Below are 144,179 nucleotides of genomic sequence, written 5' to 3'. Positions count from 1 at the left end.
TGCGGGACGCAGAAAATGGTTTGGCGGGCCGCATGCGGCCCGCGGGCCGCCATTTGGACAGCTCTGTTCTAGACGGATGCATTTATTTCTGGTAGAATATACAAGCAAATAGACTTTTCTATTACTATTAAAGTGAATAATAATATTTTCACTTTGCGGGACACACCAGTGTGCCGCGTTATACTGATTGTGGCACACTGGAATATAGGGTACGACTTTTTAATTTCTCCCAACTATTTCAACAGCTTCAATTGAAACGGATCTATAATAATAAGAGAGTTAATTTAGTCTTTTTACACTTCGACTTAGAAATAAGGTTCTCGAGAATTTCATTAAAACAATAATATACTCAGAATTTTATATAGTAGTTTCTTTTATTCGAAATTACGTACTTGCTGCAACTTTTTTTCATTGAAATTATTTGAAATGAAATCTTTAAGTTTTACGTTCCACGTGTATGCCGGTTAGGCTAAAGGAGACAGTTATGATGAGAAATGAGTGAAATGGTCGAATGAAGAAAGTGGGAGAAAACGGGAGAACCCCGAGAAAACCCACGCACACGGTGTTTGTCCAGCACGAGGTTCACTTGGCGCGAGCAGTGATCGAACCAAGGACTCCATGCACCAGAGGTGAACGCTTTACCACTGAAACACCGCGGCCTCTGAAATTATTTAAAGGAGAAAGGGATTACTTTATGAAAACTTGATGACGAACACATTTGTTGAAAAATACCAGCTTTTCGTGAAATATTGCTTATAGAATAGACAGGGGCGGATTAAGGCTTTTGGAGATCTTGAGCCGACTATTTTAAGGGGACCCTATGTTACGAATAGTTACAGCGCATAAATTTTCTTTGCTGCCTTCCACTGCCTCATAGGCTTATCGAACCACCGAGAACTATGCTGTGATATTTTAATGTGCTCCAAGTTTACAATAATTAGTTTAGTTACATTCATTATTAACAGTTAAATAATTACATTCATTATTCTTACATTTATTACTTTTCTACTCTTTTCATGAAGTGTAACACTTCTCAGTCCCTTAAGTTGACAGTCGTTTCCATCTTTCACTTTAATACTGCAGTCTACTAATGTTCTTTTATTATACAGTGCGTCCCACTAGCTTTCGAGCCCGAAGAAAAGAAACGTTAATTTCCGAACAAATATACATAGGAAAATGAAATTCACAATACACGTACCTTGTTTCATGCTGAATACATGACCGTCACAGCAGGTACTGAAAGTGTCCTCCCTGGACGTCACCACATGTTTGTACACGGCATTCCATATTGTGAAAAGTCCGATGTAGACGCATTCTCAATGTTGTTTCGCAACTCTTGCAGTGATCGTGGGTTGTTTCTGTAGACAGCCTTTAAGAAACCCCACAAGAAGAAATCAGGTGGTGTCAAATCCGGGGATCTTGGCGGCCACAATCCTTTGGAGATTATCCTGTCACCAAAAAAGGACTCAATTTCTGCCATGGCCATGTTGGAAGTATGGCATGTTGCTCCGTCTTGTTGGAAATAACCGCGATGCAGTTCTTGATCGTCCAGCTGATTCACAAATTCACTGAAGACGTGTAAGTAAACTTGTGTGTTTAATGTATCTTCAAAGAAGATGGGTCCAATGATACGCTGTCGGGAAATTGCACACCAAACTCCCACTTTTAAGAGATGAAGTGGAATCTCATGGTACACATGAGGATTTTGGGCGGCCCACACCCGAGTATTCTGCGAGTTCACATAACCGGAGAGATGGAACCAAGCTTCATCTGTGAACCAAGTATAGTCTAGGATTCCTGGATTGTCATGCAACAAAGCTTACAACCAACGACAATACATCACGCGCTTTTCCCAATCAGTAGTCTTCAACTCCTGGACGACTGTAACGCGATATGGAAACAGCTTGGCTCTTTTGGCGGCTCTTTGCACAGTTGACTTTGGCATTTTTACCTCTTGTCATAATCGACGCAGGATCTTCTTAGGGGACTGGAAAAGACGTTGCCGCACATTCTGTACTGTCTCCTCGGACATCCGTGGACACACGCCTCCATGTCCCATAAGCAACGTTCCTGTTGTTTCGAACTTGTTCACCAAATGATGTATTGATGATTTCGATGGTCCTTTACGGCATCCAAATTCACGGCAAAATTCACGTTGAACGATCTGATACGATCCCGATATCCAATATTTTTAAACAATGAACACGCGTTCCTGTACGGTGTACAGAGCCATCCTTGCGATGCAGCGACTCGAGCCACACTAACGCACGCGCACCACGCCAAGCAGCACTTCCCCTGACGCCACCTATCGTCTTTGTTTTGACGTGTGCGCTTTTGTTTAACCCTTTCTCGTGTTTAGCATGAAACAAGGTACGTGTATTGTGAATTTTATTTTCTTATGTACATTTGTTCGGAAATTATAACGGTTTTTTCGGGTTCGAAAGCTAGTGGGACGCACTGTACATGTAACACCATCACTGAGAGGTTTCTCACAGATAAAACATTTTTTAGCTGACATCTTGAACATAGATGCTCTAATAGACCTGATTACTTATCCTTAGTCACACCTGCAATGAATAAAAAATATATTAATTTATATTTTATATAGGAAAAATCATTAAAACAAAATAGTATCAGAAAATTTTCGTTAAGGTTCTGCTATAAAGCGATGCTGAAGAAAAATGCGTAATTTGCCACGCCTATAACATCTAAACGGTGCATCCTAGAGACAAAATGAAGAGCACATTTCTTCTAGAGAATTTAATGTAGATTATTATTTTTTTTTTGTAATAACATGTTTTGCTCTAAAATGCTTTCCGTGCGAGATATTTAAAAAAAAACTAATTTTTAGCGACATTTTTCCAAGATGGCGGCCAAATCCGGGGTGGTAGAGTGGTGCGAAATTAGTATGTTGTTACGGATCAGTGGCGTAGCAGCTGCCCCCGCAACCCCCGCAGTGCAGGGGGCCTCGACGTATAGGGGGCCCCGAAGTCTTGCGATGAATAAAGTAGAACTTCAATCTTACTTCTACCGGCTTTACAACTAGGGCCCCTTCTCTATACTTTGCGGGGGGGGGGCGCAAAAGTGTGCTACGCCACTGTTACGGACACTTATATAAAGAAAATAAAATTTGTTCCAGCTTTCCACCATTTTTTTCCTTATTCGACCTTTCATTGACTGGCCTAAATAGTCGGAATTAACATTAGCTATGTTGATCCGATGTTTAATGGAATTACAGCCACATATTTTAAAATAAAATCACCGATCACAAAATAACAAACTCACATACTTTTAACAAATCCTGTTATATTCTATTATCGATTCGAAAAAGTTTTTTTTTTTTAGATTCTTATTTTAATATCGGGGGGTACAGACCAATATCCGAATCGCTCCTTGTCCAAATATGAAATAATGCACTGAGGTACAGGTACAGATTAGCGGCGCATTACAAAAGGACACCATCATTTTGTTGTTATGGTGATATAGATGTGCATAATTAGGATTTGATTTGAAATAATGAAATGAAATCTTTGAGTTTTACGTCCCACGATTATGCCGGTTAGGCTAAAGGAGACGGGGATGATGAGTGATTAATGAAATGGTAGAATCAAGAAAGTAGGAGGAAACGGGAGAAACCCGAGAAAACCCACGCACACGGTGTTTGTCCACCACAAAGATGATTTGATTTGAAACTGCATGTAATTTCATTTGAGAAGTGAAAGTAAATATGAACATGTAAAGTTGATCCGTAGATCTAAGAGAACAAATGTGCTTTTATAAACTTAGGAACAAATAACATTTGACCAGAAGACACATATGTGTCATCAATAAAGATGCAAGAGCTCGGGAAAAACAGGCTGTTTTGAAAAAAAAAACTGTTTTTCCTGCTTCGCTTTTTTGCTTGGGATTTTTTTTTCAAAATTCTGCTTTAAATTGATAAAGTAGACTTTGTTTCGCTTCTCTATAACACAAAAACTCATTTAATTAGTGGTTATGCCGATAATAATATAAAACCTCGAAAATAAACCATGAATTTCGAAAATATATTTCAAACAATTTAAATTTCTAACATATTTGCATTATGAATTCCTAAGGATTAACCAATGTATATAATAAGAATTTTTTAACCTCTTATATACAAAAGTAAGCAGGGTTGGCAAGAACCATGGTTGTTTTTGAAAAATCCAAAAAGCCTTTTTTGGGTGAGGGGCTAAACCAGTTTTTTTTTTTGTTTGTTTAAACCGGGTTTTTGGGTTTAAGTATTTTGCTGTATGTATTTATATTACATATTGACAGAAAGAAGTTTGTTTCGCTTTGGTGTTATTATGCAATAACAGGGTTATGCTGGAAGGGGTCACATAAGCTTAAAGAAATCCGGTCAGTATATTTCTTAAATTGGGAAACTCCCACCTTAGCCATCGGGAAAATTCCGTCATTACTTTATATGTAAAACAATAACGGAAAAATCCTGTTATTGCTTTGCATGTATAATTTAAGGTCAATGTATCATAATATGTACGCTAAAACTGAGGTATTAAATTACAAATTTAGTATGTAGATATCATTGAAAGTCCAATCCAAGCTAATGTTGGAAGCTACTTTGGCAGTCGATAAATTTTGCCAATTTCTATCAATATATTTAAGCAACCCTGGCTTCTTTATAAAACAGGCATTCAGGCAAGCAGAAATATACAATTTGGTTTCGTTTCGTATGCTTAGGCTTAACATCCTTACGTAATACCGAGGTTATCAAGGAGGAGACTTTCGCTTAAAGTGACATCTGAACCGCTACTTGTTTGTTTGACTGAGAATTGAACATGGGACACATTGATTGAAAGGTGAAAAGGAGATAAAACTAATGCAGATGGTTTGATATTTGAGAACGTCACCATGAAGTTCACACGATTCACATATTTCGTTCTTTTTATTTCTTTTGTTTGAACCATTTTTTTTTTAAATAGTTGGTGTAAACCAGCCAATCCTCAAAGTAAATACTTCTTTTTTTTAAAAAAGAAATACACAAATAACTAGCAAAATTGTATGTAGTATTTTTACTTCAAAATATTCCATACCTTCTTTTTGAAACAAAATAAAATTAAAATAAAACATACGAGAAATATTTACATTTATATGATACGCTTAAAGGTCGCATATTTAGAGCTTTCTTTTGGGTGGTTCTGTATATTCTTGAAATTCTACAGTTAAGTTTTATATAACCCCCACCATGGTTTACCCAGTAATCAAGGTTTCTGAATTTTTAACAAGAGGAATTCAACATATGAAGGGTGTGAGGCAAAAACACAGTAACCCACAATTTTACTATTTTAAGAAATTAGAGGTTTTCTGATGCATAATTCTTTTCAAAGTCGGAAAGATGATTTTTCACATAAGACTATACATGAAGGATTAAACGAAGCGGTGTTGCTCTCTATCTGGTGCTGCATAACTCAGCAATTGAAAATTTGTTGGTTACCATGTTCTTACTTTACACCATTCATATCTTTACGGAACCCCACCCCAAAATAACTACGGAATATATTTAAGTTAAGCCAAACACAACTGCAAATAAACATAACTGAGTGAACGAAATATCTATTAGTTATGCCTTTACTCACAAACTTTAAGCCTCCCTCAAATAAAAATTAGGACTTTTTAGAAAAACTAAATATTAGAAAGAAAAACCCTTCCCAAAATACTTTTCTAAATCCGCCACTGATTCTCAATATAAAATGATTTTCAAGGTTGTAGCCGGAAGATTATTGCTAAATATATAAACAAAACGAAATATTAGTTGCTCATAAACTTAAAGCTCCTCCCAAATAAAAATTAAGGATTTTTTAAAAAGTGAAACAATCAGAAACACCCCTCCCAAAGTACTTTTCTAAATACGCTACTGATTATTTGTATAAAATTGTATTCAAGGTTGTATCCGGAAAATTATTCCTAAATCATTGCACAGCTACAGTATAACAGAAATGTGGAAGTACGGTTTGACGAATATATTGAAAAACGCACGCTTTGACGGATATATAGAAAAACATAAATGTAACTTTCGCGCTAGAAGCTAGATTACTAAGCTCTTAGAAATGAAACACGGATGACAAACTGAAATGATCCAGAGAAGAAAAAAATGTTGATAGGTCAAAAGTTAAAACAAAGTTAAATAACCTCTAAAATTGCCCTCAAATACTACATTCTTTATCTTTGCTTTAATTCTTAAAACCTGCTCCATCCATCTTGGTGGTGAATTCCAGAACGAAATATGGCATTTAGGTCATGAAAATCTTATCTAACTATAGAGTATACCATAAGAAAGCTATTTGGATGGAAAAATCATGAAAACGAAAAAAGCCAAAATTTCCAAAATTCTCATTTTCCCCCCAAAAAAGCCGGCTTTTTATGTAAAAAAACATCAATTCAAAAACCCGGCTTTTTTGCATCTCTAGTCACCAATATGTCATGTTCTGTAAATTCTTATGGTTGATTGTAAATTACAGTCCAGCAGCGTAGAAGCCATTAGATATTGGTAGCAGTAAACATTATTACAGAGAACCTCTGAACACAAGCCGTATTTCAACTGGTTTGTATTAGAGTTCTTATGCTGCTTGTAGACGATCCAAGAAAGCTTGAACAAGACCATTCAATATTTCAAATTTACACGTTCAAAGGATTATTGTTCAAGACACTTGAACAAGAGTCTCGAATGGACTTGAAACAACTTTTACACGATCATAGAGGTATTGAATCTGTTTTATATTCTTGTTAATAGATGGTAGTTCAAAACAAGTGACTGTAACTATGAAAACAAATTAAAGCAAAACTGTGTACTGATTTAGTTCAAACCTGCGCATGAATAACTATAATATTAGCATATTTTTCGTAACTTTCTGCAGGCATTTGTAATTTAATAGATTATATTAAATAATTTAGAAAACAGGTCTATTGATTTTGCAGCAATCCCATAGAATTTTGACTAACTGTTTTGTCCCTTTTACATTAAATGCGGGTTAGGTTAGATGACTTAAAAAAGTAAAATGCTGCTTAGGTATAAAATCGTTCCCTATACTAAGCTTTTTCAAAAATCTGATTCTTCAAATGACGTGCTGATGACAGAACCACACTCAGAAAGAAAAAAAAAATCGAACTGTTTCCTAATATTGTGTGTATCACGCGCCAATGACTGCCTTTTGATGTTGTTTATGCTATGGCATCGAAGACTGTTTAAAGAAAAGGCTGAAATCAGAGAAAACCAAACGAAGCAATGATAATATTTTTTCAGCTACTGGACTTGCCGCCCATATCTGCATCAGACCTTCTTCACAAATCTATCCCATATTTGGTACTGGTTAAGAATAGGCTAACCCGTCAAACGAATAGTAATTTTACTATTAAAATGTGTGAGTGCGTATAAAGGAGGATTGTCTGAGATACCGTAATAATTTCCACTGTTGGAACATGCCTGTATAATGTAGAAAACCAGTATTTTATATTTAGAAGTTTAATGTTACCATTATCAAATCATTACAAGGGCTATAGTTCAGTTCAAATGAGTGAATACGATGTCAAGGGTTTGTTGCACTATTCTCATTTATCCATGATTCTTATTCTTATGTTTCTTGCGCTATAACCTCCGTCGATGACGCGCCTGTTTCGTGGACACCCTTCAATGCTCCTGCCCTGACACTGTTAAATAGCATTCTCGATTTTATCCTATTTATTATTAATTTTTTACACTGTCTTGTATGTAGTATATGTTAGGATGCACATTTGTACCTTACGAAAATGCACTGGTAAAAATAATCTGCACGCGTGAAAGCAACCTCCTCTACCTTAAGAAATAACTTCTGAAACACTACGTGTGGATTTCGTAATAAAATAATTAGATTACAATAGGATAACATGTAATAATGTCCAGGATACTTCAGTTTGCGAGCAGATTATCAATCTGTACGCAATTATTTTATATTATCAGAGATTAATAACAGTACAAAACGCCTTATTAAATCAAGAAAAGCCTTATATATATATATATATATATATATATATATATATATATATATATATATATATATATATATATATATATATATATATATATATATATATATATATATATATATATATATATTGGACTCTTCTTTCTTAGGGGCCGCGGTGGCTCAGTGGTAGAGCGTTCACCTCTGGTGCTTGGGGTCCCGGGTTCGATCCCAGCCCCCGCCAAATGAACTTTGTGGTGGACAAACACCGTGTGCGTGGGTTTTCTCGGGGTTCTCCCGTTTCCTCCCACTTTCTTCATTCCACCATTTCATTCATTACTTATCATCACCGTCTCCTTTAGCCTCACCGGAATAACCGTGGGACGTAAAACTCAAAGATTTCATTTTCTTCTTTCTTAATCTACATCCGGTATTCTTGTATGTCAAATTCTCAAATTAATACTTATACTTCTCATTGCCTAAAAATTTTAATAAAAGTTATGGGCATGCAAGCATGTTATGAAAATCGTGTATGTTATGAACAAAAAATACTAACAATATCTTCCGGTGCAAATATTAGCTTTTGTTTATTATTATAATGCACACTTGGAATATCACATAATTATGGAAGAGTAACGAAAATATATTTATTCAACAACTGCAGCTCTGTCTCATGACGCCATCATACTTGTTTTGTATTTTCCTCCACTCAACTTGAGCGCTGATTGGCTATTGAATGCTCTTGAATTGGATTGTTTAGAACAGGACCGAAACGAATTGAACGAAACTATTGAATTCAAGACAAAAATGACGTCAGTGCTGACATCTTTTTCATCAAATAGTCTTGGATGGTCTTGAACAAGAGTCTTGTTCAAGCTTTCTTGAATAGTCTACAAGCAGTATTAAAGTAAAGTTCTAACGCTCTCGATGATACGAAGATGGGGTAATCACCAAAGGTCACGTGCTGAAGTAAGGGTAATATTTTTTTAACGAAAGAAATCGCGTTCCACACAATCCCATTTCAAGATCTACTGTTGAGTAGAAATGGAGCTACTTCTACACGATAAAGACTTGCCGCCGCTTTGTATTTTGCCGCTCGGTAGCCGTGGACGCTAATGGTATTATCCTTTATAGATACCGGCACACTTTGTATGTTTATCTAATATTTTAACTTAAGTAAGAAGAGAAAGTTACTTACCTTTGATAACACCGCCGCTGCTGTCCTTACTGTTGGAATCCATCGTGACTTCCCTTTATACTTATACCGCTTGCTTTGTATATCTTATTACGTATGTGTGATCTTTCCGTTGGCGCCCTTACTGTTGGAATCCATTGCGAGTTCCCTTTATACTTTCACCGCTTGCCTTGTATATCTTATTACGTATGTGTGATCTTTCCGCTGGCGCCCTTATTGTCTGGTTATGCTCCAACTTCCTTTTTATACTTTCACCGCTCGCTTTGTATATTTTATTACGTATGTGTAACCTTTGCGCTGGCGCCATTACTGTCGCGAGTTTTTCGCCCGCCCGCTTTGTATATTTTCAGCTCGGTAGCCGTGGACGCTGGTGGTATTTTCCTTTATAGATACCGGCACACTTTGTATGTTTATATAATATTTTAACTTAAGTAAGAAGAGAAAGTTTACTTACCTTTGATAACATTTCCGCTGCTGCCTATTTTCTGGTTGCGGTTGATGGTTCATTGATGTTGACAACTTTCTTTATGACGTAGAAGAACTTGTTGCGCGAACGAAAGCAAACAAATATTGCGATACCGCAGTTATAGTTTCCAGTTTTAGGATATATTTATAACCTCGGTTGACTATTTGATTCATGTTATTATTGAATTTAATAAAATAATAATTAATTGGGTGAATATATAAATTTGATATTGTAATTTTATGAAAAATATAATTATTGTGTACTTATGTATTGAAGAAATTTTAAAAAGTACGAAAAAAACTATATTATTGCAATATGTAGCCGTATATTTTTATGATACGTGTCAGACATATGGATATTATCTGAAACTAATTAGGTTTACAAGCTTACGTTGCATGGTGATACTTGTTTATCACTTTTTTCCGGAACTTTGGCTTATTTGATACTGATTGCGCACGCACCATTTGATTGAAGGATATTTGTTGCTCCTTACAAGCTTGAACTATGTTTTTATACACAACACTTTTTATTGTTAATACAGTTTGAATTGGAATTTCCATTATTATTATTATTATTATTATTATTATTATTATTATTATTATTATTATTATTATTATTATTATTAATATTATTATTTGAATTATGAAAATAAGTATTATCTTACGTAAATAGAATTGGAACTTAGGCTCTTTGAATTATTACTCCGTTATGTCAGGATATACATGACTGGAAGAGACTTAGTTTTTGTATGTTGTAGGAAATTATTATAAGTATGTGATTGTGTTTTCTGTATATGAAACTGGATATAGAAATAACAGTACATAACATGTAGATGCGATCGTTTTTTATTGCATGCCCCTATTATTCAAATGTGAAATTGCACGTTACAATTATTTGATATGTATAATACACTTATTATTTTGTTACTAATTGCGGAGACCATATGATTTTAGTTTACTTTTTATTGTGATATTTAGATTTTATTGTTTAGTGTGTGTATCCTACCAGTTATGTAATGGGCAAGATTGAACAATTTGAAAATGCGTAAAAGTCTTGTTTACCAACTTAATTTTGCGCTGTTTAGATTTTATATTACATACGCATAAAAATAGACATTCCATACATAGGATGAATATATTTGAAACTGAAATTGTATTTTAGATATTTTGGAGGATGGATTTTAAGCATACCCATTTTTGTTTTGTTAGATACTTATTCTTTTATTTATGGTGCTACATTTTTATATATAATATTAATGCATAGACATTCATGATATAAGACCCGAATTTAATAATTTTATTACTAATTTAATACAGCTTGTATTCAAAATAATGGTGAGATTATGGATTGTCAAGTCAAACGTGAATTTTACTAATTAAACTATATTTACTAAGTTTGGGACTAATTTTACTAGAACTTCCAATGGTTTTAAGCTGTTTTGCTTGCATGAAATTAACATTAGCGGTTTGATTTACATTGAAGTTATTTGAATTATGCTTTGAAATTAGAATTTTTTCTTTATAACGCGAAACTTTATAGTTGAATTTGCTTAGAAATTTTGTTTTAGCGTTTGAATGGCATATACGTTTATTTGATGATGGTTATTGTTCTTGTAGGTGAAATGAATATCTGTTTACTGAATGAAGATATGATTGCAGAAAGATTTTATTTTTGATAGTCTTATCAGGAATTGAACTAAAAATATTACGCTCCAGAGGTTACAATCGAACACTAAATAATTTTAAGTTTATCGTCCTACGATTATGCATGTTAAGGTAACTTGTATCAGAACACTTTGTGGTGACTTTCCTTTTAATATGAATGTAACGGGGAATGAGATCCCAGCCCCTGCCAAGTGAACTTTGTGGTGGACAAACACCGTGCTCGTGGGTTTTCTCGGGGTTCTCCCGTTTCCTCTCACATTCTTCGTTCCACCATTTCATCCATTATTCATCATCACCGTCTCTTTTAGCCTAACCGGCATAACCGTGGGACGTAAAACTCAAAGATTTCATTTTTTCATTTTCCCCCTAACACTTCAATGCGAAAAATGCTATACATATAATCAACACTCTACCGCAATATGTCCAAATACGTCTGTTTGCAGCTAATGATCTGGTGATCGCTCCAGTCATTCATATCACCAATCTACAACCCCCCAAAATTGTTACACTTGCCATGAACAACACCCGACATATAGTTACAATCGTAAAGGCAAATCCATCCATACCAAAGTTCACCCTGAGTATGTGGTATCACTACGTATATACAACTATTCTGCAAACGTTCTACAATCAGTGGACTCTTCTATAACAGTGCGCAATATATTGTTGCCTTTCTAACGCTTACTCTTCAAAACATTCAACCAATTCATCGTTCACATAACTTAAAACAAATCACCCACGCAGCAAAAGAAATATTCCATGTTACATTTCATACTACTTCTTCTGGTCAAAATATCTATTTTACACACTACCTTTGGAAACAACTGTCTAACCTACTGGTCATGGATATATTCTTTATATTTATCAATATTAGATCCATTCATCAAAATAAAACTTTATTCGAAGCGCTGTTAGTGGTAGAAAGAGCTGTAGTCTTTATCCTTAACGAAACCTTTCTCACTCCGTCCATCGTTTGTCATTTTTCTGGATATACAATAATTCTACAGGCTAGCACCTTCCTAGGAGATGCACAAATGCATGAACAGTTGTGGAATTTTCTCCACGTATTCCATCACGCCAACACTTTTGTAGGCTGCCAGATCTTCCTGAATATCTCATCATTACTTTATACTTCCGTAATATAACTATAATCGTTGCTACAGTTTATATCAAACCTGTAAAACCGTTATCTAGTGTAATCGTGCAACACATTTCCGATAATTATAATAAATTCGTAATTATGAACATGTTCAAAATGTACAGCAAATCAGAAAGAGACAAATCTACCTTTCAAACCATTGTCATAACTTACATACCTGGCATCATTCATGATCTTCCAAACCCCCCTAGGCCTGTATCACAAAGCATACCAAATGTCATTACTTCTGATAATCATGTTTCACAAATCCAAATTGATGTTCTCGATCCATTAGGAAGTGAGCCTCTTCCGATCAAATTACAACTTAGTACTCATCATACGACTCAATCTACAAAATTTCGAAAATAGCATCCGTTTTAACAAATTCAACTGTAAACAATACAAACATATTTATCGTCAACAGTAGACCCATTACAACCGTACATCAATGGATGCACTGTATCATGACATTCATACCAACATATCTTCAATCCAAGAGGCTAGTTCACTTTACATATCAGTAACTACATCAACGCCTTATCGACCAACATTGCCAACAAATATCTCACATTTATCACTCGCTCTCGACAATTATAGCGTAACTATCAACGCACAAAAATCCAAAATCACTCCGTTATCACCGAAAACTTCAAAGGATGGTCAAGAATTACATCTGTGGTTAAAAGCTATGGTGTCAAATTAAAATATGTAATACTCTCTAATGTCACTCGTCCTAACAAGTGCTGAAAACATTTCAATGCTCTTTGCGAAAAACACAATAAAACAGCATATCAAGTATCAAATGATGCCTTACCAATATAAACAGACTCCTCCAAAGCTAAAGCTTTTGCTGATTTCATTCAAGACATCTTCACACCACTCAGTCCCACATATTTCTATAGACACCCAGCCAACACAATCAATCCAACTTCTCCTTCATTACAGCCTCATATCCTTCATACTCTTCAGCAACTGAACCTCTAATGATAAACAAATTGGTTGTTATCATTTTATCATTTTCATTCAAATATCACAATACAGTTAAAACATTTTTCACTATACTGAAGAAATAGGATCAACAAACGAAAGATAAAGCATATCTTGCAGAAAATAAAGGAATCAATATAATGAAAACAATTCTATGCAATTGTTAAAGTCAATATAGTCTCAAAACTGTCACCTAAAATAAACAAGCGCTTATAGTTACTAATAATTTAATTATGCTTTGTATGTGCTGAAACTATAAACAAATCCTACAATGAGTTGATCCCGTCATTGATACGTTTATTAAAACATTAATAAATGAACATAACATTCGTCTATTCACAAACATTGTGTTGGGAGAATTTCAAACCTTCAAAGCACTTAATACTGTAAATGTCATAATCTATAAATCAATTAAATTATCATGTAATTCATCAGTAGTAAAAATAGTGTATAGTTTTTATCTGTAATCAATCTGAAATAAAAAATCCTTGCTGTTACTATTAAACAAAAATACATAAATAGTCTTCATAAGTAAAAATTGCTATTTTCTTATCCATCATATTCTCCTGATATATATCTCCACATCATAAAGTCATATCTCATCGTTTTAGTTTTTTTGTAAATTACTTGTAAATATTCCTTATGATTATTTAAACTTCATGTATTTGAAAAATTTCTGTTCAATAAGGATACAGTGTTCTTCAGTACAAGAAAATTATTCCATATTTTAGAAAGTTATCCTTAATGTTATGCTTACTGATATACAAATATAAAACTCACAGTGTGTTTATTCAACTCTTCATCATCAACTCGTAAATCAAACCAGTATTTATTCAATATGTAGGCTATAAATATATAATTTCAATTTACCTGCGTTTATACAATTATATTTATCTTATCAAATTTCTTTGACAAAAGAAAATGTCTACAATAACAAGTTAATATAAGCAGCAAATAAATGAAATATAAATTTATGTAAAAGAATATATAATGCATATCCATTAGTATTTATTGACTGAATGAATAAATATTCAAAATAATTTGTCTTTTAGTATAACAGCAAAACGTTCTAGTCTGTCATTCAAAAAATCTAATAATTTAAATACGATGTAGTAGATGGTAATGACGTATACTAAGTCGTATTTAACGTCAATATACCTTGTTACTATATAGGCATTTTAAAATATTTATGGTTTAATAAATGAATATTTGAAGTAAAACAATTCAATCTGACATTCATGCAATTAATAATTCAAATAAGTCAACAGATGTCGCTAGTTGTGTTACCTCCTATCTAACATGAGTAGTCTTGATATCATACTAATCAAATATCAATCCTTAAATGTAAACCTGATATATCTTATAATGAAAAGGAAACAAATCAAACTGGTATTCACACATTCTAATAATTCAAATAAGTTAATAGATGTCGCTAGTTGTATTGCCTTCTATCTAACATAAATAGATTTCAGTATTGTAATAATCACAATATCCAACTTTAATGAAAAGCAAATACATCTTATGACCAAAAAACAAATCAGGCTAACATTCGCGTATTGAATACTTCAAATAAAATAATAGCTGTCGTTAGTTGCGCTGCCTCATATCTAAAATAAATGACTAATACCAAAAACAAAAGTGTCTCCATAAATGTAAACCAGATAAATCTTATTATAAAAGCAAAACATATCCATCTGTCAATTATATTTAAATAGCTTTAAACAAAACAATAGTTGTCATTATTTGTGGTGGCCTGGCTATCTATTAATTAAATGTTGATAGTACACTCTTCAGTTAGCATTACATGTAATTGTAATGCATTTATGTTATAAAGTACTTTGTGGCAATCTGTCAATTATGTGTTTAGTAGTTCAAAAGGATAATACTTGTCACTAGCTGTGGTGCTTTGTATCTAAAATAAAGAAATAAATAACAATATTCCAGGAATCATCTATCAATCCTAATGTTCTAAATCAATTAATTCTTATTATTAAAGGAATTAATATCAAAATATCTCTCAAGATCATAATAATTCATAATCATAGCGTTTCTTAGTAAAAACTATAATTCCAAGAATATAATAAGTCTCTACCGTACATTTTCACTGATATCAACTCAAAATATTCTCCAGTGGATCAAAATATTGGTCATAGTTAAGACTATTACTTTAGTTGATTCCAGTTCAACAAATCTAAATGACATTAATAAACATACCATTTATAGATAATTAAAAGACTCGGTATCCTCAATATTTATAAATAATGTACTTCTATCTACTAATTGCAATAGTAAAAAATTAAGGTTATATCAATAGAGTACCTCCAATCCAATATAATAGCTATCACTATTGCACAAATCAATTGTCCTTGCTCTTAAAACATAGTAAACCGTTTGTGTTCCTAGTAAACCGTAGTTAGTATTAGTTACCAATAGTTCATACTTAATTTTGTGTCATATTTCAATATAAAATAAATTCTAATCCTACTGTAATATCTACAAATAGTCATAAAAACTAATTTATCCTAAAATGTATGCAATATGTAAACAATAAAGTAGTAAATCAGTGGCGGTACCATAACACATAATTAAAGTTTTAATCAGTATAGTAAATAATATTATTCATCGCCAGATTCAAGCATAGTTCTTTGTCTTCAATCTTATTTCAAATATAGTTACCAATTCTGATAAATAGTTTCTAATATGGCCTAATGTGATATAACAAACTAATTTGTAGTTGTTTCTGGTAATGTTACATGAATATAATACATTAAACAGGTTTCAAGTTTAAATAGTGTAATTATAATTCAACAAATTTAAATCAACATCCATAAATAAACCAAATAACATCAAACAAAGTTCTATCTTGCAATCTGAAATTCCAAAATCTTAATGCACACAAGTTTCCGTAAATTCTTTCTAGAAACCATTAACCCGTATATCTAATATCCAAACAATAAAGTATCAATCATTTTCACCATCATACAGTAATAGCGTGTAGTTAATCTGTATCTCTATATAAAACTAATCTCCTAAAGGACATAGTTCAACAAAAATCAAAGTGTAATCATCCAAATCTTCATATGATGGTTCTGTAGGGTAATTTTTTACCACAATACATAATATGTGAAATTCTAATATTATCGTGCATTGTAAATTTAAATATATCTACACTATACTAAATATCAATGTGCCATAAATGCATCACATGTCAATTTGTGAATCTCTGATTCCCAACTTCAATTAAACCTATGTCAAATACTCTATCAATAACAATATATTCTAGTCTTAGATATAATCAAATTCACATATACTCCATAAAATATTTTTACGGTGAACAGTCAAAACACTCAACAAAATTTCGAGACAAAAACAATTTTTTTACCTATAATGATTCTGTCAGTGATTTAAATGTATATAAATTGAGTCAAATAAAGCATATACCTTAAATATTGTTGTGTAGCATAGAAAATAAATAATCAGCTGGCACATTCAAGTGTTAACCAAAAGGCTTGTGAATCAAGCCCACTTGTGAGTGTAAAATTAAATATCCGTAGTATATTTACTTCAAAGCATAATAATACACTCCTCAACAAGCTTAAACTAAAAAACTCCCTGTAAAAGGCATCAACTATTATCTTCGGCTAAATCAATAGTCTCAGTACTGTAAAAATAGCCCAAAATAACCGATATTAGTATCGATCCATAGTTCTCGCGGTCGCTGAAATGAATGGTGATACTTCCTCCCAGGACCTCCCCTTCCCCCTTTTTTTAATTCTCTCAAGTCCCCTCTCAAGTCCCCCCGTTTGGGAAGGGTGTCTAAAGTGTTCCTACCAAGTTCTTAGTTAAATCGCTCAAGAAATAAAAAGTTATTGCCCATCGTAACTTTCGTGTGGTGTATAGAACACATAAACTCAAACACGTTTGTGATTATTACTAAGAATAATGAGTGTTTAGTACACACCGGTGTGTGCGCATAATCACAATCCGAGTATGGCGATGTATAGATCCCCTCCGGGAACGCCGTCAAGGGACCAATCTCCAATCAATCCCACTGTAAGAATCGACTAAACAGATGAAAACGGACACAAAAAAAGGACACGGGAAGAATCAACTACTCCAGAGCGCCAAACAGAGAGGAACACAATGAAAGAACCTGGGTTTGATAGCATGGGCCAATTAGACCAAGAAATGAGATATATTGGATTGGAAAAAGATAGGCAAGACGCATTTGGAAAAATTGAAGAAAAGAGCACTAGTCTGGGTAAAGGATCGCTCACAACTACTAGGAAGATTGGAGCAGATGGAGAAGATGAACTCCAAACTACAAGAAAAATATGATAGCTTACAGAAGGAAAAACTAATAACCGAAATGGAGATGATGACAGGACAGAAAGGTAACAGAGGAGAAGACAAAAAATAATTGATGAACTAAAATCCAAGAACAACAAACTAGAAAAAGAAATAGAAGACCTAAAGGAGGAAAAACTCGAAATTAAGAAAGACAGAGAAAGGCAATACAAAAGATGGGGGATAGAAATCACAAAAATAACCGAAAGTAGAAATGAATTAAGGAAACAATTACAAGATAAGACGAGGAAACTAAACAAATTAGAAGATGAATTTAATCTACTAGAGAAGAAACATAATCAGTTGAAGGAAGAACTTCACCAAACACAGCAATTATTTGGCAGAGAAACAATCGAGAATGAGAAACAGAAAAGCATGTATAGAGAAAGAATTGCGGAACTAAACGAAAACCGGGGAGTAGATGGAGACACAGTTATAAAAGACATCCAAAACTTAACAAGGAAGATTGATGAAATGAACGAAAGAATGGATACGGACGATAACACAACATGGTCGGATGTCGTAAGAGGTAGAAAAGTGACGGAAAAGAAAAGAAGATTCTTGAAGTGACTGCGAAGACGAAACCAGCACTGTTCTTCAGACCAAATGAGGAAGAAACGGTGAAAGAAACGGCTCAACGCCTAACAGAAACGATAGATCCCAGAAAAGAGAAATTGAAGATAACTGGCATGCGAACAACGAAAGATCTAGTTGTATTGGAGACTGCTACCAAAGAGGAAATACAAAAAATTGCAACCAAAGAGCAAATAAAGAAAGACTTCAGAGTTGAAGAGAGCAGGAAAAGGAACCCTCTGATGATTGTTTATGGAGTCCCAGTAGATATGAAAGACGAAGAACTGGTTGCAGCAATCATAGAGCAAAATTTTGATGAGGATGAACTATTAGAAGCCAAAAACATTAAGGCACGGTTCAGAGCAGGCAAAAGAGGCCAGAAGAAATGCCACTTAGTTATAGAGGTTACGCCTATCACTAGGAAAATGCTAATAAACAAGGATAGGATCTATATAGACTACGAATCCCACAAAATCAAGGATTTCATTGTAGTCCCTCAGTGTTATAACTGCCAAGAATTTGGACATGTCATGAAGTATTGCGAGAGTAAAGACAAACAAAGATGTAGGTATTGCGGCACGCTGCGCCATAAGAGCGAGGACTGTGAGGAGAAAGACAAAAAGATTTGCGTTCCGTGTAAATTAAGGCACAAAATTTGTCAAACTCCAAATTCAGAAAAATGTATCTCATACAGAGTCGCCCGAGAACGCATAATTAGTAAGATTAACTATGGATAAGCTGTATAGACCGTATAAGAACAAGAAAAATAAATCCCCAAGCAAAGTAAGAAGAGACAAACAAAGGCTAGAGGAATTCTTAGATAGGAAAAGAAGAGCTGCAATAACGACAAAGGAAAAAATCCATACAAGTGGACCTAACGGATGGAGATAACCAAGGCAAAGAATTACAAGTAACACTGAAGAAGATGAACAATCTTAGACAAAGGGAACGTGAATCGACAAAAAATGATAAAAAAGATGTTAAGATTCACTTTGTGCACGGGGAAGATAAATATCTATTTCCGGTTACGGAAGAAACTATCCAGGATAACAAAATAACGTCAACTACACTCGCGGACAGCAAAGAAGAGCTAGGCACAATTTTTAGGGAGCCAAAACAACTATATGAAAACATGAACCACCTATACAGATTGGCAAAACTGAAGGATAAAAATATACTAAGTGTAGCATTCCGTCAAGTAATCACAGATCTACATGATAAGGGAAGAACAATCACATATCCAGTTCTGGAAGAAGTAGATAGAATTGAACTTAGAACTTATGATCTACGAGCAAGTGGGTGGGAACTGATTGATTTGATTAATGAAATATATGAAAGAAGGGGTATCCATTGGGAACTTGAAAATGTCTACAAACAAATGGTAAATGCGCACGGAAGAATATGTTTAGACTATAGCAGATCGGGTATGGATGCTTACGTTTACACAAAACATGCATAGTATACTAACAACAATAAAATTTGCACAGAAGAATTCGCAACGATCGAAGCTAGGTACAATGGAACTACGAAGATACGCGGAAACTAACGATATATTTATAGTTGCAATTCAAGAACCCTATACCTATAGAAACAAATTAACCACCTTCCCTGCAACGGCGAAAATAATATATGGAGGCCAGGAACCTTTAGCAATAACAGTAATTATGAACAGGAATTTGGAAGTTCTAAAATTGTCGCAATACTGTGACAAATGGACGGTCTGCACAGAGATCACACTGGGATCAGAAAAGATTTGGCTAGTAAACTCACATTTTCAATACAGCAAAGAGATAAACCAGTTTATCACAAAATTGCAACAGATAATTTGGCAAAACCCCGATAAGAAGATAATAATGGTCATGGATGCCAATGCAAAAAACGTAGCTTAGGGGTCTCCATATACAGATACAAGGGGAGAAGAGATGGGAGATTTTATCGCGCAAAATGGACTCCTAATTATAAACTCAGGAAACAAACCAACATTTGTAGGGCCCATGGGTGAATCGTATATTGACTTAACAGTATGTACGCAAAATTTAATGGGAAGGATCAACAACTGGGTAGTGCATGATAAACTAACGAATAGCGACCATGAAGTTTTATCCTTCAATTTAATTATGGAGAAACAAAGAACAACTAGCGAAAAACTGAATACAAGGAAGATTAATTGGAAAATTTTAAAAGAAAAATTGATACTCCCGCAATTAGAAATAACGGAAGAAACCGACACGATGGTGACAAGAATTGAAGAAGCAACAGTGTTAGCAATAAGAGCATCAGCTCCCAAACAGATACAAAGAGTAAGTTACGGAGACTTCTGGAATCCCAAACTGGAAAGAATGAGAAGAATAGTAAGAGCAAAGAGGAAAAGTTACCAAGCGACGTGGGTACCACAGCTAAAACAGATGAGACTCCAGGAGTACAGAAGAGCTAAACAAGAATATCAAGCAGAGATTTTGGAAGCAAAGAAACATAGCTGGGATCTTTTCCTAGCTAGAAACATACAATTTGATCCACGGGGCTTGCCATACAAACTAATTATGCAAAAAATAAACCCGGTGATATTATGTACTGTTAGAAATGCGGATGGATCATTCACTAACACAAGGAAAGAAACACTGGACAAACTAACACAAAAGTTTTTTCCGAAAGATTTAAAAGAAAACGAAACTGAGGAACAACAACAACTACGAAGGAAATATGAAGAAACAGAATTAGCAGAGGAAATTCCGGAGACAGACCTGGTCACTAACGAAGAAATAGGAATGATTATCAAGAAATTAAATTCTGGAAAATCGCCGGGATTAGATGGTATAACTAACGACATTTATAAATGAAATAAAGATGTTTGGACTCCATATCTGTCAAGACTCTTTAATATGCCACTGAAAAGACAAGAATTCCCTGATAGCTGGAAAATTTCTAAGTTGATTATACTGTTAAAAAGTACAGACAAGGACCCAGTGGATATAGGAGGATACAGACCAATCTGCTTGCTAAAAACATTAGTAAAATGTTTGAAAAAATAATAGCCAACAGAATAAACAAATATAGGAACTTAAAAGACGACGAACTGCAGTTTGGATTTAGGGCAGGTAAATCAACAGAGGAAGCGCTAAATGCTTTTAAAGAACAATTGCAGACAAGTAGCTTCCAGAGGAAATATGCCCTAGCGCTATTTGTAGACATAGAGGGTGCCTTTGATAATCTTTGGATACCATCGCTAATAGATAATTTAAAAAGTATAGAGCTTCCACAATACCTAATAAATGTAATCAAAAGCTACTTCTGTAGTAGACGAATATTAATACAACTAGAACAAGGGGATATAACTGTGAATAACGAAAAAGGATATCCACAAGGCTCAATTTTGGGACCACTCATGTGGGACATACAGTTGCAACCATGCCTTCATAAAATGAATAATAGCGAACAAATAGACAAAATAATAGCTTTCACCGATGATATCGCCATAATAGTATCAACAAATTGTAGAAGAGAATTAGAGGTGAAGACAAACCAAACACTAAACGAATTACAAAATTGGTGTACTGGCTGCAAACTAAATGATCAAATAGGAAAACTAAATACATGTTATTCGGAACAAAACTGCAGAGAGATCCACTAATTAAGATCGAAGATCAGAAAATAGAAAGAGTAACAGAGTTTTTACGTATTTGGGGGTCAATATTGGTGACAGACTAAACTTTGGAAAGCATATTGAATATATTATTGAACGTGGAGATAGAGTGACAAATAAATTACTCACAATTGGCATGAATACTTATAAATTACCCATCCAAACACTCAAATTATATCATGAAACTTTACTCTGTGCGACGATGACTTATGCAGCAAGTGTATGGACACATAGAATTACTAACAATAAAAGGATAAAAGAAAGTATAAACAGACCTCAGAGGAACTTACTTATAAGATTATGCGGAGCTTTCAACACTACACCAAACAACGCTTTATGTATACTGCTAAACGTTAAACCTTTGAATCTCATAGTCGTACAAAGAGCCTGCAATTATTGGCTAAAGAAAAATAATCAAGAAAAAATAAAAGAGTTAATTGGCAAGGAGGCCACAACCAAGAATGACATCGAGGTAGCCATTGAAAACATATGGGATCAAGAATGGAGGACCTCGACTAAATCTAGGAGGTTATTCAATATAATACCAACAGTGGAGACGAGAAGAGAATTAAAATACATTGACCCAGCATCAGGATTGATACACTTCCTCAGTGGACACGGACCCTACGAAACTTACCTACATAAGATCACAGTAAAAGACAACCCGTTCTGTGAATGCGGAGAACTAGGATCACTTGAACATCATGTTCTTTGGGGCCCAGTGTTGGAAGATGAGTTACCAGAAAGAGATAGTATAAGAACAAAAACGCTGGAACAGATAATCAGCAGCGAAAGGGATTGCAAAATATTAAGCAAAATCACACAAGCATTCTCAGAAATGAGGAGAAAAAATTATTACAATGGAAACAAGTAGGAATCAAATATGGATAAAGTGAGATGGATGCGTGTTGGAGAAAGTGGACCCCTCCCCAGGACCGAAGGCACCTTCTGGAAGGCACCGGAATTCCGTGCTCCCCGGGGAAGAGCGGATGAGCCAATGCATTCCCGGGCTAAACCTGGATCGGAACTCCGAAAGCGCTGGATGCGTGTGTGTGAATGTTTGTGTTCATACTAGGTGTTTCTTGTGTGTACGCGTGTGTGCTACAGGAACTGTTACCCCGCTAGGGACTGGATGGCAGGAGTATCTCAGACTGGAAAGGTTAGCCGGTGTGCGGATCTCAGTTCGGATATAGGTGGTAGGACACAACGGACCAGGGCCTACACTAAGTGCTCTGAGTGGGCCCTGGACCTCAAACCTGTATCACTGAGATTACTCGACAAGGATACTCGACTGAGAACACTCCTCCATTGGATAAGCATAAACCACTAGGATCAGCTAAAACTAATGTAGCCATAGGGAAATCGTCTATGATTATAACTATATTGGAATGTGTTGAAATAGTGAGAAGAGTGAATATGTGTAAAAATGTATGTGATTGTAGCCAGTGGTAATGCTTAGTGTTGTTATTCTAGTGTTAATAAGCGTTTACGGTGAAACTAGAAAAGACACACAGGGAAAAACCAAGTGAAAATCGATTACTAAATTAGTGCATTTTCTAGTGAAACACAGGAAAGAAGCCCAAAACCATACAGGGATTAACCAAAAATCATACAGGGAGAAACCGAAGAAAGAAGAGCAGACCAAAATAAATAAATAAATAAATAAATAACAAAATGAATAAATAATATATAATAACATAATTAATGGCAGAAGTATAAATATGGAGAACTAGTACACAAAAGAAGGGAATGAAATGGAAACTAAATAAAAATAACTGATATTGTAAATAAATAAATAAATAAATGCGAAACAAGAAATAAATAAAGAAAAAACTAAATATGCATAAACAATCTAAAAAAATAAAAAAATATTAATAAATAAAACCATAGAATAATTAAACATCAGCAAAAATAAACAGTCATGTTAGGCTAGGCTTAATTAGGTAAGATAGTTTAGTAAATAATAAACATTAATAAATTTTGATAAACTATTAAGATAGTAATAGGAAACAATGAGGAACTAAGGTAGGCAGTTAAGAGACATGCAAATGAATATAGCACTTAGGGATATTATTGTTTTTTTTGTTTGTTGTTTTCTTTTTTTGTGTCTGTGTGTTGTGTGCTGTGGTTGTTTTCCTTTTTCCCTTTTTCCTTTTCCCTTTTCCTGAAATATAATGGATAATGAATAAAGAAAAGAAAAAATGGCAATGATGATAACCCGTTCCGGTTTAATTTTTCAGATACCGGATGTGTAAGACGGGCCTGAGCCAAAAAAAAAAAAACTCCCAAAGGCGTTGACTTCCAAATACAGCCCCCATGCGAAGAATGGGTATATTCAGCTAGTTACATAATATACTTCAATAATTAATATGGTTTAAATGATGTCTTCGTGGATCTCTCGAGTTCCAAATGAAATTAAGAAGACAATTAGGGCATAAAAGGTATAGCCAGATAAGGCCTGAAAACTGCCCTTGCACGGATTGCTGTGATATGTATACCAAAGGTACCTCATATCTAAAGATAACTTTGGTCAAAAAATCAACTTTAAATTCCTTCGAATTTCGAAGTTATCTTGAAAATTCGAAAATCAAAAAGTGTTCATATCTCGGAAGCGATTTAAGTTACGTGGGTGAAACAAAATATGAATATATTTTGTTTGAAGGTCCTTAGGAAAAACAGGAAACAACGTATTTCACCCGTCAAATTTATAACGAAAAGCGCGTTGAAATTATTCGAATTCAAATATTTTTGCTTTATGTTTGAGTGACTATCTTCTGTTTTCCACCATAGAATCAGCACCAACCCACCTACAATATATTTTGACTATGGTTTGATACTCGCAGTGCAATTTGGTGCAAATTGAGGAAAATCAAAGCTGGAAACGCCTAGAAGATATGCAACTCGCGCTATGCCATAAATTTTGTGACATTTCTCACTATATTACAAAAATTCGGTAGGTTGTTGAGGCCATGGTGTTCTTAGACAAGTTTTGTCTTCTACGTCACCAACTGGACAATAAGTTGCTTCCTCAAGTTGAGTTGTTATGCTGGATAGCTTCTAATTTACATAAAACCTTTGGTAATTGTCTTAATTCTGACGATAGTAGAAAGGAGCAAGGATGTCCTCATTTATCAGTGATTACTTCCGCTTGATATCACTGTGGATTTGTTATTAAGACCTATATTAGACAGAGTAAATTATCACTGTGATTCCCTCTTAAATATAATTGTTATTTTCCGGAACTGGGATAGATATAAAAAAGAAGAGGATACAGGAAATGTTGACATGCGTATCAAGGTTGTTAGAGGGAATTGTTGCTTGATAATTAATCGAGTAAGATACTTTTAATTGAAGCAGACTTCCGGAAAGCCTGATTTGATAGTGAGAAACAGAATGATCTCCCATTTCCTCCTATTGATAACTCCCTTTTGCGTGGGCAAAAGGAAGTTTTGGATAACGATTATACTATCAAAAAGAAAGAGCAATTAGCTAAAAGTGTGAATAAGAAGCGAGGAGAAATTAATTAGATATTGATTTCGTTTTGCGTGGAGAAGCGGAAGTTTTTGAATAACGATTATAATATTAATGGGAAATATAAGTTATAACAAAACGTGGGATGAAATACGTATGTTTGGAATAGAAAAAGATAAATTGCTCCTCCTCCTCCCTGCATAAGAAGCGAACTTAATATTCATTTTACGTGGAAAATGTCCCTTCATAAATAACTTGTAATCATATAGACGGCGTAAATTTGATTTTGTGTCAACGATTGTCGAGTTGTCTGTGGCTATATTTTGTATGTTTTATTGTGTTGATTTGAAGGCTGTGTTTCATCGTTGAAGGTAAGAAACGTTTTGCATATTAAGTGAATATTAAAAATACAAGATGAGACAAATGCCGTTTTCAACCTTTATTGTATATATTTGTGAAGTAGCGAATACTGAAAATATAGGATAAGAGAAATGCCCTTTTCCCTTACTCAATATCTTTGCGAAATAATGTTCATTTTGATGTTGGGGGTTGGACCACAAACGGATATTGAAGGCAAGGACTTTAGGATAAAGGCTAGAAGAAGAAAGAGCTTTATCTGTATAGTTTAGCATACACAAATTGGGTTAGAAACTTAACAGGTTACATTGCGATTATAGGATGGAGTGTTGCTTTATTTTTTTAAAAAAGAAATGAATTTATTTTCTTTCTTTTTTAAGAGAATATTGTGAGAGCTTTCCTAGTTTCAAGATGGAAGGAACCTTGTTAGAGATAAACTGATGAATGAATGGACAGGAGGCGGTGCTGAACACAGTGGTCTTTGAGAAAAGGAAGATGGACTCTTGTTGTTGGAAGAGTGAGCGTTGCCACCGTAATAGGAGGGACACTTGTCAATCAAGGGGTAATGGCGGGAGGTGCTTTGCACTAGAAGAGGAAGTGGTCAGCGGGGATTTGCTGTTAAGTGAGGCCCCTGTTGTTGGTTTGACATGGTATTTAGAAGATATTAAATGACCGTCAATGAGTATTTTGACCTTGTTTCATTCAGTAAATGGTGTATTGATTTACATAGATACAGAAGGTTTAAAAATGAGATTGTCTAATTTAAATATTTAGGAACAGAATGGGAAAAAAGGGTACCAGTGGCGTATAAGCTGCAGTATACTATATTGTTTATTATTTTGAATTTAACCGGAAGACGCATGATTAAAGTAACAGAATGATGATTGGTGTAATGAGAAAGTGGGAGGAAAGGGTTGTATTGAGAGAACTGTAAGGTATGTTTATGGTGTTTAATGAAATTTAAGTTATTCTATTGTTGTGTTTGTTGATCATACCTTAAAGACCGCATATGTATCTTTGTATTTACGTCTGTTAGTCCGTCTGTCCGAATTTATGAATAATACTAACATACGAATGCATTTATACATTGTGATTGGAATAAAAATAAATATTCTACTCACCTAATGCCGACTTGCTTATGTTTTCGGTTAACACACTTTACGTTACGGTAACTGATACTAATGTATATCAGAATCTGCACACGTTGTTTTTAATGAAAGAACACAGGACCTCACTTGATTCACAGTAAACTGATTACATATGTGTGAGATATGAGGAATATACTTTTGTGTACGAGAAACAAACAAACATGGCGGCCTTTATGCTAACACAAACGGTTGACGAAGCGGTGAACGGAGCGCGACGGTAGGTGCAGTAGCGTCATTTTCTTGTGTAAAAGTTTGCAGCAGGGAGCGGAAATTTTGTGAGGAAGCATGTGCGACCCGCCTACGCGAGGTGAATAACGCCGGCATTGCGTATATGGCTTTGTTACGTTAAAAATACATAGTAACCGCCTATGACATAGTAACCCGCAGATTGAAAACAAAGACGGCCGATATTGCCAAGTTTTATGCACAGTGAGTAGTAATGGCAATAAATGACTACACCAATGGAAGTTGTGCTATATACAGCATACAATACTGCGTGTGGGTGCACAGTGAGTAGTAATGGCAATAAAGGACCACGCCAATGGATGCTTTGTTATATAGAGTATACAATGCTACATATGAATGCATAGTGCGTAATAAACGCGATGGGTGACATCGATAAGGCATGATATGTTATACATAGCGTACATTTGAACCTACGGAAGAGCAAAATGGATGCAGACCGGGTAGTAAGGACAATGTATAACGTAAGAGCAGCGGCAAGGGGTGCTGTGTTATACACAGCGTACATTATTGCTTATAGATGTTTAAGATAGATGCACAACGGTTAATAAACGGAAAGGATGACATTGGGGAGGGATCGTATGTTATACACAGTATAGAATACTACATACGACTGCACAGTAGGTAGTAAACTCATTGGTTGACAACGTTAAGTGGCGTTGTGTTATACACAATATATAATACTGCGTATGAATCGACATCGCTTAGTAAACGCTATGAATGATACAGCATTAGCTGCAAGGAATGCTATGTTATACACATTACAGAATACTGTCTAAGGTTGTTGAAAATAGATATACATTGCGTAGTAAATGCAATTGCTAACATTCAGGCATGTTGTGTTGTACGCAGTACACATTAGTTTCTATGGATGCGGAAAATGGACGTATAGCGAATAGTAAACGCAGTAGGTAACACTATTGATATTTGCGAGTGGTACTATGTACACAGTATACTGCATAAACGTACTGCATAAGTAAACAATAGCGTCAATGATTGCATAATATACACTAGGTATAATGTTAAAAATAAAACATAGGACCTTGCATAATACAGGTATTGGCGTGCAGTGTCATGGCTGATGGCTACCATTTAGTTTAGTCCAATTTTGTTTATGTATAGCAAATAGGCGCGGCATATGACATATGAAGGCTACCACTTGGTATTGGGACATTTTACTCCGGTTTTTATATATGGTACGAATTGATATACATAATGAATAGCAAACATACAGGATGTCAGTATTAGTATTAACGGATTATATTAGTAAATAATAAAGTATAGGAGATCTGTGACTATAATTAAGTATTAGTAGACCATTGTACGTATACACAGTGTCCGGCTAGCATTTAGTAATCGTGAAACTTTTCCGCCATTTTTATATTAATACGTTTTATTGCGTTATACGTATTGAAGTATAGCAGATATGAAAATGCATAGCGAACATACCGGATATCAGTTAGTAATGACATGAATTTGAAAATGGTTCTGCATTGATACGCTGTATGGAATAAAACATAGCACAGAAGCGCAGTGGTTGGCATACGGGCCGTATAAATTAGTAAATGTTAACATTTTTCGCGTTGTATGTAATAATGCAGAGGAAATAAACGCAGTTATTGGCTAGCACTTAGTATTAGGCTTACGTGCAATTTTACACCATACATATATTAGTATGCCATTGCACGTATACACAATGGCCGGCTAGCACTTCGTATGAGCCTTAGGGGGTTATTTCCCGCCAAACTTATTTTACTCGGTTTTATCTGCTATATATCATTAAGTATAGGACATATGTGAAATGCTAGGCATATATGGTTGATATTAATTAGCAAAAATCCCGCTAAATGAATATTTGTTTGTCTTTATGTGTTGTACGTATAGGAAATAGGAGTAGTGGTTGGTATACCTACGTAATGTATGAATTAGTAAACGTCCCGCCATTTTACATTAGTTTGATGTTTAATCATGGTACTATAGGAAATACGTACAGATTATATTAATGCGTATCGGGATGATATTACTCCATTGTAGGTGCAGTGGGCGGGATACCTACCGGTTAGCAGTTAGTATTAATGCGAACGTTGTGCATACTATATGACATATCTTAATGCAGTTGATTATTGAACATCGTTTTATTATTTTGTTGAGCTAGAAATAAAAAATGTTAACGGCGATAAACTACTGTAATATGCATATTATCTTAGTGTTTCTTTTTATCTTTTACGAATTGCTTCCAAAGGAAGCTGTTAATTTTTCTTAATAGAACACTAGTAGAGTGTGATCATATTAAAATTCCTTTGAAAATTCGTTAAAAATGTTGGAATCCAATAAAATTATATGCTGCGATTATTTTATTCGTTCGCATCTTGTGTTTTATATTCTCCTTTCCTATGGATAGTAGGTGTTAATTATTCATTTTACATGATTCATTTATTACACAAACTCGCTCGATTATTTTATTCGCTCGCTTCCTATGGAAGATCTGAACAATCTTTGATTGTGATCCAATAAAATTATACCCTGTGAACGTACTAAAGTTCCATAGGAAGATCTGACCTACTTTGATTGTGATTCTTTATTGGATCGTTTGCACAGCAAATTTCTAATAGCAGCTACGCTGCGATTATTTCATTCGTTCGTTTGTTGTGCAAACTCAGAGCAGCTACGCTGTGATTATTTTATTCGTTCGTTTGCTACACAAACTCAGAACTGTTACGCTGTGAGCGTACTAAAATTGTTTCGAAAATACCAAAATTGCAAAGTAATAAATAATTTGTTTTTCCCTACGATTAGTAAAGTTTTTGATTGCCGGCACGAAGATTGTTGTTTGTTTCCGGTACTTCCCCCTTATCGTAAGTAAAGTTATTGATTGGCGTCATCAGGATTGTTGTTTGTTTCCGGTAGTTTTTCCCTTATCGTCAGTAAAGTATTTTAATTGGCGCGGTATTCCTTTGCTTTCCTCCCCCACTGTTGTAAAAAAGTCTTTATCAGTGATGGAAGAAATTTGTTTGTGTTGGTACATCTGCTGAAACATGTTGAAACTAATTTGAACGAATTTATTATCTTGTATTTTATATATAACGCATTGTTTAGAGAATGTTATATATTTGCTGGTGAGGACAGCTGAATGACGTGTTTTCTTGCTTGTACAAATTTAAGCTAATATTTTTATTATTATAAAAAGATATCAAACTTAACACATAAAAAGAACTATTGTAATATAAGAATAAAAATAAATTAGTAATAATATCAACCGTATTGTTGCATGTGTAAATACATAATGATTTTTAACAACAGCAGAGAGCGCAAGAGGCAGTGATAGAAAACCCCGAAAGCTGAAAAGAAGGATTTTTATGAGACTTCTATCACTTAACAGATTAAATTAGAAGAAGATCTTAAGTACATTTATATTATACATATTTCATCATTTAAGATTGAATTGTCATTAACGATTATTTTGAATGAAATATTTAGATAAATGTCAACGATTTGCTTTTTGAAATTTATACTTATTAGATTTTATATGTATGCAAGTATTTTGAATAATGAAAAAATATTAAGAATGAAATAAAATTATTGGTATATTGGTACTTATTTCATTTATGTATAACGATTTTGGCGAACATATGTATTTATTATTATTTTTATTCATATTTTTTAAGTTTTATTATTGAGCTGAAGAAAACATTAAGAATTTTTAAAAAAAAATAAAGAATGAATTTTAACATTTTGAGAGCACAGCTGTTTTTGATTTTTTCAAGAAGAAAATTCTATTGCATATGTTGTATTTATTTATTTATTGTGTTTGTAAAATACTTAAAATTATTTTATGTATATTTATAGATGGAATTTCTCGGCGAATCGATGGTAAACGACTTCAATGAAATTGATGAGATTTAACTGGCTGTTGTTATTGAAGGCCTGCATACTAAGGAACGCGTGTTGGAGACTTGGTGGCGAAACATCGATAAACAACGCCAACGACTACTGGGAACTGAAAGATATGATATCTTGCTTTCAACTTTTTCATTTTTTAAACAATCAAGCTGTAGTTTTACAATACGTAATGTCTAGTGCCGATATTGTTGATGTTTACACATGGATTTTTACGTGAACGAGTTATGCACCAGCGGGCACATGATAAATTTGTACACTTAAATTATTTTATTCAGGGACAAATTGATATGATAAATGCAGCGGAGGTAACCGAATTTTGTAATTATGGTTCGCGATTTATTTCGGTTAGTAATGTGATGCCATCTGTTCAGAATCCCGTAACTTCGGTCCACCAAGAATGTCAACCCTTGGAAAATACACTTCAAGAAGAAGGTTTTAACTTAATTGATGAACTTCTTAATTAACAATTACTTACCAAGGCAGATGGTACACAAATGAAACAAAATTCCGCTGTTGTTCTGAATCGTGATGAATAGGGAATATCTGAGTATGTGGAGGCCTTGTTCAATGAACTACCTGAAATTGGTCAAAATCAAGTGAATGTTGTAGCTGAAGAAGTAGAACAATCAAGTGTACAATGTTCACGCGATACTCGGGGTTACGGGGTAAGATCTCCACAGCCCGGACGTCTGGCTACGTTTCTATGGTCTAACGTAGCGCACAAAGAGATGTTCAAAATACAGGGGTAGGTAACTTCGAAGTGGTGCGTGAAAGCAGAAAAAGCTTCACTAAGTTTAACTTGGTGCGACATGAAATTGCGGTTAGGCCAAGGGGAAATCAAGACATTAGAAATCCTGCTGCCTATATTGAAAACCTAATGAACTTATTAAATAATATACTTATTGATGCGAGACCGAATGAATTTGTTGGGATGTACATTAATTCCTCGAATAGTAAGGATAACAAGGCAATGTATGTTCTATAGAGACGCCGCAAAGATATTTCTTCACAATCCATATTAGCTTCCATTTCTAGAGATTTAATAGTAATGAAGACTTCCTTTTAGGTAAACATTCTGTTTCGTTTTCAGAAAGTAAACGTGATGTGCGGTGCTGGAAAAAATAGAAGTAATAATTCCTCATTGAACAAATATTTACCCCTCAACGAATTTTTAGTTCAGCATTTAGTAGATTTTCCGGGAAGTGATACGGACAAACTTTGGTTACCAAAGAATATTGCTTGGGGCGTCGCTAAGCATACTGATGTACGTCAAACGCTAAGTAATTTAACAGACCCAGATCGAGACACATTAAAACGTAGAGCTATTGCCCACTGTATGCATGCAGGTGTTAGCGTTACAGGGAAAAATGGATGTGATTTTAATGATGTTGAATTATTTAAAAAACATTTTAGTCCGAACTATCAAATTGTTATTTATGAAAAATTTCCGGAAACGATACGGGAATACAGAGTGTTACCCAAAAACAGAAGTACAACGAGCAGATATGCAGGGAAAAATCCCATTTATTTTATTATGATGAAAGGGGAACTATCGGACATTTTAGACCAATTAGAACCATTAATTCATTTTTAAGAAGTAGAAAGCATTGTTTACATTGTTTAGTTGGTTATAATGGAAGAACTCGTACACATAAGTGTGAAGTTGTGTGTTTATCTTGTGAACATTGTCATCAGCAAGATATTAACATGTATAAAATGAATTGTAATGCATGCAACAGATACTTTACTGAGGGTGAATGTTTTGACAATCACTTAAAAGGTAATAATAAATTTGGCAAAAGTGTGTGTGAATATGTTAAAGCTTGCACCAACTGTAATGCAATCTATGATTTTAAAAGACGGAAGTCGGATCATACATGTGGGGAATAGTTTTGCAGTACATGTCGTGAACATGTACACGAAGGTCAAACATGTTATGCGAAGAAACTGAAACCAACTCATATCAAGAGGTTTCTTTATATTGTTTATGACGTAGAAACCATGCTCAAGCCGGAAAATGAGGTGAGGAACGGGAACATGAAGTTTGCCTAGTTTGCCTTAGACATGTTTGCCATGAATGCGTAAACAAAAACATTGATGAACCATGCAATACATGTGGTGATGAAAACGGTAATCGTTCGTTTTCTTTTGAACTATTGATGAGTTTATTACGCATATTTTATTAGATATACCCGTATTTATTAAGATTTGCGTAGTGGCACACAAAGACTCGCGCTTTGACATCTTCTCTTTGAGATCTCTCATTTAGTCCCAACATGATTCCAAAAACCTTAATTCAGGGTCAAAAGATTTTTAGTATTCCTATTCGTGATAAAATCATTTTCCGGGATTCTTTTCTTTTCGTCGGGGTGAAGTTGTCAATACTCCCGAAGACATTAGGCCTCAGTGAAAATTTAAAGGGAGATTTCCAATATTTGTTTAATACTTTGGAGAATCAAAATTACGTAGGACTCTATCCGGGAATACAATACTATGACCCTGAAGAAAGACAATGGTTTGAAACATGGCACGAAGAACGTGTGCGATTGAGAGAGCAATTTAATTTGCAAAAGGAAAAGCTAGAGTACTGTGAAAACGATCTGAGAATTCTTACAGAAGCTGTTGTTAAATTTAGTAATATTATAGAAGAGAAAACGGATGGCTTACAATGTTTTCTTATTTCGTCAACGATTGCAAGTTTAGCCATGCAAACGTATCGTACATCATATCTTCCAGAAGAAATAATCTCTGTTATACCACCATTGGGGTTCCATCATAAAACAAAAACTAGTGAAAAACCAATAAAATGGCTAACATATATGGAACACGAATTGAATATAGAAATCCTGCATGTTGGACGAAATGGAGAAGAATCTTTTTTATGGTATAATGTTGACGGACACCACGCAGAGCTTAACGCTGTTTTTGAATTCATGGGATGATTTTAGCACGGCTGTAAGCTTTGTTTCCTGTATAACCGTAATGCCGTAGTAGATAATGCGCATGGTCCGTATAACACATTCGAAAAAAGTACGAACATACGGAACTCCGTCGTAAATATTTCACGGAAATTCTAAAAATGAATTGTAAGAAATATGGGAATGATAAAGTACGCACAGATGTACAGTTGCAAAAGTTTTTTAAAGAACATTGCGCTAATGCAATCGACTTTCTTATTCCTCAGAGTTGCTACAACGGAGGATATACAGAAGTCTTTCGTTCGTATGTGGATTTTACGGAAAATAAAACCATTAGATATTACTATATTACATCATTATAACGCCATGTGATGGCAAGGAAATATCTTCCGGTGGGACCACCTAAGGTACATAAGGGGCCAGTTTTCCCAGATGTGGGAAAACAAATGGGATTATTGGCCCCAAAACAACTGTTTTCCCCGTTCTCCCGTTCGTGGTGCAAGGCCGATTACTATTTGCACTTTATAGTTCGTGTATGGAAGAAAAAAATATTGACAATTGCACACATAGCGATTCTGAACGCACATAGCGATAACTGGATCTTTTTGTACACAAGAGATTTACCGTGCTCTTGAAAATGGTTATGAAATCGTCAAAATATATGAAATCTGAGAATTTGAACTAATGGGTTCTGACGATCGGAATTCACTTAGTTTATTCCCGGACTATGTGAATCCGTTTCTTCAAATGAAGCAGGAAGCTTCAGGCTATCCTGCTTGGTGCAAAACTGAAGAAGACAAACAAAATACATTGACGATTATTATGCCCATGAAGGCACCAGATTAAATAAAGAAAATATTATGACGAACCCTGGACTTAGGCAATGCGCAAAGAAGTACCTCTATTCATTATACGGAAAATGGGGATAACGTACAGATATGACGCAGTGTGTGATTTAATAGTGAGTTCCATAGGTATTTTACAACACCGCGGTATGAGGTTCATTCTGTTATTCCAGTTGGTGACGAACATCTTATTTCCACATATAAAAACCTGGAAACTCAGAATGTGCGTCTGGAATTTTCCAACGTCACACTTGCCGGGTTTATTACCTCATGGGCCAGGTTAGAATTATATGCCTTGCTTGTAATTGTAGGATTTGATGACGCTATTTACTGTGGCACTAACAGTATTATGTTTATGTGCAAAAAGGATAAGGAACCTCCGTTAAAGCTTGGAAACTATTTGGTTGATCTGACTGATGAAATAGAAGAAGTGTGGGAGTTTGTAACATTTATAGGATAAGGGCTGAAAATTACAGTATTAGGCTTAAAAACGCCTCTGGGGAATTTCGATATATACACAAAATTAGGAGTATTACACTAAATGATAGAACTTCTCAAAAAATAAATTTTGAGAGCTTCTATGCATTAGTCAGTGGTGAAATGAATTCAACAACCATAGAGAATTCAAATAGTATTGTGCGAAAACAGGGGTTCAGGATCTTTTCACGTAAAGAGACAAAAACCCACCAGAAGATAAACAAAAAACGAAAGCGAATTGACGATATGCATTATACTGGACCTATATCTAAAACACGCGGTTTACTTCATGGTTATGTATAGTAATTTTAGCCTGACTTAAAAGTGGCAATGTGTGTCAATTATTTATTACGTCGTTTCTTATCTTTAACGGATCGCTTCCTATGGAAGCTCTGTTTATTTTTCTTAACAGAACACTCTATTAAAATCCTTATAGAAACTCCATGTTAATTATTTATTACGTCTGTGCAAACTCAGAGCAACATCGTTGCGAGGATCTTAAAATTCTTGTGGAAGCACGGTATTAAATATATTAGTGTAAATTATTAAAAAAATATTTATTTTCTTAACTTATTTTGTGTGAATGAGTGTATATGAAGTAAGGTATTTGTTGTATGCATTCATTTTAAAACAAAATGTCAGTTTCAACATCCCTCTACTATTTTAATTGCTGGTGCTCCACGTGCAGGTAAAACCTGTTTTGTGAATCGTTTATTAAATGAATGCAATGAAATGTTTACTATAAAAATTTAATGAAATTGTATGGTGTTACAGTGCACTAATACCAAATTTGGATGCAAGTGCGAAAATTCGATTCGTAGAAGGAATTCCAGATATTAATAATTTTGAAATACAAGAAAATTAATTATTAATATTAGATGACTTAATGTCTGAAACCAATGGTGATGTTGCAAACTTATTCACAAAATATGCACATCATAAAAAATAACTGTTATATTCATTGTACAAAATTTATTTCCAAAAGGAAAACGTGATATAAGTTTAAATGCAGATTATATTATAGTATTTAAAAGTTCACGTGATAAATTACAAATACAATATTTAGCTAAACAAATCATGCCACGATATAGTAAACAAGTCGTAAATGTGGTCGAAGATGTAATACGTGAACCTCACACTTATTTGTTATTTAATTTAACGCAAAAAACAAGTGATGAATTACGATTACGTACAAATATTTTTCCTGCTGAAACACTGCATGTATATGGAAATGTAAGACAGTATTTCAGTAGTTTACGTTTAGTTTGGTTCAAAACGTTGAAGGTGAAACAACACATTGATACTTTCCGTGCTTTGTGCAAAAGCAAAAGTGCAAAGCCAAAACAAATCATAGAACATGCGTCCGGTGATTTAATACGTACTATTTCACAAGTTGCTAATAATACAATAAAAGGAAACATTCCGTTGTATTCCCGTCAGAAGCAACGTTTACGTAGACATAAAAAGATCTTGCGTGCTTTATCTGCGCAACGTACATCACTTAAGAAAAAGAAAATTTTATTACAAAAAGGTGGTGCAGTTTTACCATTAATCTTAGAACCATTACTTGGAGCAGTAGTAAATAGTTTATTTGGAAGGTAGTTATATAGGAATTTCATAAAATGATATTAGTTCCTGAAAATACTATGCAACAAATGGATGCAAATATGAAATCAATAGATTCACATCAATCTCGTTTAAATGAAGAAATGTATAATATTTTAAAACGTAATGATCTTACATTAGTATTGATAAAAAATGGAAATTGTATCAACAAGCATTGCAACAGTATTTAAATTATACTTCAACAGTTTCACAAAATTCTACCACATTGCCTATTATTGAAAAAGATGTTATTGAAAGAACAACTGTAGAAAACAATAATTCTATTTTACCCTTTGTATTTGATATTTTACTATCAGTACCGAAAACACAATGAAGGAAAATGATCCATTATTAAAACAGTTAACAAGTTCCAACAAAATTCATTGGGATCAATCCGGAACAGTGCGTATTCAAGGAAAAGCAACACCAGGTTCTAATATTATAGATTTAATAAATGATGTGCGTACACGAAAATATCCTAGAAATCCAATAGGCATTCATGAATTTAAAAGTTTATTAGATGATCTTAATGTACCACGGGGCCGCGGTGGCTCAGTGGTAGAGCGTTCACATCTGGTGCTTGGGATCCCGGGGTCGATCCCAGCCCCCGCCAAGTGAACTTTGTGGTGGACAAACACCGCGTGCTTGGGTTTTCTCGGGGTTCTCCCGTTTCCTCCCACTTTCTTCATTCCACCATTTCATTCATTACTCATCATCACCGTCTCCTTTAGCCTAACCGGCATAACCGTGGGACGTAAAATTCAAAGATTTTTAATGTACCACGAGAATTTATTTCTACACCTATAGTAAAATCACACAGTAAAGTTAAAAAGTCCGTCAATAGTAGCAAATATATTTAAAAATTGGAAAGATTAAAATGTGAAAATAGTAGAATTGTCAAAATTATACTATGATTATACAAATTCTGCTTCTTTGTCAAGTATTAAAACAATACAACACAAAACCAAATTATCAAAGAAGAAAATTAAAGATTGGTTAGCATCTCAAGATGCCTATACATTACATGCACCAGCACGTAAAATGTTTGAAAGTAAACACAATATTATGTTAGTGTACCAAATGAAACATTACAAGTTGATTTAGCAGATATGCAAAAAATCACAAAGTATAACAACAATTATAAATATATTTTTTGTTGTATAGATATTTTTTCACGATACGTGTATTGTGTTCCCTTAAAAACAAGAACAGGCCCTGAAATGGTAAAAGCAATCACAATTTTTTTTACAATTATAAACTACCCGTGTTTAAGGTACAGAATTTTATAATCGTCATGTAAAACGTTTATTTAAAAAATATGGAATTAATCATTATAGTGTACATTCGGAAATTAAATGTGCATTAGTAGAACGATTTATAAGAACATTAAAATAAAAATTGTATCGTTATTTTACTGCTAAAATACTTATCATTATATAGATGTTTTAGACCAATTTGTAAAAAATATAAAGACACGTATCATAGTAGTATTAAAATGGCATCTGCAAATGTAAATGATTCTAATATAGATCAAGTTTGGGATACGTTGTATGGAAATAAAATGAATAAAAAGAAATTAACATGTAAATTTCATGGGTGATTATGTACATGTTAGTAAATGTAAACATAAATTTGAAAAAGGTTTCTACCAAAATCGTCACAAGAATTTTTTTATCATTGATAAATGTATTCCATCAAATCCTATTACGTATAAATTAAAAGATTGGAATGGGGAAGAAATTAAAGGTATACTTTACACCCAAGAATTACAAAAATTAAATATTAATTTAAACAAAACATTTTAATTGAAAAAGTATTAAAATAAAAAAGGTATGATGTATGTAAAATGGTTAGGTTATCGGTCAAGTATGAATTCGTGGATTAAAACAAGTTCTGGTCAGTTTGCAAAATGAGTTCAACGATAAAACATGATTTCTATGTTACTCTGCCTTTAAATGCTAATAGTGAAATTTTAGTAATAATACAACTTCATTTATAGTAAAGCTTGCACAACCTATTCACTTAAGTGAGGGAGAATGGTATATTGCGTTAACACAACTTAATATACCATTTAGCTTTATAATGTTCGTGAAAACGAAAAAATTGTAAATCAAAGCATTATTGATTATGAAATTGAAATTAATGATATTGATATAACACCACGATATTCTTCCTTTCAATCTATTTTAGATATGATTCCGGAACATGTACGCATGATAAAATTGAAAAATAAAAATAAAATTAATATTAAACATTTCATAAAATTAAAAGATCAATGTATAATTGGAATAACACATGGATTACAACATTTACTTGGATTCATAAATGAAATACAATCGTGTTTTAGGATACTGTTTCTTCAAAACCTTCTAATGTGGAAGTTCCATTAATAACAAGTGCATGTAATTTAGAATATAATATGCCAAACATTATTAATGTTTGTGTTGATATTGTGAAACAGCAAGAAAACATTTGTCCGATACTACGTAAAGTCAGTGCGTATAATATTGAACATGGTAATGTAAAATGTTTTCTTTTTCACACACCACATTATGTGAAAGTTGAAAAATCATATTTTAACACGATTGAAGTACACTTAAAAGATGAACACAATTTAAAATTGCATTTGAATTTGGAACTTCAAACTTGACACTTCACTTTAAATGAAAAGTATTTCTGAAAGTATAGATGACAGTTTTTACATCACACTAGTTTCAAATGCTAGTACCGATGTGTATCTTAAAAATAATCCGTCACATTTTATAAATCAGCTAAAACTAACATTCAATTATCAGAAACCGATTGGTATGTAGGATTAAGTGAATGACACGTTCCTTTAACATGTTATAATATTACCGATGTTGAAAATGTTATTTGGTGTAAACTAAAGAATGGTGAAACGCAAAAAACTTAATTTGTAAGTGGATATTATTCGTCCGTACATCGTATCTTTGATGAATTAAATAAAGTATCAAAAGATATAAAATTTTCTGTATCAAATATTGTGCAGTTAGATTGTAGTGAACGCGTTGAATCGGTTACATTATTACCAACATTAGCTTTACAATTAGGTTTTTCTGAAAATAAAAATCTTGTATTTCATTCTCGCGGGATTAAACAACGGTATGTTGATATTGGTTATCCACATCAAATTTTTATTTATACTGATATCATACGATACCAGATTTTAGGTGATACAAAAGCACCATTATTACGTATTGCAACAATATCAAATATGAAGTACGGTAAAGTACGAACATAAACATTTCAAGATATTCATTCTTTACCACTTGCAAAATTTTCCCTCAACGCTATTGAAATACTACTAAAAGACCATGCAGGGCCAAATTTGCCATTTCGCTCTGGTACACGGAGTGTAACACTTTATTTTAAGCGTTCTCCTAATAAAATATAATTCATTTAAAACATGAAATTTATACGACATTACGGGCACGGTATCCCATACTTTTCAGGACCTGTAAATCAACGGGAACACTGTATAGGTAGTTTTTAAAGGATTATTTCGTTTTACATTACCATTTCTTAAAGAAGGTGCAAAAACGTTAGATCGTCAAGCATTACAAACCGGAATACAAGTAGCAGGGCGATGAATTAGAAGATAAACTGTTTAAAGAGTGTTCGCGCAGGAGTAAAAGAAGCTGGTGAAAAGACAAAAGCTTTGGTGTTAAAGACAAAAGCTGTTAACATAGTTGGTCAGTTATTAACTGGAAGTGGTAAGAGACGGGCACGCAATCATAAAGCTCCGGCAATTGTTCGATTTGGACCTCCGACAAAAAAGCGAACAAACAAAACTAAAAGCAAAAGGAAAGGAAAAAGAAAATAAGTCATGTTAAAGATACATTTTCATAATTGCATTACTTAATTCAAGCAGTGTAGAATGTTGCACCAATGATTTTGATTTATTTACTACTCGAATGCATTTATCCTTTCACTTATCCTCAGCAAAATAGTACACTAACTTCTTTTTATAAGAAAAGAAAGAGTACAAGGGTAGTATAACATCATTTCCACAGTATATCACGGATTTCTCTCCTACTGCAACCATAATTTTCTTAAGAAAGTGTTGAAATGTTCGTTAGGTTATAGTTTTAAATGTGGTCCGAGCCCAAAGGATCGCTCGCGTGGGTGCGCCCTAGAATCAGTGCATTTTGCACATAAGGTTATATGTTGTTTGTCATATTTTTCTTCTAATGCACTGCTTCTTAACATCAGTTCCTTCATATAGAATACAAACAACTAAGATTCTATTTCCTAATATCAATTTATTTCTTTAAAAGAAAACAATACATTATTCTCACTGACAATTCAGTTGCCAGTACTTCAGCATTTTAGCTCTATTATCTACATGTGTTAGGTAGTTTTATAATACAGTTATCTTGCAGTTACGATAATATAAAAGAAATGCTGTATACTATGAAAATTAATCTTCCATAACAGTTCATATACACAGCAACTGCATTGAAGTTGTCCCTATTTTGGTTTGGAACCATGGGCGGCGATTAGGGAAGGCAAGAGAGGGTAGTTGCCCCCACTTTTTTTGACGTGACGCCCTAATTTATAGTTCCATTGGGAATGTAAACAGGGTGTCCACACAATTTGGAGAAAAATCTCTGACTTTTCCCTTACTTTCCATGACGAAAGTTCCAGATTTCCCTGACCCCCCTGGATAACTTGAAAATATAGAAAGAAGAAAGAAACCCCATCCTCCAGATTCCTCATAGTTGACCTTGTTCTCTTCCGCTTCTGTATCTTTCTTTCAATTTTCTTTCCAAAGGAATGTAAATTTACAAATATGTGCATTAGGGCGATATTGATTAAGCCTACATATTACACAAAATGTAAAGTTACAAACGAAAGTGCGCAGTATACAGAGTACTTAAGATATAAAAAATACACATTATAATACCAATTACACAGCATTATAATATTGCCTATAGTAATAAACAGTTCATACATGATTTTACTGATTATTAAAAAAATATATGTAACATATTTTTATTGGTGCAGTTGTTAAATGCAACCCATTTAGAAATTTGTTTTCATCCTATCTCGCACAGTTTTCTTCTCATTGATCTGAATATCCTTCTTGTTGCCTCTGCAGTTTAATTTTCTTCTCTTCTTCCTCCAGCTCCTTTAGTTGTTGCTGAATCGTCCGTTTCTCTCTCCTCTTCTCGTCTCCAGCATTTATTTCTCTTTTCTTTTGCAAATACACCTAATATTGTCTCATTGAACTTCTCACTGAATTTATTGATGATCCACCTACTCTCATCATTGAATCATATATGATCCGTTGAACCACCAGATATTCTTCTTGAAGTTCTCAACAATGAGAATTTTATTTATTGTGAAAACACTTTCAAAAAATGCGTTTCCGTGAAAGAAGATAAAACACAATTTCATAACTGACCATAAGTCAACGAAGTTCTTCCCATTTCCTAAGACTCAGTAAAAACTCATCAAGTCCAATACCATCTCTGTCATTGGCTTTGATTTCATTCGAGTGTTCCTTAAATTCTTCAGTCTGAGCTTTCACTATGAGCTGGAGATACTATTTCTTTGCGTTCTCAGCCACTTGTCCAAATATCCTCTTGGCACCATGCAATTCTTCTAGAACAGCGTCTACCCTTTTGAGCAAATATGCCAGGATGCAGTTAGAAGTGTTTCTCGCAGAAAATTAGTTTCAACAACTATATCAGAGAACACTGACTCCCTCAATATCATCATTAAGAACACCACATTTTACATCCAGTAACAGTAAAGAAATCAACCCTATTTCATAAATTCAGTAATTGAATAATGGACCTAAATCGATTTTTCACTGACTTTCCTTGACCAATCTGCCATTTCCCTGACTTCATCTGATACATTTTTACTTATATGACTTCCACTTATTTTCCAGAATGTGGACACCCTGGTAATGGTTTTTTATGTATTACTGTTTCATAGAAAGAGATGGTGCAATATGATATTAGCCGTTGTGTGAGTAAGTATTGGTTATTTGTCTTCCCGTGGAGTTAAGAAAGCTATAGGAATTGCGTTTTAATTGCAATTAAAAGCAATTAATATTGCAATAGCATATTTCTTTAAATGTCATAGCATATGCTTGCATTACTTACTATATTTCATTTTCTAAGAGAAAAACATTCATTTAATGGCATGTATGGAATTAAAAGTATAAGTTGTTCATTAATTCCCAGTTTCAATATAACTTCTGCAAAACAAGCGTCATTATTCATTACTGTGATTAATATTATCCCTTCTATTTATTTGTTCTGCAAATTTATTAAATAATTTGATCACACAACTTTCCAGACAGAATTTTAAGATGTTCATGAGCAAGAACTCAAATCTCTTCTTATACTTTCGTTGTTTTAGAGTATAAAGGGCTAGTGCCTATCTGTATTGCTGTTATGAATTTACTTAATAAAATAGAAATACGATATACGGTATTGTAAGTGAAAAAGAATAGTATCCTATTAGTTATACAACCTTTCATCGGTGTTAGGAACAACCAGGAAATCTAACATTGATATACGATTGTTCAGATCATGTCTTGCCCCCCCCCCTACTTTTAACTTCCAACCACCGCCACTGTTTGGAACCCATATTACTGTTAATATAGCGTTCTTTATAACCTTTGTTATTATATAAAGCATAAAATTAATAAAATTATTTCAAACAGTAGTCGATAACCTAATACGAAATAAATCTCAACACTGCTTTAAAATATAATTTACTAATTTGCTTATCAATCAAAAGTCCCATGTACAGTTGAAATAAACCTTGGTGTGAGCAATAGTTATTCAATTCGTTGTGCAAACATTCGTTTTCGTAAAGCTGTCTTAAACACAGGCTACTTCTCATCTGCGTAAAAGGAAGTCCACACTTCCCAATAGATATAGTTTCTCGTTACAAGCATTAGTAATGGTTTAATTCCACTTTAAACAACAGCCCTCCCAAATCACTCAAAGAACCAGTAACTAAAAAATTTCCAGAAAATAGTAAGTTTAGTATTTCGATCCAATACAATTGCAGTGGGTGAAAGGGCAAAACGACATTTCGTCTTAAATTACCAAATTTAATTCAATCAATGCAAACTGCACAATATAATCTCTTTAAGGTTTAGGAATATCTAATTTCGTATGCATGACACTTCTGATATGTTATAACTGTATGTCATGTATTCACTCACAAATATATCTACACTGTATATGTAGACAACTAAAACATTAAAATACTATTTTCTTAGGCATTTGTAACGATTACAATAAAGTTTAAAATTGTCGAAATTCGGAATAGTTTTTATTAAAGTTTAAAATTGACAGACATCTATTTCAACTGTAAAAAGGACATGTTAGCTAACTCACTAACTAAAAAACTAACTGACTCTATGGCCTATGGAACCCGGAGGTTCAATGCCGCGTTCACAAAAGCTCTCCACTGACTTCTATCCTTAGCTAACTGCATCCAGTTTCTACTTTGTGTTTTTATCTCTGCGAGATCCATCTTAATATTGTTCTCCCATCTGCGCCTAGATCTTCCTAATGGTCGTTTTCCGATTGGTCATCCAGTCAAGACTTTGAAAGCGTTTCTACTTTCTTCCATTCTAGCAACATGACCTGCCCACCTAAGCCTCCTAGACTTGACGACCCTAACAATGTTGGGTAAACCGTATAAATTATGTAGTTCGTCGTTATAAAGTTTCCGCCATTCCCCATTCCCGTTCCTCTTGGGTCCGAATATTCGTTTCAGGATCTTGTTCTCAAATACTTTCAGTCTATGTTCTTCCCTCAGAGTAAGCGACCATGTTTCGCAACCATACAGAACAACAGGCATGATTATCGTTTTTTATATTTTAAGTTTCAAATTCCTCGACAGAATTCGCGACGACAAGAGATTTTGAACTGAATAGTAACACGAATTCCATGTTTTTAGTCGACATTAAATTTCCTCGTGAATATGATTTCCGTCTGTTAATATCGATCCTTGATATTTGAAAGTATCCACTTTATCAAAAGTATTATTTAATATTTTAACGTAAACACAATTTGCCGTATTACGGTCCCGACGCACTTCCATGTATTTAGTTTTCTCTGCATTTGCTTCTAAACCCATATCCCTGCAAGCGTTTAATAAGATCTCTGCATTTCTTTCTATTGTTCTCCTATCATCCCCTATTAAATTTACATCATCAGCATATGCCATAACCTGGTCAATACCGTTCAACTCTAGGCCCTGGTTGCTATCTTTGATTTTCCTTATAGCGCATTCCAGAACAAATTAAATAATAATGGCAACAACACATCTTGTTTCAGTCCATTTTCGACGTGAAAGCTCGTGGACAAAAATTTTTTTACCCGGACTTTACTTTGGGATTCATTTAAACATATCTTAATTAATCTAATTAGCTTTCTCGGTATTCCAAGTTGTGTAAGAACGATGTATAACGTTTCTCTCCTAACCGAATCGTACGCCTTTCTAAAATCAATAAATAGTTGATGTACCGGGGTATTGTATTCCCACTTTTTTTCGAGTATTTGGCGAATGGTAAATATTTAGTCGATAGTTGATCGATTTCGTCTAAATCCGCACTGATTATCTCTAATAATTTCATCTGCGTAGGGGGTGAATCTTGCTAATAGAATATTTGAAATGATTTTATAGGACGTTGACAGAAGAGAAATGCCTCGATAATTATTAGTCAGATTTGTCGCCTTTCTTATGAATTGGAACAATGATTGATTCTTTCCACTCTTGTAACAATTCTTCCTTGTTCCAAATAAGGAGAATGAGTTTGTGTATCTTGTTCCACAATTTTTCGCCTCCATCTTAAATTAACTTAGCCGGAATTTCATCTACACCCGGAGATTTGTGTTTCTTTAATTTCTTTCTAGCGGTTTCTACTTGTATTCGGTTGGGTTCTGGAATATACGGTTCTGAGGTGTATATCTCTTTTTCTCCACGCACATTAGTTTTCGGCTGCGCGTTCAGCAAATCGTCAAAGAGATCTTTCCATCTATTTAAGATGTTATCCGTATCAGTGAGAACTGTACCGTCAGCTTTCTTTAACATATAAGCATGAGGTTGATAGCCTTTCTTAAATTCGCTGATCCCCTTATAGATAGACAAGTTAGCTATTAACTGTAATATAAGCTATTAAATTATTTCGCTTTTGACGTTCGTAACACCATTAAAAATATTTTCTTGTTTTTCTAACTTACAAACAAGACCTATAAATAAAATACCCGTTTAGTTCAAACATTCATTAAACTTCAAGTAAAATACAAAATCGTATCAGACTGTCTGTGAATATAATATGTAATCCTCAAAACATTTTTAATTTGTCGGTTGCATAATCTTCCAGGTGCCAAAGTCAAATATTCATACTCATTATTATACACGCAAAATGTACCTGTCTCTCCAACACGCTAATTCCCACAGTTCACAGTCATGCTAATAGTTATCGCCAATGGTGTTGGTTACCTTGTTCTTAATGTTATGAGTTCTAAAGTAAAACAATTTAACCAAACTATACGTTCAAAATGCTATCTCTTATTTAAAGCAATTGTTTCCATCTGCATATAAAACTAATCCTAATAAACCAAGCACACCATTACTATCACAATCTGCGCTGTCAAATAATTGTCCGTCTCTTGTATTGCCTTAAAAGTGTCGTTACCTACACTGTTTAAATAATGTCAAAATTGTTCCTAACGTACATTACGTGTTATTAGATATATCGTCTTTACTAGTATGTATGAAGTTAAATAAAAATCTAGTTTTGTATAAAGAATTTCAAAGAGTATATTTCTCCATTAACTGCTACAGTAAGCTTCTTTCCTCGTTCATAAACATTAAATAGCGCTGATCATAAAAATAAGTCACTTCTAAAACGAAATGCTTTCGCTCATTCAAAGTGTATTTGTAGTTTAAACATTGTGTGTGGAGTTCTCCCGTTTCTTCCTACAATCTCGTTCCACCAATTATAAATGCGTACTTTATTCATCACTCTCCTTTATCCAAAATATAATACATAGAAGAGCTATGCTGTGTACGCGATACAGCGTTTAGCTCTGGTGCATGAGGTCATTGGTTCAATCCCAGCTCGCGCCAAGTAAGCTTTGTGGTGGACAAACACGGTGTGCGTGGGTTTTCTCGGGGTTCTCTCGTTTCCCCTAATCTCCATTTCAGTAATTTATAAATGTGTACGTTATTTAACCGACTCCTTTAGCTTAGCCAGTATATTCGTTGGACGTAAAACTTATAATAACTTTTATTTCGATATTTCAGTATTCAATATTCATATGAAACATAATCCAATATTTTCGATATTTCATACAACTAAGATTCGAAGGTTTCAGTAAATCCATATTTTGACCAATCTATAAGTCCTTTACGTTAAAAAACCTCCGATATATTTCAACAACGAACAATTCCCGACAATAGGTTTCATTCCCCAGTGTTTCTATTAATTATAACAGGTTCTATTTGCTTCATGACCTAGAAAGAATGCAAATAGTTACTTATCGTATTACGACTTTTCAAATTACAAAAATATAATATTCAACGTAGCACTAACGTCCCCAACCATATTGACTTTGCATGTGAGAGAGCCATGGTTCGATTCCCGGTGCGAATTCTGCTAACTACCTATCCAATATAAGTTTGTTCTTACACAGTAAAAATTATAACATTTATAACTGAAATGCCTACAGCGCAAGCGAAAGGTTTAGCATACTATTCTCCACGTAAGAAAATCTTGGTTCGTGTCCGGGCAGTGTCATGGCTCCCTATCCAGTATAACTTCCTTTTTAACATATACTTTATAAATAGCAGTTATACGTCTAACACAATTCATAGCTACATACGAGTAACAACACCTGCTAAGCAAAATGTTTATCGTACAGTTTCCGATGTAGGAAAGTAATAGTTCGATTACCGGTGCGGATATCTGCTGACTACCTATCCAATATAAGTTTGTTCTCACACAGTAAAATTTATAACATTTGTAAGTGAAAAGTCAACAGTCAAGCATAAAAAATTAGCGTACGGTTTTCCACGTAGGAAAATCTTGGTTCGAGTCCCGGCAGTGTCATGGCTCCCTATCCAATATAACAACATATACTTTATAAATAGCAGTTATACGTCTAACACAATTCATAGCTACATATAAGTAACAAAGTCTAATAAGCAAAAGGTTTATCGTACGGTTTTTCACGTGGGAGAGCCCTGGTTCGATTCCCGGCGCGGATTCTGCTAACTTCCTGTTCAATATAACCTTATATACTTGTTATGTCTTACACAATTCACAACTATATATAAGTAACAAGTTCGCACTGCAAGGAAAAGGTTTAGCGTACGGTTCTCCACCTGGGAGAACCCTAGTCCGAGTCCCGGTGCAATGAACAATCTAGATTACCTGTACCCTCCATATTACATTATACTATATCTTAATCAGGTTATAATTCCATAAAAGTACTCCGAGTCATATGGTATTCAATGCCGGAAAATCCGCAATCAATTTCCGATTAAAACAAACACTTCTTTTCCCTTATACTCCCGACAATTACAATATGTTTTACATGTATTTCATTTTTCGAATGTCCTTTCCCATATAAAAAATGAACAAGTATAAAACAAGATTACTACAAAGTTAGTACCTACCAATAATTTTCTCTTCCAGTGCCTTCTACGTGTTAATTTTTTTCTTCCAACACTATACTTGCGCTTCTTATCTCTTATGCGTTGTACGAATCATGCAAATGAATCTGTATTTTTATAAGTCTAATAACCTTAAGAGCCACCTGGAAACTTCGAGAGTATTCTTTCATCTATTCCATCGATAAGAACCTTTTTTCCACCCACTCCGACGACCAACATCCGCTGCCGTGTTACATGTCATCAGTGGCGGATTACCAAATAGGCCCACTAGACACGTGCCTAGGGGCGGCAACTCGGGGATGGCCAATCTTTTCTCCAGAATATAAAAAAGTCTTACGTACGCAGTAACAATTTAGACATTTGAAACCAATGTTTCAAATCAATGGTTTGCAACACTTTTACTTCATACGAAAGAAACCTTGTTGTATCGTATATATGTGTTATCGAGAAATGTTTCGTCTGCTTTGCCTCCTTCAGATTCGGATTGAGGCGTCAATCACTTTGTTTTTAACCCGTTTTGCGACTTTTATCGCTTGCAATGACAATAATGCAAGCCACCCACCCAATCTTGCTGGTTTGTTTTTGTAAATAAACCGTCGATTTCTCACCATCCTTGCGAAACCAATGGCCAGGCGACAAAGAAGACTGATTGTTTGAAACTCGCATAGTCGCATCGCCTGTTTAATGTCAGCCTTTTTTTAATATATATATATATATATATATATATATATATATATATATATATATATATATATATATATATATATATATATATATATATATATATATATATATATATATATAAGACAGAGCGAAAGAAAATATAGTCGGTCATTTTTGAGACTACTGTTAAGTGAGTTAGTGCATCTTTCGCATGGGCCTCAAAAGTGATTGTTTTATAAACTTGTTATTAATCTATTTGGAGATACTTCTGTTACATGCAGACGAGTATTGGTGCTTTGTAATAAATAATTACGCAGGTATCTAATTCGATGCAACTAGTTTATGCCTTATTGTATTTTCTGGTGCTAGTGGCTTGCGTTGGTTGCTAGTGCGTTTGCGATTTGGTGTTTTTTTTTTAATTTTATTTATTTTTTTATCCAGCAGCATGAACGAACAAAATTAAGTGGGGCGCCTTATCGTAAACTTTCAAACGAAAAGTGTCTCCTCAGTTCATAGGAGTTAGTGATTGTGACAGTGAGAGTACAAATTTCGTTAGTGAAGATCCTGCCGAGTGGTGTCTAAATGAGTCTGCAATTGGCATTCTTCTAAGACGTGGAATTAATCAGAATATTGAAAACGATATTTCTAAATTGCAAAGATTCATAGTAGGCAAAACAAGATTTTTAAATAAGAGTGCTTTTTTTTTCGTAAACTTGTAAATGGCGAATCGATTTTTTGGAATTATTTGGTATATTCGTGTAGCACTGGCGCCGTTTATTGTGCATTATGTAGGTTGTTATGTTGTCAAATCAAGACAAAGATCGAAACTCACGGCATTTCAGACTGGAAAAACATTTCAAATATTCTAGCATCACACGAAAATTCTGAACACAAAAACTGCGAGTTGACACTCTTAACAATGCAGAAATTTGTTGGGACTTTGGAGAACCATTTTCAATCACATATTCAGAGAGAACACACGTACTGGGTTAGTGTCTTATGAAGAGTTTTTTTTTTTCTGTCGTAAAGAAGTTGACAAGTCGCGGGCTTTCTTCGCGTGGTCACGAAGAAAAAATTCAGTTATCTGCACAACGGGCAATACATGATGTCTTTAGAGCTTATTGCCGAATTTGATCCATTTCTTGCGGAATACATATGTAAATCCGGGGGAAAGGTCATACAAGCTACTTGTCTTATACCGTGATGAAATTATTGAACTACTTGCTGATAGAGTGAGAAAATAAATTATTAATGACATAAAGAAAATATTTCTCCATAACAGTTGATTCAACTCCAGATATTTCGCATACTGATCAGTTATCTGTTGTGTTAAGATATGTGGATGAAGAGAGTAAACCTGTTAAAAGGTTTCTTTCGTTTCTGTCAAATCCAGGTCACAAGTCTGAAAATCTAGCCGAAGCTCTAATAGATATTTTGACCAGACATTATATTGACCTTACTAATTCCAGAGGTCAGTCGTACGACAATGCCAGCAATATGTCGGAGGCATATACAGGTTTACAGACTCGAATTAAAGGAATAAATTGTAAAGCGTATTATGTGCCCTACGCAGCTCATTCTTTGAATTTGGTCGGAAGTAGTGCAGCAAGCAGTTGTAGGGAAGCATGTGCTGTTTTCAATATGCTTCAAAATATTTACATTTTTTCCCAGTTCAACAAAACTGGAAACTTACTTGCTTCTTTCGTGTATCCAGGAACGAAAACATTAAATTCTTTATCACAGACACGTTGGTCAGCACAAGAGGAGGCTTGTATATACATGTATATATAAAACTGGGATATTGTAATTCAGACCCTTATTCATGTAAGCGATGATCCTTTTGAGAAACCTCTAGTTCGAAATGACCTTATCCCTCTTGAGTCAACTAAGCAGGCTGGAAACAGCTTACATGGTCACTTTTTGGAATGATATACGGCAGAGATTCCAGAGTGTCACCGTGAAATTACGAAGTGTAAACATAGATTTAACAATAGTACATACTGAATCACTTGTGAGCTTCATAACTTCTCTACGTGACATGTTCGACTATTATGAGCAAAAATCCATGAAGAAAACTGATATGGATTACGAGTGTAGTTATAAAAGGTTTAGAAAACGTAACATTCAAGCCGATGAAGAGACAATGAGGTTGTTCTAACAGGAAGAGAAAAATTTAAAGTTGAGGTGTTTCTTCCAAATTGCACATTGAATTAATTAGAAGAAAGGAAAACTTTAAAATAATGTCTGACAACTTCATATTTTGTAGTAAGTTTCTGCAAAGTTGTTGTGTCATTTCGGAGCGCGCAGCCAACCTTCAGGCTGCATATGGAACTGATCTCGAATCAACATTTTCAAATGAATGTGTGCATTTTGCGGGACTTTTGAAAACTAGAGGAATCTGTGACACCAGCAGAAATGTTAGCATTTATACGGAAAGAAAAGTTGCAGTCTATTTCCAAATGTGGAGATTGCATTAAAAATATTTTTGTGTACTACAGTAACAAACTGTTCAGCTGAAGGTTCGTTTTCGGCTCTGAAAAGACTGAAGACTTATCTCCGTTCAACGATGTGTAATAAAAGACTGAACGAGTTATCTATTCTCCACATCGAAGCAGACATCTTGATGATGGACACATCAACTTTGAATAACTTATATACGAGTTTGCAGCAATCAAAGTGAGGCGGAAGCATCTTCATTTATGACTCGTGAACAGTGGCGTATTTACGATTTTGTTTCGGGAAGGGCTTTGCTAACTTTCGGGGGGGGGGGGGCTTTGCCGGAAAATGTGAAAATTCTGCAAGATATTTCATATACTTTACTATAGTAAGTAAGATTTCGGGGGGGGGGCTTAAGCCCGGAAGCCACCCCTCTAAATACGCCACTGCTCGTGAATTTAATTTCTCAATACATTACATAATTTTAGGTATAGCACATAGTATAACACAAAATGAATTGTTTGTACTAGGCCTATTACTTTTATTATCGATCTTTATACTTCGCTTCTTATTTCATTATGTTCATTAATTTTATATTAGCTTTAAAATACTGCAAATACTATTTTTCTTTTGAGAAGGGCGCACATTAAGTTTGTGCCTAGGGCGCCGACGAAGCTTAATCCGCCACTGCATGTCATGCATATAAATGAATCAAACAATATATTAGCTTGTTATACGTGTGTGCTCTGCTTATTTTATTTCCTAAAGGACTTTTCTACGAGGGCCATCCGGAAAGTGGTACCCGTTTGTGCAATAAAGACACAGTAGTAAATATTAACAAATATACACATTTTTATTGGAAAGAGCATACTTTACACTACTTCTCCACATAATCACTAAGCAAATTGAGGCATTTGTCATACCGTGTGACGAGTTTTTGTATTCCAGCTTCATAGTCCTCCGCCGCCGGCGTATTGAGATACGTAGTCACGCCTCGTTTAAGTTCTTCATCGGTGTCAAATCTTTTTCCCGCCAGAAAGTCGAGACACATTAAGAAAATGTTCACAGAGTTCATCAATTGTGACGCGCCGATCGTTCCTCACGCATTCGTCTACTGACCTCAGCAGTTTGTCTGTAATGACAGATGGTCTCCCTGAACGCTCCTTGTCGTGTGTACTCCCCCTCCCCAAGTTGAAGTTGAGACACCAGCGCCGAGCAGACGACTTGTCCATCACATTGTCTCTATACACCTCCTTTAATTGGCGATGAATTTCACAAGGTCGAACGTTTCGTGGATTAAGAAATTTAATCACGGCCCTCACTTCACAACTGGCAGGGTTCTCAATTAGTTTAATCATTATAAACGAGCACAGACACAACACAGGCACTGCTAGCGTCACGCAACCTCGCACAGAGCAGGCAGACAAGCCACTGACGCGGTCTGACCTTGCCCAGCGGCTCCCCGAGTCGTCAGCGCTTCATGCGGCGCAAACGGGTACCACTTTCCGGATGGCCCTCGTATATTCTGCTTGTCCAATTAGCATTTTCTCAAGCTGAAAACATTTACTATACGTCATGTTCTCTTTTCCATATACAAAGCTGAGTAATTAATAGCTGCACATATTATCGTATTTCTTGTGTGTCATTTACAAGATCATTAATATGCGGAAAAACGGTGAATCTATTATTCAAACTATCAACCGTCCGTGCATTAGAAACTGCTACAATGTTGAAAATCTCACTCATGAATATTCATGATTGAGAAGTATATAACTATCTACTTTGGAGTCATCAGTAAATGATGTTATCCTTGATTCTGTCACTCATTCGTTTTCTAAACTTAGATGGGTTCCTAAGGAAAACATATCATCTGTGAAAAATGCATTTACGAAAAAGATTCGCCATAACCATTCAACTGACAAGACTGTGCCATCAAATGAGAAAGCAAATGATCTTAATGATGAACAATATTATTTGTTCGAATTGGGCACCAGCGATCACGAGGAAAATATCTGTGCATCCTCCAATGCTTCTCAGTTGCAATGTCTCCAGTACCTTTAGAATTCAGATAATTCATGGTGTGTGCTGGAGAAGTATCCTTTTGTTCTTAAATTACTTTTAAAAAGTTCAATACATGTGTGCCAAGTTCAACTGCTGTTGAGTGACTTTTCTCATTTGAGGTCCTCATTATGAGACTCCACAGAATGAGCATGAGTGACAAAATGTTCCGGAAACAATTCTTGCTGAAAGCGAATAAACATTACCTTAAATGAAAGAATCGTGTTTGATGTAGGTTTAATTGAAGTGTTTGATGTTGATTAGTGCAAAGAAAATGATTGTGTTTGATGTCTAAATTATTATATGAACCATAGTCAATACAAATATTTTGCAGACTATGTATAAAATTAGTGATACCTATTTTGTATTTTGCAAATGTATTTGAAATATCTATTTTGTATTTTGTATTTTAAATATACTTCTGAAAACTATTTTGTATATTAAATATATTTTTTGATACTATTTCGTATTTTGTATTTCAAATAGGTTTGCTTACTTATTTTGTCCAGCACTGCTACATATAAAATAATGCACCACGTTATTCTGAATTGATGTAAAACTGTTACGTATTTTAGACCTACATTGTTCGTCCAGGAAGCAATCTGCCTCCTCCAAACGACGCTTCTTGATCCGCTAGTGTGTGAATTCATAATAATGTTCAAACCGACTGTTTAGAACATACACTGTATATATTTACTCTCGTGGTAATAGATTTACTTCCAATTTTCATTTTCATCATTAAACTCAGTGATAATTTCGAAGTTTCCCCGGGTAGGCTTACCATATGTTCAAAATTTAAGCCTGCGTCCGGAAAATTGTCTGGAATTAACTAATGTCCGAAATTTTAGGGAAAATTGAATGACGGGAAATTTCACTGTGTTTGGTCAAATGGTTGGCTTGCAAATCTGTCTTGTGCTGATATTTATGAAAAAATCAGTAGCGGTAAGGCGTTCTTCGGAAGAATACTTTACTCAAAAAAATAACTAAGACAATAATATAAAAATATATTTTAAGTAAAGAAATTGAGCATAAGCATTTTTGGAACTTAAGATTAGACTTTTTTAACTTCTCAATAAACACACAACATTCTAATAATATATATATATTATATATATATATATATATATATATATATATATATATATATATATATATATATATATATATATATATATATATATATATATATATATATATTTGGTCTAGGAATTAATTCGTGCGGGTGGACAAGAGATGGCGCAACGAACGGAGCGTCCCACAGTTCCGTGTATCCACACATGTGTTGCAAACCCCTGTCATCGCGTATCGTTCGTAGTATAGGGCAGTGGATTAAAGCGTCAACAACACCAGTTTGTAGTTAAGTGAACATGGCGCAATTTGTGCCTGATAAAGTGTTTTTGCGGGGTGTCCTGCTGCATTACTTTAACATGCAGAAAAGTGCGACTGAAAGTCATCGTATTTTGGTGGAAGTGTATGGTGACCATGCTCTAGCTGAGCGAACGTGTCAGAAGTGGTTTGCACGGTTTAGAAGTGGTGATTTCGGCTTGGCAGACCAAGAGCGAGCTGGACAGCCAAAAAAATTTCAAGACGAAGAATTGACAGCATTGCTCGAGCAGGATTCGTGTCAAACGCAGGAACAACTTGCAGCAGCATTAGGCGTTGATCAAACAACAGTCTCCAAACGCTTGAAAGCCATGGGAATGATTCAAAAGATGTCACATTGGGTTCCACATGAATTGAAAGACAGAGACGTTGAAAGACGAAAAACCATTTGCGAATTGCTGCTTCAACGACAGAGCAGAAAGGGGTTTCTGCATCGAATTATTACGGGTGATGAGAAGTGGATCCATTACGAGAACCCTAAACGAAAAAAGGCCTGGGTGAAACCAGGTGAATCAGGTCCATCACAACCAAAACGAGATATTCACTGTGCAAAGGTTATGTTGTGCATATGGTGGGATATGAAAGGTGTGGTGTACTATGAGCTGCTGCAACCGGGTGAAACTATGAATGGAGAACGTTATCGACGACAATTAATGCGTTTGAAGCAAGCTCTTTCCAGAACACGACCAGAATGGGAGAACAGACATGATAAACTTATTGTTCAACATGATAACGCTCGCCCACATGTCGCAAAACCGGTCAAAACCTATTTAGAAAATGTCGGATGGGAAGTTTTACCCCACCCGCCGTATTGCTCCTTCGGACTACTACTTGTTCGATTGCATGAACAACGATTTGATTGGAGAGCGGTTTACTTCTTCAGGAGATATCGAAACATGGGTCTCTGACTGGATCGCTTCCAAGGATGAGGACTTCTTTCGCCACGGAATCCGTACATTGCCTGACAGATGGGCGAAAGTGGTGGCTAGCGATGGACAATATTTTTCTTAAGGTATTTATATATTTTGTGTTTGTACTACAGCTTCAATGTGTGCGTACCAACCGCACGAATTAATTCCTAGACCAATATATATATATATATATATATATATATATATATATATATATATATATATATATATATATGGGCGGATCTAGGATATGATCAAGGGAGGGGCTAAATCATATTTTGCCGTTTTATCCAGTGTAAAGCAGGATTAAAGCCCATTTTATCAAGTGTATACCTGAGCGTCAAAGGGGGGCTATAGACCATATAGCCCCCCTTAGATCCGCCACTGTATATATATATATATATATATATCCGGGATTGGTATCCAGAAATTACGGAAATCCTACCATGGGAGATTTTGAATACACGGTGGGTGAAAGTAGCAAAATACTGGTAACCCACGGTGAACATGATCAAAGATATGTTTGTGGGGGAATATCCCTCCTGAGCAACCCCCTGAAATCATCACTGATTTGATTAACATTTATTTTACTGAAAGGCGAAAGGGGGAGTTTGCGCCTAAAACATCATCATATATGTTTACGGCAATGTGTGAACTAGAGGCCATTGAGAGAGAGAAAACATGACAGAAGATATGGGTGAATAAAATTTTGCTACAAAACTTTAGTAACACCGCACATGATTAATATGGTTGAGGTGTTGGACCAGGGGCGGATTCAGGACGGACTTCTGGGGGGGGGGGCGGTCGGCGGTAATACTGCTACTTTTAAGAGCTCCAAACTTGTTATGGATGGGTTTATTTATATATAAAATAAGAAAGTTTTCTCTTGTGGGGGGGGGGGCGATCGCCCCCCTCTGGATCCGCCCCTGTGTTGGACCGTATGTTATATTGTACGAAGAGCAAATTACCGTATTTGTACGTTTAAGACCATATGTCTGGCAACACTGATACAATAGGTGGTCAGCAAATAACAAACAAGAGTTAGAATTCAGGAAGAAATTGAACTTCCTGTGTATGTGTGTGTGTCTGTGGAAAAAGCATTCCCTTTCTGCACGCTATCCTTTCTCCTCACAAATACAAGTTTGCAATAACTTATCAGATGATAAAAGTTGTCTGACTAGTTTGGCTGCAAGAAACTTTCATAATATTCGTACTTTCGATAATACTAGAAATATCGATAACATCCGAAACTTCGACAATACTCGAAATTTCAATAATACCCGAAACTTCGATAATACCCGAAACTTCGATAATTTCAAATACTCGAACGGTTTCGAGTAACCGATGACAACTCGATAAATTTTCACTCCCGAAGTTCGATAGGTCCTCAGCCTTATCGAACCCCCCTAATTACAACATACGAGAATACAAAATACCAATAATCTGAGCGTTGTAGGCTGTGTTCCGCGCATTCTTGTAAAACTGCTGTTTGGCGGCAGTAACAAATCATAGCAGAGCTTCCATAGCCTTCTTCTTTGCATTCTTCATTCCCAGTTTGGCTGGTTTCTTGAGGAAGAACAGAATGGTGTTCAGTGGTGGTGCCGCCACCGAATAGGCTTTTTCTTCTACACCACTATACGTTTTCGAGACGGACACAGATCTCTGTGGGGATTTTCATCCCTTTCCCCCTTGCCCGATTTATTAGTAATTCCGAAAACCGGATTCGGATTAGATATTCAAATTACAAATCATGACTTTTAATTTTCAAATCCGACATCTAAAATCAATATTTAAATCTGAATCCGGATATCCGGAATTTCGACAGCACTGTTTGAATTTCCATATTAACATCGAAGAAAAAACAAAACTGCACTTCGCTCTGATTTTGCTAATTTTTTCTCAGTTATTTCTCTTTCATCCCTTTCACTTCTGTCATTCTGATTCGACTACTTCGATTTTGTCTATTTCGAAATAAAATGGTCAAGTATGTCTCCGTACAAGTGCTTTCACTTGAAAACAAGTTACTGACACGTCGCGTCGCCTCCTCGCATCTACCAGTGCTTGCTTCACTAGCCGCAGACAGCGGCGCCCTCTGTTAAGCGCATCGGGAAACGGCGACTCGATGGAGATAAATTGTTGTTTTTTTTTTTTTTAATCACAACAGACGCTTTGAATATGCACTAGAGGTGACGGAAAAGGAAACTAAGTCCACACGCCTTCTTTATCTATATTTTACCAGGAATTGAGGTAACTCGACTTACCTTGTTATTGCAGAGAACACTTCAATTGTGGTTATTTGGGGACACCGAAACACTACGCTGGTTGGAATAGCCCATGTCATGGGAAATGATTGAGAAATGTAGGGGACATCCAGGTCAATTGCAGTGCAGATTCCATTCCGGCATAGTCCTGGTGGTACTGAGGAAAACCTTGATGGTGTCACGATGGCCGCACCGGAATGTAGCAATGTTATTATTGTGGCGCGTACGTCTCTCAGCCAGCATAACTACTGGGGAGAGGAGAGATATGGTAACGGCCTACGCCTTGCATAGGTACCATTATCACATTCGCGTGGTGTAACTGTTGGAACTGGTCAGAGGGAACCAAGAAAGGGAAACAACAAAAACAATACACAAGAGTAAGACGAGAAAAATGATGGTAATAACTATTTGTATTATTATTATTATTATTATTACCATGTAGATGGCACTCTTGTCAAACAACGGCAGTCACGGCACATCCAGCATGTTTACTGTACGAGTGTGTCTCCTGAGCGAACGTGTGTTATGTGGTACTGGTAAAATGGTCCGTTATTCTTACTGAGAACAGATTGATCTGTTGTTCGTGTATGGCCAAGCAGACGGCAATGGTCGAGAAGTAGCAAGAATTTACGCGGAGAAGTATCCTCATCGACACCAACCGAATCACAAACGTTTGCTGCAATATTTCGGCGTTTGCGTGAAACAGGATCGTTTGAGACAGTGCGTGAACGTGGAGGCCGTGTGGAGAATGCTCGTGCACCAAACCTCGAAGAACGTGTGGCTACAAAAGATTGACACCAGTGCAAGCTCTATGCAAGTGCCCCGCCAGTATGATATAAGCCAAGCGACTGTGTTAAGTATTCTGCACGACAATTACTATCTCCATCAAATACAACGTGTCCAGGCATTATCACCTATTGATTTCCCTCCGCCAGAAAGGTTTTGTCGGTGATTACACAGGGTCACCACTATTGTTGGGTTTCTGTCGTCAATCTTCTCAGATGAAGCGACTTTTGGTAGGACTGGTTTCATCAACCTACACAAGCGTCATCTGTGGGATACAGAGAACCCCCATGGAATGGTTGAATCGTCCCACCAGGAACGGTTCAGCGTCAATGTTTGGGCGGGGATTCTTGGGGACCACCTACTTGGGCCAGTATTTCTGCCACAGCGTCTCAATGGACAGCCTTATCTTCTGTGGAACACTCTGCTATTGAACTCGAAGATATGCCACTCCAAGTACGACGAGTCATGTGGATGATGCATGATGGAGCTCCAGCCCACTTCCGACGTCCCGTCCGCCAAAATCTAAACACCATTTTGCCCGGCAGATGGATTGGTCGCGGAGGTCCTGTTGCATGGTCTGCCCGGTCACCTGACTTGAACCCCCTCGACTTCTACTTCTGGGCGCTCGTGAAAAGTTTTGTGTATTGCCGAGTCCGTTCCCAGTGGTGGTTGTCTATTTTTTTAACAATCGATTCTCTATCTATCTATCTATATACTACTACAAGCAATAAATTCGTGGACTGGTACCCAAAACATAAGCAACCAGTAAAACCCATGGATGCTGTGCTCGATGTGAACGTCACCCTCTCCCCTACACACACACACAGACAATTACACAGATTCACACTGACCTTCAAAATAGTTTAACCATCATTTTCTCTTTTGACCTGTCCTGTCTCCGGTTTTTGTGTTTTGGAGATGATGGCGATTTCCAGGTGGCTGCTTGTCTGGTTAGTTGTGGATCGTAGAGAAGACACCATGTTTCATCTCCTGTTATTATCCAGTTCAGGAACGTTCCATCAGCGTCGGCACTTCTGATCGTTGGTCTTGCGTCAGAATGCGAGACACGGTGCTGGGTGACACGCAACATGTTCAAGTCATCCGTCAGAATGTTGTGACACGTACTATGGCTGATCCGTACTGCTGCTGCGATGTCGTCTATCGACTGGAAACGGTTAGCGCGTACAACGACTGCAACCTCTTCGATCTGTTCGGACAGGCACGTAGCCAAGAAGGGGGGCAGGGGGTCCAGACCCCCTCCCCTTCGAGACCAGAAAAGAAAAAAATTAGGGAAGGATAAAACAAAATTAAATGAGAAAAAGAAGGATCAGCGTTAAAAATAAACTACAGGAAGCTTTTGGTTACTCTTTCTTATGAGGAAGTTTGTATTACTTGCAATACATAGTTGCGAGGTGAGCGATATATCCTGGAAAAGTCAGGAAATTTGAAATTTCTAGAAAAGTTGCGGAATTCTCAGAATTTCTGCTACTAGTCAGGGAGATTTCAAGCTTCCGAAAGCATAGTGCCATTGTGTAACAGCGTGGACATATTTTATCATAATTTTTCGTCATCGCATTATTGCAATATCAAACATGTTATTTCAAAAACAATTTTCTACTGCTCCTTTAACCTGTCATTTGCAACAGACAGTAGTTGACGGAAAAATAAAAATAAAAATATATGTGGAAAGAAAGTTCTGTTAAAATTTGATTGAACAGAAAAAGGAATGCAGATATTGCAAAATATTTTACAAGACATTATTGAGTATGTACTTTTTATAATAGTGAATATGTACTTTTTATAATTAGTGAGGTCATAATGAAAGAAAAAATGTTATATTTGAATAAACAGAGGAAGGATGTAAAATACGTTTTTTTACTCGAGATTTCTTCATAGTTTATTAAAATACTTACCAACATATCCTCACAAACCAATAAATGTTGATAGTAAAGTAGTTTAGATTGATCGGGCTCCTGGGCCTTCAGAATTCCCCCCTCCCCGTTACGAAACCGTGGCTAAACGAACTAATGTATGTTCCAATAAAATTGTTTAGAATGATCGAGCCCCTGGTATGATGACCACAGTATTTCATGTCACGGACCCCCCCCCCCCCCTTCACGAAATCCTGGCTACGTGCCTGGTTCGGACTGTTGTTGGCCGATTCTGGTTCATAATCCTCTGATTCTTTCTTATGCACTGCACTGTGGCCCAGGGCGTTGTAACTCTACACTTGCCAGATCACTTGCCGCTGCAACATTCCTGCAGCGGATTTGCTTAGTTTTTGGCAGATCTTGATGTTTGCACGTTGCTCAAACTGTGACATTCTGCAAGTCCGCTGCGACGCAATCAACTCCTTTCACAACAGAAACAGTACATCTGTTTATACTCTATGCACAGAGCTATCTCTTGCTGTGTCGAGAGATGAACTTCCATTGCTTTCTCCAGGATATCACTTATTAATTAACTGTAGTATATCACACTGCGTCCAGTCTCCAGTCAACGAACTTATTAACTGTAGTAGTAATCGTTGTATATATACGTCACGCTTGAAGCATAGACATTTTTGGATAGAGCAGGTTTGGTTTCTTTGACGTGACCGTGCCGCCTTAGCTCTGTCATTCAGGATAGTGCAGATATGAGGCTCTCAAGTTAATATTCCCATGTTTTCGGTGCTCTGCAGCGCCCGAACTATCGATCGGCTCGCATGTTACCAAGACATTTTACTCGTACAGGTATCCGGAATCTCCTGCTGAAGTTTACCCACGAAGTTACCGTTCACCCTATATATATATATATATATATATATATATATATATATGTAAAAATCACACTTGTTATGAAAAGATGTGAGATTGAAAGTTTTATCTCTTTCCTTCTTGAAATTCTGCCTACGCCACTGACTTCCCGTATCACTAGTTCACCTGTTAATTTCATACGAATTAATTTGCAAACTATTGAGAATTGTCATTTTATTTACCACCTAATAACTTGGGAAATTTATACCAAACATATTAAGCGGGGGGAGGGTTTTTTTCTTCTGTTCTCTCAGGATTTCGCATCCTGAATTGGTTCTACAAATGAATTATCTACGTAACCACTGGCGATTCATCATATGCATCTAGTATGGGTGGTATTTCTCACCAAGAAGATGGAAATCTGCTAATCCCAGTATCTTGGAAGAGTTCGGTTACTGTGAAGTTGACAGTTGATAACATCAGTAGCAGCTTGTTCAATCTTTGAACATCCATTCGGGATTAGCTGTGGATGATTCGTATTTCGAAAAATTTTACTAACACCAACATGTGAAATGGGGTCCACATCTGGGTTGTGTATTGAGTTTTGCTGTAAAGGTCCTAGTGTTCCCCCCTTCATTCACTATGAAAATGAAACTCAGCTTTGGTCGTTAGAGGAATAAGGTATAACCACAAATTTCCAGCACCGTCACTGCATAACTTTTAAGATATGAGAATCATAGGTAAATTATGTTAACAACATTCGTTTTCTTTTAAAATCTTAGCCTTAATATCACATGATTACCTTCCAGTTTAGAAAATTGAAGATGGCGGTTATAACGCAAACTCTCATCAGTCGCACTCACCAAAATACAATGGTTGAATTCGATTCCTGCTGCAGTCACAAGGATAAAAGTCTGTTCCCAGATTTATGCCTCATCCTGTGTCATTCTTTCTGCATATTCTTCATAACTCTTGCTACCATGTTTTAACCTATGCGATGTGTTTTATTGGACCTTCTCTGTGTAGGGAACAATACTTTATTAATCAAAGTAGTCAGTCTCTAGTTGCAGCTACATGTTTTTGCCAATGTTCGGCTGACCATTGGATTCCATGGCGAAAGTAGTCTGCGTTGAGAAGTTCTCAACCGCACGTTGCACTACCAACATTAGATATTCTTTCTTGTCAAGAAATTATCAAGCTGTGAGACGAGGTAGTAGTTGGAGGGAGATGTCCAAAGACGATGGAAGAAGCATTGTATGGAGGTGTCTGCAACGTTTTTGAACGTGTATTGTTGTACAACATGTGGTCACGATGTTCCTTGACCACTACTTGATGCCTGCGGACAACTTTCCGGTGAACTTCACGATATTCAACAATGTAACGATCCGAAGCGATAGTTTCGATGGAAAACAATATGATGGATCACCGCCCACCCAACCCTATCATTAACAACCCTCTGTGGCTGGAGGAATGGTTTTAGAAACCGTTCTGGACGTTGATGATGATCCAAATACTGTCCTGACCGTTTATGATTGCTGAAGCAGATCTATTTTTCATCAGATGTGACAATCCGATATGGAGAACCTTCCACATTATTTCGTACATTCAGAGAACTTCACATCTCCAGATGGCAATCCATATTGACCTATATCAACTCTGATGGCACCTATCAGCAGAGGTGTCATTCAAATAATTTAACAACCGTTAATGCTAAAGTTGACTTAATATTATTTACATTTAATTATATTACCAGGTATTTGTATAATGTTATTATTACTTATTCCAAAGAAAGCCTACTACGTACATTGCAGGAGTTAGAATAAACAATTTTTACGAAAAGATCACTATTCGTAAACAATATAGCAGAAATGCCACATAAAGTTGTCAGTTTCGTAACAGCAAATTTCCCGTCAGAAACGATGTTATTTTCCGATTATATGTTAAGTTCTTTGCCAATCAAAATAGATATTTCTTCTCGTCATTGAAACATAACAGCAACACTTGTAAGAAAGCCAAAACAAGAAAACAACAGGGGTCCCATTTCGTATCGGTTTGTGTCAGTGTAACGCAAAATTTGACACTGAACACATGTTACAGAAACGAACTACGTCTGCAGTTGGAAGAATTACATTATCTTGATGAGATGCTGTAGAAAATTAAAGTCCCATACTTTAACTATTGCAGCATATCTGGCTTACATGCATTGTTGTTTTCCCTTGCTAGATATGCAGAATGTTAAAATTTGAACTCGTAATTGTGTGATTTACATGCTGCATTTTCACATGATTGTTCATCAACATACTATCTTCTGACTGGTTGGACACATCCTAATTTTTGTATGTAGTTCGTGACATCGAATGTGTGACCTCGGTCCATCTACTGGTTGCGTTACAAAAGGTGGTTTCCTATCAGACGTGAATGGATATTGCAGTCGTACCATCCTTATTAATTACAGAGGACTGTTTTGTTTAATTGATTAGACTCAAAAGTAATCATACATTTTTATATGGGAAGGTTGCTTTATTAATAAAGCGAAAAGAATTAACTACTGGGATTTTTTGATAAAATTATTTAATTCATGTTTTCTGATTATGAAAACAACGACGTTAATAGTATTACTCAAAAAAGTGAGTAAATATTAAACGTATATCACACAGACGTAATACAAAATTAATACACATTACTCCTGTCGACAACAATAAGCTTTCGAATAGTTCAATTATCGTCCTCTTCCCCTTCCTCGTGGAAAGCCACCACGAGCAGCTCCCCCTCGTCCACGCCCACCTGCAGTGCCTTTGCCTTTCGGAGGAGGAGATTTTGGTCGAAGGGCTTCTATTCTTTCTGTGCACCCTGTCGTTTCCTGGCCGTTAGAAAAATAGTTAAGGTACACATCAGCATTAAAATTGCTGTTGGTCAGCATCGGGCCAATTGTCAACCATCCAGGGCGAATTGTGCTATCACGTCCGAAAATATGTAATCTGAAATAAGAAAAAAATTGCTGTAGCTCATGAAATAATTCCGATTTTCTGTAAATCCTACATCAATGATTACTTCAAGTGTACAGTGTTCACCATTAGAAATATTAGAAATATTAATAGTAGAAAAATGATACATTACTCATTATAATCGTCAATTCAAACAGTTATTCCCGCCAACATAATTTTATCTGGCTATACATGCGTGAAACACAAAATGGCGCCCTACTATAGCCTACAGACTTATGGCATCTTTTATACATTTTTCGTTATGAACACTTTTGGTTACAAAAACCTAGACTAGACTGCCTTCAAGTCTAAGTCCAAAAAGCTGAAGCCAGATCTTTACGTCTCTCGGACCTCCTTACAAGGCAAGTCTATTTTCCCTCCATTCTGTTACAGAGCAACATGTGTAGTCTCAAATACATCAGGACATTGCCTCCAAATAAATATTCAAGTGACATGTAAAAAACAATCACAAAATACGACATGATACGAGATTAACAACAGAAAGAAGAAGGAAAAGGTTAATAGACATGAACTTCTGGTCTAGTGCATAACTTGGGATGCTCAAGAGACGAGTCGAGACACAGCTCTTCCAATAGAGAAGAATACATTTTTCGAGTCGAGACATCACTTTTACAGCACATTTTCGACGAAACAGCCTCAAATCTTGTCTCGTGCGCATCCCTATGCATAACGTAATGGATTCGCGTACCAATATTGATTTTAACAAGGGTTTGAATTTGTCTACGGAAGCTTTTCATTTCTTTCTTTTCTTTTTATTCATGTTTGAAGGAAAGAAATTTATCAATATGTCACAGCTATGTAACATAATACATAGTTATATTTATATATAGAGTGTTTCAAAACAACAGCGACAACATTTGGGAGGTAATTCCTGACACCAAGACAAAAAGTATAGACTAACCAGGGTGCACAAATGCTTCCTTTCGGAGTTCTAGGCTGCCGAAAACATCAAAAAATGAACTTTATAGGTCTAGTTCCAAAACTATGGGACCTATCGCAGTCGGATCAAGACTTCACTTAAGAAGTAATGTGTGTGCTATCCAAAAATACATGTTTCATAATCCTAAGGTACTCACGCAACAATTTTTATAGAGGGAGTTTGGCTACGGGCACAAAATTTGAAGCACTCACCAACTACCTCTATAAAAACTGTTGCGGAAGTACCGCAAGATTCTCAAACATGGACATTTGGATACGACACATACTAGTTCCTAACTGAAGTCTTGATCCGACTACAGTCGGTCCCATGGTTTTGGAGGTATGAACCTTGAAAGTTATTTTTTTTAATGTTCTCGGCAGCCTATAACTCCGAAAGGAAACATTTGTGTACCCAGGTTGGTCTATACCTTTTGTCTTATCTTGGTGTCAAGAATCACCTCCGAAACGTTGTCGGTGTTGCTTTGAAACACCTTATATATATATATTTATATATATACAAAACCAAGTCGTAGCTCCTTCTTCTCTTGTCTCTAACGTCTACTTATGTTAAATTCCCGGTGGAAGCTCACGAGGTTCGAATTCCACGGTAAGTAGTAAATTCAGGTCTTATGTAATCTTGAAGTTGAAAGAGAGACTAAACCTCAGTGCAGCACAATCAAATGTTCACTCTTGAACAGAAAGCAATATGGAAAAATGTTCATCCTGCACCCCTGACTTTAAGATGTATATACTTTTTAATCAGTAGTGTAATAATATATTAATGAAAAACGTGAAATTTTATGTATATTGGAAAGTCTCCCCCTCATGCAAAACCTGAAGTGCGCTACTGTGTAATAAATAAATAAATAAATACATAAATAAATAAATCGTGAATATATCAATACTCACAGAAATGTCTTTTTTGCGTACGGGAAGAATAAGATGTAATATAAAACCGGAAATTTGAATATTATAGTAATTGTCCTCATCATCTTCTTCAAACATGGATTTTTTAAAAAATAAATCTTGAATCATGCATATTTAATGAATAGATTGTGTGTCGAAGAGCATACCTCCAACTTAAGCTATTCTAATATTTAGTATTTTGTGGACTCTTTTCTTTTTTAGGAGTAGAGTTTCAAAATCTCTGAACCATGTATTCTGTTACCTTTAATGAAGAGTTTATACACCGAATTTCATACCTCCAACCTGAGTATTCTTAGATTGGGCATTTTCTGAGTACAGAAAGGAAATTTGGACACTATACACATTATCTCCTTCCCAACCTAAGAGACGGAATTCTTACGAACACTAAAACACGTATTTCCTTATATTTTATTAAGAGTTTATCAAATTTCACATCTCCACCTTAAATAAATCCTTACATTCGACACTTTCAAAGTAAAGAAGAAGGGAAATTAGCATATAAAAATAGTCCCCTAAGTTTTTTTTTTTTTTTTGAAAAGGTGAAACCTATTTCCTTACTTTTAATTAAGTGCTTATATACCATATATGTCAAATTACACACCTCCAACTTGAGAAAGTCTTTACATTCGGCACTTTCTGAACATAAAAAGAGAAATCTGAATATTATATAAGAAATACCCCTTCCCCCTTAGGAGTGAAGTTTTCGAGAATGCTAAAAGACGTATTTTCTTGTTTTTAATGAATAGTCTATATGCCAAATTTCCTATCTCAAATTCGGGGATTCGTGAGACATTCAATTCTTGGTAAAATATTTAGTGACAAAACGCGTATTTTGACCAAATTTCAGCCCGCACAGCACGAAATTCAATGGTAGTCAACCAAGAAATGTTTTTGCAGTATACGATCTCTTGTTTCGAGATGTTGAATGGCCTCCATGCTCGTCTGATTTATCACCATGTGATATTTTTCCCCTATTGAATTATTTGAAGAATATGGTCTACACCGATCTCACCCTATGAAGGAATCGCGGCGGTTTTTTTAAAAATCTTTTTAATTATTGGAAACAATTTCCCCCAAAATTCATTCCGCAGGGGTTGTTGGTATGTTAATTTTAAAGAGATGGAATTTTAAATCCTCAGATAAGATGCGTCGAACGGTTCTAGGGGTTATGTGTAACATGGTTGAATGGCTACGACTAAAACGACGAGGACTAAGCTGTAAAGCTTGTGCCACGATGCGTATGACGAACTGGGATTTTATCATGTCCCTTTAATTACAATGCGTATCGTAAGAGGAAAGGAGAGAAACATGTATGTCAAATATGTTGTCTCATGAGGTCTCATGTTAGGGAGTTGAAACTTAACAGTATGACCTTCTTAATGAAAGTAGCAGACGTGCTCAGTGTTTTCGGAAATTCCACTTCTAAGGAGGAGGAGGAACACGGGGCAAGTTTTATAATACTTTTCTAAATATATAAAAATTATATTAACGCTGTCTCTCTCACCATCACGAAAAACGTTTGAACTGTATCAGATGAATTTTATAATTTAGTTAGCATTTGAGTCACGTTGATTTTTATAATTTCATTTCAATTTAAATACCGTCAAATGGGGTGAATAGAAACATGGGGGTGAATAGAAACAAAACTCCCAGATTAGTTTTGGATTTATCTGGACGATAAATTAATTAAGAAAACTGAAATTTCTTAACATAGTCTTATACGGCTAAAGTGTCCAGGGCAGAGACAAAATGTTTTACTGAGTTGGGAACACTGAGGTAGACGGCAGTAACATTAATGTGTTACTGAAATCTTACACGGTATTTTAGCGCTCCTTAAACTTTCTTGGTAAGTATGACATTTTCATATTTGTTGCATTTCAACATATGTCTATTTTGTAGTTTGTTGTTTCATTTACTGACGTTCATAGTAAAAGTTTTCCTTTTGTAAATTATTTTTAATCAAAATTTAACTTTACTGGGTTATTGTTATGATTTTTAATTAGTGGGGTGAATAGAAACACTTCTTGGGAAATTCTTGAAATTCCTCAAGGAGTGGAAAATTCTTGAGGAGCAGAAAAAAGGACCTGATAGGAATGTATCAACCATCTCTAAGAACAAATTTCCAAGTCTTCTGAAAAAAAAAGTGTGAAACTGAAGGAGGAAAATATCAGGGCTGGATTTGAAAAGTGTGGAATTTTTCCCCTTTGTCGAGACCAAATACTGAGGATGTTGCCAAGAAAAGACAATGAACGAGAAGAAACAGAACAGCAAAAGTCATCTCAGACTCTAAACCGTTCCCTAATGGTTCTTCTCAGGAGCATGAGAGAAGATGAAAAAATTAAATAAGGGAAGAAGAGAGTACGAATAGATGTTTCTGGTAAGAGTTTTGGTTTGTTTTTTGAAAATGATACATTTTCATCAAATCACAACGAAACTCAACCTACCTTTGTATTGTCGGAAGAGGAGAAAGACAACACTCCAAAAGACAACATTCCAGACGATCACGAACTAGATGATGGTTTTCTAAAGCTGGTGATTTTGCTGTGGTAAAATGAGAAGCTAAAACTCGATGAGATTATTCAGCACCCAAGTGCGAAAATGGGAACATGATGCATATGTGGGAGTATTTTATAAGAGAGCACATAAACAATGAAATTTTCAGAACGAAACTGTTGGGTTTTATTAGAAGTTCGTCAGCACGCTTTAAGTATATGATAACTTTCGGGCCCCTTCGTGGCTAAGCGGTTAGCGTACGCGCCTTTGGCGTGGGAGACCCAGGTTCGATTCCCGGCGGGAGCTCATGTATTTCTGATTCTACGTTAAACAGTAGGTCCACGTCTCATATAGCCTCGCTGCTCAACGGGACGTAAACCTCAAAATCAACTCAACTCATGATAAGTTTCCCTGATGATTTCAGTGGTTTAAATCTTATTCAAATATCATCAAAACTATATGGTCGTTTATACCTATATTGTGCATTGTATTGTTTTATAAGTTTGTAACTTATGTAATACTGGTCTTATTGAACTAATATCTTGCAGGTATCAAATAAATAGTTCGTTTCAACAAATACGCTGTTTCTTTTAACCTTTCCAATAGTATAAAAGAAACAACAATGAAAATAAAGTAATTGTTTCTATTCACCCCATGGGTAGGGGTGAATAGAAACATTAAGAAAAATCAAGGTGAAGAAAAGTGGAGTTGATAAATTAATATGACGTTTACTGAAATTCATTAGCATATTAAGACCTTTCTTTTGGAATAATCTGATACGCGAAATCTTTAACATTACCAGACTTATATTCTCATATAGCCAAAAATGTGTTTCTATTCACCCCATTTGACGGTACGCATTCTTAGGAGGAAAAAAGAGGGTTCATTATACTGTTCAAATACTTTATTCATACATACATCTATTCTTCTCGTAGAAAAAACAGGTATTTCAGCTAGTCTTTTTATATTGCTTTCTGGTCACGGGTATACTGTACATGAGAGAGCTGCAATTTTGTTTAGGAAATGTGTACGCTCGAAAGTATTACATTTCATAGATGTGATGTATTTTATAATTTATAATAATTTCCTTGTTGCATTGGAAAGAATTCCTTAGATAAGACATTCTTTCACGAGACTGACAAATATAATGAAATTTATACCTAAAGTAACTTCTCTGTTCTAGTGATAGCAAAGTGAACCTTTTCCTCACAATTTGGTGTTTATTGGATTAATTATTTTGTGATTTTCTTATGCATTTCCTTTTTAGTGTTTACAAATAAATGAATGATTTTGAATAAAAAAAAAAAAAAAAGAAGTTACTTATCAGTGAAAACCAAAAATGCAGAGTATGAACCAGTAATTTTTAAAATATAGTTCTAGATGTTTCTATTAATAGAATGTAGAAATAGATTTACAGCTGACAACTAAATTAAATTTTCTTCCATTACAGTCCATATGATGGACGAGATGGATTTTAGTTATTTGATGATGTTAGCATATCATTATTTCTGGAAATAATTTTAGTTAAAAATAAGTTTTTCTTTAGAGATAAAATACTAGTTTCTAGTTCTAAATAAAACAGAGAATATAGTTCAAAATGTTATTATATCATTATGTTTTAATACATGAAGAGAGAAAAAAAGCAACTATGAAATTAATACATTTATATTCGAAGACAGTGCGACGAACATTATGGGCATTCTACGATAAACCAAGCGAGCTATTTTGGTTTCTATTAAAATAGCTCGCTCGTTGCTTCCCTTCCCTTGGTCGCCCTATAGCGATCAGTGCTGAGGTGACTCACATACAAGTATTTTCTTTCTAATATGAAGGTCACTCAGGAATCACAAAGATTGATTAACCTAAGACCTGAACTATACGGGTACTAAAAATGCGACGCTAACAACGCAGCAAACGTCGGCTGATTGGAGGAATGGCTATATCACGGGACGGGAGCTGAGAAAATATATAATTGAAAAGAGGCCTATTTTAAGCTACTGAAAAGAGCCTTTGATATGCCGTGCATACGCTGCGTATTTAGCGTCGATATAGTCCCCTTCTCCCCCCCCCAAAAAAAACTTTTTCTCTTACTAATTCCATGCTAACAGCATCCCCGTAGTGAAAGCCTAATGCCCTGAAAAATAAACATCATATTTTTCTAAAGAAAGAAAAATAGATTTTAAATAGAAGCATCCATCATTATAAAACAATACAATATCTTATTGCGGTCCTTAACAAAAGTTTTCGCATTCAGTCATCGAGTGAAAAAAAAAAATGATACTATATTTCGTTTTACGTCCCATGATTACGCTCTTTAAATTTAAGGAGACGGGTGATTAATAGAAGTGAGTGATAAAATAATTGGGAGTTATAACGTGGGCGGAAACTTAAAGCCTCAAGAAAATTAAACGGGTATGATTGTGTGCTCCATCAACTAACATAGCCTTGGATTGAATTAGGGATCGGGATTCGTTGCACCAAAGATCAGTGCTCCACGATCTTTTTAACTCGCCCCAACAGGAACATTTGTCTCCAGCCTACTTAATATCTTCTCTACTTAATTCAATGGGATACGGACATGAACACAGTAACTTTGAGGACAGTTAAAAATCCGCGCATGCTCCACGCAGTGACACGAACACCAAAGAGTTTTGTCTCACAATCGTAAGCCTAACACCTCAGACCGCTCGACGAGCACCCTACATGATGTTTTGTTAAAATGTGATACTTGAGAAAAGCTATCATTAAAATACTTTCGTAAGTACCATGAATTCGCTCTCTTCCACCTACCTAACTTGAACTTCATACAATAGGGTAAATCTTGTGATTTCAAACACATACACATCCTGCTTCATCAAATGCCGAGAGTTTTTATATTTTCGAAAAACATATTTTTAAAATGGGGAGAGGCAAAATTCACACCCTCATAATTGACCGAGAACTACTCCAAGCGGCGGAAATGATTGGAAAACCTCATATATATGCTATATTGCACCAAAATGAACTATTTTCTTTTACTATACATTACAATGTCATAAAACATTTGAATCAGGGGAGGAGGAGCAAAATTCACTTCTTTATTTCTGGTTCATTTTAAACTCAAGCAGTGTGGATGATTGCGAAGCCCCAGAAATATAATACGCCATACTGCACCAGTATCGAATAGATTTACCAAAGTTATCGAGGAAAACTTTTTATAAACTGGAGGAGTTTTTACTCGTTATTCTTCATTGATTTTAACCCCAAGAAGTAAATATTGTGAATAAACCCCAAATATCATACAGTATATACACACCACATTGTTTAAAAATCAAATGATGTTTACAGAAATAATCGCGGAACTTCTTTTCAAAATAACGGAACGGACTTTAATTCTTGGTTAATTTAAACTGCATGCAACGGGGATAACTGTCAATGAAAATTTATACCACATTACATCATAATAGAGTCATGGAGGTTCAGGGGATCTTCGTATCTTTTACATGCTTCTCCTTTACCAATTTGAATTGCAACTAACGGGGTTGATCCACACAGTTAAGAGAAAATATACAGAATGTTTTGTCAAAATCAAATAATCTTCAAATAGTTTATACTGGAAAATTATTTTGCATGTATACATACTTGTAACATGGGGTGAAGTTGCCTTCGTTTCCCTCTTACTCTTGACGTAGCTCAAGTCCAAACAACAGGATTATTTCGAAAGGCTATGGAAAGTCATAAACCAACCTTCATTAAGGTCAGGTAAATTTTACGAGAGTTTCCACGGAAAAGACAGACGAGGGAACAGCCACAAATGCCAGTTGAGTCTAATGATAGAAACTCGCTATGTCCGCTTCAACTGTAACTAGTGATCCTACGCATTGTCGAAGAAAGGGAAAGCCTTTCGTGTATGTTGAATTGCAGATTTTCATAGTCTTATACTTAAAAGTCGGAGATTCTTTTAGGAATTTTTGCAGCACACAGTTTCTTTGATCAGAGGAGAGCTACTTGCCTCCCTTACTATTGACTGATTCGATCCACAAGTAGTAGAATTGTGGGGAAAACTCACAGAACATATACATTTTTTTTAAACGAAAGTTATCGTGGGAAATATTTTCAAAATCACGAGGAGAGTGTTAAGTTTGCTCCCTTATCCTAGACTCATTCTAAACCCAAGCATAAGGAATCATTAAAATACCTCAGAAACAAATATCCCAAATTCCAAAAAAGTTTACTAAAGTTATCGTGGCACATACATTTTAAACTGTTAGGGTTAATCTATCCCCTTATTCTATTTTTAACTGCGTCCAGAAGGGTTCACTGGGAAGCCTCAAATAAAATACACGCCATATTGCTAACAGGTCATATATGACTTAGTTTAATTGGGGGACTCGCCCTTATATTATTGACAGACTTAATCTTACGCAGAGGGGTCATTGGGAAGGAAAGTATACATCACATTGCACCAAAACTGAATTATTTTTGTGAAAGTTAACAAAGAATTATTTTCTTTATTTAATAAGGTCGAAATTTTGGAGAACTTACTGCCTTTTACCGGCTTCTTGACCAATTTCAACTAGTGGTGGGCACAAAAACAGTTTTTTTGGTTTTCGGTGTTTAGAAAAATCGAATTCGGTTTGGAGAAAACCGAAACCGGTTTCGGTGAAAAACCGAACCGGCTTCGGAAAAAACCGTAATGTCGGTTTTTCGGGTTTTGGTTTTTCTAGAAACCGGTTTCCTTTTTTATAAAAACCGGTTTTGCCCATTCCTAATTTCAACCGAAGCAATGGGGAGGATTGAGATATTCTAGAGAAAGTATAGCTACACTATTATCTATCGAAATCAGCTCTTCACAAAACCTAGTGGTTATCACATGAGCCTTTGGTGCACACGGACTCAGAGATTCGATTCCCAGTGAAAGAACCAAAATATATTTTCACAATCATTCACTGTCATTGATCATCCGCCTGCTTTCTGCCACTCCCTTATTCTTGATGGACTTTAACCTCAAACAAATACAGTTATTTCGGAAGACTGGAAGAAGGCATACAATAGTTTCATTAAAATTGAATAAGGTTCACGAGAGTTGTGGAACAGACTGATTGATAGACAAGACAGGCCGAGAGAAACACATACATGCAATTTCTGGTCAAATGGAAGAAGTTCATTCAATTTTATGTAATTTTAGTTGTAAACTCATTCCTATATTTTGTTAATGGAAGATATATCTACAACAACTTTCTTTTTGGTTGTATTATATTTGTTTCTTTATTTATTATCTTAGAAAAAAACGAAAACCATAATACTACTTTTTATTGTTATTCCTTCGACAAAAACAGAAACAAACACGACTTTAGTGAAGACTAAAACATGTCACGACGACGGATTACGAAGAACGATAACCACTAGCCTATATTTCCACATAATTCATTCCTGCCGTAACGTTTTAACGGTAAGAATTTTTATACTGTATTTCTGTTGTGTGAAACTGTTAGCATAAAACAATTTTGCTGTTTTTCTTGCCGTTACTTATGTATTGCGTAAGTTGTATTAATAAAGGTAATATATTTTGTAAATTACCAAGATTTACAGCTTTAAAAGTTCTAATAAGATTATTTAAGTGACGATGTGAACTTAAGATGTGTGAACTGATTTTTTCATACCTTCCATTACTACAAGGGTAGTGGATATAAACCGCAGAAAAACAACAACCATTTTTGTAACAGATAATATCTATACTATTGGGGTAGTAAGAAAGTGGTAAAATAAAACGAAGCACTTTAAAAACGTAAAAATCCACTAAAAAAACATTAACATTAGGAAATAAAACTTTGTATAAAACTCACTAACCGAATTCAGCAAATAATTTTTAAAATGCCTAAAACGTTACTATTATCATTACAAAAATTTGAAGTCTATGCCAAGTCAAACAAATTGATGTCTAATAAAATTACCGTTGAAAATATTATTTTATATTAGGCATTGATTTGTTTGTCTTGGCAGACTTCAAATTTTTGTATTAATATAAGTAACATTTTAGCGCCTTTCAAAATTATAATTTGCTTTCTAGTGTTTTTAAAATTATTTTCTGCTTCTTAGCCTTTTTTTTAAAAGTAGGTTAATATTTTTTAATAAAAAGATTTTATCCAGATAAAAACCTGATTCCCATTAAATTAAATTTAGTTCCAGAAATAATGATGATGGAAGAAAATATTGTTAAGACATTGGCTGGATCAGATTGATATATTTGGTCTAGGAATTAATTCGTGCAGTTGGTACGCACACATTGAAGCTGTAGTACAAACACAAAATACATAAATACCTTAAAAAAAATATTGTCCATCGCTAGACACCACTTTCGCCCATCTGTCAGGCAATGTACGGATTCCGTGGCGAAAGAAGTCCTCATCCTTGGAAGCGATCCAGTCAGAGACCCATGTTTCGATATCTTCTGAAGAAGTAAACCGCTCTCCAATCAAATCGTTGTTCATGCAATCGAACAAGTAGTAGTCCGAAGGAGCAATACGGCGGGTGGGGTAAAACTTCCCATCCGACATTTTCTAAATAGGTTTTGACCGGTTTTGCGACATGTGGGCGAGCGTTATCATGTTGAACAATAAGTTTATCATGTCTGTTCTCCCATTCTGGTCGTGTTCTGGCCAGAGCTTGCTTCAAACGCATTAATTGTCGTCGATAACGTTCTCCATTCATAGTTTCACCCGGTTGCAGCAGCTCATAGTACACCACACCTTTCATATCCCACCATATGCACAGCATAACCTTTGCACAGTGAATATCTCGTTTTGGTTGTGATGGACCTGGTTCACCTGGTTTCACACAGGCCTTTTTTCGTTTAGGGTTCTCGTAATGGATCCACTTCTCATCACCCGTAATAATTCGATGCAGAAACCCCTTTCTGCTCTGTCGTTGAAGCAGCAATTCGCAAATGGTTTTTCGTCTTTCAACGTCTCTGTCTTTCAATTCATGTGGAACCCAATGTGACATCTTTTGAATCATTCCCATGGCTTTCAAGCGTTTGGAGACTGTTGTTTGATCAACGCCTAATGCTGCTGCAAGTTGTTCCTGCGTTTGACACGAATCCTGCTCGAGCAATGCTGTCAATTCTTCGTCTTGAAATTTTTTTGGCTGTCCAGCTCGCTCTTGGTCTGCCAAGCCGAAATCACCACTTCTAAACCGTGCAAACCACTTCTGACACGTTCGCTCAGCTAGAGCATGGTCACCATACACTTCCACCAAAATACGATGACTTTCAGTCGCACTTTTCTGCATGTTAAAGTAATGCAGCAGGACACCCCGCAAAAACACTTTATCAGGCACAAATTGCGCCATGTTCACTTAACTACAAACTGATGTTGTTGACGCTTTAATCCACTGCCCTATACTACGAACGATACGCGATGACAGGGGTTTGCAACACATGTGTGGATACACGGAACTGTGGGACGCTCCGTTCGTTGCGCCATCTCTTGTCCACCCGCACGAATTAATTCCTAGACCAAATATATTCTGCACTACAAATACAGCCAGATCAGACGACAGCAACTTTTTACTCAAACTCCTATTATAAACTACGAAATGAATGTTTTACTCACAATTATTTTCACGCATTTCCCACGATTATTGTGGTTACGGAAAACTGGGTTTTGACAGTTGGGCAATCACGAGGTGCGTTGAAAGCACTGTTGCCGAGTACAGCAGCTCTGATGCAGAACGTTTGTCAAGTCATAATTGCACTGTCGTAACAAAATCACTGGATGATTTTGTAATTTATAATATACAAATAAGAACAATAATAGTACTTAGAATATTTGACAACAACCGCCAACAGCATGGTTAGTACCTTTGGTTGCTTAAGAACAGCGTGAGAGTATACTGCAATGATTGGCGAACAGTCCTTCCCTTCATTTTGTTTACAGCACGTGCAACTTTTCGTCAGATGTCAAGTTCCTTTAACCTTGCAACGGTTATTTCAAATACAATTCTTAATTACACATGTAAGATACACACACACATCCAATATGCTTTCTTACCTTCTTCTACCCAGGCAAAAGTGCTCAATTATATGAAATATTTCCACCGGTTTCTCTAGTGAACCATATTCAGGTTCTTCCGAGATTATGAGATCTATATCTACATTAGCATGAATGAAATCTCCATCTGTTGATCTCCGGACAGTGCCTTTGATTCCCATTAGACAATGCTCCTAAAACAAACAAATCAACGAAATTAATATTGAATTTTAGAACATATAATAAACAAAGTATGCAGAATTCTAATAATAAATAAATAAATAAATAAAAAATAAAAAAGTACAAATTTGAAAAATGAGAAGCCTAAAAAAATCCAAATTAAGAAGTAATCGATTTTTCTTTACATTCTTATGGAACATGAATGTCATGAAGAAAGGACTTACGATTACTTGGAATGTTCGAGTTTCTACTGCCACAACCTACAGCGTGGTCCTATAATAGATGAGAGAGTGTGGTGAGAAGGGCTGTTCTGTAGGTATCTCGAATGATAGTCTGCTGCCGCCATCAGCAGTGGAACCAAGTTCCGCGTGGTTCGGAGCCTATGAAAACGGGAGATACCGTCTTTCATCTCTTGCATTGTATCAGGAAGTAAATTAAAAAGCAATCAATCTTTTTCTTTCTTTCTTTTTTCCCCAAGATCTTGTATTTCTAGCAAGGTTTGAACCTGTGACCAAGCTCACGGAAATCGAGAGCTAAAACTTGCAATGAGGAGCCCTGTTCCCTTTTTCGAGGGCAGTTCTACTACAGTATTCCTACAATTTCGTGTAAATTCATGTAACAGCATATCCATATAAACGAAGGAAAAAGAAAATACATGTTGACAACAAGGAGGAATGTAAGAGCAGACGAGAACAAAGATACGACGAATTACAAATTCCAGCAAATAAACCAGTTTAAATATCTAGGTACATTAGTGACGGACGCAAATAATGTAACAACCGAAATTAAATCAAGATTAGCGGCAGAAAACAAGTGTTTGTACGCTTTACAGAAAATCATTACTTTCAAAAGGATGTCGAGACAGGCAACCACAAGTGGTGTGATTGGAAAGTTTTAAGACAGTTTGCAACACTGCTAAGGAAAAGAAGATATAATCGCCTGTTAGCATGGAAGCGGTGGCCTTGTGTGTCCTTGAGACATGTTGAAACATGCACCGAGATATCTTTATTCAGTACGGCGTACCAACCAGTTGAGTGCGGGCGTGTGTGTATGTCTTGGCGGATTTTTAAGTGCGCAAAACGGATGAAAAATTGGAATAACGCGTTTGTGTGAAATTTTGTTTTAAAACTGGGAAATCTGCTTCGGAGACTTACGAACTCTTAAAAACAGCTTTTGGAGGCAAATGTCTGACCCGGTCAAACGTGTTTATCTGGTTTCACAGATTCAAAGATGGCCGCGAGTCAGTAGAGGATAACCCCTGTCTGGCCGGCCTTCAACATCAAAAACTAAAACATTGCTAAAGTTGGCGATTTAGTGCGCTCGAACCGTAGACTTACAATTAGGGAGATGGCTGAAGACCTGAATTTAAGTTTCTATGCGGTTCCGTCAATTTTAACTGATGATTTGAACATGCGTCGAGTGTCTGCGAAATTCATTCCAAAAGTGTTGTCACACAAGTAGAAACAACACAGACTTGAAGTGTCCCAAGAACTGTTTAATAGAGCCGAAATGGACTCAGATTTCTTGAATTCCCCAGATTTGGTCCCGGATGACTTCTAATTCTTTCCTAAATTAAAACTAATTGAAAGAGAAGCGATTTGACTCAATTGAGGACATTGAAACAAATACGGAAAGAGTGCTTCACACCATCACGGGAAATAATTTTCAGGAATGCTTCCAGAAGTGGGAACAGTGTTGGAATCGGTGGGTTCATTCAGCAGGGGACTACTTTGAAGGAGATCCATCACAATAGCCTGTAAGTACTGCCATTTTAAAATTACAAGCCCAGTCTTAAAACTTTCCAAACAATACTGAGATCAATAGTAACATATGCAAGTGAAGTATGGATTCTATCAAAAGAAAAAGAAACATATTACTGAGATGGGAAAGAAAGATCTATGGACAATAAGGATAAGAAGAATCTTGGCGGATAAGAACAAATGAAGGACTGTACTCAATCTACAAAGGTTCAGATATAGTTGCACATACATCAAACAACGAAAAATAGTGGTTAGATTACATCCACAGTATGGACATGGACAAATTACCGAAATGGATCCTAAATGGAAGGCCAGGTGGAAGAACGGTGGAAGAACACTCATGAACAGACCTAGGCTGAGATAGTTACACGATGCAAAACCGAAGCTGAGAGAAACTAGAATTAAACGGTGGAGAGTCAAGGCCATAGGGAAAAAGTGGCTCGAGTCTTGCATGGACTGTAGCGCTAAAAGAAGTTACTAAGCAAGCAAGCAAGTTCATATAGTAAAAGAACATAATTACTAATAACGTTGCTTTCAGAAAATATTTTCAACTTAATGAACCTCGCCTGATCTAACCAAAATCTTGCCTGGACAATACCTCACCATCCAAAACGTCGCGGGACGAAATATTCTCACAGCAATTTCTTTAGTATATAATGTTCAAACTATCGCTATCTTATATATAAAAGAGAACGTACAAATCCTTTGTTCCCTCATCACGCTAATACGGCTGAACCAATTTCTTTCATTTTTGGGGGGTTATTAGGATTTGGACCCTAGATGGTTTTTATCATATCACTTTAATTTTTAATTACCAGTGTCTTGAGATAATTGACCATTCAAGTGTCCATAACGTACAAATCCTTTGTTAGTTCATCATAGGTAAAAATAAACGTATTTATATGCAACCCGCATGACCGTGTCACTCGGCGGGTTAACATAAATGACAGGCGATATAATGTTAACATTAGTGCAATCTACTATGGTTTTTATCATATCACTTGAAAGCGAAAAAGTAAAAATTATCTAAGTAACAAAGTTTATTGCGTTCCGGGGTGACCGCAGCGAAGCGGGGCGGGTTAACATAAATGACAGGCGATATAATGTTAACATTTACTGCAATCTTCTATGGTTTTTATCATATCACTTGAAAGCGAAAAAGTAAAAATTATCTAAGTAACAAAGTTTATTGCGTTCCGGGGTGACCGCAGCGAAGCGGGGTGAACGCTGCTAGTATGTATATACATTAAAAATAGCATATACAGTTAACCCTTTGGGGATCCCATGGTACAATTTGTACCATATGGGGTGTTTCATGGTACATTGCGTTATAACTCTCCTATTTGAGCTTTTTCGTCCGTTTTTTTTTTTTTCTTCAAGTCCAGAGGCATTGTAGAAAACATTACGAATGGTTTCACACCTTCCTGCGTCGAGACATAGGAGGTGATGACGTCATAAGTCTAAAATTTATATTTTCGTGTAATACTTTTTTTGGGGGGGTTATGTAAAGTATTTTTGGCGGGCTTATTTTTGCACGTAGAAGATTGAAATTTTGCACAAACATGCAGTCCACCGAGTAGTATTTACCAGATTTTTTTTTTTTCAGATTTTTGCGTTAAAACAGGGGGGATCCAGAGGGTCAAAAAGTTGAAAAAAGGGATATTTTTACCCAAAAATCCCGTTTTTCCTCATTTTCCCGCCTTAGATACATGATGGAGACAAGTGAATGGTACCGCCTGAAAGGCAGTTCTATTCTGAAGAGAATGATGTGCGACAAATGGCCCTAGGGTAATTAGGGAAGTGTCAGGGAATTTTTATCAAAATATACTTCTGTATAGGGGAATTTTGGACATTTTCGGTATTATTTTCTGCGAGCTTATTTTTGCACCTAGAAGATTGAAATTGAGCACAAACATTCAATCCACCGAGTAGTACCTACCAGATTTTTTTTTTTCAGATTTCTGCGTTAAAACAGGGGGGGTACAGAGGGACTAAACGTTGAAAAGGGGGATTTTTATAAAAAAAATCTCTTTCACGGGATTTTCCCGCCTTAGATATATGATGAGGACAAGTGAATGGTACCGCCTGAAAGGCAGTTCTATTCTGAAGAGAATGATGGGCGAAACATGACCCTAGGCTAATTAGGGATGTCTCAGGGAATGTTTAAAAATTTTCCTCTGTATACGGGAATATGGGACATTGTCGGTATATATATATATATATATATATATATATATATATATATATATATATATTTATATATTTGGCGGGCTTACTTTTGCACCCTGGAAAATTGGAACTGTGCATAAACGTTCAGCCCACCGAGTAGTATTTACCAGATTTTTTTTCCAGATCTCTGCGTTAAAACAGGGGGGTCCGGGGGGGGGGGGGGCTAAAAGTTGAAGAAAGGATATTTAGACCCAAAAAATCCCGTTTTTCCTGATTTTCCCGCCTTAGATACATGATGGAGACACGTGAGTCATACCGCCTGAAAGGCAGTTCTATTCTGAAGAGAATGATGGGCGAAACATGACCCTAGGGTAATTAGGGATGTCTCAAGAAATTTTTTTACCTGAGATCATGGTGTTTTACGGTAATTTGGGGCATGGTGGGAATTCTTGATAAAATTTCTTCCGCCCTTGGTATTCAAGATAGAAACTTTAAATTTGGCACACACATTCAGTATACCAAGTACTATTTATCAGATTTTTTTTAGATGGCTACGTTCACACAGGTCCGCTCCAGAGGGGCCCAAAGTGCGAGAAAAAATTTTCCCTCCGAAATTTTCCCTTTGACATAGTTTTTTCCGCTCCTGGTATATGGTATGAGCATGCAAGTGGTATCATTTGAAAGCCAGCTCCATTCTGAAGAGAATGGGGTATGAACCATGATCCTAGGATAAATAGTGACGATGCAGTAGCTGCTTGACAAAGTCTAAAAAAGAGCCCAAAAAACCGGGTACCGGAAAGGGTTAAACCTCCATTAAAGGAAACTTTCGTAATACAAACATATTTTCTTGTCGGTAGAGTACGGTAGAGTAGACAGAAAATTAATTTCAAATGGTTCAGCAGTTTTTCCATGATGATCACACAGACAATGTTGATCTTAATGTAGAGAAAAAACTCGAGAAATTTTCCTTTTCCCTCTTTTAACACCGGAATTCTCGAAAACGCTGGAATACATTTCCAGATTTTTTAATGTGAGTTTACATTCCGTGTTTCATCTTTCTATCTTGAGAGGCTCGTTAGATACCCTATTTTGGGGGCAAATTTTGAACGTCCTCTCCCCTCTTAGGATACACATTTGCTACAAGTGCCATAATATAAACCCAATTCAACGTAGATACTAACTCTATTCGAAAATTCATTTCAAATAGTTCGGCCATTCTCCCGCGATTCTATCACAAATAAGATCATTTTCACTGTCTGAATCTTGAGAGAAATTGACCTACTCCCCTCCCTGAAAACCGGAAGTCCAGAAACGATGGGACACGTTTCTATTTATTTTTAATAAGAAATTTATACACAAAATTATTTCTTTTTAACTTAAAAATTCGTGATACTAAATGTTTGGCATAAATTTTGAATTCCTAGTAGGATCTGCAGTTTACGCTTACCAAATAATTTTGGAATTAGGAACTATATGTATGGATTTTCGGAATCTATGGCCTTTTAAGCCCGTCATGGATCGCGGATGACGTTCTTAGATGATCATACTACTCAGGGAAGGGCGAAGCGGTCTGGGATCTTTACTTTGGGTACCATCCCGGCATTAGCCTCCTGGGAATGACGAAAATCACTCAGGAGGCTGACCTGAAAAGGCATTTACACCATTTCAAGCATTTAGTTCATTCGCTTGAAATGGTGTGAATGCCTTTTCAGTCAGCCTCCTGAGTGAGGTTATATATATATATATGTATGTTATGGATAGGTTTTGTCTTGCGAGTTTTGGTCCAGCATGAGTTGTTTACGAAATTTTGGTACGCGAGATTTTGTTCCGCGGAATTTTGGGCGGCAATTCTCTGCTGCAAGATTTTGTAGGTGTAACGATATTTTCCATCGGGCTTGTGCCTGCTAGCTTCATTTGGACTCTTGCTTTCGAATATCAACAGGGTTTACGCTCATTAATCTCAATGGGGCAGGCACTTCTAACTTTGCTTTGAGTTATTCAGCTCAACCCTGAATGAACATGAATTTCGAAATTAATGAGAATGGTAATCAATAGCACTCTATAAATAAATCAAGATAATCATTGTATTCATTACTGAAATATTTCGCAAAATTAACATTTATGTCTATGCATTTATGTGTGGTAATTGACAATAATGATATTTGAAAGTAAAACTTAACTGAATTTGTGAGATGATAAAGTGGGAGATACTCCGCGAAAATAAATGTACTGTGCATAATGTTACAAACAGGAGTTTATTGTATTATCAAGGGTTGAACTTGCATTCATCCGAAGATAGAGCACTTTTTACTCGCAAGGAGACTTACGGATGTGTAACTCAACGCTTTGAATGAAACTTTGCATACTTGTAGAACATTGAAAAATAATCGACATTTTTTTTTTATTTAGGCTATGGTGCAGGTTTAAGGCTAGAAACCACCCTTTGAACGTTAGAGGTGGTCTCCAAGCACAGACAGAAAACAATCATTTAATGTAGAAAAAAACATACTTCTAGTGTTTTAAGGACAGTTGATTCAGAATCTGACGTCAAAGTTAAAAATTCAAAATGGCAGATCCAATATGGTTATTACAATTACAGGGCTCATAGTGATCTGGTCTCTTCTAAATAGTTGGGAAGTGACCAAAGGCATATGAAAAAGTGACCAAAATCTCATTAAAAAGTACCTTTAAAACTTGATGCCGAACTTGGCATAATTGAATTTTACTTTTCTTTTCAACCAAAATATGGCCAGTTGGGTCATAGCTGAAATACGAATTGTTTTAACATGCTACGATTAAAAGTTATTTTACTTAAGTTTGTCAGCTAATAAAAAAAATGGATTACTTGTGTTCAAAGGTTTATTATTAATTACATACTTTGCACAGTTTTGTATTTGAACTTTGGTCTGGATGGGGTAAGGCCAAATTTCTATATTTTTATTAATAATACAAAATTAAAGTAATGTAATTAATACGTAGCATCTAGATTACCATTTACTAGTAATAAAATTTTGTCTTGTACAATTGGTTTGTTACAAATTTTGTCTTGGTACCACATGATTGGTAAGCATAAGTATGGCTTCCACCAACATTCCACATACAATGAAAACTAAACTGTAAACAGGTAATATATGTCATTCTCCTTTAACACAATAAGATCAAAGCAAATAATGCGGATTATGTTTATATTGTAAAGATCCCCACATCAGGACAGAAGCACATGTCAATACACCACGTGTTATTGATTGTAAACAGTGTAGCAGACGAGAAGCCGACACGAAAGACACCGAGGGAAGCCGAAAGATGGACCTCACGGTAGGACCCGAAGAGGAAAAATAAACGCCCAACCACCGGGGGACCTGGCATCAGTCGACTAACTGATTAACTAACCAACACCTGCCCTGAGGTCACATTGGACTAGGGGTACACCTATCCTTACCCGAGGTCGCATTGGACTAGCGATCCTTACTACAACCAAGCCTCGCGAAACTGCCTTGGGCTAAGGGGGCTATCCTTCAAGACTCACCAGAACCAGCAGGTGCCTTGGAGACTGCCTTGAGAGAAGAGGCACCGTGCAAAACACCTATTTCCTCTCATCTGGTCAATAACAAGATAGACACTATTTTACTCTTTGTAATCAAAGACATTTGTACTTAACAATTTTTATAATAAATTGGTGAAGAGGAAAAGACTAGCCCGGACCGTCATTTAGCCTCTACCTATAAAATCATTACAATATCCTAATTATGAACTTTAAAATAAATTACAAATGTTAACTAAAAATGCAGCTGCATAAAAAGAAATAAAAAGCAGTAACAAGAACGTATGCTAGCAAATTTTCGTATTTTCACATGAACTTAGTCTTTCTTCTTAAAAAAGTGAAGTTATTAAGGAGTATTTTTTCTTATCCATCATTTTCTGCACTCAATGGTCTTTCTGTTCATCTTGCAAATCTTTCTTTACTTTCTTCAATTCCTCCAACATACCCTGCGCAAAGTGCAATTCAGTCATGTTTTTTTTTCTCTTCACAGCTGTTTTCAGACGTTCAGAAGTCTGAAACAAAAGTTCATCTTCTGCTTTTCTTTTCATATTCTCTTCTTTTCTTTTCTGTTGCAGGATTGATTCCATGTCCTCAATGCCCCTTTTTCCTCTGTCAATTTCCCCATCACCTCTTTCTCTTTGCTTCTTGGTTTGTTTTTATCTTTCTTCTTTACTTCTTCTTTTTGGGCTTCCTCCTTTCTTAGGTTTTCTAAGTATGCTTTGTAGTTACGGTAAGCAGATCTAGCAGGTGTAAGAAGCCTGTGAGTAAGTGGAACCAGTTCTGGCCTATTTTCAAATTTCTTCATCCCAGACATTATATGTAACTTAGCATTTAGAGTTCTTAAAACCGTCACTGTGCAATTTTCAGAGAGCAGACGACGTGACAGTGAAAACTTGCGTTCCATGTCAGCACTGCCAGGACTTAGAGACAAACTTTCACCGCTGTTGTCACTGGAGGAAACTTGATGAAAAAAATACTCCAGAAATAATCTATTCGGCCACTGCAAAGACTTCCTGAGAAATTCTCAAGTTGAATTAACCGCCACTAACCACTCAGTAAATGCAAGTCAATTCTGAGGGGAACTTTTGCCAGCTTTGTAAATCTCGCTCCCTGACGTGACACTCTCAGATGACTTTACATTTTTCGGATGAAGACAAGACAAGTATTTAAGTTCTAGGGAAATTTCAATGGTTTTCACTATGTGTATATATACACACTGTCACGTAGTGAGACTATACATTTTTCTTGAAACTAAGCACATCCTTTCCCCTCCAGCTGCTGAATGCTAATCTTGTTTCTTCTCCACACTCCACTTCACCAAGAAGTAACAGACTTTCCGCACAGCTCTTTTATCCAGTTCAGTCACAGACGTAACAACTTTCTTCACAAATTGCAACAAGAAAACCTTGGTAACAGTTTGACAGTTTGAAGTTTAGAGTACAAAACAAGTACACGGGGCTCCTCCTTCTGAAACAGTTCTGTGATATCCTTGAAAAGTTTTGCACGTGAGATGACAAAATTTAACTGCGCTTTCGTTGATGGGTCTTTCAAAACTTAAGAAATTGACTTGTCTTTTCCAGTAGCCATGAGGTTTGATTTCTTTAGAGGAAGAAACTTGAGGAAATACTCTGTGCACTGAGGAGTTCAACAACTCTTTCACATTATTTTTCAAGTGTAAGCCACCTTCAACTTACATGTTTGATAAATCTATGTTTAGGTAGTCCTAACTTACTGGCAATCTTAGTGAAATCTTCCCACCTTGATGGCCAACCCTTGAAAAAATAGTACATCGATGACAAAGTCACTCATTTCAATTCCAAATTCTTGGGAGTCCTTATTGGACGCGTTATGAACTTTGTGTATGTTACATGTTTCTATATCAATCAAACCTCTTTTCCTAAATGTTTTCATTTCCTCATTCATCATTCTGTGAACCTTTTTATTGGTATTTGATCCATCATTATCTAACATCAAGAGTTCTGTCGTATGTCATATATCCTCAATTGTTATAATTATGAATTTATTGGGAAAACATTTCACAGCAATGATATTCTGTAAAAAAGTGTGTGATGCATAAACACTGTTTACAGCTCACACATCTTATTACAGCAATAACTGTGCACAAATCGCAAAGTGATACACAATCTTTGAAACAAAATGTAATGGGATTTCAAATGCAAGTAGTTTATGTTCCAAATAACCGCTTTTGTATTATGCATCCTAATAAGATTTGCAAATCTGGGAGAGGAAAAACTGATTATGAATCAGTGATTGGATGTTAATTATATTATTGCTGAAATGTAAATTTATGGGACAGTGACAGAAAAATGTCTCAAGAAATTTTTCCATGACTTAAAGAACACCACATCAACAGACTGAATTCTACCAGTTGTTCCTGCAGGAATTGTTTCTATTTGGAGGTACTCTTTTTTCTTAAAATAGGTTCAGAAGTTGTCGAATTGTGACCACTCCACGAATCTAATGACAAAAATGGACAATGCATTAGATGCTTAAAGAAAACCTCTTGAAACCATGATCTTACAAGACTTGATGTTAATTTTCCTGAATTTGATGATTTAAATGTGCACCCCGACTACTGAGGCAAGGGGATTCACTTTAAATACGCACCCCGAATAGTGAGAGATGCAGAGACGCACTTTAATCAAGCATCCCGTTAAAATAAGTATATAAAGGGGTTTCACATAGGTCTGCAACCTTCTCGCAATAACTTCTGGCAACTATAATCGTTCTTGGCTAACTGCAGAGCATTTCAAACCAGAAGACATTTTGTAATTGTAATCACCATATTGGATCCGCCATTTTGAATTTTATAAATTTGATGTCAGATTCTGAATCAACTGTCCTTTAAAACAGTGTTTCTCAACAGGTGGGTCGCGGTCCACTAGTGGGCCGCGGCATATGTGGTTTAAGCTAACCTCATTAATTAACCATGAGTACATAATAATGCAAAAAATAAACATTACGTTTTTCCTGAATCATTCGACCGCTGTTTATGTCTAGTGAATTGCTGCTATTGGGACATTATGAACATATTTCGTACGGTATCCTTTTCATCAGGAATGCAGCTAGAGTTCTGATTTTGGGGGGACATATTTGCAAGTGGAAGTGGTTTGGCCCCCAAATATGGTGATTTTACAAATTTATATATAGTAAACGCACGATATTTGGGATGACCAAGACAAGTTTTTGTAGGGGACATGCTCCCTTAGCTACGTCATTGCACTTCATATTTGTGGTGGATGAATGGGGCGGAAAACGATCTTATTTTTTAACTGACACTGAGACAAATTAACTGTATTTGAAGAATGTGCTTGTTGCTTCCACAGAAACCTATGTAGGTAATACACTTGAGAAAATGCGTGGAAAAATTCTGTCTTGGGTGGGATTAGAACCACGCAGTCGCATATGATATCGGTAATCAGGAGGTGCGTGGTTCGAATCCCGCTCAAATGTACTTGAACAACTTTTTTTTTGTATAACTTTTTAAGCTTGACAAGAAACTCAGTTACAAGAAAGCTGCGTTTTTTTTTCTTTCGTAATTTGTCTCAACTATAACGATGGAACTTAAATAATTTTTAGCATATCCATGAGCTCTTCTGCTACTCCATAATTTTGTCTTCTCCATTTCTCTCTCTCTTTTTTTTAAGATCTAAAAAAAAACATATTACCAATAGATAACGCTTGACAACATCGCTTTCAAGCAAAATGGGCAACATCGAAGCTCACAGAAACTTCGAAAACCCTTAATGATCATCATAAACACTGGGCACTTCAGATTCCTTTTGTGTGCTATGGGAGGAAGAATTCGAGTGACAATAAAAATATAGTTATTTCTGCCAAACGGACGGAGACAATTCAACGTATGAGCACAAAATATCATCGCCACGACGGCAATGAATACGTCTGTGTTTCCTTGTCTTTTACACCGCGGCATCAAATTTTTAGAGGAAAATTTCGTGTGAGTGTATTTTACTTCGGAAAAGAGATGATTAAAGATCAGTTCATTGTTAGCCTCCATGTTGAGACAGACCATTCGTTTCGCCAGTTGTGGCTTTGGGTGCGCAACATTTGGATTAACAAGTTTCGTGTGCAGTGACTACTAGTTCCGAAATAATCCTTTTTTTTTTTTAATTCAAAATTTTTGACGAAGGGCTGTGTTTTGTGTTTAGTGGATGGATGCTGTGTGATTATTGTTTAAAACTAGAACTTCTGTGTTGTTTCCCATATCGAAAATGAGTAAGAGACAAGAAACTTTGTTTAGTTTTGGAATTTAAAAAAAATCCCGTACTATTGATAGTGTTCCTAGTGTGACTGCATGTGATCAAAATTCTTCGATGAGTTGAGTTGATTTTTAGTTTAGCGTCCCTTTCAGCAGCGAGGCTATATGAGACGTGGACCTACTGATTAACGTGGAATCCGAACCACATGAGCTCCCGCAGGGAATCGAACCCGGGTCTCCCACGCCAAAGGCGCGTATGTTAACCGCTTAGCCACGGAGAAGCTCTCAAAATTCTTCGAAAAATGTGGTCAACAGTTACAGTGATACCGAAGATGACGTACAGGAGACGGAAGTGCATCCAACACAGAGAAGAAAAAGCATGCCCCTTGTCGTAAGCACAAAGAAAGCTATTTGAAGCATGGTTTTATTTAGTTTCTCGGTTCAGACAATTGCCGAAGCCACAGTGTGTTATCAGCGCTGTTGTTCTGGGTAATCAAGCTATGAAGCCTTCTCGTCTTATAAGACACTTAAACACAAAACATTCGGACTTAAAAGACAAACCGGTTGAGTTTTTTATGCGTGAGAGAGATGCTTTGAAAACTGAAAAAATAGCAATCAATCATGATTCACTTGCCTTAATCATCGGTCTCCCTTAGCCTAACTGGCATAATTGTGGAACGTTAAACTGAAAGGTTTCATTTCATTTCATTTCTGTCAAGAACAATAAAGAATTCAAGTCATTTAGATTATTTTATTTTATTTCTTCACATATTAGGAAAGCAACTTTGTGCCCACCCTGGTTCAACAGTGTATATATGACTCAACTATGTACTATTTATTATATATACTGTATTATTTTTTCAGTTTGTTTTTATTCGTCTCTTAATCTTGAAGAACTGAAGTTTGAGCAATGCGCCTTCTTCCAGAATAATGTCACAGAAAATTCTATGCATTTAAATATGATGCTACTGAAGTGTATCAGTCTAGAATGTGAATAATCTAATTTTTTAAAATTTAGCTTTGAAACATCCAAATGAAAGGCATCCATGTATGCCTAAAATATGGATAAAAAGTCAATGAGTATTGTATCATCACTACACGAACTCAAAAAGATTAGTACAGTCTTAAAACATTTTCAAGCTTGGACTAACATTTTAAAATGGGCTTTCGTTTCCCAAATGTTATGCGTGCACCGGCTATTATTTTTTACAATCATAACTTCAACTTCGAAAGCAATACGCAGATACTATTTATTAAATTTATATACATTTTTTTCTTTGACGGACTCTGTATTTAACTGCACAATTAAAATATATCAATATATCGATATGTAATCTTACCTTTGTTCTTTGAAATACAGCTTTCGGCTCTAAATTCTTGGAATGGCCAGGATTGTTGATGTTTGTACGAATCCAGCAAATATCTTCGCATCTTCTAAATCCCCATTTGCGAAGACAATAGCGACCAAGATCCAAGCCATCGGAGGAGCCACACCACAGAAACACAAATCCTCTCGATTCTACAACTTCTCCGATATTTAACTGCATTATCTGTAAAACAAAGAAATGAATTTTATAGTACGTACAATATTCATAAGAAATAGTGTAACAGTAATATTTGTTAAAGCAAGCATTGAACATACCGTAATAAACAATGAAGTATCTATATTTGCACTTCAACTTATTAGATCAACTTCGGCAATTTTGACGAATAAAGTAACGGAAACTTGATCATCTGTACATCAGAAGTTTAATTTCTTGTTAGTATACGTTGTTACTCCAAATATAGAGTTACTTGCAATTTTCTTTTTATTATTACTATAGCCAGATTTTATTGTAACCAAACACTTCTCATAAAATGACTATGCAATTATCAACTTCTGAAACTGAGGAAATAGGTCTTTCATATATCAGTATGTTTGTTTCCTCTGTTAACTTTATTTTCGAATGTGAAACGATTCGTACGTATTCGCTTCAATAGGTGATGATTTATACATAATTTTTAAAGTAGAAATTATACGTTTGTAATCATATATATATATATCTTAAAACACTTGATATGGGCATGATTTTCGGAAGAATCCCTAATGTATTCCTTGATTGCTTGATTCCTTTAGTATTTAGTTTTAGGAATTATATTTTTAGGCTTTCGGCATCTACGGCTATTTTGGTTTGTCCCGTATAAGGGATGGCGTTCCTCGGTGATCACATTACTCGGGACAGTAGAGAAGGAAGGAACCAGTGATTTTTTTATGTTAGATATCTGGGAAGTCTAGTGTGAATGAGAAGAACCCACGATAAACCTTACTCGGGATAGCTGGCCTGAAAAGCTTTTTACATCTTTCCGACCGATTGTCCCCAACGGAAAAGTTTTTTGTTTTATGATACCAATGTAAATGCCGTACTATTTATAAATTACTTCAATTTATTGGGTTTCCTTTCCACTAAATAACACATATAGTCAGTGACTGATTTGATAGTTCTACGTTAGACTTTATACTATGTTTCTGAAATATGCTTTGCAGCTACGGAAACAGGAATTTCAACCAATTTTTACTCAGACTGTGTTTACAGGCTTTACCAGGGAATTAAACTCAAATGATACTAGCACTATATTAAAAAAATAACGGAATTTTAACTTGTTTAGAACGAAGTTCATTGAGAATACGAAATTAACAGTTACCAATATCAATCATTTAATATTTCTCTTGAATTTTAAAATCACAGCTGTTAGTGTGTGTGACAGGAATACGTATTATACAATAAGAATACTGAAAAACAGCAGTACTTGCTTTCGAAGATTATTATTCTCATGCTTCAAGTATTCGGAGTCTACAAATAATTACAAGATGCCTTACATATTATAATGATGTAAAGAGACTTTTTTTCAGTGAGACAGACGGGTCTGTCTAAATGGTTCAGAACAATTTTAACACGACGCAGGCAGTTAAGTTTTGTATAATTGTACTAGCATGTTGAAAAAACAAGGGACAAAGGCAAGAATAACAGTGATAAATAAGAACAATGAATCAAAACGCAGTTTGGGCAAAAATAGTTATTTTTCAAATAAAATTCTCACTGTATCAAATTTCACAGAATACCTCCTGCAAACAAAAATGAATGTGGAAATTCCGCCTAGTGGCAAGGCGAAATAATATTAATTTATTTACTTCAATACGACAGAAACTGACGCATTTTTAACCAAATTATTAATAAAATAAATGAAAATACTAACGTAGCAAATGTTAAGCATCAAAGAATTTGAGTTTCAGTGTATTCTAATGGTTCGATATTCTCAATTCATTGTACCACTAGTAATTTAACTTTTGCACAGAAGTTTAGTGAAATGCATGAGTTACATAAAGGAAAGAAAAAGTCCAGCCTAAAAGAGAGACTTATATTGTTAGTATCTACAGAACTCTTACATTGTTAGCATATACAGGACTGTTAAATCGTCAATTCTTTCATAAAGAAATCGTCGTAAAATTTTCATGTACATAAACAATCAATTTAACAAGGGGTCTCATTTCAATTTTGATCTCTTGCACCTCAAGTGTAAAATGCATTTATAATGATCCGATTTTACGTGAGTGAGTAAATCTGGTAAACACGGACACAGAATAAGTGGCTGAAAACTCTCACAGATGCATTCAACGGAGTTAGTATTTTCATTTATTTTTTAATAATTTATTCATTCCAATTTATACCTTAATGAAATCACTTAACAAATAAAGCATTTCACATGTAATGAATCATTTATACCATTTCTTGTATTTTTCACTTGGAGTTGGGGTGCTAAGGATTTCAATCACGAATGTTATCAAATTTTCAAGTAGCTTGCCGTGAACTTTGGAGTGGTGGCGACAGTAATTCTCTTTCCTGTTAAGAGGTGCTAATTTAGTACTTGATAATCTCGAAAATAGGTATCGACCATCAATTAAGCCTTATATTTCCTCTAACAATGTGAGCTACCTCGTAAATAAGATAAGCGATGCTGCGATTTCACTTCGTTTGGTGATAATTCGTTTCATTACGAGTTTAAATCAAGAAAAAACAAAAATATTACCATTTTGCATAATTTAATTTTCGTACTAACCTGATCCCATGTCCAAAATTCAACATTTGTTACGCCCATTGTCCTTTGGTATTCTTCTAACGGAGGCTCCACTAATATTACATCAAATTTACTTTTCAACTCCTTCATATCAAATGACTGAAGGTCACACTTCAAATACATTGGTGGAGTTGCTGTTTGAGCTATCAGGTCATCCTGCAAAAGACAAATATTTATTGAAAATAAAAGGAACTGATGCACACTGTCAGATAATTAGACACACTTGTACGTAAATACATAACCTTATCCTGTATGGATTCGACAGTACCGTCTGTCTTCTATAGTTGGTTTACTTGCAGAAAATTCCTCTGAAACTTACTGTAGGTTTAGAACTACTCCAAGATGAGAATTTAAAACCTTTGAAAGAGAAAAATGCTCTTTATTTAATATTTCTGATGTAGAATATGGCTTCCTGATACATTTTCTCAAGTAGCTGGTGTCTTCATTCTTAGGAAAAAATATTGACTAATTAATTACGGTGAATGTTTACTTCGAATTGCTAATAAACTCTGCTGTAAAGATAGAATTCGGTTTTCTAAAATAGAACTTGATAACTACGGGAGTACGTAACACACTCTTCATGTGTCAAAATTGCCAGATTTTACCGTGAACTATTAAGATTTTTAAAAACTTCTAAATCCTGGTAATGTGTTAAAATTTCCTTCCGGTGTAAGGATAAAAAAAAAACAAATTTCGAATTGTGGAATATTTTCTGTAATGTGTACACAATTTTATTATAGCCTTAATGTACTTTCTTTGTGTCAACAAACTGTAGCTGAACACTTAATGATTATTAAGGTAGCTGTTAATTATGCAATCCCATTATTTATCGAAGCTCCCCTTGTCTAAATTCACGGTCTTGTTAAAATATGGTTTAGAAAGATTCCTTTTGACTAAGGATGATCTATGTAAGCCTTTGACTCCCTTGATTTTATTTTGAGGAGTTGAAATGTCTCGATAAATTTCACATTTAAATCCTTTCTTTAGCGTCTCTGATATGTTTCCTCTAGCTTCAGCGTTTCTTTTTGTCATACAACACAACACAATATTTTCTTACGTATATATATATATATATATATATATATATAAAGTCAACTTCTAGTACGTTGCAAAGGATACCATACTTTCGACAAGGCGTGCTACAGCACCCTAGTACAAATTATGAAAACCAAATATTCTAATTGTAACAAGATGTGAGTGTAGCAAATTCTAGTATAGTAGTGTTAGGTTAATACTTAATCAAAAAAGAGGCTTCGGTGGCAGCACTCTCTGGGTAGAGCGCTCCCCCTCTTGTGTGTGGGGTCGCTGGCTCGATCCTAGCTCCAGCCATGAGGGTTTTGTGGTGACCAAACATTGTATGCGTGGTTTTCTAGAGATTCTTCCATTTTCTCCCACTTTCCTTATTCCACTATTATCCGTTTCATTACCACCGTGTCCCTTAATTGTGGAACATTAAACTAAAGAAAGAAAGAAAAACAATGGCCAAGAAGTTTATAAGCTAACATGACTCTACGCGATAACTAGTATCATCACCTATCAGTTGATGATAACGCTGCAAATATTCTCTTCCGACCTCAGAAATGCATATTTAAAATGCCTTGTTTATCCATTTTCGTTGCTTATACACAAAAAATACAGATTTGCTCTATTCCATTAATTTTTAATCCGAATAAACTTTATAATTAAATATGATATATTTTATTGTATTTGATACCACAAAATAAAACTTCGTCATTTGATTTAAGTAAAATAACGTAGGCTTCGCAGTTTGCCATAATATCTACACCAATGGTAGTAGCTACTATGATCTTAATGAATAAAATAGTGTCTTTATATGAACTACTATGTTTAATCACTTCAAAAATCTGGAAGAGAAACTTGTGAAAGAATACATTTTCTCAGATATCTAATTTATTATAAACAAAACAATAACTGAAATATTCGCTTCTTACCTACCTTCAATTTAATAAGCTCCCTCAGCTTTGGATACTCTTCAAATCTATCAGCTAGTCCTACATCACGAATGAAGTTCTGTGGACGCTGGCCGGTATCAACAAAATGCTGGCAGTAGTCGTTGTGGGGATTAGATGACTGTGTGCCCTAAAATAAAATAAAATAATAATAATAATAATAAATAGGTATTAGAAAACGTACTGTTATAATAGGGGCATTTTATTCAATTAGTGTATTTTTATGACAGTATTAAGCCGTATGTAATGGATGCAATTCCCAATTCACACCCATTCATACATAATTTCGCATTATATTGACACTGTAACTGACAAGAAAAGAAGGCAATTTACAAACTGAACTTTCCGTTAGCAATATTACTTGATGATTTCTTGCTGTAGATTAATTCTAAGACCATTTAACATTTTCAAATGACTAAAAATATCCGAAGCATTATTCAGTCGTCAGCAAAAGTACATATTTTGCTCCACATATTTATCTAATATGTAACTTTAATACAAATTGACCTATTTAATTTCAACACAATTATTCGAAACTTTTCCCTCGGGATTTCGAAATAAGCGCCACATAATTTAAAACCGTATAAATCTCTACAGCGTCCAGGAAAAGTTAAGAGTCGAAAAAACACAAACCTACTCACTAAACAAGGTTTTAATTCGCGTGTGCATTTGTCTCATAGCAGCCACATTCGTAGGAAGGAACACAGGCATTGAAAATAATCACATAGAGAAATTTATGTAAAGTTACTTGCATTATTAATTTAAAATATGTAAATAGTACTTGCGTATGTCAAGTTAACATTAATCAGAAATCTACTCTGTTTTCCACATTATCAGAGTTCTCCTGCATTTTAATTATGCATATTTTGACAACACTTTCAAATACTTGCTACATTCCCACCTCTCTATCTTGGCCCAAAACTAATCAAAGACAAGGAGACGTGGGCAATAAAGAATATATATATATATATATATATATATATATATATATATATATATATATATATATATATATATATATATATATATATATATATATATATATATATATATATTGTGCTTTGAAATTAGATGCTTACGCAATATTGGAAGTTTACAGTAGCTGGTACAGATTCTAATATATAAAGGATGAAGAACATAATAAGAAGGAAAAAAATCCTTTAGGAGAATAATTAAACAGCTACTTAACACACAAGCTCTTCACACCTTTCACCTTAACCTATCGAGAGGTGTTGCATTATCGGAGTGCAGACATAGTCTGTTTCACCCATATCCTTGGAATTGTAAGCGGAGTAACATTATGTTTGTTGCTTAGAAGGTGTGCTTTGACCTCTTCCGGTGGAAATTGAAAAATGAAAACTGGAATAGTCATTCCCTCTTGTTGGAATATATGAGTGGTGTTAATTCCGTTGCCTATGTGGGAAATACAGAGCTATGATTTTCTAGTGTTCTTTTTTTTTTTTTTTTTTTTTCACCGGAAAATGATATGTAAAAGAAAAAAATATTATTAACCAGGTAATGATTAAAGTAAATTAAAGGACAAGTCCATTATCTTGAAAAAAAATTATTAAATGTTTCAGGATATCCAAATCATTGTGCGTCAAAATTTGTTTGATGGTGAAGGGTCCATAACTATAGCGTTTATTTAGCTCTTCCATAACTTGAGTTCTATTTTTAGATAACAAAGGACATTGAAATATGAGATGATTCAGAGTTCCAACCTCTTCGTTGCACCAACAGAGAGGTAAATCTCTCCGATGAATTTTGTACAGAAGATACGGAGTAATTGCAGTGTTGAAACGAAGTCTATAATATAATATGATTTTTGACCGTGACCAAGTGCGAAGTGCATTCCAGTTGGATGATTGCAAATGGTTAGTTTGCCAATAGTATGTTCCTGGTCCACTTCTGATTTTATGTTTCCAAAGGACTGTTTGCTCCGAGATTATCTGGTCAATGTAAAATAAAAAGTTGAGAGGTGATAATTTTATATTGGCTGAAATACCAGAGTTACGAGATTTTTTGGATAAATCGTCGACAAATTCATTCGGTTTTATGACACAAGCTCTTACCTGAAGTACAGGACACCTAATTTATTCTGGATCTGTGCTCATTTGTCAGTCTCTACGTTATCGTTCGTTATAAAGAAAGAAATAACGGTATTCATAACTAACAATGAAACAGAAAAATGTTAAATTATCGTACTATTTATTTTCCTTGTAGTGACTAATTAGGCTTATCCCCTTTCGCTCTTTTTTTCATTTTACATTAATTGCCAATTTAAAATATCAGTTCTATCTTTGGATTACAAATTTATAATCCATCAAACAGATTTCTGAATAGTTATAAGAAAATTGAGCGTCATAGAAAAATATCATATTCGTTTCAGTCAAAATTTCCAAAGTTACTTCTAATTGAACAGTCTACGTTGAACTAGATGAAGTTCTTGAATAAATCACCATTGCTGGTCTGAGCACTGACTTGCTAAGTAACTGATTTCACTTGAAGTGGAGATAAATGAAGAATGAAGTGCCCAGACTATTTTCGCAAAATTTTACACTGTAATTACTTTAATACAAAATAATATACTTAATTGAGTCAGATTTGCCGGTACGGTACGTACAATTACTGTAACATAACAGTTAGCGAAGATGCTACATTGGAAAGCAAGCCCAACGTGAGCTGGAAGTAACTCTTTCCACCCTGTTCACTACAAAATTATATATGTATATACGACAAATACAGGTTACTCTAAGAGAGTAATTATGCTGCATATTGGTAACGAGGAGAGGTTTCTTGATAGAGCCGAAGTTTGCTTTGTTGGAAAAAAGGGAACTCATTGGTAACGAGGAGAGGTTTCTTGATAGAGCCGAAGTTTGCTTTGTTGGAAAAAAGGGAACTCAGGATTACCATTTCGAAATGAACGCCAAGCACTACACAGAATGGTTTCAACGCATCATTCAGCTTTTGCCGAACAAATCAGTCGTGGTTTTAGATCAAGCACCATATCATACTATGCTGAAACCTGACACTCGAAATTCAACTATGCGATGGAAAAAAGACGACATAATTAAATGGGTGGAGAAAAATCAAGCCCCTATTACACATTACGTTCAAACTTTCAGTGAACTTCACAAAAGTGTGCTATTGAATATCGGCAGGCCTTATTTCAAAAGACCAGGAACGTCTTCTAGAAACAATTGTGCGAAATACTGAAAATAAAATCTTCAAACTTTTGTGGCTCCCTGTGGCACATTGCGAATTGAACCCTATAGAGTTGATATGGTCTTATATAAAGAATGAGGTTGCAAAGAAAAATAAAACGTTTCGTGTCGATGATGTGTGTGTACTTTGCAAAGATGCATTTAAAAATGTTTCCGTTAGTGTATGGAGAAATGCAGTTCGTCACGTACGAAAAATAGTAAACCACTACTATAGTACGTAATATTTGGACGTTGCCTTGGAACCCTTCATAATCCACACACAAGATTCGGATGAAGCTTCGAGCAGTAGCAGTGACGGTGAAATCCTGGATTCGGACGAATAAATAAATAAGTATTTAAAGCAATTATTTAAAAATGTATGCTTGATTAAATGTATGCAATTCTCTTGGAAAAAAAAAAGTTTATAGAATTATACATTTTTTTTTTTAATTGAATTCGTTACAGATTTTTCTCCTCTTAAATCGCGCTCGCCTTCTTCTCTCAAGAGGCAGAATGTCCGGCCACAGAGGAACTGCAGCGTTGCCAAAGCGAAGTCGGAGAGAACTCCTCTCCCATACTGGTGATGCGATAGCCTTCTGTGTAGACAAATTCTGTAACGTCGCCGCCCAAAGGGAATCAGCTGCATGTGAGATTTTTTTTTCCGCGAAAGAACACGGAACTTTATGCTTAAATATGTAATTTATTATTTGCGATATTACAACATTACACTAACTTTTGTTTTACAGATGTAACATATTTTATCTAAATCGTTTTAATAGGCCTGTGGCTTTGTTAGATTCGGAAATCGCTTGGTATCACAATATCGGTATTTGCATGAAGATGAAAGGAATAAAGATGACTAAACTTGCTCATTGCAATCAGTAACAATCACATATTGAACTGTGTGAATGGCGTTTGTAAGAGGTCCGTCGTTCCTGAAATATATCATGTGAAACTGGTTAGTTTATGAAAATGCCTAAAAAAAAATACACAGTTTTGAGTACAATTTTACTCATTTCTTCTTCCTAGTTACACGTAAAGCTCTTAAATATACACCAATTGGTAGCAAATACTTCAACGATTAAAACAAGGCATAATGTATAGAATAGTTGACAGTCATTTTAGCATAACAAGGCTTTAAACACAGGGGTCTATAACGCTGAAATCTAGAGTAAGTTTGAAAATAAAGAATAATCTTTAGCTAGTGCTATACGTCAATCGCATAACATCTTGACTAACAAGGAAGCTTGAACACATATTTGAATTTTTTATGTACCCACAGACATTCTATCATTTAGGAAATGAGTCTCGGTATGTTACACTTTGTTGAGTTGGAAAATTAAATCGTCTTCCTAATGAAATTAAATCTTTGAGTTTTACGTCGCACGGTTATGCCGGTTAGGCTGAAGGAGACGGTGATTATGAGAAATGAATGAAATGGTGGAATGAAAGTGGGAGGAAACGGGAGAACCCCGAGAAAACCCACGAGCACGGTGTTTGTCCACCACAAAGTCCACACGGTGCGAGCTGGGATCGAACCCGGGACCCCATGCACCGGAGGTGAACGCTCTACCACTGAGCCACCGTGCCCCCAAAAATCGTCTTCCTGTAATAACGTAACAAGGAAAATAATCTTTGCTAATTAAGCGGCAGAAAAACATCAGATCATCGAGATAATCTGTTTAAGACTGTGTATAGGTTATTATCGAGTTGCTCCGATTACGAAGAGTGAGAGTAAAAATCAAATCTGACTAATACTAATGCAGTAATAAATAGTCCAACTCATAACTTTCAGTAATTTTCTCATCAGAATAGCAACTCAATTTATAATGTACAATTACAGAACGGCAAGAACCTGAGCATTAAATCTGGATTGCATCCTAATTTACGTTTTCTCGTTCTTATGCTCAATTATTTTCAATGATACTAGATTTAGAAATTTCACATTCAAAGCAAATATACTCTATCTGCCCCATATTACAAGTAATTACCAAAATGACCTGAGCTACGAACAGACATATAGCATTATTATATAAATAATGAATTAAGTTATGAAATACTACGATTTGTTTTATATTAAGTAATGAGTAATCTTTTATGCTAAGGAATCGCTCTTTAGTGGAAGCAGAGCTGTAGTTGATGAATGACCCTCCGAATGTATTTTATTTTAATATGTGTGTTACTATGCGAAGTGCGTTACTTAATTCTCGGTGTACAGTTGCAGAGGCAATCTGACTAATGTAAACATTTGGTATAAATATCTAATATAGCAACTAAGAATAAACAAGAATGTGATACAAATTGTTATATTTAATTCCATTTATAATACATTGTACTCTATTATTCTTGATATCATATACCCATCTTCACCTTTCATTCCTTCGATCGCTATCCTACGTCGTGCACCTTTCCAGCAATCTGTGTAGTCCGATGAAAATCTCTCTGTATCGCATCACGCGTTTGTATGATAGAGAACAACAGGTGATAGAACGTATACAAATAGGAGCATTATAGTTGTTTGTGATCGCATCGCGCGAAAATGGCCGAAAACTTTGAAAAGAATTTTGGAACGTACTTAGTACCTATCTCGAGCACAGTTTCAATTGTCATTTTCATTAAGGGAAGTATCCTAAGGAGAATATGGAGTTCAAATTAATGCCAAAAATAAAGTATCCCAGAGACTCTCAAATTAGGAAAGCTGAAACTCTGTACATAAACTTCTCATTACAAATGAATCGAAGTCCTCCCCGCTAGTCTACTGGCTAGCGAGTGTACCCCTCATTAATCACCCGTCTCATTTACCTAAAGGACATAAACCATGGGGCGTTAAATTATATTTTAAAAAAATATCTGAGCCAGTGTTTTCCAAAACTCCGGTTTTAACGATGAAGGCGTCAAGGTTTGAAAGAGGTTTTAAAGAGGAGAGTTTATTTCTATTTTTCGCTATATTGAAAAATAGACGTTGCCTGTCTGTGATCGCATCACGGAAAAGGTTTACCCGTTTGAAATGAATTATGAAAGACCTCAAGGGTTTTTATCATGTCACATTGATTAACCGGAGTATTAAAAGTTCAAAGTCTATGCCAAAAATAGAATATTTTATGCTTTTGTACTTACACTTTTATTGAAATCGTATCTTACAAGAGCTCATTTTTCATAAGTCTATTGTTCCTGTGCGAAGATCGGGCATTTCAGCTAGTACTTTAAGTACAAAGCAACAACTTACTTTCAGGAATGTGGATGAATCTGTATACACCATTTTATCAGCAGATGAATCCTCATTTGGCTGCTGCTGTTCTTCTTCCGCTTCTGCTGGAGCATCACGTACAACTTTCCTTGGTACAGTTTCCTCTATCGTACCCAATGCTGCACGTAGTTCATCCGCATTCGACACACCGAACTGTGAAAATCAATAACATAAAATAAAATAATGGTAACAACAATACATGTAATAACAGGAAATTAGCATTCACCTACATATTGCGCAAAAGCTTCTAGTTACTCTTGTCTTTCTAATAGGCAATAACTAAATAATAAACAAGAACGACTGGGAAGTGAAACTAGAAGCAAATTCTGTGATTTTAGAGAAAACCATGTAAACAAACCTATTTCATTAGCCTTTCAAAGTTTATGCTCATTTTTAAGTTATTAATACTGGAATACAGAAGTTCGACATTCGAGCGTATACCAATTATTAATTTATTACTATAATACTACTAAGCACACGCGCTATGATGGAATAGAGGTCACGATTGCCCAATGGCAGAGAGCTCACTTTTAGTGCGAAGGACCCTTGGTTCAATTTATGTGGGTTTGTGTTGGACATCATATCCGTGGTTTTCCAGTTTCCTTTTATCTCATTCCGTTAATTCCTTTCATAATCATTCACTTAAGCGATTTAAGGGATATTTTTTGATGAAGTAGAAATGTCTTTTTATAGCCTTCTTGCTGGAGTACTCGCTGGTTGAAACCCTTACTGTGTATAACGCCTTGAATACCAACCTAAATATTAATCGAGTTACGCTTTCACAGTAAGTCCTGGCCTTCATAACCTGATGGTTTGATGATTTAACGTCCCTTTTCCACTCTGGGGCCATATGAGACGGGGATCTGAAGCTTACTGTGGAATTTAAACTCCCATCGGGAATCTAAGTCATGTCTCTCGCACGGAACGCCGTATAGCTAAAAGGCATTCTATTTCTAATGAATTATAAATTCTCGTATCTAATCAAGCATTCTTCCCGTTGCTTAATTATATCTTTGTAGCGGATGAGAGTAATATTATTACTGTTTGTGTATGAAAAGAATGTTAATTTATTATCAATCATATTAATATTTCTTTCTGAAACGGTATCACAGATTAACGTTTTTCTATGATGTCTACATTGAGTATTTGAATCACTTTACCTACATCCTGGACTAAAAATTACTATCAAGTAATGATGTATTAAAACCGCAAATATAATAATTTTTCAGAGTTAAGGATTACATTATAATTTCCAGTCGCTCTCCTGTAAAACTTGCTTCTTTTCTTTCTCGGTTTGGGACTATCTCTGATGGAACGTCTCAATTTACAAAAAGAGGTTTCATTTAAACAAGTCTATTGTAGGGAAAAAACTCACCAAGGAAGTAACACATTTTTCTACCAAGTACTACTTTCAATAAAGAAAATCATAAAACTAATTTATATATATATAATTAAAAAAAAAAAAAAAACTAAATCTCACTTGTTCCATTACGAATATTAACAGTGTAATTAAAAACAGGTCTAGTTAAGATAAGTACACTTTCGGACACATGTGGATCTTATTCCATTACAAAAAAATCAAAAGTTAATGAGAATGAAAAAATTCTGAATATTCCAAGATGAAATTTATGAAGCAGATTTGAAATGAAACGCAATCAACGAAATTAGTGAATCACCCTTTATTTTTAATAATCTGATGCGACGTCTCGTTTAAAATCCGTCATGTTGACTACACAGGCACATCCATTCGCAAATATAGATAACTTCTCTAAGTGTCATACCACTGCGAACTTGCTTATATGTCTTGAACAATATCCTTGAACTCTGTGTAAAACTAACACTGAATTTCACAGATATCAAACATCTTTGATTTGGTTCGATTTAACAACACCTGAGCCTTTTGAAGTTAACAACAGATATTGTAAAAGGAATAAGTGTTCGCATATACAAAAAAGCACCTCATTTTCTGATTCTACCTAGGTATATCTTAGCAAGTTTTTATTTTACACATTATTTTGCATTTTTCTAATAAACCATCAACTTTACAAGTAATTTTTAAATTTGTGGACTACATATCGATGCAGTGCTTATAGAATGTTGATGACAGCAAACGAAGCACAGACAAAGTATATATATATAAACTATAGTTAGCTTTATTCACTCTGTCTAAAACATACTAACTTTCTAAATAATTAGCACAGTGGATTTAAAATTAAATAAATCATTTCAGACTTGGTTCAGGAAGGATTCATTTTAATTGTCTCAAATAGATCGGCAGCTAAGGCGGATTACATCTATAAAATAGTACGTGAGTACTTACGGTGCTCAAAAGCCTTCCAGGTGTAGGAAACAATGTAACGCTACGTTTCTTTACTTGGATTTGATTTTGCATAGAAAAAGTTTGCACTTTCTCCCATAGATCTAAAGGAATTAAATAACTCTTGAATAATTTCTGTATTTTACAAAGTTTGAACAAAGCCCTTGTAGCAATCTCACGAACAGTGTTACCAATAATTGTATAATTTCATTCATTTTTTCCCCTCAATATATACATTGTTGTTACTAGGGTTGTGAAAAACCTAGTTTTAAAAAGCCCAGTGGGTTTTATTAGGTAAAATTGGGTTTTATTGGGCAAAATTGAGTCTTATTGTGTACTATTGGGTTTTATTAAATTTTGTATGTATACTTAAAACAATATTCCTACTTAAATACCATTTGTGTATATTTGTTCTAGTGTACACATGAAACTATGGAATTCCCTAGTGGGACTGCGGTAGTTCACGTCTGGCACGGGTTTCTAGTCCGATCCAAGCTTCAGCCAAGTGCGTTTTGTGGTGGACAAACATCGTGTGCATGGGTTTCTCGGAATGGTTTTGCTATGCCACCATTATTATCCATATCATCACAGTCTCCCTTAGCCGTGGTGCATAATCATGAGACACTGAACTAAACTTAGAAATAACAAAAAAGAAAGAAAAAAATAATGCACAAGGAATCCGTGAAGTCCCATAAACGTTTCGTGGGACACACTTTGCACCATTGACACTCATATTTCGATTTCTAGAAAGGAGGTATACAGTTTTCTAGAGTAACAAAGGGGTGGATTACCCTATGTAATACAGAATAGGAATAAAATTCCCTCTTACACTTATGATTCAAATTCTTGAGCCAGCCGTCCTGAGTTTCACTTACAATACACCAGTCAAATACTGCGATAGTACCTCAAGTTCAAGAGCCAGAGATTAGAAAAAGGGATTTTTAAGAACTGAAATGTTGGAAATGGATTTTTTCTCATTTTCAATTGCCAATTTGGTTTCTTACAATAGATTTTACGATTAAAGGGGTTTTGTGACACAATAATTTACTGTTTCACATACTTCATCAGACACGTAAGTAAACATTCGGGAGTTCCACGATTTGATTGCTGTTAGTGTTGAGAAGATAGAAGTGGATCTTTAGTAATTTTCTTTTTCCAGTGAAGCGTTCTCGATTTGTAATTAACTGACACATGAAGAAAGACATTCTATCTGTTTGTATTAATACACATGTAACAAAAACAAAGGAAATGTACCACAGGGAGAATTAAATTCAAGGACAATGTTTGAGCCTTTTCTATCCCTTAGGATACGCATACTAGGATCAATGGAAGTGTAGTAAGATATTCTATTTCTGCAATGAATTGTTAACTCGCTTCTCCTTTAGGATACGCCCTTTAAGTAAAGTTACATGATGATATCCCTGCTTTCTAAAACCCACTTCAAAATGTTTAACCATTCCCTGTGACCACCGGCGCAAATCCCGGGGGATAAGGAGAACATATCCCCTCCAATCTTGAAACTGGGTGACTGTCCCCTCAACAATCCGATTTGAAATTGTTTTTCGGGAAGAGATGTGATGGTTTCTGTCCGATTGCCACAAAGGAAAATGAAATTTCATTGATGCCCTCTCTCCAGAATAAGCCTCAAATCTGCCCGTCTCCCAATGCTGAAGACAGCTCTGCTCCCCTGATCCTCCACAGCATTGTTTTTCAACTTCATAAATAATTTGAACATCGCTTAAGAAAAAGCCCCCCCCCCCATATTGAAGACAGATTTACCCGCTGCCTGTGACGCGATCACAAACAACATACATCGTCGATTTAAATGTGAAGAAAGAAACCATAGAAAACACCCTCATTCTTCCCTTAAAATTGAAATTTTCAAAAAAAGAAGTGACGCATCCCCTTATTTTTGTGAGATATCAATATACCGAACTTTCCCTTCCTAACTTGATGTGCTCACGAGATATTGTAATTTTGGCTGAAATTTTAAAACCTCTTTACTTCCATTACGATGTCCCCTTTACTCAAAGTAAAACAATAAATATATAATGAATTATGTTCCAAAAATCATTTCAACTCAACCGTTTTCCCGTGATGCAATCAGAACAGGCAACATCGCTTTCCATGAAAACAAAGGAATTACGGAAAATTACCCCCTCCCCTTAAAACGAAAATTTTCAGAAACGTTGCGACACATGCCAACTTATTTTCAATATACCGACTTTTGTCTTCTTAAATTGGCGGGCTCGTGACACTACTTTTTTTTTTTATTTATTTCTTACATGAATTTTAAACTTCCTCTACTCCCTTTCCTAGGATGCGCCCTTGAATCAAAGTAAAATAAAATTCCCAGTTCAGCATAGGTACCAGCTACTGTATGTTAAAAAATTAACTGCAAATGGTTTAACAGTTTCCCGTGTTGCGGGCACGAACAAGATTCTTTTCATTTTTATACAACAGATTATAGTTGAACAGGGTTACAGCGAATTTGATCGAGCACAAACAAAATTAATCCTGAATGATTCCCAAACTTTTTTCTGTTTTCTATGGTATTCTATTCTGGTGGTAAATACATATTTTTAGCCAATTTTAAAACTAGGCATACACTAAGAAGTACGATTAAAGAAAATAATTATAATCATATTAAGATTATTATTTCAATCCATTTTTTTTTTTTTTTTTAAGGTGGGCTTTTTTTTTGGGTTTCATTGCGGGTTTTACTTATAAAAACCCAGTGGAGAATTTTGGGCTGGAAAAATTCCAACAACCCTGGTTGTTACATAGTCTTGCCATCAAGATATATGTGACTTTCAAGGTGCTATGCCACGGAAAAACATCCTGAGGCAATTCTAATAGTTGTACAAATTTATCAATTGATAAATGGATGGCTTCTGTAAAGAGATTTGTCAGGGTGTCTACTAAAATTCCAAAATGAAATTTTGTGACTTTTTCATGACCTTCTCTTTACCAAACCATAAAATTTCGTAACATTCAATGACAGTATTTATATTCTTTAGCACTTTACCTTCAAGGGCTATTCCCTGAAGCGATAAAAATTTGGTGTCTTCTCACATTGCTTTCACTATATCCACTGTATACAGGGTGTCGTCCCAGAAGTAATGGTGAAAAATGAAACCACAGATTCCTGGTACCAAAACGAGGACAAATGTTTATATGACATACAGTCCGGAAATGGACAAGGGCGGAGCTAAACAGCTTCAAATGTGGGGAGGAAGGAATTTCACATTTAGGGAAAGGAACTTGCCGATTTACAAAACCGCATTGAAGATGCGTGTGAACAGCAACACACTGGGAGTGATGGAATGCATTCGAAACTCACGATTAGCACGTTACATAGAAGTGGAAGGATAGCATTTTGAACATCTTCTGTAGGTACGTTTATTGTTAGCACGTATGACCTAGTAGTTTGTAGTGCTACTCTGTGTAAGATTGTACGTTACAAAAACAGCACATCGTTGTAGATTCTGCTTGTTATTTCATTACAGGACGTGGCTAGTTATACTTGATCTTATTTCTATCCTCTTTCTGCAAGTTTCTATCTGGTATACCGAGATTATGCAGCCATCCTAAATGATCTTTGCTTTGACCCCCTATTGTACATGTGGGTGCAATCGTGCCATGGATAACTTTTTTTCAGTATGGTTTCCATCTTTACTGTACCGTTTCATTACCCCCCTTCCGTACAGATATTCAGCGAATCCCTAAATGACATATGGAGAATCTCTGGCGCAGTTATGTAACATACATGTAACATTTCAAGTCGAAATGATTTTTATGTCTTTCTGAACCCCATTCCTAGCTCCTATCATTATCCCGCTGGCAGGTGGTGAAGTTCCTTTCACAACACATTCAAACCTGTCTAACTCCGCCCCTGTCCATTTCTGAACTGTATGTCATATAAACATTTTTTATTGTTTTGTTGCCAGGAATCTGTGGTTTCATTTTTCGCCATTACTTTTGGGATCTAATATATACATAAAGTTCACAGAATTATGTAGGATATGCTGTAGTGTCTTAAAGAAGTAAAAAACTTATGCGTGTATTGGCATTTGGCACAATTTCCCTTGCATAGTTTAAAAAACTACTACGTTTATAAAAGCATATTGCAAAAACAATTTTTTACTGGTTCTGTATGCCTTCAGGAAGACAAGCTTACCAGTGTGGTTAGTTTAGATTGGTTCAACAATTTATTATGTTTAACTAAAAGTTGTGAAAAAAAAAGTAAGCCTAGGAACACATTACTATGAAAGAAACATAGGCATGTTACATATCTGTTAATCTTCTCAGGAAAGTGTGATCTTGTAAGTGGTTCTTTTCAAATAGCTGCATTTCTCACACAGCTCTTACTGTACTACTATGAAAAGACATATTTTCCAAATAGTCTCGAAAGCGGAGCTATTTGGAAACAGCACATTCTGGCTGCTGGGAAACTTCAGTCTCAGTAAAATTTTGTTATGACTGCAGGAAAACTTTACATGGACTAACAAGGGAAGAGAGGGAGATTATATATAGAAGTGGAAGAATGTTTATACACCAGTCGAAAGCACTAGTGACGCCTATTACGAACCTGTAATAAAAAATTTCCGAATGCATACACTCTGCGAGTTATATCAATATACAGGGTGTCCAAAAAGTCCGTTGCTACCTCTAGAAATCGCAAACGGTAAGCCGGATGAAAAAAAAAAAAAAAGCGTTTGATCATTTTAAAGATCCAACTTATCAAAGCAAAAAGTGTTGTCCCAGGGCCACCCGCATGGTCCCAAGCGGGGTCCAACTAAAAATTTTCAAATAGCAAGAGGGATCAAGTAGCATATCGTTGGAAAGTTGTTAAAAAATGAAAGAAGACGGAACAAGTCTCGACACACTAAAATTACCCTGTGGAACATGGCGACCGGTCAAAATGTCAGCAAAAACGTCATTGTAAAGTCTATGGCCACCCCAAAAAATCTGAAACGGTGAGACAGGTGTTAAAACAGGAAACTACGTGTGTCATCATTCCAAAAGTACAATGAAAGTAAAAATATTTGTCCCAGGTTTCTCCACAGGGGTCCTTCTCAAAATTTTCAGGTAGCAAAGGGGGTCAAGTTCTATATCGTTGGAAAGCTGTTAGGAAATGAAAGAAGACGGAAGAAGTATCAACTCTCTGAAATTACCCTGCGGCCGGTCAAAATGTAAATCCTCATTTCGATTCTCCAAGCGCATTAGCTTTCCATTTTCCGATCTGCACTTGTCATTGTGAGACACTTGCAAGTATTCGCTGTTCCTGGTGCAAGAAAATTTTTTGTTTGAATCATTTTATACTTGATAATCCAGGCAACGAGCGTAAGTACCATACTTTATATGTTAACTAGTCAGTTCTACCTAGGTATACTAAAAAATGTCGAATGTTAATTCTTTTCTTTTCTTTATTTCTTAATTTAATTTTATTATATTTTTTTATTTATATAGACATTACTAGGTCCAAAGAGCAGAATCTCACAGTAGGAGCATTTCCTTTCTTTCCGTTAAGTTCAAGAATTAAAACAAACTGAAACCCGACTACAGAAAGAAGAACTAAAACACAAGATGTTTGCACAGTGTTATCGTAAAGCGTCCAAACTTGTTCCATCTGTTTTCATTTAACAGCAGCTTTCAAACGATATGCTACTTGACCTACCTTGATGTGAAAATTTTGAGTAGGACCCCATCTGGGGCAATGCGGAGGATCCTGGGCAAATACTTTTAATTTCAATCATTGGACTTTTGGTATGATGATACACCTTTTTTTCCTGTTTTGACATTTGTCTCACCGTTTCAGGTTTTTTGAGATGGCCACAGACTTTACAATGAGGTTTTTACTGATATTTTGACCGGCCGTCATGTTGCCCACCGTAATTTTAAAGAGTCGAGACTTGTCCCGTCTTCTTTCATTTCCCAGCAGCTTTGCAACTATATGCAACTTTATCCTTCTTGCTATTGGAAAATTTTGAGTTGGACCCCGCCTGAGTGGACCTGGGACAACACTTTTTGCTTTGATACGTTGTACTTTTAAAATGATCAACCACATGTTTTCCTGTTTTGGCATCTGTCTGTCTCTCCGTTTGCGACTTCTAAGGGTGGCACCGGACTTTTTGCACACCCTATATATTCATATAACTCGCAGAGTATACACATTCGGAAAATTTTTATTACAGTTTCATAATAGGCGTCATTAATGCCTTCGATTGGTGTATAAACCTTCTTCCATTTCGTTCGATATATATAATCTCCCTTTCATCCCTTGTAAGCTCTAGAAACATCACAAGAAAAATTAATTGCAATAAATAACAAGAGGTAGTATGAAAAAGAAAAAAAAAACTTACCAAGTAACCCCAGTTTACAGTACATCATACTACTCGTTTGAGTACTTCTCTACAAAAATTAAAATAGACATTTTTTTCCGTTTAGAACTGCCACCTTCTCTACATAATTTAATTTTAAAAAACATGCCAGCAGTACTAGTGGTTAGTACTAGAGAGAATAAACGAGGTTTCGTACGTACTATCCTACTAAGGTAGCACACAATTATTACGTACCCTGTAACCAATCTACACAAGGCTTAATTTGTCGCGTTTCAGAAGGCACCGCATTACTGCAAAATACAATATCTTCTCTATAGACAAATATGTTCCCTCATCGTGTTGTTCGATTCAGTAACCCATGGCTTTCACCCAATTTAAGAAACTCTTCCTCTTTATTAGCATATAAATCAGTGGTCGAAGTGAGACGGCATACGGTGGTATGCCATACCGCCTCTGGTTTTTCGGTGATCAAGATATACCGTCACTGGAAAGTGAATGCTAATATACATCTTTAATAAATTAATTTTTAAACACAGTAATTGACTAATAGCTTTGTACGTCAAAGATTTTAAGTTTGCAACACCAACATTTTTATTATCTTTTTCCTAATGCTTTTATTTTGTTTTTAAAATGAGGTATATACGAAGAAGTTCATTCCTTGATCCTACGCAAGTACTCGTGTTGGTTGTGTTTGGGGTAGCCAACCGTCCAGTATTTTACCGGACAGTTCGGTTTTTAACTTCCTTCTCCGGCGTCCGGTACGAGCTCAAAACCTGATGTTAAATGTCAGGTAATTTTTCATCTTAATAGTCCTATTTTCTGTTCTATTCAGATTATTTTTGAGTGACGAAAGGAATCGTTTCTCGGTGAATATGGCTAAAGCAGAGCTTGTAATACGCTTTGATATCGATCTTACGCGGAATTTGGTGAAGAGTTGAAGGCAGGAAAACTTATTGAACTTATCAAAACTGCAGAAGGACAACAAGAGTATCATTTTCAAGAGCACAGCTAGGGCACGGTTTCATCTTGTGCATATCATAATTATATTGCTAATTTTCTTTTCTTTTTTGTTTTAAATACAGTGTATTATTGATGGCAGACTTCAAAAATTACATGTGCCGGCTCAACCAAAATTAGATTAAGAAAATTTAATAAATGCTTCACAAGTAACTAAAGTTATTAAATTAAAACTCCGAATCACTCAATTTTACGTGAAGTAACCTCTTTCATGTTGTTCACATTCTTGACGAGCAATGATGCCACAATCGTAAGAGTATAGTACTCCTCGAGGGTGTCCGGTATTTCCATTATCAAAAGTTGGCAACCCTAGTTTGTTTGGTTGCACATCAGGTTCATATAACAGAAAGGAATGAGTCCGTTAAGCTATGTAATCTGTGTCGTGGGCCATGGGCCCAATCCAAACAAAAGGCAGTGTATTAAAAATATGACTTGTTTAAACTGAGATCGGAAAGTATTGTTATGAGTTCAAGGGAACTTCTTTGTGTCTGCAATTATAAAGAAATACATAACTGAGTCCGGTATTTACGAGAAAAATATAGTGTAAGCTATGAATGAAAAAAAAAAAAAAAAAAAAAAAAACTGTTGCTTTGCTTAAGTGCTTTATTGTTAAATCTGTTCTATTGCATATTGTTTTATATTAAGCGTTTTATATTTTATTGTGCCATATTCAATTGTTTCTTTCTTATGTACATGTCTTGCTTTAATACATATGATTGCCGTGTTTTGAGCATAGGTGGATTTAGGGTTTGTCTGCTGTAGGGACGGACCTTCCGGAGGTCTGGAATAATTCTCAATCGAGTGGGGGGGGGGGGGCGTGAGTTCTCCCGCAGGAAATTGTTTAAAATTGTTAATAAAAAACTCTGCTTTCAATCCTTTCATATATAATTCTTTATAACACAACACAAGGGGATATTTTTTACTCTTCTCAGAAAGTTGAGGGCGGGGCAAAGTCTCTCCATGCTTCCCCCCCCCCCCGTAACTACGGAGAAACTCTTTCATGGTTTTGAGTCATTATGTAAATAGAAATCTTTTATATCTTTTAGGCAATATACCCTCATTGTACTTCAACATTTAGATAGGCGGTATGTCGAGTCAAAATAGTAATAAAACATACCACCTCTGCTTTATTTCCACTTCGAACACTGATATAAATTACAAAAAAACTATACACTGAAATGCCACAGCCAACTGCTCAATGATGCCAGTTGAAAGAATCTCAGGAGTGAATTTGGTGCGAATTAGACCGAATTTTCATGCGTGTGATAGAAGTGTGCTTTGCCTGCGATTTGGTAGCGTCCATAGCCGACCACACATTTTTGGTGATGAATTTTGACATTTTGTAGAACAAAATTTTCCAGTCTTGACTTATATTTGTACAGATAAAAAATTCGTGACCTAAAAGCTAAATTTCTTCACTTTCATGACCGATTTCTGATTTCGTGACCGATAGACACCTTGTTTGTAGATTTTTGCCCACTTTTATTCTTACTGTTTTGCTGTGATTATATAGTGACATTGAAATCTATTTGACCTTAACTACTTTTTCGTACTAACTAATGCAAGAATTGGAATATGACACTTTTCTTATAACTAATGGGGTAGTATGTATTTTGTATTAAGAATTATATAATTACACGTTGCAGACAAAAAGGGAAAATATCGAAGGAACGAAGGACAAAATACTATCCACTATAAGCAGTGTTCGAAGTGGAAGAAAAGCAGAGGCGGTACGTTTTATTACAATTTTGACTCGACATACCGGCTAGCTAAATGTTTAAATACAGTGAGGAGTGAGGGTATGTTGCCTAAAAGATTGCATTTCTATTTACTTAATGACAAAAACATGGGAGAACCTTTCGTAGTTACCGGTGGGGCATCGGGAGGCTTTGGTCTAAGCCCCTAATTTTCTGCGAATAATAATTTTAAAAATCCCCTTATGTTGTATTATAAAAGAATTATACACGAAAATGCTCTAAAACTGATTTTTTAATATCAATTTTTTAAACAATTTCCAGCGGGTAAATTCCCGAACTCCCCAATCGACTGAGGGGTATTCCAGATCCCGGAAGGTTGTTATCCAATTGTTAGCAAGATGCATAAATACGTTATAATGAAAGTATAAGCTTCTTTAATTTAATCTTCTTGACACATTATGTAATAAACGAACACTTAAAATAACAGATTTTTTTTGACTGCATAAACTACACTTTTTTCTCGTAAATACTGGACTCAGTTAGGTATTTCTTTACCATTGTAGACACAAATATATTCAGGCAAACTCATAACGATACTTTCAGATTTCAATTTAAACGAGTCGCCTCAATATACTGGATGAGGTTAAATTTACATTGAAGTTGCACACCCGAGAGTGACGTAATGTCATGTGGTATTATGAGAGACGGCAAAGGTGGAATCAAATGAGCGCTTCGGGTCTTCTAACCCCCTTCGCTCGCTGACGCTCTCTCAGCTATGACCGGATGGTGCAACTTTGATGTAAATTCAACTGCACCCCAATATATCGCCCTTTGTTTGGATTGGGCTCATGACTGAATCCTTTCTATCATGTGACCCTTATCTGCAATCAACACAACCAACATGAGTTCTTGCATAGAAGCAAGAGATGAGCTTTGTAGATACCTCATTTTAGAAATAAAGGATAGGAAAAGTATATTAAAAATTTTGGTGTTGTCAACTTAGAAATTATTTCTACATAAGAAATAAAATCTTTGATGTGGAAAACAATTAGTCAATTACTGTGTATAAAAATGGATTTATTAAAGGTATATTAGCGTCCACTTTCAAGTGACGGTATGTCTTGATCACTGGAAAACCAGAGGTGGTATGGCATTCCACCATATACCGTCTCACTTCGACCACTGACTATAAGATCACATAGTCTTGGTTCAAACCAAATTTTCTTTAAATCAGATTTGAATGCTCTACCTCTTAGTAACCGTTCCAGATTTCGTTACGACATACATTGTTGTTGTTTTAACAAGCTGGTGCAACGTTTTTTTTTTTTTTTTTGTTTCATAATTCTAAATAGAAATACTAATTACTTACCGTTTGAGCAAGAAGTTTCTTTCTCTTCTGAGAACGTTCCCGAAGCTGCTTCAGCATATCACACATCCTGCAGTGAAAATATATATTCTTTTTACTTACTGTTAGAGATATTCTTGTAGAACATATGAAACGTACAACAGTGTGTGTGTGTATCACGATAAAACAGGTAATGCAGAGCACATAAACCACAAACAGCACCCCGTCTTATCATCTTATCCATTACATTAACTTTTTCTAATGTGAAGCAATGAAAACAGCAAAATATTATTAAAAACAGACATAATATAAAAGAATCTAAACCACATGGGGATACTACATCAAGAATAGAGCTAGCAATCACATCCAATTTTCCGACTTCTCAGGTCTGTTTTCAAATACTTTCGGATTATTTACTGCCTTACGTTCCAAGGTCGCACACAGAAATACATCGACTGATTACCAGTTATGTACTCACAGCAGGTAAGTAGGTGGTCATCACCGATCCAGAACCGATGTCAGAAGTCGTCCGCTGGTACGGTCAACTAACTATGTATAATGCCCCAGAGTTCACTTTCACTCTCTTATCCCAGAAACAATTTATGTATGTGAAAATGCTGAAGCAGACATTTTAAACTGACAGAATTAAATCAGCGGCGTTGCTAGAAAGGTATGGGTATGCGGAAAAATTGAATAAAATTTATTAGCTAATGCCATGTAGACTACAGAAACGAATGATTATACATGTAGCAAAATTTAAAACAAATTGACAAATCATAACCACGTCGAAATTTGTGTTAAGAAAGGAAGACCTATGTCACATAATTATTGTCATCGAGAGAAAGGCTAATCAAATCACAAACGTCGTGGTGGTAGTTACAAATGGAGGATTTCAAGAAACGGAAGAATTTCAAGAAACACACGGACATGATGCTGACCACCACAAACCCACGTGGTTCTTCACAACAGAGGTGAGTGCTCAGCCGCTGAGCCACCGTCCGCGGAAAGCAACTCATGAGCAACGTATCTATATAATACCTACCTAAAATCACAGACACGCAAAGTTCACAAATTGGAACACAATTAACTCGTCAAAGTTTTACTGATCATGAACTTGATCGTTCGTACTGGACACCTGTCGATTGCAGTAGTTTTTGCAGAGAGGTTCGTGTTGAAGAATTCAACAGCTATCACGGTGGACGTTCGTAAGAAACGATGTGTGTGGGGTGGGGAGAGGGGAATTAGGAGGAGAGCTTAAGCACATTAAGTGTGAGATTTTTATTTATTTTTCATTGACTAATTGGGTTATGGGCTGGGTGTGCTTTGAAAGTTTTAGCCCCGCGAACAAACTTTACAATACACGTTCTACTGAAAAGGTTTAAATAAGAGCATCGGGCTAAAGTTGAAACAGGCTTCGTACACTTTAGTCCCGGGGATAAGTTTTATAATACATTTTTCAGTTCCACTTTGTAGGTATCGAAAAGAATGTTTTATTTCTGACTTTTTGTTACATTTTCCTCGTACCTCGTATTTTTTGTGGCGTTTTTTTATTATTATTTACTGTTATTCAAAATGTTCTCTTTTTAAATATAGTGGTGCGTATCCTCGGTCGAAAATAGTGCCAATGCGCAAGGATACTATCTACACCACAGGGTTAAAACTGGAGCGGGCGTTGTAAAATTAACCCAAAAACACTAACCAACTTGTGCTATGTGGCCACTAAAATGTACGAATGCCATCTAACCGAGTCAGCATTGGAACGCATTTAGAATAGATGAAAATCAAGGACGTCTCCAGAAGTAACCGTTGAAAAATTTTCTTACGATTTGCGTACAAATACAGCGTCCGGATGTTGCACAAAAACTAGTGCAAAAAACATAAAACAACATGTGCTAAGTTACCGCTGCAAAGAACAAATGTTTCTACCCTCGCCAGGGCAGGGTTCCAGCTTCCGAAGGGAGCACGCGCGTCTGTGATGGTGGATACACGTAAGTGAAGGCGCAGAACAAAATGCTTGAGTCTCCTAAATGATACGAACTCAAATAGAACTTATAACGGTTTCTTGCTAGTAACTCTACATTTGTAAACATAAAACACAGCTTTTGTATACTGTGCAGAAATACTCCGCTGGTGGAAAGCAGTATCTAATACAGTCATTTTTCATAAGTGTATGCACGCAGACTCATTCATTTTAACCGTCGTAAAGCACTTGTCATTATTTTACACTACTAACCCTACACTTGTAAACCTAAAATATAGCTGTATTATTTAGTATTTAATACTGCCGCGTGCAAAAATTTGTCCCTTATAAACATGTCTTTCTATGCAGAGTACTACTGAACCTTTCTTGTTAATTATGCAAAATGAGGTGTTCTTAAACTTGATCAGCACCATTACATTAATGTACGTTACGTAGATATGCATCTCATTTTATTTTGATCTCTTCCGATATATTTTCCTCGAGGTTAGATCACAACATATTTTTGTTTATTATGATGATCTATTAAGATATTACAAAATTTAGCTTACCTTCAGAGATGCCCCTCTAGTTTTAACCCTAGAAAAAAGCACCTGGAACATTAAAAACGGTTTGGTTTGGTTAGGTTAGGTTACGTTACGTTACCTTTCACTTAAATTCCTACACATTCCTACAATAATTATTCCAATTAACTACTGTTGCTGAAGACAATTTCAATTCATGAGCTATGAATGCCTGTTTGTCCCGTTTTAGAAGGCATCGTTACATTATGTACAACACTCTCTCCATAGGTAACACTAATATTTCATAAATCTTTGGCAACTTCTCTTCCCACATACATTTTGCAATCCGTATTTTTGCATTACAACGGAAACAGAAGGTTCCTCTTCGCGTGTTTATTTTAATTTCCTTCCCACACTTTCATTACTGTGTTTTCAAATTTAGTAATCCGTGGGCCTGATACGAAATTCAATAGATTCTTTCCATTATTCTTATATAATCCAGCAAAGCTCAAAAGAGAGACATTACATCCAACCAGTGTTCGAAAAAACCCAACCCCGGGGCCCATGTGGGTTTTCGAAATATTTCAATGTCTTTGGGTTAAAAATGTTAAAATATGATTTACATTTCAAGATTGTCATTGTCACAACTTGCAACAATTTTCTATTCACTGCTGTTTTGAAAAAATGGCCCCATTTTGAAATTTTATATTGGATAGCCGAAAAAATCTATACAGCAAATTTAGAATGTCTTCTGCTTCTACTCTCAAAATTTTAACTTAAAAAGTCCGAAAATTGCACCCTGTACCCTTGATACCCGCTATTTTGAATAATGTCCGCCATTTTAAAATTCTATGCCGCCAAATTATATACAGCTAATTTAATCTCTCCTGCTTCTACTTTGAAAATTTTAACTTGAAAGATCGAAAACTGCCCTTTGTAGCATGGATATCCGCGTTTTTGAAAAAAAAAAAAAAAAAAAAAAGAGCCATTTTGTAATTTTACGTTGGTATGCCGAAAAAATCTATACAGAAAATTTAGAGTGACTTCAGCCTGTATCCTGAAATTTAAAAGACCAAAAGTTGAACACTGTATGGTACAGGCACACAAACGAACAAAAGTAGATCGAGTTATCCCAGGAGCCTATGACGTTCACCAAATATGAATACCAAATAGCTATATTAATTTAAGACATAATTCATCAAAATGTCTTACATGAAATAAATATTTTTCAACGTAAAATAAATGGTTTTATTGTCGAAGTTCACTTTCGACTCTTTGTACGTTCAATTACGGAAATTTCCCGAGCACTTCTTTGACGACGGGTTTTCCTTGAAAATGCTGCTTGCTTTACTGTACATCGAAACTTCCATTAATACTGATTCTACAGAATGCTTATTTGAAGGGTAGCAACAAATGACTGAACTGAACTGTTGTTGGAAAACCAAATTTTACTGAATACTTTTGTTACCGTGATAGGTAAGAAATAATACTAATAGTTTTACTACTGTATTTACATATTTACTGTTAGTACCGGCACCCATAATCTTAAACCTGTCAACGTACGAGGGATAATGTCCCTCGGCGGCGCCGAGTCAGGAAGCACACTATTCATGGAAAGTATTTTCTAAAATACAAAATTGCTTATTTTACTTCAAATAGGCTATAAGCATAATCCACACATCAATCTGTTCTATAATTAACTCAAGCTGAGATTTGTAAATTCACTCATTCAGTGCACTCAGAACTTTATAAAAGGTCTTATTTTGAATATTGTTGACTACCTTAACATGAGAGCATATAATTCGCCAAAAGAAAGTTCAAAATCTGATAAAAATAACTTTCAGTGTGATCACCTTAGTTGTACCAATAATATACTAACAGAAAGGTCAAAAGCCCAGATGGATTTTAAGGTGGGTCCAACCCGAAAAAACCCGCTGGGATTTTTCGGGCTGAAGCCACTTCGGCAAACCCTGCATCCAACGCACAGTACCACTTTTGATTGGTATTTATCATTTAAAATATGTTACGGGTAGTTTGTTATTCGCCATGCTATAAGACTACCATGCTACTGAAGCATCTAAATCTCCCATGTCTTACAAATAATACCAACTTCTAGAAATAATTTCTCGTATTAAATATAACTTTACTCCCAAGCTTACACACCTAAAGATTATACAATAACTAAAGATCACCAATCTTCTTTGTCCTGTAGTATCCAAATTTTTACAAAAACGGAGGGATCACCAAAAATTCTGTGATTTTTACAAATTTGGATTCCTATCGTAAATTATCAGCAAGAGCTCCCTACCCTATACTACTTCCACCAAAGAAATTGAATATTATGTACTATACTACACGATGGCAGTGACCATACTAGATCCTAATAACCTTCATTTAATTTCCGCGGGTATCTTTTAGTTTTTTACCCAATTTTGCTGATATCAGATCTCGAGTGTTACTTCACAAAATATGGCTGAGTGAGCGAAGAGTGCTAGAAGTCCCGCAGGACTCGTTGTTTTCTACCTAAATCACAATTTACACAAAAACAATGTTATCGGTTCTGGAGCCATGAAACGAGTTGGGGGACATTCTACGATAACTGAAAATTTGCAAAATGTCCCGGGAAGAATTAAGTGTGATAGAATTAAAAAAAAAAAAAAAAAAAAAAAAAGTTAATGAATTTTGGTGACAGTGAAGTCGGAGTTGGTGAAAGTTACGGCGGAAGGTTCCACCATTATGGAGAGAATATATCAGGGTGGATTGATTTAAATCAGTCTGATTTAAATCACTTGATTTTTTAAATAAAAATCGTTGATTTAAATCAAATTCCGAAATAATTTAAAGTGAAAATAAGTTTCTGTTCTGTTATTTCGATTATGGAAAATGATAATACAATGAGACTCAAATGTACAGTATTGTATGAGAACAAGTGTCATGCAGAGGATGACTTGGGAAAATCCTGTTTTGAACGGGTAACAGGGCAATCCTGTTTTTTTTTCTCTCTCTCTCTCTTCGTAACATAGGGTTTATATTGTAAATCGTTAACTATTCCAACGGGGAAATCACCATCGACATTTAAGACGAAGATTCTTTTGTGTGCGCGTCTATACAATTTCTTCCCAGATAATAGGGCGTATTTAGAAGTGTCCTATCCCCTCTCGATTTTTTTTTTTATTTTATAACTTTGGGCAAAATTTATGTGTTTCGTACCGCAAGCTAGTTACAATTTCCTTAAAAAATATGCCCCGGCCAAATATCAGTAACTTTTATGGGAAAAAAAAAGTGTCACTTTGATAAGCGTTGCTGTACTTTTTCCTTAACGCTTAACCTTTTAAATTATATCACCTAATTTTAGGTGATAGGATAAAATCTCCATTATTCGATTTTAAAAGTACCAATAAAGCTTTTTACTTCGTTTTCTCGAAGGCATTGTAGAGCATGTTACATATGCTTTCACGCCTCTCTGCGTCAAGACATAGGATGTGATGACGTCATAAATTTAAAAAAGATATTTTCTGTTGTGCCTATTCTTATTATTTTTGGCGGACCTACATTTTGCATTCAGAAGATAAATTTTGCACACTCGTTCAGTTCACCCTTAGTATTTTTTAGATGATTTCAGATCTCTGCGAGAAAACAGGGGGGTCCAGAGGGGCAAAAATGTAAAAAGATGGATATTTTTAACAAAAAATAGCTTTCTTCGCGATTTTCCCGCCTAAGACGGAGACATATGAATGGTACCATCTGAAAGGCTGTTCTATTACGAAGAGAATGATGTACGAACCAAGATCTTACGATAAATAGGGATGTCTCAGGAAACTGTTACCTGAAATCCTGTTTTATACGGGAATCTGGGGATATCATTTTTCGCGGGCTTACTTTTGCATCTAGAAGTTTGAAATTTTGGACACTCATTCACCCCTTAGTATTTTTCAGATTTGTTTCAGATCTTTGCCTTTAAACAGAGGCGGTACAGAGGGGTAAAAAGTAAAAAAATGGGATATTCCTTAACAGAAAATCCCTTTCTTTATTTTCCAGCCCCAGATAGCCTACACGATGGAGACATTTGAATGGCACCGTTTGAAACTTTGTTTTATTCTGAAGAGAATAATGTATAAATCATGATACTAGGATAAATAAGGATGACTGAGGAAATTTTTATATTATTTGGTCTAGGAATTAATTCGTGCGGGTGGACAAGAGATGGCGCAACGAACGGAGCGTCCCACAGTTCCGTGTATCTACACCTGTGTTGCAAACCCCTGTCATCGCGTATCGTTCGTAGTATAGGGCAGTGGATTAAAGCGTCAACAACACCAGTTTGTAGTTAAGTGAACATGGCGCAATTTGTGCCTGATAAAGTGCTTTTGCGGGGTGTCCTGCTGCATTACTTTAACATGCAGAAAAGTGCGACTGAAAGTCATCGTATTTTGGTGGAAGTGTATGGTGACCATGCTCTAGCTGAGCGAACGTGTCAGAAGTGGTTTGCACGGTTTAGAAGTAGTGATTTCGGCTTGGCAGACCAAGAGCGAGCTGGACAGCCAAAAAAATTTCAAGACGAAGAATTGACAGCATTACTCGAGCAGGATTCGTGTCAAACGCAGGAACAACTTGCAGCAGCATTAGGCGTTGATCAAACAACAGTCTCCAAACGCTTGAAAGCCATGGGAATGATTCAAAAGATGTCACATTGGGTTCCACATGAATTGAAAGACAGAGACGTTGAAAGACGAAAAACCATTTGCGAATTGCTGCTTCAACGACAGAGCAGAAAGGGGTTTCTGCATCGAATTATTACGGGTGATGAGAAGTGGATCCATTACGAGAACCCTAAACGAAAAAAGGCCTGGGTGAAACCAGGTGAACCAGGTCCATCACAACCAAAACGAGATATTCACTGTGCAAAGGTTATGCAAAATAAATGAATGAATGAATGAATATGCTGTGCATATGGTGGGATATGAAAGGTGTGGTGTACTATGAGCTGCTGCAACCGGGTGAAACTATGAATGGAGAACGTTATCGACGACAATTAATGCGTTTGAAGCAAGCTCTGGCCAGAACACGACCAGAATGGGAGAACAGACATGATAAACTTATTGTTCAACATGATAACGCTCGCCCACATGTCGCAAAACCGGTCAAAACCTATTTAGAAAATGTCGGATGGGAAGTTTTACCCCACCCGCCGTATTCACCAGACGTTGCTCCTTCGGACTACTACTTGTTCGATTGCATGAACAACGATTTGATTGGACGGCGGTTTACTTCTTCAGAAGATATCGAAACATGGGTCTCTGACTGGATCGCTTCCAAGGATGAGGACTTCTTTCGCCACGGAATCCGTACATTGCCTGACAGATGGGCGAAAGTGGTGGCTAGCGATGGACAATATTTTTCTTAAGGTATTTATGTATTTTGTGTTTGTACTACAGCTTCAATGTGTGCGTACCAACCGCACGAATTAATTCCTAGACCAAATACATCCGGATCATCTGGGGTATTGTGGGGATGTTTTTAGCTCATTGTTAAATATTTTTTCCACCCTTACTATTCAAGATAGAAGATTGAAATTTTGTACACACATTTAGTACACCCTTAGTATTTCCCAGTTGATTTTGAGATCTGTGCGTTAACATAGGGGAGTCCAGAGGGTATCAAAATTTGAAAAAAAAAATCAGAAAAAATCCCGACTTTTCTAAAAATTTTCCGCTTCAGGGACATGATAGCGAAGATGTGAATGTTATCGTTTTAAAGGCTGTTCTATTCTGAAGAGAATGAGGTATGAACCATGATCCTAGGATAGATAGGAATAATGCTTGACTGAATGTCTATGATTTACCAAAAAAAAGCCATAATTTAAAATTTTTAAAAAAACATTGTTTGGGATTGATATAGGTTAACGATGGGGGATTAATTCAAAATTCAACTCCAATACTTTCACTTAAATGGCATAATTAACATTTAATACTAATTCCTAATGTTTTTTCTTCAGTTCGCGACTTGTATTATGCGAGGAGAAAGATTTGATTTAAATCAAAAAAATCATCAAAAATGATTTTTTTTTTAAAAAAAAAATCATAATTTTTTCCACCCTGGAATATATTGAGAAAATGGCGAACATCTCTTCAGGCTATAATTCAACATTGTTTACTTTTGTGCAATTAAATACCAACAACCGGCAAAGTCTGCTGGAATTGTATGAAAACAATGGATTATTCAATGTAAGAACGCGATGTTGGAAGTGCAGGAAAGGTGTTAAGATACGGAAAATAAAGGAAGTTACACTTTCCAATGTAATGCAAGAATCCAAATGGTATGAAATGTTATTGGATAAAAACGCCAATGAAAGGAACATTTTTCGAGAGTGCCAGACTGTGATTGGAAACGGTAAGAATGCGCTTTGTGCAGAACAAGTGATTTTGGGTATCTTTCAGTTTCTACCCCAATCTTGCAAATGCAAGATCTCCAGCGTTAGTTACTTTAAAAACCGCAACTGAGCGAGAGAAGCGGGTTAGAAGCACCGCAGGGCTCGTTTAAGTACTGGTTTAATGAATGTTCTGGAAAAAGTACACTCTTACCGACATAATGAAGTGAAGTGGTATGTAAAAGAAGTGTATAAAATTATCATACAAATGTCGTAAGGCATGCGTTTTATGCACTATTAAGTGTTTTACTACTCTGCTCGTTTATGGTATATTCACTGTCGCTGGCGCGCCTTCTCTCTCCGAACGTACTTCCTCGGGCCCCTTGCAGTTACATTGTTTGATAGCATTTGTGCTTTTTAGAGGACACCTCGCACAATTTGGTTGGTGTTTTTAAGCTCGTTCGTATTTTATACTCAGCCCTCCCAAAGCTCGTCTGTACCAAGTAATGTAAAACCTAACGTAAGAATCCCTTTCTAAGCCAGTAAGACTGCATTTCATGTTAAAAGAAAATGTTTCATGAAGGTGCGTGCGCTTCCCAAAAATAAGATGCTAACCTATCAGGCACAACTGGCAATGGCTTCAGCAGGCGATTTTTAATTATTGATCAGCTACATCTGTTTAGTAACAGAATAAATGTCTATAATCTTTAGAAGCCATGTAATAAACACAAAAAAATCACTTTGTCTCTCGTTAAGCTCTTTAACAAAGGGAGACGGATGATTAAGGGAAGTGAATGATGATGGAATTGACGAAATGAGAATACAGGGGGAAACAAGAGATCCCGAGAATACCGACGGACATGATGTTGCCCACCACAAAAGCACAAACTACTTGCCTGTAAATTCACTTTCAATAGAAGTGATAAATTTCATTTAAAAAAATAAAATTTTTGCCAACCAATTCGGTATTTACTTGACTGGTTGAAATTAAGTTATATTTCAACTCACCTAAAGCACACTTTAATCGTACTCTTACGTTTGCAATTCCTTTTGACTCGTGGATCATACAGAAAATTATAAATAAATCCTACGGTTTGCGGTGTTATGAAGTACCCATTATTCTTCTTCGTCTTCGTCAATTCTCAAAAACTGATTTGCTCCAAACATACCACAAGTTTGTTGAGCAAATCTATATTGTTATAATCTAATGGTCAGAGGCCTCATTCTGTATCAAGATGTGACAATTCAAAAACACTGCTGAATATAACCAAAGTAACAACGTAGATGAGGAATAGGAATAAGGAAAAATATATGAGAACCAATAAAATTATTCCCCCCGTCTTTAATTTTAAGTATTTATCTTTACGACAAGGGTCGAACTGAGAAGCTGTCGGGGGCGCAGACCTTAAATAATTAGGAGGGCGCAATGCCTCTAACATTTGTTACATATGTGTATTAGTATTGATGATAGCCTACTGATCTGGATGATACAGATTACCTGGATGATCGAGTCTGACAGCAGTTTTGTTCGAGTGCGGTTCGATTTTTTCTGTCGTGCTAGTGCTACGAGTGCTGAACTTTTAACTTTGGGTTTTATATACCTTGGTGTCCTTTGTATCTGTGCCTTGTGTTCCCTTGTCAGTTTTTTGTGTAGTGTTCTTATCTATTCTTTATATTCTTGTTTTCTGCCTAGATGGCGGCAACATCCGACGGTTCTGAGCCTAACCAGGCCACTTTGACGACGACTACTTCAACTTCTTCTAATGCTATGGTGATCGATTCTACAGAAAATCATTCAACTTCTGCACCTGCTGTTCCTAATAATGTTTATGGTGCTCATCATTTGGGCCCTTATATTAATCATGTTACGGATTTCGGCAGTATTGGTAGACAACATCCTATGAAATTGGGTCGCTTATTACATACACATGGTGTTGCAGACGTCTTGGATCTAAAACAAGTAGGTCGTAGTTTACTTAAAGTTTATTTTCGTACTGATTCTGCAGCGAACCACTTCCTTACAAATCCATTATTACAGGCAAACAACTGGAAAGCCTATGTGCCTAACTATCAAGTTTCCCGCAAAGTAGTTATCCGTAATGTGGACCCGTCTCTTAGTGAAGCCGATCTTCTGTCCCATATCAAAAGTTCCGCTACAATCACGCACGTGAGGCGTATATTTCGTACCACTTCTTCTCCTGTTTCGAGTTCTCACCCTCCCTCTACAGCGGTCGAGGAGGCTCCATCCCCCGCGCTTCCTCCCCGTCCGCCGTCTACACCCGCTTCTTCCTCTCCGAAAACACCTACTAGTACAGTTGTTTTAACCTTCAATACCAATATTCTGCCCGACTATTGTACTCTTTTTTGCATGCGCCTTCCGGTGGCCACTTATGTACCCCATCTGAAACAATGTTACAAGTGCTTCTATTTTGGTCATTATTCCCAAATTGTAAAGGGCGCCCCCATTGCGCCAATTGTGGCTTAGAAGGGCATATTTCACCTGTCTGTAAAGCACAACCTCACTATCTACATTGTTCTGGTGCGCATGTTGCCGCATCCCGTACCTGTCCCGAATCCAAATCAATCCGCTAATGGCCCTGGAAAACCTCTCTTTTCACGCAGCCAAACGTCGCGTGCATACTACCTCACCCTCTTCTGTTCCTTTGTCTCAATTCCCTACACATTCCTCCCCCTCCGTCTCGCCGCCCGTTATCCTTTGCAGATACTGCAAAACTACCTCCTCCCGTTTTCACTGTTGATTCTACTTCTCCTGACACACCACGAAAGAAACGCTCTTTTGCTCACGTCCCTTCTAATCCTTCTAAGGATCGGGTCCAACCTGTTTCAAGGCCTTTGTCGCCCACGCACACTTCTCTTAAATCAGATGTTACTCTACATTCATCTTTTCGAGTCTCCTCCTTTTCTTCCTCTTCTCCTACCAAATTGAGTGGTATTTAACCACATTTCTCTAGTGCTCTTAAGACTATCATTCAAGTTCTGGAAACACGTCCGACACAGTTCACTTCCCACGAATTGAATACCTGTTTACAAGTCCTAAAATCCCTACCTTCACTTTCATTATGCAACCCTTAACTGTATCCTTTCCCTCCATACTCCAATGGAACTTGCATAATTGTACTCACAAGATTTATGCTCTCCAAAAACTCTACCTACTTTCACCCTGATATTATATTCCTACAGGAAACATGGCTTAAAACTCCTCCCCGTCTCGTTTCTAATTATCCCCACTGGCTTCATGAAATTCGTGCTGAAGGCTACGGCGGTAGTTCCATCGGAATCCGTAAATTGCTTCCGTATTTTCTTCTTCCCCTCCCTTTCAACACTCCGAGATACATTGTCAGGCTGTTCGACTTGGCTCTGTCACCTTCATTAATATGTATGTACCTCCTCATCTTCATCTGTTAGCCTCTGATTGGATCTCTCTTTTTCAATCTTTACCCTCTTTGTGGTATCTTGGTGGAGACCTTAATTGTAATCATCCCTTCTGGGGGGCTACATTCGAAAATACGGCTGGTAATGAATTTTATGATGCTTACTTTCATTCCTCTTGTTATCTTCTAAATGATGGCACTCCTACTCGTATTCCCCGTCCTTCCGAATCTCCTGCTCCTGATCTGTCTGTCTGCTCTCCTTCTCTCAGTCGACTTCTCCGTTGGGAAGTCTTCGCTGACGCTTTCGGCAGTGATCATTTCCCACTTCTTATCCATGCCTCCTCCCCCACCCTCTTCTCCGTCTTTGTCATCGGCTTTACCTCCCTCTCCTCCCTCCTTTACTCGCCTATCCACCTCTTTAGACTGGACCAACTATCAAACTTTCCTCCAACATTTACCATCCACACCGCCTTCTACCTCTTCCCACGACCAAGCAATCCATTTTCGCCATATCCATTTTGCTATAAGCACCCGTAAATCACGCCTACACCCTTCTATTATCCCTTCTCCTACTCGCCGTTCCGTTCCCCCGTGGTGGACCTCTGAATGTGAAAAATGGATAAATCACCGTTTCCATGCTCAGCAAACCTATCTCCGCACCCGTTCCACAGCTAATTTTCTTCTTTACCAACGTGCCCAAGCTCTTGCGAAACGTCATATCCGCCTTTCTCGTCGATTAGCCTGGGGACGCTTCTGTTCTACTCTTACTTCCGGTACTAGATCTTCCAAACTTCGGTCCTTTTACCGTTCCCTTACTCGTCCGATTCGTTCCCTTACATCCGGGATACATATTTCTTCCTCCTGGGTTTCCCAATTTCATGCCCAATTAGCCCCGGCTACGACTATGTTACCTCCCATTTGGTTTTCTCCTTTCTTTCAAGATCCTTCTGTTACGCCACTGGATTCGCCCTTTTCTCTACGTGAATTAACCATAGCCCTTTTAAAACCTAAATCCACCGCTCTCGGTAAAGATGGCGTCTCGTTTAGTCACCTTCAACATCTGCCTCCTCCCCTTCTATCAGAGCTTTTACATCTATACAACACCGTCTGGACCACTGAACATATTCCTCCCCTCTGGAAGTAATATGTCGTTCTTCCTATCTTAAAGCCAAACAAAACCCCTGGGGTAGCTAATCATTACCATCCTATACCTCTTTCTTCCTGTTTTTTAAAAGTCTTTGAGCATCTTAAAATCGACTGCAATGGTTTGTGGAACATCATAATCTACTGTCCCAATATCAGTTTGGATTTCGTGTGGGGCGCTGTACTTACGACTGTCTCACTACTTTGGTTTCTGATATCTGGTTGGCTTTCACTCAAAGTAAATCTCTGTTTGCAGTATTTTTAGATCTTGAACGTGCCTACGATACTGTTTCCTTTTATTATCTCTTAGACGAACTCTGGTAACTAGGTCTTGATTCTAAATTTATTCGTCTAATACATAATTTACTCATCAATCGTACTATTTACATCCGCATTGGTAATCAGTATATTTCCTCCAGACTTACTTCCCAAGGTCTTCCTCAAGGTTCTGTTTTAGCCCCCCTTTTATTCAATTTATATATCGCTCGGCAGATCCGTCATCTTGGTAATACTGTTCGTGTTTTGTGCTTTGCAGATGATATTGTCGTGTATACTACAGCCTCTTCTCCTTCCGGGGAGCGCGGTGGCTCAGTGGTAGAGCGTTCACCTCTGGTGCTTGGGGTCCCGGGGTTCGATCCCAGCCCCCGCCAAGTGAACTTTGTGGTGGACAAACACCGTGCTCGTGGGTTTTCTCGGGGTTCTCCCGTTTCCTCCCACTTTCTTCATTCCACCATTCCACTCATCTCTCATTATCACCGTCTCCTTTAGCCTAACCGGCATAACCGTGGGACGTAAAACTTAAAGATTTCATTTCATTTCATTTTTCTTCTCCTTCCCTAGCCTCAAACCTTCTTACTACGGCTCTCACATCCTTCGCCTTTTGGTGTGATAAATATAATTTTTCAGTTCACTGGATAAAAACACATCTTGTGGAGTTTACCCGGAAACGTTCTACTTCCCCTCTTAAATTAGTCATTCGTGGCGTTTCAATATCTCAGGTCACATCTGTTAAATATTTGGGCATGTACTTGGATTCCTCTTTGCGTTGGACTCCTCAGTTTCGATACTTACAAACTAAAACTGACCGTTATACTCATCTTCTCCGAATGATCAGTAATCCCCGTTGGAGTGTTGACATTCGTCCCTTCATACCCTATTCCGTCAAGTTGATCTCCCTATGATTACCTATGGCCTTTTCCTCCTTTCTCTGAAACCTGTCAAACGTATTAAAACCATCCAATCCCTCCAATATCGCAACCCTTTGTCGTTCCCTCTTACTCCCTCTCACTACTGCCGCCACAGCTCTCTTTACGGAAGCACGTGTTCCTCCCCTCACAATATATGTTAAATTTCTCAGTGATACCTTCTGCCTTTCTCGCTTCCCCAGTACCTCCACTGTTTTCCTACCCAAACTCCAATTATTGTCATACCTACATACCTTATCTCATCATTGTCTCTATCATTCCTCTCTTCCCTTTATTTATTACAGTTATACCGCTCTTTCCCCTCTCCTTCCTCTACTTTCCCGATCTCGGACTCCTTTGCCATATTTGTATGATTATTTTCTTTCACCTTTAGATCTCAATATCAAACTTCCCCCTTGCCCTCCCTTTTCGATTGGTCTCCGATACCCCAGTATTTATGTTTCTATTTTCCATTCCTGGCTTTCGCACTTCCCCTCCAACACCCGCTATTTATATACAGATGGCTCTAAATCACGTGACTGTGTCGGTTGGGGTTTCTACGATTCTTTTCTCAATCAACATTTCAGTTTCAAACTGCCCCCTTCTACTACTATCTTTCAAGCCGAAGCTTACTCTGTAGCTGCTACCCTCCGCCACTCCCTTCCCCATTCTTATGCTATAGTATGTCTCGTTACTGATTCCAAATCCCTTCTTTTCACATTAGAATTATACCCTTGGACTTCTACAACTGACCGTATTATTTTAGAGATCAAATCGTTGGTAGGTCTACGTACCACTCATGGCTATTCTACTTTCTTTTTACTCGTGAAAAGTCACGTGGGTATCGTGAGCAATGAATCAGCGGACCGCGCTGCACGTGTTGGACGTTTGTTTGGTCACCCGATTTATCTCAAACTCACCCCCTAATCTTACCGCTCCCATTCCCACTCTCGCCATATACAGCATTGTAAACATTATAACTCTCAAGTCCTACAGCTACTTGGTATTAGCATCACCCTTCTCCAATCCCCTTCCCTCCTTGGTTTCTTTCCACCTCCCTCTCCACCTTTCTAATCCGTATCTTACTCCAACTCCGTCTTCATGTCGCACCTATTCCCGTTCACCTCTATCGCCTCCGTCAACGTCCCTCTCCCCGCTGTGACTGTGGGGTGGACCTTGATACAGGTAATCATTTGGTTTTTTTATGTCCTCTTTACTCTCTCTATCGTTCCCAGTTCTCCTCTCTCTTGCATGCAACTTATGGTTTGGTACCTTTCGATTTGGATTCCATTCTATTCACGGCGCCGATTTCTCTTCTCAAATTTTTTCTCTTTTACCTCTCTACAAACCGCATGTTTTCCTGTAGTTAATAGTGCTCTCTCTCGACAACCGCTTATCTATTAACTTTCAGAGAGTTTATTCCCTACCCTCTTTGACCTATCTTACTGTTTTGCTGTTACTTCTGTAAATTGCCGCTAGGTCTTATTCAAGACGGAGGCAACCTCTCTGCGTCATATTTGGCGCAACAAGATTACCTGGATGATCAACCTAATACAAAATATATCCTTGCAAACCATTTAAACACTCAAAATGTAAGTTTGAAAACCACATAGTTTTATTCCGTTACACTCAATAAAACATCTACACCATACACAAACAGCACCCGTATAGTACATGTATAATTCCATGGATGCAACGTGTGCATCAGGACCGGCCTTAGATGGGGCGAGGCCCTATTGGGAACATTTTCCGGGACCCAGGTTTACAACTAACTTGCACCAAGGTGCACCACACACACACACACACATACATACACACACACACACACACACACACACATATATATATATATATATATATATATATATATATATATATATATATATATATATATATCGGGTGTGCAAAATAAGTTACAATTCTTGGGAGGTAAATCCTGCCACTGACAAGTGAGACATAAAAAATTCTCTTGAACTTTCGGCTATCGGACATAGTTTCAGATCTACAAGGTGCCGAAAGCGTGGGAAAATGACTTTCGGACGCCAATAGTTCGGAAACTATCCAACGTAAAGACAGCGGGTAAAAAATTCACTGAAGAAGTCATACCTGCTGTATTGAATTTTGCATGTTTCACAATCCTACCATGCACGCGCAAGGGATTCCCCAAAGGAACGTAGGGAGTCCCGAATAATCTGTTAAATGAAAGTTGGTCTAAATGGATATGAATTGATGGGGTTTCTACCAGGTAACAATAATTCGTTTGTATTAAGTCGATATCTGGAACAAATACAAAATGGCGGACACTTTCATGTCCGTTGTGTGTGGTTGCATAATCGCCAGGTACGGATGCTGGCGAACAGTGAAGTTCTGAGTATTAAGTGTAGCGAATTTGTATTCAGATGCTCTAGAAAGACATCTGGAGTGTCGTTAGAGCACAAAAGATAGAGCAGGGTGATTCACATGTGTGGAAACAAGTAACGAAAAATGCCCAGACTCAGTAAACTCATACTCAGTAAATGTGAGTTCAAAGCGTCGGAAATGTAAGGATTAGCGTCAAGAACATGGAAGCCATTGCCAATTCACCAATAATATTCCCTCAAACCGACGCAATATAATGTGCACGGTTGCATACCAATAAGGATGCAACTGAGGCCAAGTTGAAATTGTGAAAGGGGACTCACTAAGAAACCGGGTAAATTAAATGAATGTCTCTAGTGGGATCTCATGATCGATATTGGAATGCGGACAATTTGTGTGTTGATATCGATATGTAGCTAGTGGAGAAATGTTAACATGTGGACTACTGCTGGGACACTGTCCCACGTGAGAAAAATAGGAAAATAACTATTCGGGTCTTGAATCTGAAGTCGTGGGCTCCCAGTAGGATTGGAAACTGCGACCACGCGAGCGAAAGCGAGCGCTCTAGCCCTGAGGCTCGAGGGAGCCTGACTTTCTCTGTATACATTTCTTTGAGGAGTACCCACTTTGTTTGGCAAGCGCTTTTGTGCAGCCTCCCGACATACTTGTGTGTTACGGAAATGTAAGGATTAGCGTCAAGAACATGCAAGCCATTGCCAATTCACCAATAATATTCCCTCAAACCGACGGAATATAATGTGCACGGTTGCATACCAATAAGGATGCAACAACTGAGGCCAAGTTTAAATTGTGCAAAGGGACTCACTAAGAAACTGGGTAAACTAAATGAATGTCTTTAGTGGGATCGCATGATCGATATTAAAATGTGGCCAATGTGTGTGTTGATATCGACATGTAGCTAATGGAAAATGTCAACATGTCCCACTACTGCTGGGACACCGTCTCACATGCAAGAACTAGGAAAATAACGTTGTACATTCTGCTATTATATCTGGTGCCCTTTTTGGAAGAACGTAACTAGAACAAGATTGTATCAATGTCCAACCTTGTTTGGGACATTGTCCCACACTCGACACATATGAAAAGAAATCTCTTAATCGATGGTTCAAATTGTGATAGAGCGTGAAAATAACAAACTTGTATCATGTCCCACGTATGATGTCGTTCCACGAAACAATGGAGTAGGTACCAGTCCACCTCTTCTTCCCTGACGCTAGTCACCGTTCACACAAAATTTTATTTGACCACTGTCTTATACGACTGCTGCCAACAGTACTCCCAGTCTAGACTGTCATCAACATTTCTCCAACTTTTCTTTCTTTTTTATCCTTCTAATAGTTCCTTTCTTTTCTCTTCAGAGCATCTGAATAATATTATATTGTCGAAACTCTGTACTCCTATATTTTCTCCTTTCAGAGTTTGTAGTCTCGCTGATTTTCGGATCAAAGATATGACTACATACGGTCCGACATATGTATTCATGAATTTGGCGAATACCTTCTTCGGTATTTATGACACATGATGAGTCTTTACCATAACCAAAGAACCTTCGGTGATGGTGTCTTGTTGTTTCTGCAACTTTCTTTCCTTCTTCGGTACAGCTGCCGGAATGGAGACTATGAATTTTTTATCTTCATTTACCTGTAGAGACTCTTTGGGCCAAATGAAGTTTTCTTTGAAACTTTTGGATGCAGAATTCGACAAGAAACGCTCTGCTGGAGTACATCCGAGAGCATCACACGTTAATGATTGCACAAATCTTGGGCGGCTTTGAGAAAATTACTCCATTTGAACTGGTTGTCACTACAATAAAGGCGGAGTATGCGATGAAGGTCACGATGTCTGCGGTCGATAATGCCATGAGAGGCAGGATGGTATGCCGTGGTAAGTATATGTTTTATCCGTTGTTTTTGACAAAACTCTCTCCAGACGCCCGATATGAACTGCGGACCTTGGTCACTCACCAAGTACTTATGGTATGGTAGTTGATAATAATATCTCTTCTCAAGGACCGCCACAATCTCCCTTGTGTGTCCCGTCCGAAGTGGGAAGAAACACACAAAGCGGCTGTAAACGTCCAAGATGGACAAGATATATTTATATCCCTGGCTTTTAGGAAGAGGCCCAACCAGATCGAGATATTGCTTTTCGAAGAAAGAAGACGCCTCAACATGGCAGGGCTCCTTTCTAATCACCCGTAGGGGTACTTAGTTCGTGCACAAAGAAGGCACTCTTGGATGTACTTAGTGAATGTCTCACGCATACCTCTCCAATGGAATATGGCCTTAGCGAACGACAAACATCGCTTCACTCCAAAATGGCCTTTGTTATGGATTGTCGAAACAATGTTTTTCACTGAGCTGGAAAGAATAACCAGCAACCAAACAGAATTTTGTGAATTTCTAACGTAAACCAAATTATTCTCTAGACGTACCCTATTATTGTTTTGACAACCGTTCCAAACGGTATGTAACTTTCGACAATACGGATCTTTCCGCTGTTCTCGCTTCAGTTCCGCAACATTCGAGAAGTCAGCGTCCTTTGCGGTCAAGAAATTTACAAATTGATCCTCCTCTGCCTGAGGAATTTCTGGAGGATAACGACTCAATAAATCTGCAATTTCATTATCTGAGCCTTTGATGTGCACAAATTGAAGATGAAACCGTTGCAACTTGAGCAAGAGACGAGTGGTCTAGCATCTAAATTCTTAAGCCTGAAGGCATACGTGACCGCAGCGTTGTCACAATGGACCGTAGTCCGTTGACCTAAAATGAAATATGAGAATTTCTCACAGAGGAAAAGAACTGCTGCCAATTCCAACTGGAAAACTGAGAAAGAGGCCTCGTGCGGTTTTATTCACTAACTCGCATACGCAATAACCTCCGATCATCCTATTCCGGGGGATATTGCGCCACGTAGACAGAGAATGACTCTGCAGAGGCATCGCTGAACAAATGAAAATCAAGATGGAAATCCGGTTGTGCAAGTGCGGGAGGACTGCTTAGAAGTTCTCTCAGATGAACAAACTTTTCCAGCAACTACGGAGAGTATTCAATATTTCGATCCTTCTTAAGAAGATCATAGAATGGAGCTGTTAACCCAGCGAAGTCGGGAAAATGTCGCTTTCGCCATCCCACGAGACCAAGAAATCTTCACAAAGCCTTATTAGTTCGCGGAAGAGGAAAGTGACGGATAGCCTCGTTGCTCTTCAGAGTAATTTTGAGTGGTGATCCCGAAATAATGTGTCAAAGGAAAGGAATTTGTAACTGAAGAAAATCACACTTGAAAATTTAAAGAAAGATTTGCCGAACGAAGAGTTTCGAAAACCTTTTCAAGATGTTGGAAGTGCTCGTCAATTGGTGATGAAAAACAAAGAACGTAATCGAGATACACATGATCTGTCCCGAAATTTTTGAAAGGTTCTGAACCGAAAAAAGTGTGCATGATTGATTGGAAAACTGCTGGAGATAATTTCAATCCCATGATTAGACGTGTCATCTGATATTGACGTCCTTTGTAGATGAAACTAACATATTTGTAGGAGTCTGGATGAATTGGAACACTGATAAGACTGCGTACAGTCCAACGAGGAAAAGATGGTGGCACAACTGACTCCTGCGATCAGAGCAGTGGTCGGCTCGACGTGAATCCTTAGTGCAATCCAAAGTCAAATATTTCGTTACGAGGTTTTGCAAGAAACGAATCATTTCAGGTTAAAGGTTTCCAAATTCTAAATTTCATCATTCAAGGCCATGTTTTCAAATTTCCAGTGTATGTAGTTCAAAAGTTAAAAACGGATTGTATTTTAGGATTTTTCATCCCACGCTCGTTGATCCCACGCAAATCCATCACCGGTCTCAGATCTCCAGACTCCTTCCGTACCACATGTACAGGGCATCGATAAGGTGAAGGACCTTCTATGATAATCCGAAGTTTCAACCATTTGTCCAGCACTTGCTCGAATTCCTTCTGGAGGTGAACGGGTATAACATACAACTTTCCTACCACGGGAACGTCGTCAGAAAGTTGTATTCTATACGGCTCAACCTTCACGACTCTTGGATTCTCTTTGAAGAGACAACGAAACCTGAGTAATATGGAACATAATCGATTACGGGAATCTGAGTCCAAATCTGTTCTCTGAGAGACGAAATTCTGATTTTTTTCCTTAGTGATAGATGGCTGATACAAAGAGTCTTTCTCTTTATCCGATGATAATTCTGCAACAGTGACTTGGCAACAATGCTGCTGTTCCATGTTAATGGACATGATCTGTCCCGAATCAGTCTCAAAGGAAATTTCTTTAGATTTGCAATTTAGAAAAACATTGTACCTAATGAAAAATCCTAAAATACAATCCGTTTTTAACTTTTGAACCACATACACTAGAACTTCGAAAACATGACCTTGAATGATGAAATTTAGAATTTGGAAACCTTTAACCTGAAATGATTCGTTTCTTGCAAAACCTCGGAACGAAATATTTGACTTTGGACGAAGCTTAGCAGATGGATAAATTTCCTTACTCCTTCTCCAAACGTCTCCGGACAACAAATTCGTATCCGCTCCAGAATCTAGGATACAGACTAAAGTCAAACTCTCAACTGAACAGGTCAATGTGGGTGAAGGATAAGACAGAAGTATACCTTTCTCCCCACTAGTCACACTCCCTCTCGTCCATCAAGAAACGAATCGAGAACAGAGCCGTGCCCAATTTTGTCTCCCGATTTTCGGAATTTGCCGAAAAAGTGAATTTTGAATTTCGAGGGTTTATATAAAAATCTGACGAGGTTCTAACCAAACTGGAATTTTGACTTTCCGCTAACTTACTTTGTTCTTTCTGGGAAGTTGAGGAATCCACCTCGCAGTCCACAATCTCCCCTAACGAGGGCTGCGATATGCATTTCCCAAACTATTCCCGTTCGATTCCGGTGGCTGAGCCATCGTAGGTACAACGTCGGATATTGCGGAGGGCAACCAATGGACATTGCCATGTACACCACTGGGGAAGCAGTGGACGTGGGAGTCGCCACTCCCCTCCAGGAGGCAAACTCGGCGCATATCCAGGATAGGTTTGCGCTCTGAGTTCATCGCATTTGGCGCGCATGTCTGAGATGTACCCCGCTGATACCCGTAACTCATCGCTGTCGGTTGGTAGGGTTGGTTGTAACCATACTGAGCATTCCGATTTCCACGGTTTTCTCTTCCCCAATTCTGTCTTCCATTATTGGGCCAAGGTCTTCGTGTCTGGAAGTTTCTTCTTCGACCCCTGTTTCTGGAAAATCGGCCATCTCTTTCTCTTTTCCCATTAGAGTCTCCTTCATTCCTTTTTCCTTCGTCTTCCTCCGTCTAGACGAAGTGTCCTTGGTTTGCTGTTTTCCTGACTTTTCAGACTTCTTGCCTAATTTTATCTGGCGCACCTGGAAACGTCTGAACTTTTTGTCGCTGACCGGTTCACTCGGCTCCGGATGTCCTTCAATCTCTGCTATTTTGACCACGAGATGATGTATATTTTTCGGTTCAACAGCCCGCAGTAACTTGGCATCACCAGCTGGTAAACAGTCCTAAATGATTTCAATTAGCTCGGTTTCATCCGGATGCTGCACACCCGCATAGTACTCCGCTATGATTTTCTAGGCAAAATCTGTCAACCTGCTGTACTTTGCTCGAGCATACTTCATTCCCTGGATAAATTTATTTTGTAGTCTTTCCATTCTAGCCGAAAAATGTTCCCTGAATAAACGTACGAAATCTGCATAACTTCTGATGTCCTTGCTAACAGTTTGAAATTAAGTCTTGACCCCAGATGTTAGACAACAAGGTACCAAGGTTAATCGTTCATGTTCCGATGCCGAAATTACTTTAAAAGGTTGCTCTAAATTTTCTAAAAAGGATGTAGCCAAACCCTATTCTCCTGAGAAGGTCGGTAAATGATTTAGTTCTGATAGTTTTAAATTTAAAGTTCGCTTACCAAAACATTCCTCGTTCCTACTGGGATTCACGGGAGAATTGTGGCCAACCACGGGCTCTTTGCACTCTAATAATTTTGTCCGAAAGTTGAACAAGGTTGATAATTTTGACCAGAAGTTAGATTGTTTGCCATCGATACCACCGCGTGACCACACATTTCCTCCTGAACTTCAGCACACGAAGGAGACATGTCAGCTACATTGTTTGAGGACACCACATGGTTCAAGCGACACATGGTATTTGAAGAACCTGACACCTGAATTGAAACTAACAAAGGATTCAACCTCCTAGACAAAGTTTGACAACCTATTGTCTCAACACAGGATGGATTTGAGTTGTTTATATTCGACATATGTGAGGGAAATTCAAATGGAAGGATATTTGCGCCGTGAATACTGGTCGGCTGACAGACAGAGAAGTTACCGTGGAGACAGCACGAGTCTCCCCAACGGAAGAGACTGGTACATCCACTTGGATGTCTGACTCGGTTCCATCAGATTCGATCCCATCACAAGCAGCAAAGCCACGCAATCGATTTCGCCCACACCGACTGTCTTTTCTTTGTTTTTTATTTTCTTCTAAAGTCTGAATTTTGGTTTCAAGTGCGTGATACGACCTCTAGGTACTTGATTCGAGATGTGATAGCTCTTTAGCCAAGTCATCACATCGTCGATTCTGCGCCTCAGCCGACAACCGGAGACTTAACTCAACAGCGTCTACTCGCGCGTCTATATTACTCTGATAACTCCCTACGGACGTGTGTAAATCGCGAACTTCAGACCTGATAGCCTCGACATCTTCGTTCACATCAGCTACTTTATCGTTAATTATTTGTAACATTTCAAATTTTACATTTTCAAATTTCTGGTTCATTGCCTGAAATTTATTGTCTGCCTTTTCAAATTTCTTATTCATATCCTGAAAGTTACTGTCTACTTTTTCAAGTTTCTCATTTAATGTCAAAGTTAATGCATATTTGAAATGTTTCATCATTGCCGCAAAGTCTGTCATAGGTACATTACAACCGGAAGTTACATTCCCTCGGTTTCCTTCCTCCTTGTCCGTGACGTTCGGGCTACCCTGCATTTCATTGTTGCCTTCCTTGGTTTCAGTTTCCGGTGACTTTGGAAGTGGCAACACTGTAACCTGCTTTGCCATACAAGGCTTGCAAACCACGGTTCGTTACTCTTGGTTAATTCTTGCACCTGCTCATCCGAAAGATTATAGCATTGGGCATTCACCCATCTAAAACAACTATCACAGTATACACTGTAACCTTTTAATTCGTCACTGCAACATATGTACTCATTTGGGTTACGAGACTCGTTACTAGACCTGCTACCAGCAGATATATTTACTTTCATGAAATTGTTTTCCCCAACATTACACACATACAGATCCAAAAGTGACCATGAATCCCTCAATGAGTCGATTGCCATAATGATCCCCATTACATACTCTGCTGTAATTGTTTGTTTTCCTTAGTTCTCGCGTGAGATTGAAACAACAGAGATCCTGGCTGGGTCGCCAATTTTACTTTTAAAAAATAATAAAACTAATAAAATAAAAATAATAAATAAAAATAAAATAACTGTGTTTGTGTTTGAATGATGTTCACTTTCCTTAAGACTACGGACCATGCGAATGTATCACCGACTGGTGGTAACGAACCTACTGGGCCCGTGTGGGCTTGCCATCAACAGTCACTGACACATTTACCAAGCCAATCAATAGAATTCAAATTTGCCCAAATATGAGAAGATTCCAGAGCCTCTTCCATCTCAACTCAGTCCGGTATCCAGGCCTGCAGTTCATCATCCGCATCCCATCGTGAAATAGGTTGCGAACCACAAACTACCAACACAGGGCATCGACCTACGAGTGGAGCTGGCAACGAGCACCATGGAGATCTTAATTTTGTCTGTAATAGCCCTATCAAAATAAAAAAAATCTCATACGAATCCCAAAACAGAATTTAGTAGCGCATCGGAAATAAAAAAATCCAAACTGAAATTTTGATCAAAACTGATAGAAAAGAAATGAATTCTGCAGACTCGGCTGTTTCAACCCCGGTCACACTAAGGAAAATCTCTTTTCTTCGATTCACAGCTATTTCAGTTTACCAGTAAAAGAATTGTGTACGTACTGCTCTTTACCTTGTTCATACTTCACATACTATTGAAAGATAACTGTACTCAAATTTACTACTTAAAACTAAAATGCTATATTCTGTACTTGAAAAGAAAGATGTTACTTCCCGGCTAGTTATTTTTATTTAACATCATTCATTGACAATAGATTTGACAATAAGTTCTAGAAAAAAAAATTTACATTTTCTTGTACGGATATACCCATCTGTATCGGTATAAACCAAAAGAAAATATTAAATATTTCTAAATCTTTCAGAGCCAAAACATTGTTTACTTTTCATTCAGTTTTCAAGAAAATTCGTAAAATATGTATATTCATTAATATTCTCGATATTCATAGACATTTACATCATAATGACACAAAACAATGAAAATCAACAAAACACCTTACATTAAATCTACACTAGGCCAATCTACACATTCTTTGTGGTTAGCTATTGTTTTCTTTTCATTTCGGTGCTCAAACCTCTGTGCGCTGAAGTTGTGGCCGGCATAGAGAGTTTACGCTTTCTTCGCAACCTCCCTTGAAGCTCGGACCTCATTGAACAATTAGCACAGGTAAACACTCAAAGAAAATTTGCACAATACTTAAACCTAACTAACCTATCCTAACTTAACTATACTACCTTAACCTAAGAATAAAAAAAACATACACATATACATGAAGCACCCTTTTCATTCACAAATTACGTCTCTTTTAGCTACCACAGTTTGGCAAAGACGTAGTGGCTATCAATGAAAGTGTTGTTCTGAAATTTTCTTTTACTTAAGAATACTGGAACATTTATACTAATAAACCTTTTAAACTGTATCTAAAACTTTTCTTGATGGGTATAAGAATAAACAACGGAGATCTGACCTGTTGACGACAGTCTCTTGTTACCGGTATCAAATTCATGTACCTTTGTACTAACCATTAGCCGTGATTCTGACCAACATTTGTTTCCAAAATTCAATAACCTTTAGAATTATTTAAACAAAGAAAAGCACAATGCCAAATTGTAAAATTTCGAGCAGTACTAAGGTTTTCCGAAATAAGAATTTTGAGATTAATAGTGAATCTAAAATTTCTTTCATTGGGGAAATGTGTTTGTCTGTGGTACACACATTTCTTGTTATTATGACAATCGTCTTCGTTATATTGACTCTAACTCACCGCCCCCATTGAGTGTATTCATGGAATCACATTTTGAATATATATGCAAGCAATGTTGAGGGAAAATTTGAAACTTTAGCACATCATTTTAATATTCAACACTTGCACAGAAAACCACACTTTTATTGCTATGTCACGAAACAGTGAATTCCGAGGTTTCAGTTTCAAACTAATTTTTTTGGTTTTCAATAGCTTCTTACTTACTTGGAATACATCCCTCGACGATCTATGGACTTAGGTCTTAAAATATAATGAATACCTTCCACCAAATCCCATCAAGGGATTTTTAGGTGGTTAGAAAAAATTACATCCACAAGCGCCCATGATGTCGTTCCACGAAACAATGGAGTAGGTACCAGTCCACCTCTTCTTCCCTGACGCTAGTCACCGTTCACATAAAATTTCACTTGACCACTGTCTTATACGACTGCTGCCAACAGTTCTCCCAGCCTAGACTGTCATCAACATTTATGTAATTTCGAGGAACACCATTCCAAGAGAGCGTCACTATTTAAACTAACACTTTTCTACAATTTTGTGCAGACGTTGAAAACTTCACGTCTATCTCTTACGGCTACTTCTGATGTAAGACCAAGACAATGGGAAGAAGATCCCTAATTGGAGGATTATTGTGACGTAACTATAGGATGATAGATTTTCTCCTGAGATCAAAGAAAGCCGAAAATCTCAACCACAGCTGTGATTGCGGATGATCCAATCACAGATAATTTACTCCGAAACAAAGAGATGCATCAAGAAGAAATTATGGCTGACTTTCTAAATTTAGACTTTTGAAGAAAAATTACGAAATAAAAATTTTAGTTTTCTTTTGAAGATTCCCTATACCAAAATATCCATGGAAATAAACTGAAAACCCTAAAGGAATCTAAAATAAACACTTATTTTCTAAAATAATGTCATATTTTCGGTTAAATACGTGAAACTTATAAAATATAATTACTAACCATGTATTTTCCTGTAATACCTATTGACACTATTTACTTGAATAAAATTACGCAAAATTTTCGACCTACTTTTTCATGATTCGAGAAATAAATATGTTTTCTTACATTTTTTACTAAAGATAAAATTTCTTTCTATACGCTAGGTGTCCCAAAAGTACCGGGCCATGTTACATTATGTCGAGCATAAGGTAACAACGTGTTCGCCGAGTTTTTCATCTGCCCAACCGTTTCCGAACAAACGACCCGGTTCAAATTATTCTTCCAGCTCACAGCTTTTACATTACAAAATATGTTCTAACTGACGATATCCCGCTCTGGGGCACATATAACTTTGTGATTCGTCTCTTTATAATATGTCAAAAGAAAACACAATTGTCTCCTTCAGATCTCAGCGGAGCCAGTTTGTGACCTTTCCTTGTGAGTCTGATTTATTTGGTAGTGCAGTAAATGAAGCTCAAATTTTAATGAAGAAAGAAACAAATTAGTAACAAGCTGAAAATTGGTACAGATGTTACAAATCATGTTCTATACAACATATTAAAAGTCCCCTGAAATCCCAGGTGACCTTGGCCGCCATAGTGGAAAATGGCGGCTTGAAGTGTCAAATGAACAATACACAGATAAAATAGCAATATCTTCGCTATGGTTGAACATAAAGAGATAAACTTAGTGTCGTTTTATAGAACATAGATAACGTAATATTTTTTAAAAGAGAAACAATTTTTCATATAGCGCATACTTTTACATATATTTAGCTCTAAATTCTAAAATTCCGGAAACTACCGTCAAACTGATTTACAATTTAGTAAATATTAACAAGTTAAAATTTGACATAGATGTTGATAAAGATTATTTAAATGACATATTAAAATCTCACAACTTTTTCGTTCGCCATATTGGAAAATGTCAAAATGTCCGAAGCAATTGAAAGATATTTTGTTAGGTGAAATACAAAATCTGGGCCGGGCTAAATATCTGAGAAAATGTAAATGCAGTCGATCCGAAGTCAATTGCGATCAATGATGGTACAATGGTGGTAAACACATTATGACGTGTTTAAGGTTGTCCTCCGCCATGTTGGTGACCGCCATCTTGGAATCAATTTGTTTATTTTAAATGACAGCATGGTCATGTGACATATTAAACAACATCCTCATTCGAAGAGAAACCCAGTGATAAGCTTATTTTTCCAAAACCTGTAACAGTTTGCAAGTTGTGAATAGGTTTAGGATATGTTATAATATGAAATGCTATGAAATGTGCTTTGCGAAGTTTCGAATTGAAAGATAAAGTAACAGACAAGCTTTGTAACATCTCCCATTACGTATTCTTTAATAACCTGGAAAAGAAAGAGATAACACACATGAGACAATTACAATCACATGACATGTTCAGCATGCTCACCGTTCTGTTCTATGCATATCATTAACTGTGAGACCCAGTGCTTGTGCACTCTGCGAAGCATGGTTGGTGATATTTATTCGCAGCCCGTAATGATTCTTCTTTTCAGGTAGTCAATGTCAATAATTTTACTCTTTTTGACAATAGCTTTGAAGTGTCCCTAAAGATAGAAATCCAAAGGAGGTAGGTCGGGGGACCTTGCTGGCCACTCATCTGGTCCATGTCGACCTATCCAACAACTGGGAAAGTGTTCATTGAACCATCGATTACATCTCCACCATAATGCGGCGGTGCCCCATCTTGTTGCCAATATTGACGAAATCACCCTTTCTCTTCCAACAAAAGTGGCATAACAGTGTTTTCAAGCATATTTCCATATTGTGCAGCATTCCAGGTTCCATCAATGAAAACAGGTCCAACTCTCCGTGCTTCTTTGAGTTGTATATGGTCTTTCCCTATGCAAGTTTAAGAAAGAGCATTATACATTAACAACTGATCACAGAAAGTTGTGAATTCAACCAGACGTAGATTTTAATTTCTACTTTAGATTGGGAGCAGCAACATATTTCAAATTATTGCGTTTGGTATAAAAATCGATTATAAAGTTTGAATTTGCGGTGGCAGCTACATGGCATGAGCGAGTTCTTCTTTTCTTTCATTATTAAGGGACAACAAGTTTTATTTATTGACTGTAAGATTCACAAGCTGTAATTAGAAGTATACAGTATAATATACATTGCTCACTTGTGAATGTGTAAACTTTTCTTTGTTTCGATAAAAATATATTCACAAATTTCCACATGGGCAGGTAGTTTTTGACCTTAAATTGTCAAGTTTTGAAACCAACCATGTATTTGCTTCTAATGTTTTAACAAAATATTTAGCATCGTAATTTCGAGAAACCCTCTCTGATTTTGGATCACCATTGTGTAGTTGGAGTGTGGGAATGATATAAATACAGCTCAGACAGATATCCAGACTAACTTTACGTCAGTTTTTGCAGGTGAGACCTAAAATTAAACCTTTCCCTTGTTTTAGTCAATAGCCGGAACGCCTTTCCCTAGAATAATTTTGCGGAACACAATGACGCAGAACGAAAAGTTCTAGATTAGTTCTTTATCGTGCTTTAATAGGATATTAATCTGCTTAAAATATGACAATAATAAACTGAAAAGACTATACATTTGGAGCGAGACATATACGGCACAGGAACTGAATTCGGACAGTACAC

At 36.2% G+C, this 144,179-nt stretch overlaps 1 protein-coding gene across 2 annotated transcripts; it reads right to left on the bottom strand.

Moving 5' to 3' along the window:
- Window positions 1–64,430: 64,430 nt before the first annotated feature.
- Mettl14 (methyltransferase like 14) lies at window positions 64,431–124,346 on the bottom strand. 2 transcript variants are annotated; one of them, XM_081759692.1, is made up of 8 exons: window positions 123,546–123,631; window positions 114,385–114,451; window positions 101,620–101,793; window positions 95,177–95,320; window positions 93,203–93,376; window positions 90,448–90,657; window positions 77,239–77,411; window positions 64,431–64,843 (listed from the first exon to the last, which is right to left on the bottom strand). In XM_081759692.1, exons 1-8 carry the CDS (start codon window positions 123,614–123,616, stop codon window positions 64,585–64,587), a joined length of 1,272 nt encoding a protein of 423 aa, XP_081615818.1. In that variant the 5' UTR covers window positions 123,617–123,631; the 3' UTR covers window positions 64,431–64,584. The 2 variants fall into 2 exon arrangements, with proteins under 2 accessions (XP_081615818.1, XP_081615819.1); XM_081759693.1 differs by lacking the exon at window positions 123,546–123,631 and adding an exon at window positions 124,217–124,346 and having other exon boundaries at window positions 64,432–64,843.
- Window positions 124,347–144,179: the final 19,833 nt, after the last annotated feature.

The sequence above is a fragment of the Thermobia domestica genome, chromosome 5 (genome assembly GCF_964235325.1).
Source record: "Thermobia domestica chromosome 5, izTheDome1.hap1.1, whole genome shotgun sequence".
NCBI classification, from domain to species: Eukaryota; Metazoa; Arthropoda; class Insecta; order Zygentoma; family Lepismatidae; genus Thermobia; species Thermobia domestica.
Note: the sequence above shows the minus strand (reverse complement) of the source record. Positions and strands in the feature narration are given on the sequence as shown.

Excerpts from the sequence above, each read along its gene's own strand:
- Mettl14 (XM_081759692.1), bottom strand. The coding sequence starts at position 123,616 with ATGCTATCAAACAATGTAACTGCAAGGGGCCCGAGGAAGTACGTTCGG. Across the intron at positions 90,658-93,202 it reads AATTTTGGACATGGGATCAG|ATAATGCAGTTAAATATCGG; the intron begins GTTAGTACGAAA and ends TTTGTTTTACAG. Across the intron at positions 64,844-77,238 it reads TTTTGCCTGGGTAGAAGAAG|ATTACATATTTTCGGACGTG; the intron begins GTAAGAAAGCAT and ends TTCTTATTTCAG.